The sequence below is a fragment of the Apodemus sylvaticus genome, chromosome 13 (genome assembly GCF_947179515.1).
Source record: "Apodemus sylvaticus chromosome 13, mApoSyl1.1, whole genome shotgun sequence".
Lineage (NCBI taxonomy): Eukaryota > Metazoa > Chordata > Mammalia > Rodentia > Muridae > Apodemus > Apodemus sylvaticus.
This window is the reverse complement of record NC_067484.1, coordinates 13,695,192-13,838,571: the sequence shown is the minus strand read 5'-3', so window position 1 is coordinate 13,838,571 and position 143,380 is coordinate 13,695,192. Positions and strand designations below refer to the sequence as shown.

Sequence of the window (143,380 nt, the reverse complement as noted above, 5' to 3'; positions counted from 1 at the left end):
AACTCCATCTGGCCTAAGCTCAAAATGGAATGTGGGAAAACATCCAGGAGGAGAAAACAAAATAATCTCTCTTAATATCCAGGGCAAAGTGCTGGGGAAGAGGAGGAGTTCTGAAAACGGCCCCGGCCTGGGGCCTCTGCGGAACCTTCAGACCCGGGAACCATCTGCGCCAGCTTGGAAGGGAAGAGAGGAAGGGAATTCCTGATGATCAGGAAAGAAACTGAAGGGCTGATGGGTAGCCAGAGACAGGGAAGGAACCCAGCCCCTAGCAGGGTGCAGGGGCAGCCCCATGGCTACCGTGCCCCCATGTGACTCAGCGCTGGTGCTTTCCCCACTACCCCAGCCCTCCTCCTGCACTAAAGCTTGGCTTTTGTTGTGTTGAAGCTGAAGGCTTGGAGGGTTTGTTGAGCTGTGGAGTAGTGACACTAAATTAAATCTTATTCAGCTTGCTCCTCAGGAAAGGTCAAGTTGAATTGTTCTTGGATCCCTGACTTGAATGGCTTCATGGGGAAATACAGTATAGCTGATGCAAAGCAGAAAGCCATCTCAATCCATCTGCAGTGTCTTAGGAGCAGGGCACAGGACACACTCTGAACATCACTTGGGTAGGGAAGGTTGAGAGCACTGTCCTTCCTCAGTATGCACGAGTCCCTGTGCTTCTTCCCCAGAACAGCAAAATCTAAACAATGAAGAAAGGAGGCATGCCCGTGGACTCCAGGGTGTGAGGCCTCAACATGTGGGCCTGGGCTTCTTCTCTACATGGGACTTCGAGCCTGTGTCCGCAGGTGCGCACTGCAGGATCTGTTTATCATTTAAGGTCACTGGAATTCCCGTATTCACGCCGGCACGTGCGATTGCGCCCCTGGTGAGGCACAGCAGCAGGACCTCCCCCTCTGGACAGGAAGTGTATATAGCGTGTGTCTGGATCCCGAGTGATGAGGCAGAGAGGCCAGCCAGTCCAGACGTGGCGAGCTCCTTGCATTCAGTACCCGAGTCACCAATTGTCTTCCCTGACTTGGCCACTATTGGAGTGGTGATTTCTTCCTCCATGGCCTGAGAGTAATGACGCTATTTACATTTGGTTATTGGGAAGATTAGATAGATAGTCTGTCCACCTGGTCCTGGGAAGGGGACCAGTTCTGCATTCCGTCTTCATCCTCGTCTTGGGAGATGCCTCACTCTTCAGTAAGGAGTGCATTGCTCTTGTGGGTACTTTTGGGATCATGAAAGATGACACTGCTTAAATGGGTGGTAACTCACAGGTGAGAAGTCCTAGGATTGTGTCCCTTCCAGTTCCAAACCCAACTCCCCACTGCACTGGTGTTCCCCAGGGCTCGCCAAGGCCTTTCCTCCAAGAAGTAGATCCAGCCATGTGGTCCTGAGACCCAGAGGCCAGGAGTGCTATATGCCTAGGCAACATGTCAGAAGAGCAAATGTTGTTCACCCCAGAGCTTCAGGGTCAGAAACCCAAGGCCCAGTGATCTGGGGCCCAAGTGACAGCTGTGGACACTACATACACCTACGATCCCCACTGCACACACCCAAGATCTCAGCTACACACACCTAAAGCACTGGAGGAACCTCGAAATGAGAGACATGCAAACACAGTGCCCAACTCTTCTATCCCTAACACCAGAAACTAAATAAGCAAATGTCCAGTGGAATGTCCCATGGATTGTACCACAGAAAACACCCAAACAGGTGACCCTGTTGTCAGAGCCAGCAATCCACAGCCAATGAAACTGACCTAGAAACCTTCTCAAAGTCACGTCGGACATGAAATTTTAATGTTGCCTTTTTTGTCCTTTCTGAGTTTATGGAGATCAAAAATGTTCACTTAGACATTCGTGTTCTCCAGGAAGGCATTATGAATCTTTAATATGATAAGCGAGCTCAATTGGGTGTGTTTCACAAATCGGCTAAGATGCTGCAGCATTCCTTCGCCTGGGATGTAGCCACCTGGGCGAGCCTCAGCTGTTTACTGGAACAAGTTTCCTTTGCCAGCTGTTCAGAGTACAACGTTTCACATTTGAAGCAGCAGGCCAAGGCTGGCCCGTCAGACACGGGCTTCAGGAAAGTGCCATCCGGCAGTACACAGTGCACCCGGCTGTGCACTGGTCCCAAGGAGATTCAAAATGACAATACTGTGTGCTTTCACTCCAGAGAGTTCTGTGTTACATGCTTAACACCCCCACTGGGACCTTTCCATGTCCTTTCTGTCTTTCTGAGGAGCAGATAGCCTCCGGTCGTCCTGACATCCCACCCCATCAAAACCACCACTACCGTGTGTCTCTACAGCAGTAGGCCACGCTTCCAGGGCTCCACAAGGAAACGATCTGCGAACGACTCCACGAGCTTGCTCCTGGCCCTGGCATTATTGCAAGGCAGAGTTCCCCCCATCCCCCCCTCCATCTCCCCCCCCCCCCCCCCCCGTAACGCTGAAAGGATGCTAACAGCTTTTGCTGGGACTCTGGCACCGCTGGATGCGGTCCTGCATCTCTTCCAGTTGCCCTCTTTCTTACACACCTTTAATCCTAATCTAGTCTGATGAGCATTTATTTTGTGTCAAAAATTGTCTCAAATCCATTAAAAATGTTATCTTGTGTTTTCTGCCATTTGCGCAGCCTAGTTTTTAATACAGTTACAGCTACATACCACTTCCTGTTCCCCTCCCACCTCTCCACAGGAGTTTCCCTCTAGTTTCAGCACCAGGAGCAGACGCCTCAGTCTGGCTGTGCCCTTTGGCTGCTGCACATGCGCAATAGGGTTATCTGACTCCATGTTGGGCAGTCATGGGGGAAAAGTCCCATAGCACTTTGCCCTGGGACCAGTGACAGGACAGCCTAAGGGAGCAGGAGCAGTTTCTTCCCAAGACAAGATCTCCCCGGCTTCACACACCTGGAACTTCCAGAACAGCCCTACTTATTGGAGCAAAAAACCACTCAGACTTGGAACCACTTATGTTCACTGGGGACAGTGTGAGTGAAATGAAAGCAGGTTTCAACTCTTGCTTTCCTGATTCTGTCACAGGCTTTCCCAAGCAGCAGCGTCCCTAAGGGCATCCTTGCCAGGACAGCCCCACGCCTGAAGGCCAGAAGACTAGAAATTGCCACACCTGTAAAAGCTTCCCTTTGAACGTGCAGGGAAAACAACAAAATGGAGTAAAAATTAAACAAATTTTATAGTCTTTGATGAGCATTGAAAGGAAGTGTTAGTGTCCAGCATGAGTGGACCTGGAAAAAATGATCTGTTGGCAACTTTTTTTTGTTTACAATGGTATTTATAGAACTAATAAAACTAACCCTGGGCGGTGGTGGCGCACACCTTTAATCCCAGCACTTGGGAGGCAGAGGCAGGTGATTTCTGAGTTCAAGGCCAGCCTGGTCTACAGAGTGAGTTCCAGGATAGCCAGGGCTACAGAGAAACCCTGTCTCAAAAAACAAAAAACAAAACACAAAACACAAAAAACAACCCCCCCAAAAAACCCAAAACCCTAACCAATGAGTATGTATTATCTCACATACTTATGTCTATATATTTTCATGCATCATGCATGTAAATGAATACACAGATATTTCATGTATGTATATGTGCTGAGCTGACAAAAAACAGGAAATTTTAGAGTTCATACTTACTGCAGGTGAACTGAACTGTAGACGCTGGCCTGGCTGAGTCCTGCAAGGGGAGATCTTGTCACTGGAATATGAGCATCTGGTGAGGGATCAGGGTAAGGAAGCTGCTCCTCAGAGCAGGTGCAGGGACAGAGCATGTCTGTCGTATGTGGTAATCAAGTGGAATGGGCTCCAGGAGGAGGACAACGGGGCATGTATTAGCTGGGTAGAGGGTGTACACAGGGTAGGGGGGATGGTGGTGTAGGAGATGGTGTGGGGTGCAGAGTTAGGGGGCATAGGGATGTGGGGGTGTAAGAGGGTGGAGGACATGGAGGAATGGGTGTGTGGGCTGTTGGGGACAGGGTAGAGGGATTGAAATATGGGATGGGGGGAGCTGGGGTGTGGAGTACAGGATATGAGAGGTTTGCATTACATGGGGGATGAAGCAGGATGGGTAGGAGGCGTGGGGGTCTCAAAGGCTGGAGTGAGGGTTGAAGGTCGTGGAGGGTAGGAAAGGGAGGGTATTGTGTGGCACTAAGCCAGAGAGCGGGTCGTGGGTTTCTATCCCTGCACTAGAAACACCATGACCAAAGCAACACGGGGAGAAAAGGGTTTATTCAGCATACACTTCCACATCGATGTTCATCATCAAAAGAAGTCAGGACAGGAACCCACACAGGGCGGGAAGCTGGAGGCAGGAGCTGATGCAGAGGCCACAGGGGGGGAGGGGAGGTGCTGCTTACTGGCTTGTTCCTCATGACTTGCTCAGCCTGCTTTCCTATAGAGCCCAGAGCCTCCAGCCCAGAGATGGCCCTGCCCACAATGGGCTGAGCCTTTCTGCATCAACTGCTAATTAAGAAAAACCCTATAGGCTTGCCTACAGGCCAATCTTATTCTCTCTGTTGAGGTTTCCTCCTCTCCAAAGACTTTTGCTTAAGACAAGTTGACACAGAACTAGCCAGTTCAGTAAGGTAAGGGAGCCCTATTATGGCGGACATCCATGTTAGGGTGACTGAATTCCCCATGGAACCTGGCTCTAATAGTGATTTGCCCTGGGCTCATCTCTGGGCACCTATTTTCAGACTAGAAAGTAGCCCTGGTTCTCACTGGCTTGTCCCTTGTGTTCTGGGGACTGGGTATATCTTCATTGCTGGGCAGATTGATCAGTGAATTGATATTGACTGATACTCCAGTCCCAGGGGGTAACAGAGCCTCCCATGCCACAGAGGAACCCTGCTTCCCAAATGCATGTCCACAGTCCATGCCATGCCATTCCCGATTTGCACAGGAATCAGAGAAAATCCAAGTGAAAAATCTTATTTTAATTGGCAGCAAAACTCACAATCACAGATAGGCACCCTAAGCTAGTGATTAGTAAATAACAGTAGCTGTCCTCACAATGGACTATCAGTCATCCATGAAAATGAGTGAATGAAGAAGCATTGACACAGAGAAGGACTTTGAGCATGCCTGCTAAACCAGAGAAGCCAGGCACGGAGAGCTGCCTGTGACAACTAGCACATTTGTGTGACGCATCCCAGGTAAGCAATTCTGGAGATAGGAAGCAAGTAGGTGGTTACTGGGGACTGAAGGTGGGAGAAGGAGATGGCCACTAGTGAGCCCAGAATGGGGTCTCCTTTGCAAACTATGAAAATATTTTGAGCCGGGCGGTGGTGGTACACGCCTGTAATCCCAGCACTCTGGGAGGCAGAGGCAGGCAGATTTCTGAGTTCAAGTCCAGCCTGGTCTACAGAGTGAGTTCCAGGACAGCCAGGGTGATACAGAGAAATCTTGTCTCCAAAAAAACAAAAAACATAAAGAATAAATAAAAATAAATAAAAAAATAAAAAAATTTGAAATTAGGTAGAAGTCACACTTGTACAGTCCTGTGACTATACCACATTTCACAGTTAAAAATGTCCTGTTGGCAGATCCTGTTGGCACATGTCTTTAATCTCAGTGCTTAGGAAGAAAGCAGAAACAGGCAGGTCTCTGAGTTTGAGGCCAGCCTGGTCTACAGAGTTTCAAGACAACCAAGGCTTCGTGGAGAAACCCTGCTTGGAAAACCAAAACCAAAACCAAACCAAACCAAACCAAACCAAGCCAAAAAGTATGTTTATGATTATTTTGTGTGTGTAAACATTTTGCCTGCATGTTCAAAAGTGCACTGTGTGGGTGCCTGGCACCCAACCGTGGAAGTCAGAAGAGGGTGCAGAATCCCTGGAGACTGAGTTACCTATGGGTGGTTGCAAACATCATGTGGGTGCTGGGAACCGAATCTGGGGTCTTTGCAAGAGCAGCAGACACAACCACTAAGTCTTCTGCTTATCCTGGAGCTGCATAGTTTTAAAAGATTCGCTTGGAGGCATGCAGCCCTGAAATCACTTCTCTAGAATCTACCTAAAAGCCAGAAGTGGCAGCATAAGCCTGTAACCCAAGCTGTAACCCAACCTGTGGGTCCCACACTCCATGCTGGCCAGGGTAGCTAGGAGAGGTTTAGGAGGATATCCTGCCTCAGAAAATCAGGTGGAGAGGCAACTGAGGAAAATATCTGGCTTTCAAACTCTAGTCTCTTGGTGTGTGCATACACACTCACACTCATACATAATGAGTTCATTTGAAGTTGAGGGCGTGGCCCCGAGGTACAGTACTTGTGTAGCCTCTCCATCATCCACAAAAGGGGGAAAAAGTTAATTCGGAGCTGTGTAAATTTTACTTCAATTAAAAAAACAAAAACTCAGACTTACGAATGAGAAAGACTTGGGGTGTGGAGGATAGGAGTTTAGACTCAAAGCGATTGGTTGAGACCTGAGAAATCTAATCACAGTCCCCTTCTGTAGGTGGCCTTGGGCCCCAAACATAAGGAACAACTTAGTTTTGTGAAGAAAAGCCATTCTGTGCCACAAAGGCCTGCTTGTAAGCTACCCTCTGGAACGCTATCGTTTCCGTTTTAATTGTTGGGGGAATCCCTGTCATTTACTTTCTGGAATATACTCCTTTGGCTCTTGTTCTGAATTAATCGATGAAAAACTTTGCAGCAGTACTCTTTAGGGACGCGGGATCCAATGTAATCCATTTGTCCCATTTGTTAACTCCTGTAGTAATTGGTTAGTTGAGGAAGAAGTTTGAAGTTATTGGCTAAACAGAGATTTCTGGATTATCTGTGAAGTTCAATTATCTCTGTTTCACCTGGCCTCAATTAGTATTAACAACAGGTAACTAAGTAAAAGTGGTTTTCCATTGTATTTGTTTAATGATCGGCCTATTAATTGTTTCACTAATAGAGTCCTCAAGCAGGAAGCCCCTTCCTTCCTCCCCAAGCCCTCCATTCTAATTGGTTGGATCAGTGCTGTGTAAGAGCTCAGGGTAAAAAGTTAGCTCTTGGCATGAAACACATCTTTTTTCTTTTCCTTTTCCTTTTTCTTTTTCTTTTTCTTTTTCCTTTTTTTCTTTTTCTTTTCCTTTTCCTTTTCCTTTCCCTTTCCCTTTCCCTTTCCCTTTTCCTTTTCCTTTTCCTTTTCCTTTTTCTTTTTCTTTTTTTCTTTTCTCCCCTGATTTTCAAGACAGGGTTTCTCTGTGTAGCCTGGGCTGTCCTGGAATTCTCTCTGTAGACCAAGCTGACCTCCAACTTACAGAGATTCCCCTGCTTCTACCTCCCAAGTGCTGGGATTAAAGGCAAGCCCCACTGCCTTGTCCCCCTCCCCCCATCATGCCCAGCTGAAACAAATGTTCTCAATAATGAAACATGTATAGCCAAGAATCGAAACTAGAAAATTCCAGTATGCATTTGGTAATCTTCACATCCACAGCCAGGAGGCATTACAGAATGACTCAGAAATGCAGTCGGAAGTAGGCAGAGGTGCTTCCCAGTGATCTGTGTTCCCAGTGCAGGCCGTGGCTTCGTTTGCTCCATTTAAATTAAGTCAGCTTTTAAAAAGTGCTTGATAATTTTAGCTGTACGCCTAGTTTCAGTTGTGTTATTTCTGTTTACTAACCACAGTCCACATGCCTTTTAAGGTTTCTGTCTCTTTCCTTGGGCACATGCGTATTTATATTAAACACAGTAAATATCTCCCTTTGCAAGAGCACCCTATGACCCCCTTTGATCTGAAGTCCCCCACATCTCTTCGCTTGACATATAAATTAGCCAGCCCCTCCCGAGAGGCCAGAGGAGGGTAGGGTTTCATCATCCCGGGCCCCTCTTGAGTCTCCAGCATCCTGTTTTTCCATTGCCATGGCGATGCAGCTATGCACACACTGCAACAAACGCCTGGACCGGGGAAAAGTCCAGACAGAGATAGAATTACTAACCAAACAAATGCTGTTGGTAACGGGGTGTTCGGGGGTGGGAGACTCCATGACACACCTTCTTCTCCCCACAATCAGATTACAGATATAAGATGCAGACAGCAAGGCAGGAGGTCAGTGTGGCGGTTCTTTTAAAGACACTGGCACGTAGCTGACACCCAGGAATATAGCACCTAGTGCAGACCAAACCGACATGTAAACAAACTATCCTTAGTGGAAATGTTCAGGGGCCCTTCTGTGAAAATATCCCTGTCCCGAACCCTACCAAGTCATTTAATTTTTATAAAAGGAAGTTCTGGAGCCAAAGCAGAGGCCAACTAGCCAAGATACTCACTGGAAAGCTGGAGCTGTCCCCAGGTATGGGCCGAGTAGCATCAGCCTGTTCGTTTGGTAAAGATGTCAGAGGCACTGGCCTGCTCAGTTCTCTGAGAACTGGTAAATCGGTTAATAACACGCAGGGCTTGGTTACGGTGTCCCAGCTAAGACAGCTGCGTGTCCATGCATCCCAGTCCCTCAGGCTGAGCTGTGCTTTCCTGGGATCTCCTTTCTTTTTCAGTGCTTCTAATGGTGTGCTTGGTTTGTTTAAAGAGCCTTGACCAGTCTCCAAGGGAGATTAACAAAAATATTTGATAAAGAAATAAATGGTTTTCATTTAAAGATGACAGTGAGATTTTTTTAATAGGCACACTCAAAGTATTTTCTGTGTATAATTATATGGCAACAGAGTACTAATAATTTTATCACTGTGGTAAAGGCAATGCCCACAGACTGATGTTTGAACTCTGACATCAATTAGAAAATTGTATTTATCCCTCTCAAGCCTAATGCTTGTGACATATAAAAGTTTTCTTACAAAAAGTCACATGACGTGATCCTGTCACATGAGCGCATTGCTGTGTTCACACTAACTTTTCAGTGGATTTAAAGGTTGTCTGGAACAGGCTGAGGATGTTCATAGGAACACAGCCATAGCAAGCCTGGGTGCTTCACACCAGACTTTCTGTGACTCTGAAAAATATCCGTGTTGTTTTTCCCAGTCACTATTTTTAATATTCATGCAGAATTACAACCAGCAATGACTGCAGCAGGCAGCTGTCTCTCACTGTGGAAGATCACTCTCTACCACCACAGTCCATGGGAGTTTAAAACAACGAAGGAGCTTAGCTTCTTTCAGAAGTTGTTTCTTGGCAACAGAAAGCACAGGGAAAGGCTCAGTCAGTGCAGTGCTTACCCAGCACGGACAAAGCCCTGGGTTCAATCCCAGCACCATATACATCGGGTGTGTTAATGCATGCCTATAATTCTAGCCCTCGGGAGCCAAAGGAGGCAGGAGGATTAGAAGTCCAAGATCATCATTCTTTGCTACACGAGAGTTTAAGGCCAGCCTAGGATACAAGAAACCCTGTCTCAAGAAAAAAAGAAGAGACTTAATAAGAGAGAAAGAGAGACATACAGAGAGAGAGACAGAGGGACAGAGAGAGACAGAGAAATCACAACGAAGGCAGTCTCAGCACTCCCTTCACTCCTCCCCTAAGTTGGATACACTTAACTCACTTTCTCAAACAGACCTTTCCCTTTTTGGTAGAGGATTTTGTGCGTCCATCTAGACAGATCTTCAGCTAGGTAACTGAACTATTGTCAATGTCAGTTATTGTCTTAGAGAAATGGCCTTTTAAAACTACGAGGCTCCCATGGACTGGAGAGATGTTTCAGTGGGCAAATCTCTCCTAGGTAAGGTAATGGGAGACAGAGGAGGGAGCACTCAGAGCTGCTCAGGGGCCAGCTAGCCGGACACAAGCACAGATGCAGCAGCAAGCAACAAAGAGAGCCTGTCCTCCTAGGCTGGAAGGTGAGGGCCACACCCAAGATTGCCTGTGGTCTTCTGCATGCCTCCATAGCAACTCACATGGAAACCAGTGCATACTACATACATACATGTATCACATACACATGAGAGACATTATATGCACACACACATACACACACAAATAAAATCTGGCGGCAGGGGGGAGATGGTGCTGAATTGGTGCACCTGGGGGTTCCAGCAACGAACAAAGGACTGCCCAAGGCAGAGTTCCCTGTAAGGCACTGACAGGTCACAGTGCCAGTGCCTGGTGGGAAGACACAGGATGGATGCAAAGGGGAGCTGTTGACAGATATTCATCTCGTCTATATAATATTACTCAACTGAAACACCTGTTTCCTAGCAACCTGGGAGACGGGGAAAAGCCTGCCCTTGCATTATTTTTCTTATCTGGGATTTCTTATGTATGCATTACAGAAGTCAAACACGTCAACTGAGGAAACACAGTCTCCTAACTCTGTTGGTGCCTGTCACTGAGGTTGCTGTGGAATGACTGTTGTTATGGTGCAAGTGGTTGTGTGATTTTTAAACAGTCTCTGTCGGGCTGACAAAGACATCTGGTTGAGGTGTTTTGTCTGTTGCAAAGCCTCTTGTAGTTGGCTTTTCATGGTCCTCTTCCACAGGCTCTATCTCTTTTTTTGTTTTGTTTTGTTTTTTTTGAGACAGGGTTTCCAGGGTTTCTCTGTATAGTCCTGGCTGTCCTGGAACTCACTCTGTAGATCAGGCTGGCCTCGAACTCAGAAATCTGCCTGCCTCTGCCTCCCAAGTGCTGGGATTAAAGGCGTGTGCCACCACAGCCCGGCTCTTCCACAGGCTTCTAAGGCTCGTGCTCCAGGACAAACTAACTCACTTTGCTTCTAAAACCCTCAGATGTTGCCGGGCCTCCTTTGTTCAAGCCTGCACCTCCATGGTCTGTTAACAGATACACAGAACCTTGGCTAGATGCCATCAAGAATAATTTAGTCTTGGGTCACCAGTTCCCAAAGCTGGTTAAAACCAGGGATGCTATTTGAAGGTTATGGAGTGTGCCTTCGTGTTGACAGCTTTCCCTAACTCTTCCCAAATCCCTTTCATAAAATCTCAGCCTCCAGGGGAAGCTATGGAAATGCCCTAAAAAGAAGATACACATTGTTAATTTACATGTAGTTTAAGTTTCAAAGGCTTTTTTTTTTCTAAAAACAATGTATCGCTTGGGATGATTGGAAATCAATGGTGTCCTTTTATATAGTTATTGTAGTTGAAATCATGAAGGGAATTCCCTGGGAATCACTTAAGAGTTGCTTCTTGTTACCAGAGCTCCCTGGTGCACTGCTCTTGCCCTGTGACTGGTGTGCTCTGAGGTAGGGAGTGACAAAGGGTAGAGTGCTGCCCAGTACTGCAGAGCCAGAATGTCATCTCCTGTATGAAGAAAAGGGGTGCTTACACCGTGGATGAGCTCACCCAGGTCAGAACTCATGTTAGCAACCCATGTGACTCAGACCAAAGAATAATTTCAAATCATATGAAGATTAAAAATAAAGTCTTGAAAATCAGCCTCGTATACTATAATAAATAAATGGACCAAAGAAACAGATGCATATACCAAGAAGGCAGGCAGGAAGTTGCTTTAAAATTGCAAAGTTTCACTTTTATTTATTATTATTGCCATTGTATGATGAATTTGAGAGCATGTGATGTGTGTGGAGGTCAGAGAACAACTTTCAGAAGTAAGATCCCTCTGTCCACCTTGTTTATGAAACACCGTCTCTTATCTCTGCCATTCTGGTTGGCCTGTAGACTCCAGGGATGGTCCCATGGGAACGCTGGAGTTATTGATGAGGTATCCATCTGTTTGCATGAGCTTGCTCGGGGATTGAACTCAGATCACCAGGCTTGCATGGCCTATACCTGCCGAACCATCTTGCCTGTCTCAGCCAAAACAAGGGGAGGGGGATATTATCAGAGAAATTTTTCATAACATGCGCACCTTGTGCAAAAGAAATGCCCCTTGTGGAGCAGAGACAAGAGGCACACCAAAACTTGTTATATTATAGTTGAAAAGTAATGTTGATAAGAAACTTCTAGATAGGCAGCCTTGGGGAAAACTAGTATGTGATCTTTAAGATCTGAGGGGCAGCCGCTGTAAAGGCAGCAGCAGTGTGATTGTGGTTTCCATGGAATGAGCTGCCTTCTCTTTGGTCCCATGCCTCCCGGGTTCACCAGGACTTCACTGTTTCTTCTGAGTGCCCAAGTCCTCCACCTGATTGCTAAGTGCCTGAGCTCTCCACTGTCCTAGTCGTGTCTTGTCACCTTTCAGTGGAGCACACAGAATAGCACGAGGGGTGAGGGGCGCTGTTCCATTTTCTAGGCTCACCTCGCTTTTTCTTCTAGGCTGAGATTCAGGCCTTGGAATGTCAACTTATGCAAGATGATGGAAATATGGAAATGTCACGTTCTGTCTCATGTTGTCTGTTCTCTGCTGAACGCTGAGGGAAGACCTGTGTGTGAGCTGTTGGCTGGAGCCCAGACCCAGTCTATGCTTACTTCAACAGATCATTTGGGCTAAATAAGAAGAGTAAACGTAAAAGCATTTACTTAGGCTGTTAAATCTGTGCGTTAAAAGCCAAGTTTAGAGGGCAGAGAAATGTTCAGTGGTTGAGAGTGCTTTTTGTTCCTACAGAGGGCCTGAGTTTGGGTCCCAACACTCACATCCAGCTGTTGACACGTATGTGTAACTGGAGTTCCAGGGTAGCCAACGCCCATTTCTGAAGTCATCAGAAGGCATGTGTGCATACACACATACATGTGTTTACACATACGTGTGCACTCTCACGGTTCTCAGCATTCAATTATAAATCCTGGAATTTATTCTTATGTCACATGTGCCACAGTTCTGTCATGTGTCTGTAGTTTTCTGTTACTTGAATGAAATGAGGGAAAGACCGCTTTAAGTGTTCAGAGAACTACTTTTTTCTCAGTTTCTGAGAAAAGTGCAGAAACAGACTCAAGCCAAGACACCTACACCATATGGGCCTAGCCAGGATTTCAAGCGATTCTCCCCAGTCAAGCCTTTACCAGATTCTGAGAAATCAGCAAATCACACAACTTAAGAAGCTGCCTTTAGCCAGGTTGTATGTCTAACTGGAGTGCCCTCTGAGTCCGAGGTGCTGGCCCATCAAGCTCTCAAAGCAAGGATCAGGGCTGCCACTGCGAAAGCCCAAACGACAATAGTCCAAGTGAGAGACCACACTGCCCCAAAATCAGTTACGGCCAAGTTTTCCTTATACAAGTAACCTCTCAAAATGATTGACTCAAAAGTCCACATACTGCTACCAAGATGATACTCTTCGTGAACGTCTCAGAGAGTGAAAGCAAATCAAAGCCAGTTATAATGAATTAGGTGACAATGAATTTTGTTTTGAAATAATGTGTTGTGTTTCCCTGGGTCTTCACGCGCCTTTTAAAGGATAGTAATAATAAAGTTTGCTAGCACAAAAATTAATGTGCTGTATGCAAACTGCCTATTTGAAAGTAACGTGTAAAAAATGTAGCCAGCTCCTCCCAGACATTAGATTTTACATCCTTTAAAATTTTGTCAGAAGTCTGAGATCCTTCCATATTACAATAATTTTTTTTTTCAAGACAGGGTTTCTCTGTATAGCCCTGGCTGTCCTGGAACTCACTCTGTAGACCAGGTTGGCCTTGAACTCAGAAATCCGCCTGCCTCTGCCTCCCAGAGTGCTGGGATTACAGGCGTGCACCACCACTGCCCAGCTTACAATAATTTTAAAAAAGAAGATATTAGTTACTTGCTTAGGTGGCTGGCACATCGTTGTGTTAAAATGGAGAACATGCCACTACTGTTTGGATTTGACTGCAGAGGTCAGGAGTAGAGGGGCTGTGGGTCCTTTTAGTGTCTAACAGAGGCCATCTCCACAATCCACCATGGGGTAGGGACAAGTGTTTCCTGCTTGGGGCTCTGCCTTTGACTCCAGCCTGTGAGCAGTGAGCTTGGGGTGTGGTGACTCTGAAGACCTCTTTCAGAGCTCTTCCCATGCAGAAGGCCTCGTTTTCTCTGAGATGAGCCAAGGGGGCTTCCGTAGTCTGTATGAGAGGCCCAGAGGGTGGGTGAAATTAAACACATTTCTAACATCCCCCCAAAGACTGCTTTTCTAGACCTCTGCCCCTTAGCCTCAAGAACACAGGGTGGAGAGGCTGAATTTGGGAGCAACTAAGGCGTTTTGTCTCTGGGATTTTTTCATTGGTTTGTTTTGAGGCAGAGTTTCCTCCTGCAGCCCAGAATAGCCTCTGACTCTTACTGATCCTTCTGCCTCAGCCTCCCAGTGCCTAGGATTACAAGGCATGAGCCATACACCCTGTCACTACTGTGCATTAAATCAGTGTTTTTTTTTCATACCCTCAATTTACTAGTGTGTGTGTGTGTGTGTGTGTGTGTGTGAGTATGTGAGAATGAATGTGTGTGATTGTGTGTATGTGAGTACATGTGTGTGTATATGTGTGAATGCTTGTGTGTGTCTGTCTGTGTGTATATATATGTGTGTATATGTATTTCTGTATGTATATATCTATAGAATATATAATCTTCAAACAAACAAACCTGCCCAAAAAGTACTCAAAGGAGGGCCATCCTGCCCTGGCCTTGGAAGGAGGGTGCTTTTCATAATGTGTTCTCTGGTCCAGCCATGAAGGAGGGGCTCCCATACCTCTCTGGAGCGCCAGGGCAGGTGGGAAGAGATTTCTATGTGCACAGAGATTCCTATTAGCTTAGAGCCTTGCAGAACTTGGCAGGAACCTTGCAGCATGTACTTCCTGCTTGCTCAGTCACTCTGTCCCCATCGCTGATCACAAGAATGCTGTGTTTGTAAAAGCTACAAAGAGCACGAGGAGCTGGGCGGTGGTGGTGCACGCCTGTAATCTCAGCACTTGGGAGGCAGAGGCAGGCAGATTTCTGAGTTCAAGACCAGCCTGGTCTACAGAGTGAGTTCCAGGACAGCCAGGACTACACAGAGAAACCCTGTCTTAAATAAAAAAAAAAAAAGCATGAGAAATTACCTAAATCTTCTGTTGTAGGCCCAAAGAGCAATTATAAACCCAAGACACTTTATACAGAATGGTCCCATTTCTCTTTAGCGTGTTACTGTGTGGATAGAGGGGTAGAGGGTATATACCCAGATGTCTGTACAGGTGTAAATGCTTGTGCACACATGTAGAGAGACCAGAGGAAGGCATCTTGGCTAAAACAACTGGCCAGAGAGCTCCCAGCATCCATCTCTCTCTACCTCCCTACACTGATATTATGGGAGTACCTGGCTTTTGACTTGGGTCCTGAAGATTTGAACCCTAATTCTCTTATACACAGCAAGCAGTCTTACGCATTCAGTCCTCCAGGACCCTCTAGCTTCCGTGGAAGCCTCACAATTTTCTTCCCAGAGAACACAATTCCGAGCAGCAGTTTCCAAAACTGAAATGTACAGTGATTTCCAAACAGGAGCCCATCTGGATATGTGAAACCCAATCTGCTGTTGGGCAAGTTTTTGTGTAACTGGCTTCCTATCTACATACTTGCACAACAGTATATTTAAATAACAAAGACAATGCAGAAAGCCATACGCAAAGAAGCGCTCCTGACCAACATCTGACAAACTATTTCTTCCTTCCTGAATCCCATCCCATTTGCTCTGAATCCCAGAAAAAAAAAAAAAAAAAAAAAACCTTCAGAGATCCCCGTAGTTCTGCCAGATACCTTTCTCTGACTATAGCACCCAGAGTTTGGTCCCTTCCTCCTGCAGAGACAGTTCCCTTCCAGGATGAAAGACGTTTGTTTGTCTCTTAGTGTGTCTGCCTATCTTTTGGGGGTCTGTAAGGACCTCAGCTTTAGACACCAACCATAGCAACAAAGACCAGGTGGTGCATGAGTGTGAATGTCTGATGTGCTTCATCAAGACACAGTTGGTCCTTAGATCTATAACTATCTATCTATCTATCTATCTATCTATCTATCTATCTATCTATCTGTAGTTCTTTCTTTCTTTCTATCTTTCTATTTATCTTTCTATCTATCAGCTATCTATTTATCCATCTATCTTTCTATCAGCTATCTATCTTTCTATCTATCAGCTATCTATCTATCTATCAGCTCTCTCTCTCTCTATCTATCTATCTAGCTATCGGTTTCTTTTTTATTTTGAGGTTGGGTCTCACTCTGAAGTCCACACCTCTGACTCCTGGTGATCCTTTTGCCCCAGCCTCCCAAGGGCTGGAATAATAGGCTCATACCAGCCACCAGCTTTATTAACTTCTTTTAAAACACGTTTTATATATTTATTTTCTTTGATGTGTATGAGTGTTTTGTCTGCATGCCTATATGTGCACCATGCATGTACCTGGTGCCCATGACTATCAGAAGGCATCAGGTCCTCTGGAACTGGAGGTATGGATGGTTATGAGCCGCTCTGTGGATGCTAGGGGCCTAACCCAGGTCTTCTGCAGGAGCAGCGGGTGCTTTTAACACCAGGAAAGTTCTTTATTCACTTCTTTTTTCAAAGCAGGTTTTTCCTGTGTAACAGTCCTGGATGTCCTGGACTTGCTTTGTAGACCAGGCTGGCCTCAAACTCACTCACAAGATCTGCCTGCCTCTGGCTCCCAAGTGCTGGGATCAAAGGCATGTGCCACGGTGCCTGGCCTTGATTCATTTCTTAAAGCATACAACTTATGCTTTAAGTTTATTGCTATGAAAGGCCATATTGGATATATGCATGTGACAGTTTTTAGTTTTCAAAGAGTCTCACTGTAATTTAATCGAAGTGCTCCCTGCTGCACTCAGTTCTAGTTTCTCGGCATGGAAATGCAATTCAAGAAGAGCTACTTTGTTGCCCTGCATCTCCTCCGGAGCATGCGCAGGTGAGGTCAGCCTGCCTGTGCAGCACCCGCTCTCCTTCGCTGCCGAGTCTACAGCCCAGGCTTTGCCCTTTGAGTATAAAGCCTTATTGCCACTTTTCCTTTTTTTGGGGGGGGGCAGTGTTGCCCCCCCCCCCGTGCCCCAGTATTATGACGATCAGGTCAGCAGCTGTTTCTACATTAAACAAATGAAAGCAGTCTATGTTCAGTGTGAATTCCAAGAACACTTTTAGATACATAGCTTAATCTTGTCTGTAAGACTCCCAACTCTAGAAATGTCAGGGGTTCCCAACCTCTCCACCCATTGTTGGAGAGTCGCAGCAGTGTTCTCCTCCCTACCCTCCACCCCTGCACCTAGTGACCACAGCAGGTTCTGTTTCTGTCCAGTTATCACATTTTAACCGATGTGGCTTGACCTCCCCCAAGGTTTTCCCAAGTATAAATTAAATATGCTTGTTTGGAAAAAAAATGAAAAGCACACAAGAGAAAATTTGAGCTGCTAATGGCTCTGTCACACAAACAGCTGCAATTCACACATGGCTGTATGTTTTTAAAAAAAAATGAATAGGCCCATATGTTTGGTTTGCATGGCTCATATTAGGACACAAGTGTAGAGAGATCTATTTAGAATACTAGATCAGAAAAGTATCATGCGAGTGATGGTTTAGTTCTGGCCTGCCATTGTTTTTTGAGATGAGCTGCCTAAGGTACCGGGAGGTTAACTTAGCCAGTGCATGGCGGAGTGAGGTAGGGAGCCAGTCCTTCTGTGTCCCCTCCTGAGGGGCCTGGGAAGAGCCACTGGCTTTCTGACTTTTGAATCTCCTTTTTGTGTGAAACTGAATTAAGACCAGTGTTAATGGAACTGACATTAAAAAAAAATAATAACTTTAAGACATAATCATGCAGCATCGACCCCATTTAATATGCACAGCTCAGTGCCTTCCAGCAAATACACATTTCTGCCTAACTGTCTCGTATCTGGTACCCAAGCATTTCCATCCTTGCTACAGAAGACAAAGAATCCCACATCCGTGCACAGACATCAAGTCCTGTAACCCCAATGTACTCAATAGTCTTTGTCAATGACACAAATGAGATACACCCAGGAAGAGGAAGACCTAAGCTGAGGAAGTGTCTCCGTCACACGGCAGGTTCCTTTTGAGTTCCTGTCCCCAATGATGGACTCTAACATGGAGGTATAAGACAAATCTGACATTTCCTCAACAGAGAGTGAACCAGGACACCCAGGTAGCCATGAATCTACTCCTGTCTCTCCAAGTTGTTCTGCTCTGGACACACGGTGTTGATGGAATCTCCTCCATCGTGCTGGCTTCTGTCACTTCCTATGTTCTTCTAGGAGGTTCACCTTTGCTTTTTTTACCAGATGATGGTGCACTGGCAAACACAGAAGCCACATCTTCAGTCATCTTTCAGGTGGGTGAGTGTTAGGGTAGCTTTCCCCTTTGTGGCTCATGGGAACAGTGTGGGTGAAGCCTTGTGTATAATTTTCATGCCTGTATGTTTTCATTTCTGCTGGGAAGAGACCTAGGAGTGGCCTTGCTGGGTCTCCTGGAAACTCTCACATTGTCACCGACAGCCTGACTAGACCTCAACGCCGTCTGCATCCCACACCTTGCCAACAGTGTAGGAGACAGTGGCTTCACACCATCTTCCGCACCATTTGCCACAGGCCCACCAGTCATTGCAGTTAGCTAGGTATGCCTGCCCTGTGGCTACGGCATCTCAGAGGGATGCAGAGCTCTGCATACTTTAACTCAGGCCCTTTTTAAGTTGGGTTACTCATGTTAGGTATTTGTGCCAGCTGGTGATGTGTCGACCTGATATACAAACTAGAGTTATCTGAAAGGAAGGTACCTCAGTTAAGAAAATACCTCCATAAGATCTGGCTGTAAGGCATAGCCTTAGATGATGGGCTGGCCCATCCATGGGCTGATGGTCCTGGGTTCTATTGAAAAAATCAGGCTTAGCAAGTCACGTGGAGCAGGTCAGTAAGCAGCATTCTTCCATGGTCTTTGCATCAGCTCCTGCCTCCAGGTTCCTGCCCTGTTTGAGTTCCTGTTCTGACTTCCTTTGATGATAAACAGATATGGAAGTGTAAGCCAAGTTAACCCTCTCCTCCCTGGTGTGTTTCGCCACAGCAATTGTAACCCTAACCACAATTTCTCTACTGTGGTTAGCATGGATATTTTTAAAGCCAGGTGTCACTAATGGTAGACCTAGGCCTGGAAGGATAGGAGTCCTGGCAACAGGCCTCAGCGTGCCCCTCCAGATGGCTGAATGAGGGCTGAGCCCTGCTTTCTCCCTCTCTGGGACCAGCTGACAGTTCCAAGCTAAGGCACACTCCCCGTGGTGGCAGCTGCTTTGGGTTGTGGGCTTCCTCAGTCTCTCTGGGCTGCTCAAGCAAATTCCTACCAGCTGAGGGATTTCTGAACAGCACGTGGTTATTTTCACCGACCCTGGAAACTGGAATTCCAAGGTCAAGGAGCACACATTCCAGTGAGGGGTATGTCATCACGTGGCAGAAGGCGAAGGAACCTGTTCTTGACATCCCAGACTGCTTCCACCCCAGACGACTGTATTCCAGGAAGTCACAGGACACTTGGCTGCAGGCTCCTTTAGCCACAAGGAATCCTTTTGCCAGAAGCCCCTATATTCCCCTAGCAAATGGTTTTTTGTGTCCTCATGCCGGACTTACACTGCTGCAGACATCTGAGCACGCCGAGTAGGTTCACCACATCAGCTTAACACCGGTCTGCACCCTTCCCTGATACTTCCAGCTACTTTTGTGAAGTCACTGGCCACATACAAGTTTCTTAACATATGGGGTGGAGGTGGGAGCCTGCGTGATGATTGGTGGGCCCAAGAAAGTCCTCATCCAATAAGATGGGAGGCCCCGGGAACTTTGGGATGACAGATGGACAGCTTGGGAGAGCCTCTGTGCAAGGTATGGTATCCATGCTGGAATCCAGCTAAAGCATGGACCTTGCCCATAGAAACTAGCATGGAGCAAATACGCTTCGTGTGAACAACCGATGCTAGAGCATGAATGAATGGCTTCTTCTCTTTGTCATATATGCCTAATATTATCTTTGTGACAGGATCTAGCTCCATGAGTAAGTATGAGAGAACGTTTTAGGCTGTACACTGGGTGACGCTCTGCACAGTGCTCCTTGACCCTCAACCTTTGTATTATCCCCTCACATCATTCCTTACATGAAGCCTGCTGAAGTTATATGCATGCATACACCTGACATTGATTCATAAACTTAGTCTGTCCAGAAAGGGCCACAAATTTACAGCTTGTCACAACTACATTTTGTAAAAAATAATAATAATAATAATTAATAATAATAATTTGGTTTTGACACTCAGCATTATGATACATTCTTTTTGGTCTCCCTTTCAACAGAGAATGATGAAGATGAGAAAAGTTGTTCACGATGGCGTGCTGTCTTACAAGGCAGCCATATTGGAGTAACCAGAAGGAAGATTCCTCCCTGCAACCTATGGATGGAGAACATGGATTTTAAAGAATTATACTGAGACCCCTAAGTCTTAGAGACACATGCGAATTCAAAACAACTCTGCTTCTAACCCATAATGTCACTGAGAAGCTAAACAACTGACCTGAGTTTTATCTTTTAATCGGTCTATGCTGTTTCATGGCTAGACACATAGACAACAGCAGAAATACCCCTGGGAGACATTTGCACATTCAAGGCCTTGGCTTTCTTCCCCTTTGTGTCCTGTAATTTGCCACCTATAGTGTATTTTCCTGTCTTTCACATCAATGGCGTCCTCTACATATTATGTTTGAGTAGAAAATGAGTATCTTTATGCATTAAAAAGTAGATGTTGCCTTTTAAAATCTGTTGCAGTGTGGACAACCAACACATTTTGAAAGAAAAAAAAATTTCCTTGTTAAGTGCAGGGGGTTCTGCTCAGGGTCTTGCAAATGCTAGGCAAATGTCCTGCCATCTAAGTACACTCTCCCAAGTAAATTTCTGATACCATGACTAAAGTTTTCTAATCAAAACTTGAGAGAGAGAGAGAGAGAGAGAGAGAGAGAGCGAGCACAGGGATCCATAATCTCCTTCAATGGTACTACCAATGACCTAATGGCCTAATTCTTAATGGACCTGCTAATGGTTCTCCATAGTAACCAGTAAGGGACTAGGTGTTTAGCAGGTGAGCATTAGGGGAGTACTCTTAGTATTAAACCATGACACAGTCTCCTCATTCAGATATGCCATCAAATGTATTGCAAGGTCCCCAAATTCACAGTTAATTTTGTACCATTAACTTTCCTGTGCCTTTGGCCAGCAATAGAGGGAGAAGGTAAAACTGAACAATCAGGAAGATCAAGGGAAGATGACATTACTAATGATGCAGACAGGATCGCTATACACTTTTAAAAATGAAACATTGTTGCATTGTGTGTTTGTACACCACCCAGGTGCCTGCCTGCGAGGTGCAGGGTGAGGCCAGAAGAGTGTGTCAGATTCCTTGGAAATGAAGTTACAGATGGTAGTGAGATGTCATGTGTGTGCTGGGAATTGGACCCTGGTCCTCTGCAGGCTGTGGATCTTCTGACTTCTGAGCCATGCAGTACTATTTTAATCATTTTTGAGACAAAGGTTCATTGTGAAACTCAGGTAGACATGAAGTCCCTGTCCGCTTCCCAGATGCTGGGGTTACATACAGGCAAGCCTCATCCGATTGCAGAATTTTACAGTGCTTGTGTGACTACAGTTCTGCGGTTTAGGTTTTTAAAATTCTTCTTGTGTTTTTGTGTGACGACAGATAGAAAGTTTTAATACGGAATGTGTGAGAGTATGCCTTTGTATTTAAGGATACAGTGAAATTTCCCGGCACTGAGGAGGGTACGAAGTTTAGCCATGCCATACTTCACAATTAAGACCCTGAAAAAAACTAAGGTGCTTTCCTAGTTGTTCCAAAGGACTCTTTCTTACAATTGGAAATATCAGCAAAAACCGTATGCGAAGGTTTCCTAAAGAATATAAAACATAGAATTGGCGCTTAGCATCGGTTTGCCTAACAGTTTCCTCTGCCCCACTCAGAACGCACCACCCCTCCTTGTGCTAACAACTGGAGCAGCTCAATTGCAGCTTTAAAAAAAGGTTGCGGGGGAGGGGCTGGGAAGTAGAAGGGTCTCATTTCCACCCTGCTGGAGCTGGTAATTTACTCTCTGGGAACAAGGGGCACTGGGACCACCACTTCTGCTTAGGGCTTCCTTTCACATTGCCAGTTCCCCTACTTTGGGCCCTTATGGCAACTCAAAGCACCCTCCACCCCCCTCCCGAGAAAACTGCGCAGCCCCTCCCCCTGGCGCCTGGTGACAGGCTGGCCCGGCACTGCGGGGAGACGCGGCTGAGGGGCAGCCCCTCCTCTCTGGGGTCCCTGGCTTTTGTAAATTTGTCAGCCCATCCGTGAACTTTGTTTGAACAGAGTTCAGCACTCAGTGGAGGATTGTTTTGTATTATAGCTCACAGCGAAGCACATCTCTTCTGTATTTATTTTAAATAAAGCCTTTCTAGAAGCCTAAGGGTTTAAGCCACAGGAAATAAAGAAGGAAAAGTGCTCCTCTGGAGCCTGCCCGGACAGCAGTTACTCGAAGGCCTCATGTTCTGCACACCCAGGAGCGGCTAGAGAGGCAAGGGGCCAAGCTGGTCAGCCCTGGAATTAACTGCAGAAATCAAAAGTGCTGACGTACCCGGAGGAAGCTTCCCTGCTGGAGTCAGCCAGGGGGACGTAAGCTCAGCCCTTGCAGGCTCTCCCTGGGCAGGTCCTCGGAGAAAAGGGCAGGGCCTCACACAGGGAACATGGATGCAGTGTGTGTGTGTGTGTGCACACACGCGCGCGCGCGCCTGTGCTTAGAAACACAATCCTAGGTCTGTACCAACAGTGTTCTATAAAAATAGGCAAAATAAAGAACGCCACCAGGGAAAACAGGAATGATTTCAAAAGCGATTCACGTTTGCAGAACACTATTGCAATCTAAGAGTATTCTTAGGGTTCCAGGTATTTTCAGACATCTTACATTATAATATCGTTTGATAACATCGACTGCATCAGCAACTACTAGAGGAAGGATCTATGCTTTTGAGAACCACCCTGTCTACATGCTGACCTGGAAACAACCGTTAAAGATGTTCACATTTGCTTTTCTTTTATTTCAAGTAAATATATTTTTCAGGCCACTAGATGACTCAGCAAGTAAAGGTGCATGCCACTAAGCCTGAAGACCTGAATCTGAGAGAACCCCAGTTGTCTTCTGACCCCCACACTTGAGCCACCTCTGGCATGCACGCTACCCCCTCTTTAAATGTGAATAAGTAAGCACAATAAAAAATGTAATTGTCAGATATTAATTGTACAGGGCCCTGGGTTTCATAAGGACACTTTGATACAAGCATATAAGGTACTTTGAGCACATGCCCCACCCCCTCCCTCCGCTCCCTCCCCCTCCTCTCAGTTCCCTTTGTTCTGCTAGACAGTTACATTTGGTGTTCATAGTGAGTCTCACTTTTCATATATTCAGTATACATTTTTGCTAAATTGTAAGTCGATTATTTTGCCTCCATACAGTCTTGAGGGAAAAAAGTAGGAGTCTTCCCCTTTGCTAAGAGCGCTGGGCATTCAGCCCACAGAGTCTTGGTTCATAGGCAGCGCACATCTTGTAAAAAATGTGCTTCCATCTTGGCTTTGCATACTAGCTAGAATAGCAGAGGAAATTTCCATTATCTGTGACCTGCTGGCATGTCTTGTGCTAACCCTGGCTGGGTCCGTACCTACCCTGTTTCATCTACTTTCTCTAATTATTTCTTGGCCTGATTTCTTTCTGAATTTTAAATATACATATATTTTGTTCCTTTAAAATTTGAGGCAGGTTCTCATTATATAGCCCAGGGCTGCCATATGGCTACCATCCTCCTGCCTCAGCACTCTGAGGGCTGCTCCCTGCACAACAGGGGTTCAGAGGGATGATAAAGTGGAAAAGAAGGCTGCTCACGTGGATGACATACCTGGGGGCAGGGGTGGGATTCAGAAGAGACATCACAGAATTTGTTTAAGTACAGATGACAAAAAAAAAAAAAAAAAAGAAAAAAGAAAAGAATAACTGTAGCTGTGGAGCTTGTGACTATCACGACAAAATCTGCTTCTGGCTTTGTCCTTTATAAAGTAGCTGCTTCACTAACAAGGCTGCGGTTTCGGTCAGGTGAGAGGTTACCACTGTGGCCAAGGCTGCTGCATCCCACCTTTGCCCTGGTGCTCGCCAGCCCTCCCCACTGGTCTCCTGGGTGACCTTAGAGCCTTTCCGTTGGCACCTGACAAATGGGCTAACTGTACCCTCTTCCTCCTGGGTGACTGTACCAGAGTAAATGGCATAAAATAAAATTTCTTATGAGATTCCCATCAGGTAGAACCAACCTTTTGACATCAGCTAAGAATTGCACAGTTGGCCTAGAAAAAAAAATCGCACACACAAATCTTGTAATGTTTGAAATTTACTATTATATGTTGGGCTGGATTCATAGCTGTTCTTGGCACATATGGCCCACAGGCTGCAGGTTACAGCGCAATAAGCATGCAATCAATTCTGTTTTTTAATTAGCACATGATTTAATGCCTGGCTTCAAGAAATAAATGTGGAATCAACGAACAAATGTACATCTGTGAAAAAATAACAAATATTTAGTTACACTTTTGGTATGGTACTCATTTATTATTATCATTAATTAATTAATTAATTATATTTTTTAAAAATCAGAGTTGATGTAGGTTGTTTGGAATAGCTCCGAACTTTGGTCTTCCCGCTTTGGCATCCTCAGCTCTGCTATTTTGTTTGTTCTTGTGAACTTGTTTAAATGATTACTACCAGTGTGGAATTACGGGAAAGTGTTTGCTGGAAAAACTTTTAACAATCTAATACATTTCCCTCACATTTCCCATTGATCTCATAATGCTGCTGTCACAAGGACCACAGAGTGAAAGCGAGAGCTTGTGCATTGTTGACACAGGAGAGATGAAAGCATGTATCTCTGAAAGATTGTATGTGGACCCCCATATTTGACCTCAAGCCTTTTGGGTACTCCCTGGAGCATTACCATACATGTGGAAGTGGACCAGAGCCAGTGACTCAGGCTCCAGAGACATCAGCTCTAACTAAAGGTCCTTCCTTGGGGCCAGGAGGCTTGAAGTCACGTAGACCTCAGCAGCATTTGTCAATACATCTCTGGTGTCAGGTCTGTTAATTTCTCAGTTCCTTTATGTTTAAGTGCTTTAACACATTTCCTCAAATTTTCTACCTTATTTTTGGCAGGATGCAAGTGAGATTTTATTTTAAAAGAAGTTGTTTATAAGTCTTAGATAAACTCTTAAGAATTCTACCAGAGAGGATTTGACTCAAAGCAGCCCTGGCCTGTCCTTGGCTCTGTAGACACAGGCCTGCTGGTACCACAGGGTAGAAAGAGGAGCTGCTGGATTCCTGCTGATGCTTACAAGGCCTGCAAAGACTGAGACAGCCAGAGGGGAATCAATCATTGTGGGTCACAGAAAAATTCCTGAGGTTTGTTTTTACTGAAGTTCTAGTCATTTCATTAACAAGTTTATTATTGCTTTTCAAATTACTGGCTTCCATTTATAATTATTTCTCCCAGAGTTGATAATTGAATCAAGGCTGTGTGTGTGTGTGTGTGTGTGTGTCTGTGCACACCAGCCATGTGGCCAAGCATTTACCGGGATCCTTCAATTCTAGCCCACTTCTGTCTTTCTTTAAAGAAGCAAAATTCCATCCAGCTTCATTCTCTAACGTGGATAAGCCTCCAGGACATGAGGGAGGTGAAATTACACTTGTCAAAAAAGACAAGTACTGGAGGACCCGGGTCCCCAGAGTAGTCAAATGCAGAGACAAAGTAGGGTGGTGAATGCCAGGGGCCAGGGGAGGGAGGACTGAAGTGTTTAATAGCTTTGCAGTTTCTGTAGGAATGATGAAAAAGTTCTAGGCGTGCATTGCGGTTTCGAAGATACTCACACAACGTTGTGAAAATGTACCATTGTACTTTTAAAACTGGTTTAAACTGTCCATTTTTTTTTTGTTTTTGTTTTTTGTTTGTTTGTTTCTATTGAGATCTCCTAGTCACCGTACCTAGTCTATTAGCACAATGGCCCGGAGTCCCTGATCTGGCAAAGTCTCCTAGATCCTGTGATAACTTTCCTTCTACTGAGCGCTTGCTTCTGTCTGTTAAGCACTCTCACTTCTCAGGGAAGGGCCTTTCAGTTTCTTCCCTTTCAGGAAGGCTGTGCTCAGCTAAGCAGGCCGCTGAAGGACACATGGCCGCCTCCCTCACTTTCTTCCCAGTTCTGTTGGGGACGTTCGCATAGTTGTCGTCGCGCACACGCAATCAGTTATGCCTGGTGACATCTAATGAGATTTGGGGGCTGAGATGGGTCTAGGGTTTGGCTGCTGTTAGGATGTGTGGTGTTAATAGGCCACAACCTGCCTGCTGAGGAATTAACAAGCTGTGGGATTATGAGAGAAGTTAGTAAGGAAAATAGCCCCTCTTTCCCAAACATGGGCACCCTTTCAGAAGAGGACGCTTAGTGAATTTGTCTCTCCTTAAATGAATTCTACTCCGTGGCCCCCTTCCTTTTTTTCTTCAGACCATTATGGCCCACATCTGTGGAGCTCTGGATCAGCTATTCTGAAGCCAGCTGTTGCTGGGCCTTTTAGTTAGGATGAAATTAGGAACAGACTCGAGGGTCGTCTACCTGCTGTGAAGCCACCACAAACTGCAAATAGTGAGAAAATGTAGCTGCTAGGCTTAACCTATCAGGGCAATTCCACACCATTTGTGGCTCTGGGACTCGACGGTGTTATTTGTTAACTCTACCTGTTGCTGCATTCCCAAAGATAAGCACAGCAAAAATCAGTGACAGAAAACCTGTGTGTCAGGGAGAACGGTACATGAGCCAGTGTGGAGATGTTTAGAGTTTATTTTGTTTGTTTGTTTGTACTTCGACTCCAGTGGCTGGGGTGGGGGAGGGGGAGACAAAGGAAAGATTTTTAAAATGATGATTCTGTGAGAAAATTCTTAAGATTTCTGCACTGGGGGAAAAACTGAGTAAAAGCATTCTTGTCATGGAACACATGGGCACAGTCTGTACAGAATCCTCAAGCTCAGCTTCCGTAGAGGGATGAGCACATTTTCACAAGTGTTTGAAAGAACATGAAGATCTCAACTTCGATTGGATCACTGACCCTGAATTATCTGGTATATAAATGACCACAGACGATTGTGTTTAGTAAGGAGCTTTTCAGTGTAAATGTGGGACTATCTGGGTCCAGCTCCCATCCATCAGAAGTGTGTGTGTGTGTGTGTGTGAGAGAGAGAGAGAGACAGACAGACAGACAGAGACAGAAGGTTTCTTTTCCATTAGTCATCCTTAAATAGAATGAAAATTTAAGAGAATTGAGACAGTCTAAACCAAGAGGAGAGATATCCAATGTCATTGACCACGTTCATGTGTGTGTTAAGCATTTCAGATGACTGGCTTCCAGAACAGAGGCACAGCAGCACCGCCCTCCAAGGGGTCACCTTGTGTTAACTTCCTACTAACACCTCCAAGGTGAGGTCCTATCGCTCATCTGTAGTCTCAATCGGGAGAAATCGGAGTTCTTTAAACTCCTTGGGGAACGAAGATTTTCCCAAAACAAACAAACAAACAAACAAACAAAAAACTAAGTTAGGATTGAGGCACTATTTTTGAGATAGCAGCAAACACAGAGTTTCTATTTCTACACAAAATGTTTCCCATCCCTAACAGTTTAACCCCGTCCCTCACGGGAAACACCTAGAAATATCCGTTGGTGAAATAAATCAAATTTAGAGTGTGTTCCCTTTGAACCCCTGCCTTTAGGTCGTCCCTTGTATACTTCAGTTAGTTCGCAGAGCAAAAGACACCCTTGGCTTGGGTGAATGTGGCAGTCTTCTTTCTAAGCTTTAATTCACAGTCTTAATGAATTTGCGGAGCGATAGGATTAATATTTACACGGGTGGTCCCCTCCCCTCGCAAGGCTCATATTTTAAGCTTGTACACCTAGTACACCCTGTAGTTTGCCGTGGGTTTCATGTTTTTAACAGTTTCACACTTCAGGCTTTCAGACAGACAAGGCCTTTCTGGGGAAGCGGAGACAAGCGTTTTACTCTTAGCCCCTCTTTATTGGAACCCTTCAAGAACGTTTCTCACTTAAACATCCCAGATCAGGGAACACAGTTTCCCCACCAAATCACTGGAAGGAGCAGAGATTCAAATGCTGAGCCGTTCACTCCTCAGGCTGCAGCAGAGGGGAGTTAGTGCTCTCTTCTGCTCCTGTGTTGTCAGCCAGTTTAATGGTATAAATATCCAAATACAAACCATTAACATTATGGCTTTGCTTGGCTCGAATATTCTAATTTAAATAAACCTTTCAGAACAGGAAGGGCCCCACACCCCCAAGAACTCCTGGGGGTTTGCACCTTGTATAAATCTTGAAGGGCTTTTTTATTTTATTTTTTAAAGATAATTGAAGATATAGAACAGCTGCACTATGGTTGCACCAATAGCATGAGAACCCTCTCAAATTCATTTTTATACCACTGTTCTCTGCGTGCAGAGCAATCTAGCACTGGTATGCTGACAATAAACAATGACGGAAGCTTATCCATGGTAAATGCATTTCAGCTTAGTAACAGACCAGCCGGCCTTCAGGCTGCCTCTTCTAGGTTTGTCACATGGACACCAGAATCTGACTCTTGCCCATCTATCAAATTTCACTCTCAGATTTCGAATGTATTGTCCAGGGATGTGCAAGAAAACCATCTGAAAGCACAATATTATTGTAGACAGGGGAGCACTGAAGGAAATCACATGGGAGTGGCTGGAGGAAGCTCTCTTTCTAGCTGACTGGAGAAAAGGAGGCAAGCCATGAAAACTACAGACTTTTATGTAGAGGAGGTTCTTTTATTTTTTTTTAATTTTCTTTCTCTTTCTTATTGTTTATTGCTCCAAGTTGTCAATTTTCCAACACAGGGAAATTATTAATGCAAACCTGTAGTCAGAAACTCGAACTAGGCACATAGAAGCCTCCTGCATGCCGCGAATTTTCCAATGGCTGAGTATCGATTAAAAATACTAACCCCCCAAAAGCTTCAATTAAAAACTGTGCTACGAATTTCTGAATCTGTTGGAGATTGTGTATACACATGCAACATCTACACATGCTACTTATAATGTCATTAGCTGGATTGGGTGATGCTTTTCTTGTGAATTTCATTGGGGGATTGTAATGAATTGTGGGCACTTGAATAGTTTTTTTTGTGAATCAGACTTAAATGTGATTGTTCAGGAACACATCCCACTTAAGCATTCAGGCTGAAACTAGCAACAATTGGCCGTGACCTTTAACATGCCTGCTTTCCAAATTAGTGCCGACCATTAATCACACGGAGCTTACATTTTATGATTCGCGGGCCGTTCCTCGCGGGCCTCCTCCCTCAGCGCCCCCTCCTCGGCGGAAACACACGCATGCACACGGAAACATCTCACTCTTAGCCAGGCCCCCGCCCGACTGCCAGCTCTGCCAGGGTACAAGCGCCGCCCTTTGCAGCTCGTCGGCACAGGAGTTTCTATTGCAAAACCAGTGGCCAGGGAGGGCCCCCAAGCTGCAGGAGCAGCGAGGGTAAGCACGAGGAAAAGCCACCGCGAAAGGTAACCGCCCGCCCGGATCTTGGCGCTGATTGTTGGGAGAGCTAACTCAGGCGTCTTGGCCCGAATGCATCTCCACTGCGGAGTTATCACGCTCAGCAGCCGAACAATATGGCCAAGAGCCTGGTGGGAGAAGATAGTGCCCCTCCGCAGGCCACAGCTCCCCTGGCCTACGTCACCGCGGATCGCGGGGCGCGCTTCCCGGCCCCTCCTCCTCTCTCCTCCTTCTGCTTCAGCTCCCCTCCCCCTCCTCAGCCCCTCCCTGCCAAGTACCAAGAAAGCTTTGGGGAGTCAAATCAAGGTTTTGATTCATAGACTCAATATATTGTCACTAACTACGACCCACGGAGGGTAGTTATAGGGTAGGGTGGGGGTAGGGTGGGGCACAAATGAAGTTTTCAGAACCAAAGCAAAATGAGTCGAACTTTGAAGACACAAGTAAACAGCCACGGTGATGATTGAACAGTCCAAGCTCCACTCTGCCCCAGAGCTGTCCTGTTCTTCCCGAAGCATGCGGACTCTCAGACTCGCTCCCGTGAAGTTCAGGGAACACGCGCGCTTCTGAGGCCGCGGGCAGGGTGGACACCGTTTGGTGTGGGCTCGAGGATCAGCGTCCAGGTGCTTGAGCCGGCAGGACAAGCATCCCAAGCATGTCTGCACGTAAGGGTGTGTATGTGTGTGGTGTGCGCGCGTAAACAGCCTCCAGGAATTGGAGCTGCGGCAACCTGAGACCTTAAGCAGAGGGGCGACCACTAGCCTCCAACGTCGTGATTCAGTGCTATTAGGGGAGGAATTATCTAGGTCTGAGTCATCGCGAGCCTCCAGACTTTCTCCGCAGTGTGGCAGAACTTTGTGCTGATGAGACAATAGTGGAGCGTGTGCGTTTCCTACAGGGCAGACCATTCCCGGGCTGGGGGAAGTCTCGGGCCTGCTCAGGCCCTGGTCGCCGGGTCCCCTTCTCTGCACGGTGCAGTCCCTCCGAGCCTTGCTGGCGCCTGGGCCCCCACGGGGCCGGTGCGTCCCGGGCGCGCGCGCGGCGCGCGGAGGGGGGCCGGGCGCGTGGCGGGTCCCGCGCGTCCTCGCGCGTCCCCCGCGCCAGGGCGCAGCTGGCGCGGTCGGTCTAGAGCAGCGCTCGGCTCCGCGCCGCGGGCGCTCTGCTTCACCTTCAGATGCGCGGGGCGTGCGCGTCCTCCTCCTGGGCCCGCCGCCTCCCCGCCAAGGTAGGGGCCGTGGGGCGGGGGTGCTTCCTGGCTCAGAGGTGGGGGGAGGACGGACAGCCAAAGCCGAGAAGGTCGGGACCCACTACGTGCGCAAGACCCTGCTGTGCCCCGTGGGGTGGGGGCGCGCTGGGCAGGGGGCGCGCCCTGTAGAAGATCTCTGGCGCCAGGAGGGCTACTTGGCTTTCTGTGTTGGTAGTTACTCCGCTCTGCAATTCCAGGAGAGGGGAAGCTGAAACTTCGGGCGGCAGGGCAAACGCCCGGGAGGTGGCTTTTACCGCAGTGGAGGGGCGGGGTGGGGGCCGGGGTGGGAGCGCGGAAGAGGCTCTGGCTTTGTACACTTCGTCAAAGGCGACGCGGGAGGAGGGGAGCTCGGATGCGCTCTCATCCATTAGGAGACAAAGAGCAAATTGCCTTACTTTAAAGTAAAACGCTCTGGCTAATGAAGGTGGGTGATGGGCGGCGGGGCCGAAGGAGCCGTTTCAATTATTAAGGGTTTGGCAGAGGGGATCGATGCCTGTGGGCACAGAGCGCCGCTGCCTAGGGGACGTGTTTGCGTATTTGTGTTTAGTGGAGGGTGTTCTTACTGTCCCCTCCCCGGACTCTTGCCCGTCAGCGGGGAGATTTGAGTGACCCCCAGCACTGAAGAAGTGGGATCTCTAGAAAGGGAAGTTCGTATAGGGGTGGGGGCGGGGGCGAGGTTCTGGAAGTGACTCGGAGTGGGCTAGGAAGGAGATCAGCGCGGCGGGGACTCCACGGAATTGCGATTTGCCTTGCTGGGCTATGGCAGAGTGGGGGTGGGGGACTTATTGATAACCTTATGTGTGTATATTTGTACACACATACACACGAAATACACCCGGATGTGTGGAAGAGATGAACACAGTGGGGTGTATGCTGCGGGGGTGGGGTAGAGGTTGGAAAGGCGCCTCCTCTGCCATTTCCAGGGAGAAAGTACCGAATAGTTAAGATCAGTATTTAGATTAAACCGCCTCGTGAAGTTTTGAAGAAAGTTTGTCTGAATAAGTTTGTCAAAAGCTAGGCCAGTGGGGTCTTTAAGCCATCGGTTCATGGAGGAAGGTCGGCGTGCGATGAGTATCAGGCTTTGTGAGTCGGGAAACCGGTGGATCCCTGCAATTAGGACTCCAGAGAACCAGCCTTTTACCCGAAAAATGTGGGTCTATAAGTCAGCAGCATCCATCACCAGCGTTAACAAGCTCTCCACAGCCGACCAGCCCAGTCCCCAGCCCCCAGCTTCGGAGCTGTGTGTAGCTAACTCATTGCCTGGCTTGCTGATGAAGAGTCACTTGGTCTCTGGGTGAGCACAGATCAATTTGTTCGGCCCCTCTTTTTAAATATATTCATTCGGTGTCTTATTTAATCCAGATGCACAAAAAGCCATTTACTGCTTCATTGTTGGTTTACATTTTTTTGAAAAGGCGACTGGTGTAACCTGTGGAATTTGAAATGCAAATAAAAGCCTGTGGGAGTTGAGGCAGAACAAATCGGCACTTATAAAGTGAAAAAGATTTAATGTCTTTGAAATCATTGCAGGAGAAAAAGAACTGGAGGGGAGTGTGATTATTCCCCCCCAGAGTGGATTGTGACGTCAGGTCTTTTTGGAAAAGATGTTATTTTTAAGGTCTTGAAGCCCGGGTATGTGAAGTGCTTTACAGGAAAAACAGATTACAAGATTAACATCTGTTAACATGATCGTTTATCTCCAGCCAAAAATAGGTCAGTTCTTTCTTAAGGAAACATGCTTGCTTCAGCAAGCTTAAATAATAAAATAACGACTCTAAAAATTAGGGCCGAACATTTGTTATAATCTGACTCGTGAAAACAATTTTTAATTATTAAATCACTCAAAGGTCAAAGTCCTTTTTGGGGTGTTGAGAACAACTCTACTCCAAATCTGCCCACCCCGATGACTGACCCCCCCCCCCCCTTTACTCTAGGCTCCCTGTTCTGGCTGTCCAATTCCCTTTTTGTCCATTGTAGTAGTACGGGATATATTTAAATGGTATTCTCTGACTCCCGCCTCGTTAGGGAGACAGACTCTGCATAGATGGCTAACTTTTCAAAGCTCTGTTGTTGTTTTACCATTAAATGGAACGACACGGAGGGGAAAGAGAAAAGAAACTGCCTTGCAAAGTCTCCCTGCCCCCTGAGTTTGAGTGACGGCTCTGTCGGCCAATCCGCAGCAGCTTTCTCTATCCCGGAGGTAATTTGGGGTGTGTGTGTGAGCGCGCGCACGCGCGACCACGCGCCCGTGTATCGGCCCAGAGTCGGACCAGACGCGCGCATCCGCAGGCTCCCGCATTTGCACAGATGTGTGCTGTAGACGTGGACACGCTTTTATCCAAGTCTGTCCAGCTAGATGCGCACGCAGCAGTCCAAGTGGAGACCCTGCCCCCTCACAACGCCTTCCTGGGAAGACTGGGCAGTAGAGACACTTTCGGATTCAAGTCGAAACCTGCCACATGGAAAAGAAAGAGAAATGGTTGATAGCACTTCTCAGCCACTGGGAACCCAGGAGCAGTTTTATCCGCCTGGTTCCAGGTTTCGGTGGGGTCGTGTCGTAGCCACTTGCGGATACCAAACGTACAGAGGTCGGGAATGGTTGAAAAGGATATTAACTCCATATAAAAGTGAAGGGCACCGTTCATCTTCCAACTTCCAATTTCATTCTCTCAAGGGGAGTGATACTTAGTCCATGGTAAATTCTAGAACCCGAAATGTTCATGGTTAATGAAAGTTGTGATGTTCACTGTTCACTGGTCTTACTAGTGCTGCGCCCTGGCCGCGACCGCTCCGCACAATGGGTACATTCACTGGCAGAGTGTCACGGGCCACACCACGCTGCTACTGTCTGAATCCGCTCCACTTAGGGACTCTGTAGAGATGGGTGATTAGTGCAGCTCTCACTTCGGGACTTGACCTGGACTACCTAGTTTGTGCTTAAATGCCGGGCCTTTGGGGAGCTCGGTGGTCTGCCTTGTGATTCACCAGGGGTGGTGGTGGTGAAGATGCAGTGTTGGGTTAAATACAGGCGTGCACCTCCTTTTCTAGAGACCCCTGTGGGGGCCACAGACCTTGGAAGCTACAGTGTCCACACCAGGTCTGCAGTGTCTGCATGCACCGAGGTCTCCCCGAGGGTGCCCCCGCCCCGAGATTTCCTACTCGGTTACTAGGTGTTGTCAGTCCGGGTATCTCCTCCTACGCGGGCCGTTTCCACCCAACCGGATCGCCACCCCTTTCGGCCCTCTCTCCAATCTCTGCAAGCCCGCGGCTTGAGGAATGGGTATGTCGTTGCATTAAATCATTCCTATTTCTGTGTGTCCCGGCGGCCCGGCGCCGCTGGGGGGGCGTGGGTCTGGGTGGCTGGTGAGGGTTGGGGGGTGGTGAGGGGAGGTTGCGCGGGGGCAGGGCACCACCTGCCCGCCCTAGAGGCGTGGCGTGCTGCTGGGGGCGGGACACCCACCTGCCTGTCCCCGGGGCGGGGGCGGCGGCCGCTTGTTGCTGGGCTGCGGGCTTCGGGCTGCGGGGGGCGGGCCGTGGGCGGGGCGCTGAAGGGGAGGCCCCGGTCGGCCGCCCCCTCTTCTCTGGCGCCCGCCCCCCGCCCCCGTCATGTGGAACGGACGTCACACGCCTTCACTGTAACCCAAGAAGTGAAAGAGACGGGGACCCGCAGCCCAACTTCGCACCGTAACAAAGGCTTTGGGGTTCGTGCGGGCCGTGGGGCGCGGGCCGTGGGGGAGGGGCGTGGGCACGGGTAAAGTGGGGGAGGGGCGGCGAACTCGTGGGGCAGAGGCGTGGGCTGCGTGGGCGGGGAGGGGTGGCCCGGCCGGGCGGGGGCTTTACGGAGGCGCGGCGGGGCTTCGCGGCCCAGCTCCGCGGGCAGGCCAGGTAATTGGTTTCTATTTTAAACTTCACTTTGTTCTGTTGGAGGTGGGTTGGGAGGGGAGACGTACCCACTCTGGGGGGCGGTTATGTAAGTCTCCACACCTGAGTTGGGCCCTGCTTCTCCGGGGCGGGAGTGGCCGGTGGGTAGGAGTGCTGGCGGCTCCGGGGGGAGGGGGGCTTGTGGTCTACGCGTGAGATCTAATCGATGCCTGGGTGGAGAGGAGGCCCGAATGGACGTTGGGTTATTTCTAGAAGCCCAGATGTGCCCTTGGGCTGGGGCGGGCCTTCCAGGGTGTCCATTGAGTAACAAAGGACTGAGTGCTTGGACCTCTGGTTCACTCACGGTGCCCACTTAACCAGCAAGTCTCGGAAGGAACTTTAGACGGCGTCTTAATTAAAGGTACAGCAGAAAGTCACGTCCCGGTGAACCTACCATTAAGTCTTGAATGTTGATTAAATGTAATTTAAAAATTGATGTGCGTTGACCGGCGTAGAAGCAAAGAGGATAGCTCCCCAGCAGGATCTTTTCAGATTACGTTTTAAACCTCCCTATTAATATGATTGGAGTATTTCGGTTTGGAATGTGTTACTTTAAGGAACTAGGCATGCCTGCTATTTGATATGATATTCGCTACTACCCTGTACACAAGAGCCCTATTTTATTACTCAGTTTTTTCTCGCATTCTTCAATTGTTGAGTCAAAATAACTGTGTATTTTTATTTACACAGACCGGCGAGAATTAAATATACCACACTTTTGTTGTGCATTAATCTAAGGATCCCCTCCCCCCCCCCCCAGCAAAATTAGAGATGGAGTTGAGCTGCCCTGGTGTCAGGGGTGTGAGTTGGGTCACTGGATGAGGACAGCTTTAGTTCCAGGAGAGTGACCCCATAGCCTTTTCGAATGGGCGCTGGGGTAAACTGAGCTCAGGGAAAGGCTCACAAACTGTTTTGATAATCAAATTAAAATCCTGATGTGTTAAGATAAATACATGTCCAATATTTTCTTAGTTCATTAGGAGACTTTGTTTCCTTACACTTGCTAATGCAGAAGGCTTCAGAGTACATTAGCATTCTAAAAGAGAAGCCCTCGCAGTGGGTCTGTAATAAAGCCCGCAGGAGGAGCAGGCGTGCCTTTCCAAAAGGAAACAAAACCCAGAAGCTAGCTCTGGACACTCGCTGCTCCCAAAAGTGGACAGAAAGAAGGGAAATTGGATTATTTGTGGTTCCGAACTTTTAAAAATCGAATGCATAAAATCATCCTAGGGCCCCAAACTTTGACTTTGGTATGTGTGTCTGATAACTAATTGCTGGTAAGTCCTCATGGTAGCTCTCTTACTTGACAGTTTTTGAACACTTACTTGTAAACGCCTTGTAAGTGGCAACTAAAGTACCTTTAAAAGATTTCCGGGGATGCTGAAATCTTATCTGTTTCTTCACTTCCCACGGAGTCTCAGAGACACCATTAAAGTGGATCGAGAGAAGCCCCTCCCCCCTTTCCCTAACGGGTCACACTGTGTCTCTACTTTCATAAATGAAACTTTTAACTCCGTTTGTCTTACTGGTTCCTACCAGGAGATATCAATCTGAGTTTTATAAGTGAAGCATTTGATGTGATTAAGTTAAGCAACAATTATGTGAAAGAGAAAAAAAGGGATTCTTTAAGGATACTTTGAAGTGGGGAATGCTCCAACAGATGGCTCCCAGGCTTCCCATGGTGGAAGCCGGTAATGTACCCTGGCAACTTAAGTGTTTAGTCATGACTCCCTTCTCGAAAAACCAGTCCTGGGTTTAAGGGGTTTTGTAGATTTTTGTGTATTCATACTCCAGGATATGTTTTGGCCTTATTCACAATTTACCAGAAGGAATCTTTGAAAAAGAATTTTGTGGGAGTGGCCTTGAGTGGGACTGGAGCTTGTGTGTAGAATTTCAGCTGCTTTATACCTTAAGGCCGGGGAAATAGGAGCTGAAATGTAAACTGATTCTGTTGGGCGGTAGAGGAGGGAGTGTGCCCGAGCCTGCACGCTTGCCTGTTCTCATGGTGCTCCTTTAGAGGCTCTGCCCACCTCACTGCTCTGGTTCTCACTAAACTTTCACTTCAGGAGAAAAGGACAGGTGTTAACTGTGGCACACTGTAAGAAGTCGTTTGCTTATACTATCAGTAGGGCACAACCAGAGCAAACGTGTGCAGGGATCACTTTTCACTTTGGTTTTTTTCGACTGGCCATATTTATCCCAAATCGCCCAAATTTCTCTTAGCGGTGCACGTGGACTTGATTCTATTTAACAGAACTCATGGAAGAAAGGAGAAACACAGTTAGGTATTTCCTTTATAAACTTTTGAACCTGGGACTATCATTCTTTCCTCAAGAGCACAGCTTACCAAATTCGTGTTCATATGTTTCAGTGCTTGGGAAAAGCTATTCCGACGCAGTTCTTTTTAAAGTGGATCTCTTTGTTAGCCCCTCCCCCCCCAAGTTCTGGAAACTTCGGGAAATCCCCTACCTCCCATCCTCTTGAGCATGCGGCCCCCCGACCCCCCAGCTGTGTTGTGAGTCCACCGGAGTTTTGCTTGGTGCTTCACGAGGCTTCTCTAGGCTGCTTACAACTCAGCACCTTTGACCCTAGCTTCCAGATTTATTCACGTGGAAGCTTGAGGGACTAATTTCATTACTCCGTAGCTGGCAGCGCAGGCGAGCGACCCCTCTGGTGCCGCTGGGAACTGCATCTCCTCGGGACCTGCGTTTTCCCAGCAAGCCCAGCTTCAGGATGTAGGGCTGTTGTGAAGCCCGAGGAAGGAAGAAGGGGCTTCTGGAATCCGAAGCTGTTTGCGTCCTCGACTCAAAGGAGCTTGGAGAGGCCGAGAGGCAGGTGTGAATGCGGACCCTGGAGATGCTCAGGGGCTGTGGGTCGGTTACTCTTGTCCGCTTTTGCCATGACTGGTCCTGTGGGGCCGATCCCAGCCTCTCTGCCCCAGACTGCCCGGAGTGTGTGGTGTAGAAGCTGCCACCTGTTCAGGGTGTAGAGTGTCGGGGGCGTCCGAGGGGCAGCGCTTTCCACTTAGGGCCGGGCTCATCCTCCCTTCTCTCACTAACAGGGAGTTTTGTGGCTGGAGGGGAGGAAAGACCTTTTTCTTCTCTGTTCTGAGAGAGCACCCTTCCTCTCCTGTCCTGTCCTGGGCAGAAGGCTTCTTGGCATTGTTATTTCAGAATTTTCAAGAATTTTTGAAAATTACCAGAAACCCAATTTAGGAAAGAAATCCTACCCAGACTTTCTATTTTTGGCGAATTTATTAATAAAAGTAATCTTATGGAAGGACACATGAAGGGAGACATTGTGAATTTAGAATGTGTATTCCAATCTTACAAAAACAAAGCCAACTAACCAAACAACCCTCTACTTTAAAGTAATTTTATTCCAAGGAGACATACTTAGGGCATATGAATACATTTCTGGGACTGTCTTGAGGTAAATGAGGTATATTTCCGAAGGACTGGTGAAAATTGGCAGTTGCAACTGTCCTCTTTGCCTTCTTTATCCTGCATCTGCCTACACGTGACACTGGCAGCTGTGGCCTTCCCTGCCAGATTGGGAGCGGTGGTGTTTGTGTGGAAGGAACTGCTTTCCCATGCACACATCGGAATTGTCAAGAAGTATAATTTTGTGCCTCCCTACATGCCTTAAAAGTAGTTTTTCAAGAAAGATCTGGCATTTAATCTTCAGCCCAAATGGTCCTGGAAATTACTAAGCAGAGTAATTAGAACTAAAGCTATTTTTAGAAAGCAAGCATGTAAATATATGTTAAGTAATGAGTAAGACACAAAATTGGAGAACAGAGGAAAAAATAATCTGAAAAGCAGTTTCATCAGACGACGTGTCTGTGTTCCAGGATGGGCTCTTTCTGGAAGGTTGTTTTTCTCTGGGTGTTTTGAGTCAGGAATTTAATGAAGTTGCTACAGTTTGAACTCTTTTTTCCATATAGTCTGTAATGGCGGAGTTCAGACTGTCTGTTTGGCAGTGGGAGGAGGCCTATGTCTTACTGTTTTATTTCTAAGCTTAGTTGAGCAGGTGTTTTAGTCTTCGAAACAGGTAGACTTGTCTCTCGCTGCCTCTCATACCCTGGGGACCAGATGATGCCAGTGCCTTTTGCACACAGCTGGCCTGCCCTCCTCCTGCTCGGTTAGGAGATGATGCTTAGAGATTACAATATGGTGTTAGCTTTCGAGACCTAGAGGGAGACTTAAAAATGGAGGCACTCTGTTGAACCTAATATTTTGTTAATGGACAGGCAGTAAGTCGACCCCCCCCAGCCCCAGCCCTCACCCCCAAATTCTTAGTACTTCAGAGGTCCCTCTAATCATCTCCGCCTCCTCCCATGTGAAAGGGGAAGGGACAATTTGTCTAGGAATTGTTGTCCTTTGTCTCAGCGAAGGGCAGCATGTGTCTGTCTTTACCATATGGTTCTGTTTAACCTGTACTGCATGAGCTGGCTAGAGCTGTGCTGGACATTGATTTATTTTGGCATTCGAGAATGTTCTTTGAAATTGAGTGCAGGCAGTGATGCTTTGCAAGTTTTGCCTAGAGGTGGCTGTGGCTTTAGCAGCGTCTGCAGCTGGTATTTATGAGTGCTGAGCAAGACTTGTGTTTATGAGAAATAGTTTGCCATTAAGTGTTGAAGCGACTATATACAAATTTAGGAAACCCCAGAGTTAGATAGGAGTGGTTAAGACTCATCCTTGGGGGTAAGCCTAAAGATCCACTGGTCAGAAAGAGAGCTCTAGTTCCTTACTGTTCCTGTGATTTTTTTTTTAACCTAGAGCTCAAAATATGTGTTACCCTCCCCCACTGGTCTTAAGGGCTTAGCTCCCTCCCCCCAGCCCTGCTGCTCCAGGGTAAGTCAGTAAGTAGCCCTGCTATAGTCATGGCTTCCTGGGTTTACCAATGGTTTCATAGATTCAGAGTTTCCTAGTTTTACTGAAGTTCTGGGCTGTTATGGAGTTATATGCATGTGTAGTTGATGTTTGGCTTCTGACAGCTTTGTCTGCACACTCTAGCTGGGGGTTTTGGTTAAGTTGTATTTAACTCACAAGGGAATATTTGTGTTCTGAGATTCAGGAGGGCATCCACCTGCCTGGTCACCATTGACCCCCATTCCTGACAATTTGGCTGTGCTAGCCGAGGGCCCCAGAGCCTCTGGGCACTGCTGCGTTCTCAGATGGCTTCATTATCCTTCATTTCCTGGTTTTCCTGTTTAAAGGAAAGAAGTAAACAGATAAACTTGGTCATATGTGTGTCCCCAAGCCATGCTCTGTGCACTCTGTAGGCTGTGCACTGCCCATAGTTTGAACAGTGGAACTGTGCCTTGCCTTGCACGTGAGTCACACTGAGATGACCGGTGACTTAGTGTTTCTGTACCAGTATGAGAAAATACTGTCATCCATTGATAATTAATTAATTAATTAATTATATTTGTAAGTACACTGTTGCTGTCTTCAGACACCCCAGAAGAGGGTGTCAGATCTCATTACAGATGGTTGTGAGCCACCATGCTGGGATTTGAACTCGGGACCTTCGGAAGAGCAGTCAGTGCTCTTAACTGCTGAACCATCTCTCCAACCCATCCATTGATAATTATATTCCCAAGATCCAGATGGATCTTCCAGTTGCACTAGTACTTACCTTGTCCCTAGCATGACCCATTAATGTGATGACGGTATTCTTTCCTGGAGAAGTACCTGGCATGAAGCCATAATGGTCATTGTGACAGCACATGACCCAGGCACCCCTGATTGTCTTCCTTTCCTTAGAAATGACTTTTTACTTAACAAAAGATTGAGAGGTGAGAAGGATGCTCTTGGTCCTAAAGCCTACAGTAAGTAGTTTCTGGGGTACGAGCACTCCCTAGCAACGCAAACCTGGGGACTGTTCCGTAGAATCACGGGATTAGTGGTAGGATTAAAATTAGCCTCTGTAAATTACCCTGGTGACAGAAAAGCAGAGCATGGTAATGGTTTTACTGGTAGACGGGCTTATCACTTGTTTTCTAGGTTGGTGGAAGATTATAGGCTGTCCTGAATGTTAACTTTAGGAATCGGTTCCTGTTCCCTACCCGCCCGCGTTTTAAAGTGTCTGTCTCATTTGGAACTTGGGATTTGGTTGTGCACTGTGTTTCTGTTGTGCACAAATGCAGGGGCAACTGGAACATGTGGCGTAGGCATTCAGTCCTGCTGTCTCTGAGAACAGTCACCCGTTTTAGAGAGTGCATTACATCTTTTGGCTCAGACAGGCTTCCTTAGGTGCTTACTTGGGGGTGGGTTGTAATTATTCCTTCTGCAGCTCTGAGGCTGGAAGATGAGTGTCCTGCCACTGGCTTGTGCTCCATCCTAGGGGAACTTACCAACTGGAGCCTCATTCTGAGCAGGTCAAGGTGTCTCTAGAGCTTGGCTTGGCTTTTCTTTTCTCTTTTCTCTTCTCTTCTCTTCTCTTCTCTTCTCTTCTCTTCTCTTCTCTTCTCTTCTCTTCTCTTCTCTTCTCTTCTCTTCTCTTCTCTTCTCTTCTCTCTTTTCCCTCCTCCATTCCTCCCTCCCTATTCTCCCTCATACTGACCCTCCCTCCCCTGTTTCTTTTTTGTTTCCTTTTGAGCCTGGCCTCACTGTGTGCCAGGATAGTGCTTTCGTGATTATTTGCAGTTCTCTGTAGATTTCTGTTTGGACTTTACTGTATCTAGGTGACTTAGAGGTGATCTTTGGTGGGTGAACCTGGAGTTCTATAGGTGCTGAATTGCAGGAAAATCTGGTTACTCGGCCAAGGCCATAGATGGGGTGGGGCTTGGCCTGGGTTCTTAGCACCAGGTTGGTTTTCTTTCCAGGATATTGGCACTGAATACACACAGCTAGGTGTGCTCAAAGTCCGCCTAGAGGACAAGGCCACTAAGGAGTCTGCTGACTCAGCCCCAAGCTGGCGAATGATCAGTTACTAAGCAAGGTTGATAGAGCACCTTTCCGCTCACCTGTGGTGCTCAGAGCTAGCTCCAAACTGGTGGAAAAAGTGCCGATTCAGTATTTGCATCTCCACAGTGAAGTGTTTGTCTAAGAACTGGGCCCGTTGTCACCATGCGAGGCCACTGCAGAGTGTTGTCCTGGAGGAAGCAGAGAGGCTGGCCTCCCAGCCAGCCAGCTGTCCGCATAGGCTACCCTGTGGGCAAAGGTGTAGATTTTTCAAGGAAATCCAGTGGTAGCTATCAATACCAATAGCACTGTGTGTTCATATGAGTGTGTGCATATGTGTGTGTGTGTGGGGGGGTGTTTATGAACATTGAGGTTAGGCTGGCTGTCCCCTAAGATCCAATAATCTGCTTGTGTCTCTCTCCAGCACTGGGATTATAAACACAAACTATTGGGCTCCGTTTTTCTTTGACACTGGGGATATGAGCTCAGGTCCTTAGGTGTATATGAAAAGTACTGTATCCGCTGAGCCTTCTCCAGACTGCATTTCCTCTCTCCCCCTCCCTCCCTGTACTGAGATAAAACCCAGGGCCCCTTTCATTTGCTAAGTTCGATACTAATAGTACCTAGAAACATCACATCTTGTAAGCACGTTATTGGCATAGCATAAAGAAACCCCAGAAGAAAAGAATCACTAGAAGATTAGGAACGGTGTTGGAAGAGCCAGCGGCCGTTCTGATGTTACATCAGTGCCCTGTGTCCAAAGCAGGTGAGCAGGTCCTAAAAGCATTGGCAGAGAGGTGTGGGTGGGGACAAGCTGGTAAACAGCATACCAGAGGTGGAGAGCTGCCCAGTGCGTGGCGGGCACTGGCCTCGAGCTCAGCTGAGGCATACACAGGCAAGACGGGTGTAAGAAAGGAGAGATGCAGCCGGAAGGGGAAGAGCCCAGGAGCAGAGCAGGTGCCTTTTCTCTTTAGTAATTCAGCCGAGAGCCCGGTGCCGGTAGCCCACTGGGCCGGAGTGCTCTTTCTGTGTTGTATGTCCTAGTCGGTGTCTGCCTCATTGTGATCTCTGATGACTGCAGGACTCCTGACTCCTGGGTCCTCCACAGCCAGTGCGGCTTAGTTTTGCTTTATCTGGAAAGAAGCACGACCACCTGATCTTTTCTGTGGGATTACTGTAACAGACATCGCCAGTTGGTCTAGGTTTTCTCTGAGAGGAGAAAGATGTCCAGACTGACTCCCAAACTTAGAATGATGTTCATTTTTTGAAGAGGATTAAGTTGTCATTGTTTACCTGAAAGTGTGTGGCCAGTAACTTTATCTGTTTATTTAACCACATGCGTGTGTTTGTGTTGGTGTGTGCATGTGGTTGAGGGTTTCCGTGGAAGTCAGAAGAAACCTTTGAGCTGGAGTGACAGGCGGCTGTGAGCCACTTGGCAAAAAGTGGGAGTTGAACTCAGATCCTCTAAAAGAGCAGCGGGTAATCTTAACCCCAGGCCATCTCTCCAGCCTGTTCATTTGTTTAGTTTTTGTGGGTAAGGGCATATGCTTACCACCATACGTATGTGGGGGTCAGAGGACAACGCGCAGGACTTACAGTACATGGGCCCTGGGCATCAGCTTTGGCAGGTGTTGTTACCTTCTGCGCCATTCTGCTGCCCTTGTACTGTGTAGTTATGCTGGATGATTTTGCTAACTTCCTGAAATGCGCCATGGCCAGTGTAAACTTTCCCCATAGGGTGCTTCTCCCTGTAGGGCACTGCTGAGGCGGCTACCTCCTCTGAGTGTGAGGTGATTAACGTCATGTTACTTTCACGGTGGTGTTAGCAGTTTGCATTTATTTCTGTTGCCACTAAAGGCTGGGAGCACCTTAAGGTCACACACATCCAGTCTGTCACAAAGTACAAATAGGAGGGCAGGACATGGAGTAATTAATTACTCACGATGGTGGGGATCTGAGATACACATGCAGGCCTCAAGACTTCCCCCAGGGGGACACATAAGCCAGAATTTAGGATCAGAGCTTTCTGGCAATCAAAATAAAAAGTGCAGCATGATAATTTATATCTTGCGTTAATTATTATGGAAAACCACTAGGGTTCTTCCTGGAGAAATCATTCTTTTTCAGTGCGTGACACAGGGTGCTCTCCCATTGGTGACACAGGGCACACAGGCGCTCTCCCATTGGTGACACAGTGCACTCTCCCATTGGTGACACAGGGCGCTCTCCCATTGGTGACACAGGGCACACAGGGCACTCTCCCCTTGGTGACACAGGGCGCTCTCCCATTGGTGACACAGTGCACTCTCCCCTTGGTGACACAGGGCGCTCTCCCCTTGGTGACACGGGGCGCTCTCCCCTTGGTGACACGGGGCGCTCTCCCCTTGGTGACACAGGGCGCTCTCCCCTTGGTGACACAGGGCGCTCTCCCATTGGTGACACAGGGCGCTCTCCCCTTGGTGACACAGGGCGTTCTCCCATTGGTGACACAGGGTGCTCTCCCATTGGTGACACAGGGCGCTCTCCCATTGGTGACACAGGGCGCTCTCCCATTGGTGACACAGGGTGCTCTCCCATTGGTGACACAGGGTGCTCTCCCATTGGTGACACAGTGCACTCTCCCATTGGTGACGCAGGGTGCTCCCCCATTGGTGACACAGTGCGCTCTCCCATTGGTGACACAGTGCACTCTCCCATTGGTGACACAGTGCACTCTCCCATTGGTGACACAGGGTGCTCCCCCATTGGTGACGCAGGGTGCTCTCCCATTGGTGGTGCAGGGCGCTCTCCCATTGGTGACACAGGGTGCTCCCCCATTGGTGACACAGGGTGCTCTCCCATTGGTGGTGCAGGGCACTCTCTTATTAGCTTCAATGCTGTTTATTTTTTGATGACTTTGCAGCTCAGTGACTGTCAGGGAAGATGCTACAGAGGTTTTCATAGGTGATTACTTCTGGCTACACAGATACTAAAGAATTCATAAGAACAAACTACAGTGCCTTAGCAGGTGCTGATAACTACTTATTGTGCACGTCCAGAGGCCAGAGTGCACCACAGCACATGTGTAGAGGTCAGAGGTCAGATTGTGGGAGTTGGTTCTCTTCCAGCACATGGGTCCGACGGATTGAACTCAGGTTCTCAGGCTTGGTGGCAAGCACCCCGCTGGCTGAGTTACTCTGTGACCCTCTTACTAATTGTTTATAATAGATTTAAATTGGTGAAAGCCTGGATAACTTGCCCTCAGATGAGTCTGTGGCCTTTGATGGACCAGTCATCAGGTGCCTGCTCTGAACATGGCCCTGTTGTGAGAACCACGTCTGTCATTTAATATTTAGAACAGTCTGAGGAAGTTGGCAGCGCTTTCTGCTGCTTTTCACATGGGGGCCTGGAAACTAGAACCCTTAATGAAGCTCGTAGCTGGCTTCTCCGGGCAGCAGCTGCCCTTGGTTTGTGCCCCACCCCTGCCACCACTCTGTGCCTGTTGAAATGATTGTAGAATTGATTTCCATCTTTGTCTGAGCCATTTGAAATAGGAGCACTTTGGGAGTCATGGCCCACTCCCCATTCTCCTGCAGGTGTATTCTTCCCAGGAGTCTGAAGGATGCTTATAACAGCTCACCTGAGTTTGACTTGCTGTTGTGTCCTCTATCTAGGTCTGAAATAGGCATGAGCCTTGTGTAGTTACCAGGGTGGCCTAAGGAAGACTCAGTGCAGGAGGACCTTGGAGCTCTAGCCATCTGAGGCCCTTGGGCTGTGCCCTTTTGTCCTACTGGCCTCATGCGGGGGGGGGGGGGGGGAGGGGGGGAGGGGGCTGATAGGGAGTTTTGAAACTCATCCTCCCTAGTTGGACCCCCAGGTTTATAGATGCCACATTTGGGAGAAGGAATGTTCCTCTTCCTCCCTCTCTCCTCCCTCTCTCCCTCCCCCCCCTCTCTCTGTTCATGTGTATTAGGTTACAGGCATGTGTAGCCATGCCTTGAATTTTTTCTTTTTTTCCTTCCCCTTCCCTCCCTCCCTCCTTCCCTTTCTTCCCTCCCTCCCTCCCTCCTTCCCTCCTTCCCTCTTTCCCTCCCTCCTTCCTTCCCTCCTTCCCTCCCTTCCTCCCTTCCTCTTTCCCTCCCTTCCTCCCTTCCTCTTTCCCTCCCTTCCTCCCTTCCTCTTTCCCTCCTTTCCTCCCTCTCTCCCTTCCTCCTTCCCTCCCTCCCTCCCTCTCTCCCTCCTTCCCTTCTTCCCTCCCTCTCTCCTTCCCTCCCTCCCTTCCTCTTCCCTCCTTCCCTCCTTCCCTCTTTCCCTCCTTCCCTCCCCCTCTCCCTCCCTTTCTCCTTCCTTCCCTCCCTCCCTTCCTTCCTGTTAGGAATTTGAACTTGGGTCCTAATGCTTGCAGAGCAAGCACACTTACCCACTGAGCAGTCTCCCCAGCACACTTTTCTACAGATAAGTCTTTTGGGCGGTGAAGATGTCTTGAGCTCGAGTATGTATCACTATGGAGAAGCCCTTTGCTATGGACACTTGAAATTTGGATTTTGGGGCTGGAGAGATGGCTCAGTGGTTAAGAGCACTGACTGCTTTTCCAGAGGTCCTGAGTTCAATTCCTAGCAACCACATGGTGGCTCATAACCATCTGTAATCGGATCTGATGCCCTCTTCTGGTGTGTTGGAGATAGCTATAGTATCTCCATATACTTCATATACATAAAAAAATACTTCTTTGGGCTGGAGAGATGGCTCAGTGACTAAGAGCACTTGACTGCTCTTCCAAAAGCCCTGAGTTCAAATCCCAGTACCACATGGTGGCTCACAACCATCTGCATCCGAAGACAGCTACAGTGGACTCATACATAAAAATAAATAAATCTTTAAAAAAATTACTTCTTAAAAAAAAAGCCTCAAACCCTCCAAATGCCAGCCATAGATGGCATTTCATAGTAAGAGGTTTTTAAAAATATAATTTGGTATCTCACACAGTAGACTTCGGTACTTTTTCTCAGACATCACACATGTCAAAGCTGTTCTTAGCCCAGAGGCCTCAGACAGAGTTTGGTCTGCGTGGTTGCTGTCTGTGGACTGATTGCCACTCATTAAGACAGAATGCCAACAATCACATCGAAAGAGAGTTGGGCAAAATTAATGATGTTTTAAAATTTTTAATACACTCAGAATGTTTCTTAATCATCTACCGGAGGGCCTGCTGGACGGCTCAGTGGGTAAAAACCTGGACTGTAGTCTGGAAGGCCATTGGTGGAAGGAGAGCCTTCCCTGGGTGCTCTCATAGCCATGGGGGCGAGGGACGGTGTGTGGAGAGCAGGGTGCCCTGTTTGCGGAGCTGCTGTGTGTGCAGCAGGTGCCTCTGTGTCGCCCTGGAGCATCTGCCTCCCATGATCGAGTGTCGTCTCCTGTGTTCAGTCTTCCCCCAAACGCCCTGGAGTTTCAAGTATTCACTATACACTTAGTGCTAGATTGAGGAATCCTAAGGGTTTATCTCAAATGAATTAGTTTTTATCTCGTATTTTGCCTGAAAAAGGTGAGATGGGTATGTGCTCCCTACCATCTAATGGTAATTTAGTGCCCAGTTTACTTCTTATTTTCATAGGTTTAAAAATGGTACTTAGCTGGCTGGTTAGCTCGGTTTGTCAGAGCATGGTGCTGATAAAACTGGCACTTGTTAAAAAAGTAGAGAAACAAGACTGCCCTCATTAGAGTAGTCGTTATTTATATATTTATACTTTGGCATGTTTTTGTGACTCTCACAACATGAGCATTGTGTTAATGAAAAGACCGATTGATAAGCATTGTCTGGGCTCGAGGTAGACCAGGTGGAAGCCCCAGGGAGGGATAAGCCATCTCTTTTTGCGACATTTTCTTGGTAGACTGTGAGCAGGCTCTCCCGCCAGTGTCAGAATTGCTCATGGATTTTCCTCATGCCAGTACTGCCTACCTGAAGGATGGTTGTTGACTACAGGGTGGTCCTCTTAGGCTCTGTATTAGAGTCTGTGAAAATGGTTTGGGGGTTAGCTTAGGACTGCGGGAGGCAGGCCGACCACCTTGTTTTCTCAGAAGGATGAGGGAACAGAGCTGTTAATCTTTAACAGGGTACCAGCTCCATCATCTGGTCAGCCACATGCATGTCCAGGTGACCGTGTTAGAGGAACTGCTCAGGAGAGGGCAAGGCAAGCACGTCTGACTGCACCAAGCCGAAGCGGCCACCACTGCCACCGCCACCGCCACCGCCACCGGGACACCTGGGCTCCCATGCCCGAGGGAGGGCAGTGCCAGCACTGCAGGGCCCTCATCCTGCCAACGTGGTTTTGGAGCAGGTCATTCCTCCTGAGCTGCTGGGAATGAGAAGGAGAGAGGGGACACTTCACAACAGGCCACACTGTGAAGACAAACACAGCAGTGGAAGGATGGCTTCAAGAAGGAAAGGAGCAGAGACCTCAGTGAGCACCGCAGGGCACAGAGACACCTCGGGTAGTCCTCAGACTCTCCAGTTTGTCTGGTACAATTTTATTCTGATTTCAAGGCAAAAGGTGAATTACTTCCTGTTCTTGGATGGGACGCCTAGTTACCAGATCTTCACGCTCGTAAATGCAGAAGTTCTGTTCTGCAGGTTTATTGTTTTGACTGAGGGTCAAGTTCCATTCCTGGCTGTATCAATCACTGCAGTGCTTGTTTTGATAAGTGAAATGCTCTTGAAATGGCCTGGAACTCTGTTTATTATCTCTTGGAAGCACAGAATCGGTGTTGAGAAAACTTGCTAGGCTTTTAAACGTGAGACTGGCTTGTGTTCAGGTGGGGTCACCAAGGCCAAGTGTACATTGCTCACGGAGGACAAAAGGAGCAGTCAGCACATATGCTAATGTAGTCAGTGGACTTTTCTGTTTAAAAGGAAACTGTTTCCTGAGTGTCCTCGCTGGAGAATGGACGGACCTTGTTTGATTGCTTCTTGGGTTCAGAAATCCCAGAGTCTCTGGGACTTTAGGCCTCATCACTGGGTTTTGGTCTTGGAAATGATTTAAGTCTCCAGAGCTAGCCACCCCCTGTTGGCTGCACAACTGGGGCTCAAGAGCTCAGGCTGTTTCTAACCAGTCATGTGAAATTTACGGTTATTCAATTGCCTTAGGATCTGCTGGTCAGATGGGACATCAACACCATAATAAATTAAAGTGTTCTGATGATAACGCCCCTTCCTTAGACAAGCCCTGGCTGGTTTGGAGTGTTAGTGGTAAGCAGGACCACAGGCCTCCAGCTCACCACTGGGGCAGAGAGATCTTTCGTATTCATTTGAAAGGCACTTTGTTTGATTCACTTTAAGAAGGCTGCATTGGAGCTTAGAGAATGGGCTGGGTCCTGCTTTTGAGTGAAAGGAATTATGGGAGCTGAGAGGGAGCTGGGGCCGTGTCCTCACAAGGCTGTGAGGTGTGCTTTGTCTCTTCTATGTAATTTCCTTGCCTGGCAGAGAGATGATTCAAGTGCTGTAGTCCAGGGGAAGTAATTGAAGCTATATACGTATTTTAATTATTGAACCAGAGTAACTGATTGACAGCTGTACTCAGGGTCTTTTGCTTGGTGGGGGCTAAAGATAGACTTTGCTTTGAAGACATACACAGAAAATGTCAAAAGTTAAGGTCCATGACTTCTGCTGGATGTCCTGGAGAGCTGTGGCTTGGTTGACAGCCACCGACTTAGTTTAGTAATTAAAGATTACCTTATGTGCATGAGTGTTTGCCTGCATGTATACCTGCGTACCTGTGCATGGCTGCTGCCTTCAGAGGCCATTGGACCCTTTAGACCTAGAGTTAGTTATAGGTGACTGTGAGCCACCATGTGGGTGCTGGGAACTGAACCCGCATTCTGCAATCAGAGCTAATATTTTCAACTGGTGAGACACCAGCGCCTATTTTATTATTTTAAAATTTAAATTTGTTATCATTTGATGTGTATGTATTGGTGCTTTGATTGTATGTATTTGTATGCAGTACCCATGAAGACCAGAGGAGGGCACTGGATCCCCTAGAACTGCAATTATAGGAAGTCATGAGCCACAATATGAGTGCTGGGAATTGAACTTGGGTCCTCTGCGAGTCTTCTTAACTACTAAGCCACCTCTGCAGCCCTCTAATATCTACTTTAGCAATTTAATTATAGTCAAACGCGGGTTAGTATGCTCCATGCCCAAATTAAACTTTATTTTAAAGGCTTACAAAAATGTTATCAGTAATGAAAAAAATGTAATCATCGTTGATACTGGATACTTATAAAGTAAAAGGGAAATGACATCGTAGGAAAAATATTAGAATTGCACAACATAGTCATGGTTTCCTGTGAGTTGCTATGTATTAGCCCCTCTGTTATTCTGGTGGCCATTTAACTACATTAGCTTAGTTATATGTGAAGATTTTTCCATGTATATGGTTTAATATCACAAATTAAAATGGTATGTTATGTGATTTTTTTTATACAACTAAAATTTTAAAATTAAAAAATTCTCTATGTACATATCAGTATATACCTGCATACATATTGTGTGGTGTGTATGGGTGTGTGCACACATGTTTATGCAGGTACATGTGCACATACAACCAGAAGAGTACATTAGGTGCCTCTTCTTCCTCATAGCATTCATCTTATTTCTTGAGACAAAGGGTCACTGATGGTCAGCTAGAGTGTCTGGCCAGTGATCTCTGGGACATCTATGTCTATGCCTGCCCCACAGAAGGGCACAGGTATTCACTAAGCATCTGTAGCTTGGATGCTGGGGATTTGAAGTCAGGTCCTCTTGTTTTCATAGCAAACACTGCTTAGATCTCCTCATTCTGTGTTTTTATTATATATAAAAAATAAAGCCATGTATGGGCCATAGTCTGCACACCCACTTGTATGCACACACACCACACACGTTTAGTGCCCAGTGTATGAAGAGCAGACTATTTCGGTGGTCTTGACCACAAACATCCTATGGGGAGTGCTGTGCCCACCAGCTCTGTGCCCTGAGTTGTGTCTGGGAAGTGGATATTGGGGTTGCCTCCAGGGTTTTAGCATGGAAGGGTCTTTCTGGATATATAGTTGTCTATACTTCTGGGAATATTTCTGTAGGGTAAGTTCCTCAAGGTGTGGTGTTTGGAACAAAGGGTCATTTTAATGGGTTAGTATCACCAGACATCACAACAAAGGTAGCCTATGGCATTGTTTACACCCCCTCCCCCCCATGAGAAGTCTGTGTACTGATGAGTTTCTCTGTGTTTGATATTATCTGTCTTTTAAATCTTGGCCAGCCTGAAGTACCATTGCAGTTTAAGATATGCGAGACACAGTTGCTATCTTCAGATATGCCAGAAGAGGGCACTGGATCCCAATACCAATGGTTGTAAGCCACCATGTTGCTGAGAATTGAACTCAGGACCTCTGGAAGAGCAGTCAATGCTCTTAACTACTGGGCCATCTCTCCAGCCTGATAAGTATTTCTAAATGTTTGCAGATCATTTTGTTTCTTCTGCAAATCTCCTGTTTATTTAGTCAGTTTTTGACCAATAGTTTCGTAGTTTTGCTTTACAAGAACACTTCGAATAATAGTTATTTTCATATGTGTTCCTAAAATCTTATGGAGTATATTTAAATTGCTTTTTGTATGTGTGTATGTGTGTGTGTGTGTGTGTGTGTTTGTGTGTGTATGTACACATCCTGTCTGCAGGGGCCAGAAGAAGGTGTCAGAGCCCTGGGGCTGGAGTTAAAGGCGGTTGTGAATGGGCCAGCATGGGTGCTGGAAACTGAACTTGGATTTTCTCCAGGACTTGTATGTTCTTGAGTGCTGAGCCATCTCTCCAGCCCCATTTGATCTTTCCAAGTGCTGCTTTGGTCCTGTTTCTTTGTGGGTTAGCCTTGGGCATTTATTTTGCTTCTGTCTATTTGACCTTTGAACCTGTGGATAGCTTAGTTTTGGCTTCCACTGTGTTACTGTGAAGAGCTGAGCCTCTCACGTGGCTGGTCCTTTGGTGGTACTGTTTTGGAAGCACTTGTTAACTTTCTTCCTGGTGCGTGTGGAGCCCGTGGGGACCTCTGCTGGCTGCTCAGTTGTGTGAAACACCTTGTGTACAGGCTGGAGTTTGATTGTTATGTATTAGTTATAGAAAACTTAAGTGTCCTTCCAGATTTTCTGTTTCTTGTTTTTGGTGTCCTAACCATCCAGGCCTCCGAGGTTAATTTCTGAGGTTGTCTTCTCTCTGTGATGCTTCTGGGTTCTCGTGAGCTTGTGCTTTCTGTTTTATTCCTTGTTTGTCTCAACAGTTCAGGACAGTGGTAGCCTCACACCTTATCAGTGCACAGTTGCCTCCCCCTTCTCCGGGCCTTGGGACCAGGGCCCTGGGTGTGTGGGCAAGTGCTCTCTCTGCCCTGGCTGCTCTCCTCCATGAATTAAACTTCTGATGATGTTTTTGATTTTCACTGTTGGTTTTGTTCTTCATTGCTGTGCATATTTTTTTATCTACTATTTTGGTTTGACTGTTCAGAGCTCTTTAATTTTTAGGAGTGCCTTGTAGGGAACAAATAGTTGAATTTAGCGTTTAGTCCTAGTGTGGATTGTTTCTTTTGAGTCTCTTTCATTTATTTCTGAAACAAATGTTCTTTGCTGTCTCCTCCTGCCGATCTTCCCTGTCGATCAGGTGTCACTTAGGCCGTGGTCTTCATCACCTAAGAGACTGCTGCCCATGCTTCCTGGAGTTACCCTTTATTGCTATCAGTGTATATCATTAACTCCATTGACTTCTTGGTCAGACTCACTTAGAAATGCCTTGTTAGGCCGGGCAGTGGTGGCGCACGCCTGTAATCCCAGCACTCTGGGAGGCAGAGGCAGGCAGATTTCTGAGTTCGAGGCCAGCCTGGTTTACAGAGTGAGTTCCAGGACAGCCAGGGCTACACAGAGAAACCCTGTCTCGAAAAAAACAAATCCAAAAAACCTAAAAAAAAGAAAAAGAAATACCTTGTTAGGCCCCCAGCCAGTTTACATTTGTACCTTTAGAACACTAGCCTGTGCCTGTTGAGCCCTCAGCGTTCAGGGGGGCCCAGGCAGAGGGGCCCTGGCAGGTAAGTGTACTCTGCTGACACTGTCCTAACCCACACCATGCCGTGTTCTCCTCTCGATGGTGGTCTTGTGTGTGTAGTCTTGTAGATTTGCTTTTGCTCATGGTCTAGGTTTCTTGAGGCTCCTTGTGATTGAGTGTGTATTTCCCGAATGGACTGCAGGTGTTCCCACTGGGCTCCGTCCTTTGTTTACAGGAGGAAGTGATCACTGCAGGTCTAGGTTGGTTTTTTGGCTTTGTTCCGTTCTGTTTTTTACTCTCTGAGCTTGAATTTTCCGAGTCACCCCTTTGTTTGCCAGATTACCCTTGCAGGTAGCCGAGCAGCTTCTGTGGAGGAGTAGGGGATGGCTAAGGAGGCCTTCATGGGACAGAACATTGACCAGAGCCCTGCAGAGGAAAGGAAGTAGAGTGTGCCAGAGCTGAGACGTGTGTGAACCCCTGTGCGTGGTAACGTGTAGGCAGATGCACATGGCCACGTATGTGCACATGGATGTTTGCCCTCTGTATGAGTGTATACAGGCACATATGTACAAAAGTACACAGTTTTGTAGCAGTGAATAATGTGGGCAAGTATGCAGTATGTACTTTCCATGTAAGTACACAACATGCATACATACCGCAGTATGCAAGTGTGCCACGTGTCTGTACTCACACATGTTGGCATGTTTATGTCAGCGTAAGCATGCACACAGGCATGTGTGCACACAGTCTTGCCTTGAAACACATACCTGCCATGGTGCATATGTGGCCATGTATGCATATATAATGGAGAATGAGTGCAAAGGACTGTTAAATGCTAGGCAGTGGTTCAGAGTTAGTGTGTGTTCTAACTAAAAATTTAAATGTACATGATTATAATTTTAATTTTTGTAATTACATTTAGGCAGTGGTTGTGACACGTGCCTGTAGCAGGCTGGAAGGCTCCTAGTCAAACTGTCCTCCTGGCTCTGGACAGGGAAGTGTGCTCTAAGGTCAGGCCTTGTGTCTGATCCCTTGGGCTTGGGTGGGAACCTAGGGCTTTTGGATAAGCGCCTGGGAGCTTGTGTTGCAGAATCTCATCTTGTGGAATGGGTTAGGTCAGATCATTTGAACCCTCTGTGGCCTTGTCTTAGTTGGGGTTTCTATTGCTTCGATGAGACATCATTCCTAAAAGCAGGTTGGAGAGGTAAGGGCTATTTGGCTTCCAATAGTCATAATCCTCTGAAGAAAGCCAAGGGAAAAACCCGAGACAGGAACCCAAAACAGGAACTGGAGTACTCATTCATATTCACCTGCCCAGGATGGCATCCCCCTGCCTCCCCGACACTGTGCTAGGCCTTCTCATACCAATCATTAATCAAGAAAACTCACTACAGTCTTGCCTGCATGCAGATAATGTGATGAAGGCATCTTGTGGTAGCCGTGGGTCCTCTTCCCAGATAACTCTAGCTTGTGTCAGATTGTTGAAAACTAACCAAACCAAACCACAGCCAGAACCAGCGAGGACCAGCCTGTAGACAGTGCTGAAACAGGGACACTAGCTGTGCCTTTACACCTGCTCCACCTTTCAGAATCCACAGAGTTGAATTGAAGAATTGTTTTTTTTTCCATTCTAAATCTCTCATACTACAAATGGGCAAAGTTACGGGCCAGCTAAGTTCAGTGACAAGAGTAAATTGCACATCTGGTTATGGAGACGGGGCAGACCTGTGAGTCCTCCAGGATCTGTGGGGATCGCCTCACTTGGGTAACTGAGCTTCCTTGTTGGAGTGAGTGTAGAAATAGCCTGTACTGTGCTGAGCTGTGTGCCACACCACAGCTGCCCTGCAGTGTCTGGGCTGTGTACCCCACCACAGCTGCCCTGCAGTGTCTGGGCTGTGTTGTGTAGATTGCTGCCAGTTGGAAGGTGCTTTTTGATTAGTTATCTAACAAAGACGCTGTCAGAGAAGGTGTGTGGAGGGAAAAGGATATGAAAGTATTGTCAGTTTTATTTAGCTTATGAAATCAACCTGGTGCAGACACAAAATCACAGATAAGATGTTCTGGCTTTGAGTTGTAGGAACTTGTATACTTTCAGCCAAGGATGGCAGTTGAATGTTAAAATCAAATGGATTGGGGCTGGAGACATTGGTTAGTAGGTAAGAACATTGGCTGCTCTTCCAGAGGACCTGAGTTTAGATCCCAGGACCCATATCAGATGGCTCACAACCATCTGTAACTCTAGTTTCAAGCAATCCCACAGCCTCTTGGCTTCTGTGTATGCCTGCACTCAGGTGCACCCCCAAGCATAGTTAAAAAGAAAACGAATCTTAAGAAGTAGTGATTAGTAAACCGAATCCAAATTTAAAAATGCACTCTTTACTTGGTAATACCTTACCAATTTCATGTTTTATGTTGTAGATTCCTGGGGGAAGTACATATAATAGGATTTTGCAAGTTGAAGATTCTAGAAAGAAGACCAGCGTTACCATGGCTCCTCTGAAAGTGAGCCCTTCCTTGGACAACAGGAGTTTCTCATTTTCTTCCATTGAGAGCATGCACTGGACCCCCAGCCAGTAGTGGAAACTGTTATCAGATTTTTAGTTATTCCAGAGGAGAAAAGCAAGAATGTGGTTGAGAGTTCTGAGTGTGCATTTTAGACAGGGCTGTCTAGCAGCCTGCACATTCTCCAGGCTGCGTCGAGGCCTGCTTTAAGAAGCCTCTTAAGAATATAGACAGAGCCATGGCTTTCCAGGCCGGTGTGTGAGGAGCAGGGCAGCACATTCTTAAGAAGCAGTGGTTTGGGTGTAATTTTGGCCCGGTGACCTCACCCTTCTGTCAGTTTGCTAATTTTACATTTTGCTGGGAGAAGGCAGAAAGTTTGTGCCAGACAGCAGAGGTTAGCACGCCCAGGTTCCACTCCACTGGCTGTGTCCAGGCATTCAGGACTGAAGGGCGGGGGCTCGGGGGAGGGGGGGTGCTTATGACTTCATGAGAACAAGCAAAATACTCTGGAGTGAGCTTTAAACGCTGATGAGGAGTGGGTGTTAGGCCTGTTCTCTGCAGTGCTGGTCCCTCAGCCCTTCTTGTTGTTCATACACTGTTGTCCCTGGGAGGTTCAGCACCTTTCCACATTCGGATACAGATACGTGTGAGTGAGGGTGATGTGAGTGAGGGTGATGTGAGTGAGGGTGATGTGAGTGAGGGTGATGTGAGTGAGGGTGATGTGAGTGAGGGTGATGTGAGTGAGGGAGCCCTCACCGAGCAGCTCCTTGAAGACTAAGCTGGGGTGAACGCTTACATGGATGGATATCTTATTTTGTGCCCTTGCAGTTGGTGTGTGTGCGTGCGTGCGTGCGTGCGTGTGTGTGTGTGTCCATCCGTGCACATTGCTTTTTTGATAGGGTCTCCCACTGGCCTGAGACTTACTGATTTGGCGAGGCTGTCTGACTAGCAAGCCTCCAGTATCCTTACGTACGTCTTCCTGGCGTTTGTCCTACCATGTGGGTTCTTGGGATCAGATTGGGGTATCTGTGCTTATGAGGTAAGCACTGCCCAGACTGAATTCTCTTCTCTACTTGAGTTGAATGGTTTATATCAGAGATTACAGGCCTGCACGGGCCACAGATGATGCACATACATTTTGTTGCATTAGAAAGTAGACATTGCCAGTTTCTTGACCTTTATGATCCATTGGATATAAGGGTGTCTAGGGTACCTTGGATATCCTAGGGAACTGGGGTATGCAGCCAGGCAGCTCTGACTGGCATGTAGATCCGGTGCAGTCTCACAAGGAGTCTCTGTGCTTGGGTGGATTGTACCAGTTTGTGAGGCTGCCCTGGTCTGCTCATATGACCAGGCTTGTAAACCCATGGTTAGAGATTAAAGGTATTGTTTTGCATTCTTCATCACTTCATGGGTTGTACTGGCTGCTCAGAGAGAGTAAGGTACATGCAGTTATTTTGCACCTAAAAATAGATTTAAAAGAAAATAGGAAAGCAGTGTTGCTGAGCTTGCATGCTTACGTCTATAAGAAAGTCCGCACCGCTGCTGAGATGACAAGGCTGCGCAGATAACAAAGCAGTATTACGGGGCAGGACTGTGAGAGGTTTCCCTGTCCTGTCTCCATCTGTGCCCGGTGCAAAGTGTCCCAGGTCCCCTGGGTAAGCTCATCTCCACGATCCCAGCTTCCTTTGCTGCTGAGCAGCTGCATGTAGCTTTTAGTAATGACCAGGGTAGCCCCGTGAGAGATGGAGATGCCCTTCCTTCCCCAGAGGTCTTTGGAATGTAGTTAGACAAGGACGTTGGCTTTTGTGCCCTCGTTGAGCCTATGAGGAGACAGTCGTGCTAGGCTGCCTTCACACGAGGCGCAGCAGGGCGGCTGCCTTGTTTTTATATCCCAAAGGTCAGCGCCTCAGGACCCCGTCTCCCCATCTCCTCCTGTCCAGTGCTTGCTCACAGCCCAGTTTGCCACGCTTACCTGTTCAGGAGCTTCTCTGGCGTCCTCGTTGCTTCCTGGTTAAGGGCACAGCTGTTGAGCATGAATGACCTTTGCTCTGCTTGTCCTTGTCCCCAGGTCCTCCAGCTGCCCTGGTTCCTGTGCTAGTCCTCAGCTGCCCCATGCAGGCGTGGCCTCCCGTATGCTGCTACTCCAGGTGGGGAATTGAGGCTCTGCTGGGCCCCTCCCCCTTCCCCACCCCGATCCTTTGGGTCTCCTCGATTCCATCACCCCTCTCTCCATGCAGTTATGGTCCAGTCAGGTTAGCTGTCTCTCTTGTGTCCTGACAACCTTCTGGGTTGATTATTTGGGGCACACTACAGTGCTTGCGACTAAATTTGTTAAGTGCTGGGCCTGCCTCATCCTAACCGCTGGTAGCGAGCTGTGCATGTGTGAGGAGGTAGGGTGCGCAGGGAGACTGGTGGGGACAGTTGTGAAGGGGCAGCAATTGTGGAACTCCGGAGGGAATATGTCATCTTTGACTACTCAGACCAATACATTTTTTTACCTGACTTACTCTTCTCCATATTAGCTAGGAGCATCTGAAGGCAGGAGTGGAGAGACCCCTGTGAGCAGGTCCCCAGAGGAATAGACGTCATTAGTGGTGTGAGTAAAGTATCTCATAGAGCCCCCGATTAGTAGTCCTGGGAGAGAGCTTGGCAGTTTTTGTCAAGGCTGGTCTTGGATGAATGTGTTCGAAGCAAGAGAGGGGTTGTTGATATCTGAAGACCTTCAGAGGAGCATGGGTCACGTGCCTTCGTGCTCCCTGTGTTTGAGCTGGGGACCTGTGCCATATAGAGAAGGGTTTGTACGTGAGTGTGTCTTAGCCAATTATATCCTCGTAGCCCCTCGATTCTGAAGTCTCGCCCCCGCTCCCGAGTCTCCTTTCTTCCCCATCCCCTTATTTCCACAGCCTCTTTCTCAGGGCATAGCCCGCATGTCTGGAGACGTGCTCCACTCTCAGCTCCCCAGATCCTGTCAGAGACCCCCTCTGAGCCTCTCTGGTCCCAGTTCGTATATTCACACACTGGCAGAATGGTAGTAATTATTTTGAGGGTGATGTGTGGGCTGACTGGGTGCAGAAGTAGTGTGTTTATTTTGACAGGTCTGAGTTTGGATGCAGGTGGTGTGCAGAGGGAGGAAGGAGGGTCCTAGGTCTGGTTTAGACTCTAAATCTAGGCCCTGGCCTTTCCTCCTTTGAAAACATTCATAATCTAGCCTCATCTCTTACCCATCTTGGTGTTTTTAACCTCCTCACCAATGTGTAATTTAAGTAAGGGGACAGTTGTGTTGGAAAGCACACATTTCCCCAAAATCTTTCCTGACAGGGCACTCTTGGGGTTTGGTGTACCTGATGGAACACAGCGCGCTTTGGTTTTACTGTATTTGTAAAGTTAGAGATCCCTGCTGAGTCAGTGCTTTTCTTCCCCACTCACTCAGCCTCCACCTGACGATCTCTGACCTTCCCCCCAGCACTGTGGCTGCAGACTTGCCTGGCTTTTGGGGCTCACCCTCCCTGTATGACAGTTCCCCCCCCCCCCCCAGGTCCCATGCAGCACGGCTCTCCTTTGTCTTCCCTGGCTTGTGATCACTATTCACTCTGTCCTTATTACAAAGAAAACTGGCCCAGGCTTGCGAAGCCCTCTAGTCAGGGCTTCTCAGGTCCACTCTTGGTGGGTGGAGAGGCTGATGGGGACTTGCTCTGCCTACCCTGGGTTGCTTTTGCTTCAGTTTAGTCCCCCTCTGGTCTGCCATCGTGGAGTGGTTTAGAAGGGAAGTCTGAGGTGCACCTGCGGCCGTCCCAGTCCCTCACTCTGCACGGCTGCTGGTCTGGAGCCTCTTGGTACTGCAGCATTTCGGATGGAGGTCACTTGGTGGCACTTACAGAGCCACACAGTTCTGCGGCCCCAGGTAGCAGTTTTAGAAAGGCCTTTTCCTTGAGAGACTAGAGGTTCACTACTCTGCTTCCAAAGAGTAAAACCTTATGTGTTTCTTCTTCCATCTGCAACTGTAAAACCTGGGCTGGGTGTCCTAGATCGGAAGTCAGTTCTGGACTCACAACTTCAGGTGCTGGGGACTGTTTGCGAGCAAGAGACAGCTGTTTAAAGACCCAGCGCTGAACATGAGGAGACATGAGCTCTGGCCTCATGTGTGGTTCTTGTGGCTGGTGTCTCCATGGAGGTGATCTGGGGTGAGGAGGCCATGGTTGTCCTCTGTGACATGACGCACACTTGTAATTGTGTGCTGCCTGGAGCACAGGTTCTCCGTCCTCCTCAGTGCTGGTTATCCTGTTCCACTTGGCCCTGCCCGGCTTCCCAGTGTTGAATGATCTTATAAAATATATAAACCACAAAATAAGAAAAACGACTTTTAAAGCATATATATGAAATGACCAGGCATTGAGGAGTGGGTGTTTCTTCCTTCTCTGAGACTCTGGGATCTGCTGTGGGCTCTCCTAGTAGTACTGCCTAGACACCTGGCCATCTTGAGCTGCCGCAGATGGTCATTCTGTTCAGTTTGGAGAGTTCCACTCTTGAACCCACAGGCAGAGAAACATTTCATGGTTCCACAGAGGAAGGGATGTCTTGATGGTTCCTGCCTTTTTATTCAACAAACACATATGCAGATAAACAGTATATAATTTTATCACCAAGAAGTTAGATGTATTTTATTATGTACCTGGAGAAGATGGTGCTTGTGTCATTTTCCGAGCTCACCTCTGGGGACGTGTGTCCACAGCGACTCTATGCTGGGTGTGTTTGCTAAGTGACGAAGAGAGATGCATCCAGACTATAGAGCCGTGTCTGGTGCTTTGCTTTGAAAATGTGAATGCTGCTTCATGGCTGCCCTCAGGAAGAGCAGGGCCTGTTCGCCAAGGGCATGAGGTGTGCAAATGGAGCCCAGCCTCAGAGCCCATGCAGCTGTTTTATGGATGTCTTTGGTGGCACTTATACAGCCACATAGGCAGTGTCAGATCAAGGTAGGATGTTAGACGCCCTCCCTCATGGCTGCTCATGTCCGTGCCTTGAGCCTCTGTGCAGTGTTCCCTGTGCTTGCTGCTTATATAGACATGAGGTAGCGCCTCACTATGTGGTTAGCCTGCAGCTATATGTGGGGTGCTTGATGTGCCTTGAAAATGTCTATAGTGGATAGAGCCTGTGTGTCAGCATTTAAAGTCACAACAGTTTTCTTTGAGACACTTTTTCCTCAGTCCCCACCTGATCAGTAGCTTGCCCAATGGGCCTGGCCTGGCCTGGCCTGGCCCAGATTAGCTGCCTTTTCCCCATGTTTGCACTGCTCTGCATGTGACTCTCTGTCTGGTAAGGCTCAGAGTCTTAGGTACAGAGTATGTGGGGTGCAGACTGAGAGTGCTTCCTCCTGGGAGCTGTGTCTGTGGAGCAGAGCGCGGCTGCGCAGCAGCGACAGTGGGAGAGGTCATTTGAGGGTTGATGTCTGCGCTTCTTCCCCCTCCAGCCTTGGGGTGCGGACTGGTGGGTCTTCCTGTCTCGGGGTCCAAGTGTGCCGGTACCAGGTCTCCCCATGAGGAATGTTTTAGGACAGGTGTACAGGGTTTGGTCCTTTGCCGTGATGGAGGAAGTGACCGCTGTGCTCCCTCCCAGAGGAAGTGACCGCTGTGCTCCCTCCCAGAGGCCCTGGATGTTGTTGTCTTCATTAAGGTCACAAGTGGCTGGGTTGGATGGGGGGGGGGGCTGAGTTTTGAAAAGCTACAACAGGTGACATGATGTTACTATTCTTGGCCCTCAGTGGTTGAGGTGTGCTCTAGACCAGCCACACAGGGGAGTCAGGGTTCTGTCCCAACTTTGTAGGTGTGACCCCAGAGGTACACCAGCCAAGATACTTTGGTGACAGAAGCACTTAGAAAACAAATACAGTAAGGGAGATGCTGAATTAATTTAAACCCAAGTGATGCGTGGATGGGAAGAGACGGAAGAGCTAGCTTGGAGTGCGCCCCTCCGAATCTGGGTAAAGAGGCTAACATAATGAGAGGAGGAGGAGGAGGTGAGCACCTTGAGGTGGGGTGGGTGTGTGGAGCAGGTACCCGTCAGGGAGGGGAGCTCCACAGCCACCATCAGCCTCGGGGAAATGCCTGTTGAAGCTCATTGTGACCTGCAGGTGATGGCTTCTGTCTGCTCTGCAGTGGACTCCGAGCGCCCGTGCTGCTGGGCCGTGGGCTGCGAGAGAGGACTGGCGTTGGCTGGGAGCCCACGCAGACCAGGCCTGTAAGCTTCAGGGTCACTTTTCTCATGGTGCTTTTGAGTTTTGCTGATGTAAAATGTTCATTGTCCTACAAATAAGTTCATGACAAGAAAAGAAATTGTGGGTGACACACTGTGCCCCTCCCCCACACCCCCCTCTCTGTCACAGGCCTCGATAAGCTGGACATTTGAATAGTTGTGTGCAGTCCTCCTGGTGGCTCTCTCACACACTAGAGACTCTGAAGTGTCTTTGGTACTGTGTGACGAGGGGAAACTGTCATGATCCCTGGTTACATGAAAAGATGGTGCTTCTAATGGCGATTATGCTGCTCCAGACAAACTCCTGGTTGCCTTGGTCATAGAGTCCCTGGAGCATTTGCAGTGAAGGTTTGAAGAGCCTTGTTTAATGTGCCTTGGATCAGCCCATTACTTCCTTTAAAGGCGGGGCATCCCCCTGTCGCTCAGGAAGGATTCGACAGTGACGCAGCATGGGTTCTGGAGTGTGGGCTCCTGTCAGTGGTCCTCAGCCACATCGATCTCACACCCTTAGCCCTCGGTAATATTAGATAACTGCCTACTCTCCTTTCACAAGCCCCAGGGCTCACCCAGATGAGGGAGGACTCAGGAGAAGGTAGCCTGTCAGGTACCTGCAGCTCTGTCCTGATTGACAGGTGAGCCCACGTGCCAGCTGACCCATGGTTTCCTGCTTCTGCTGTGAGTCTGGGGCGTGCAAGCCGCAAGGCCATAGCTTGCTTGGTTGATGACCAGTACTCGAGTGCTGGTGATATATATTCAGATCACATCCGTTCGTGGGGCCCAGGTCCCACTCAGGACACCCGAGCAGGCTCTGTGCAGAGAATGGAACTTGGGAGATGCTGGGAGAGGAGTGGAGTGTTGAGGTGTACGGGACACAGCCCTGAGGGACACTTCCAGACTGTCTACTCTGAATATTGTCATCTAAACTAGACTCAGACCCCGGCAGACATGCACCTTGTGTTGCGTGTTGAGTCCTGGGCACAGTTGGTGACAGCAGTAAGGTGCAGTTTCGCTTCTGGAAACTTGTACGTTAGCCTCTTGCTGGGTTCTATAGATACGCGAATGGTTGGGTCAACTCAAGTTGAAAGCTCAGTACAGGGTGTTGTTGTAGAGAGTGTTCATTTGTGTGCGAGTGTGTTCTCGTCTTACACCATTCCATCAGCAGTGGTGGAATGTGAGATTCGGACATGGGGATGGCGTGTGGACAGTGAGAACCTCCTGCAGGATTTCAGTAAGGTCCTCTGCAGACTAGACCCGCCTCATGGATGCTAACAGCTCATCCCTCCTTCCAGTGGCTGACCTCTCTACCTGGTGCTGCTGTGTGTTATTGGCAGGTTGACCACTGTCATAATGTCTGTCTCAGGACTGCAGCTGGCCCCTGGAGCATTCAGAATCATAGTGGGAACCATTGCTGTTCAAGAAAAATCCCTGCACGCCATTCTGCTTCCCATGCTCTCTCGTGTGCGTGTGGAGGCTCCTCAGAGGGCTGCAGCTCTTTGCAGTGGGTACCGAGAAGGCATGGCTGCTGGCCCCTTCAGCAGCAGGCTCCTCAGTACAGCAGGAGGGAGTCTGCTCTGGACATGTTTGTTCTGCTGGATTGTGAGAAAGTTTTACCTATCAGAGTCTCAAGTGTGTGCACACTGACCGTGCTTGCTAAGAATCCACACATGGGGTTGAGCAACAGCAGGACTGCACTGGCTACAGGGGAGGCCTCCTTCCCGCTCCCTCTCGGTGGCCTGGACCTCTCTCTGGGAGGGGAAACACTGCTCGCAGGGAAGTTTGGACCCTGGGGAAGAGCAGAGCGATGCTCAGGACAACAGTGTAGCTACTGTCCAGAGGTGAAGCCGGAGCACATTCGGAGCTATCTACTGAGGGACAGAAACGGGACCAGAGGCAGCAGCTGGAGGGGGTATTAGGACGCATCAGCATTGTGCAGAGCCCACAGTAGCTGCTGATCAGATCCACTTGTAGGAATGAAAGTCTTTTCACCTCTGTGTGACATGCTTAGGTTGTACTCACACACCAACATGTGACATGTGCACACTTAAAATGCACATGCTATAGGTGCCCACAACACGTTTCGTGGCTTCGCATGTCTGTCCACTGGCAGGAGCATGTGTACACAGTTCCTGTTCGCAGTCTTTCTTCACAATACTGCTTTGACGGGCTGTTGATGGGGTTTAAGTCTCTGTTCTCTTTGGTGCTAGGCCCTGCTTCCCTTCTGCGTTATTCTGGGGATGCAGTTCTCATAGACATCCTTTGGTTGTCTATGTCACATTCTTGTGAGACCCACACAAGAAGCAACTTGCCCTTCAGCAGCACCAGAGAAAGACAGCATGAGTGTCTCTGGCTCAGACTGCTTGCTCTTTGAAAGGTCTCTTTTCAGGCTTTTCTCTAAGGACTTGGTACTTCAGCAAGAGCAGCTGCTAGTGGTACTTATGTTGTGAGGGAGGTGACCCTTACACATTTAGCCTATGCACTTGAGAGTGTTTGTGCTACAGACGCAGTGAGGACCAACAAGGTGGTGAGGGGACTGGTGGCTTCCCAGTGTGTCCCTGGGAAGCCAGTTTGAAGTATGGTGACACCCTCTTTAGATACCAACTTTGGATTGTGTCTTGGGGAAGGGCATCCTTAGGTTGAAGTTGACTGTTCAGTACTTTTCCATGCACAAGGCCAAATAAGGGGCAGGTTGCAGTGAAACTGGTTCCACGCAGCCCCCACCCCTGTCTCTGTCTCTGTCTCTCTGTTTCTCTCTGTGCATGTGTGTGTGTGCGTGCACATATGTGAGTGAGCCCATGTAAAGGCCAGAGGCTAATTTTTATGTCTTCCTCAGATGTTCTTTATCTTGCTTTTTGGAAACAGGTCTGTTGTAACGCTGGAATTCACTAGTCTGACCAGGCTCTGTGTTCAGCAAGATCGTCATCCTCCTGTCTCTGTCTGCCCACTGGGACTATAGATGCAACTGCCAAGCTTAGCTTTCTTCACAGGGATACTGAGGGTCTGAACTCAGGTTCATCCTCATCCTTGCGTGGTAAGCCATGTCTTTATCCCTTAGTTCTGGTTTGAAAGACACGGTCTCTCTTTGCACATTTTCCCTTAAGAGATCTGAGCACTGATTTAGGAAACTAAGCTGAGCATGTGAGTGTGTGCTTTGCATGCCTGTGGTGGAAATGTCCAGTGAGTGAGGAGAGAGTGAGGAGTGCAGTTTCCTGTCAAGACGTTGTAGAAGGGGATTCCTGTACACCAGAACCATGTTCTCCTCTCCGTGATGTATATACGCAGGACATGCCGGCTCACCTGGAAGTTCTTGCAGATCTTTTGTCTACTGTGTGTGTTTACACTTATAGGCTGCACTCTCTGGTGTTCTGTCATGCTAATCCATGAGCCGGAGACCTGTGGCTTCCCGTTCTGTGCCTTTCCCTATGGTAAACAGGACCAAGCCCGCAGCACTCTCTAATGGATTCAGGCTTAGTGCAGCAAAGTGATTTTTGCAAAACAAAATAAACCCAGCAGGAAATAAAACAGGAAGCGAAAACCAGTTTTTCTGAATGTTTGGGCAGGAGTGGCTGAGAGAGCTCTCATGTTAGAGACTGAGCTCATATTCCCAGACTGATACAGTGAGTCGGGTGTGTCTAGCTTGGCTCATGTACAGATGTGAGGTGACAGTTTAAATTCTATCCTCAGTGCTGGTAGGATTCTGAAAAGGCACTGGTGGAATACTCAGCGGGAAGCATTCCTGTTGAGCCACCTATATATGGTCTGTGTTCGTGGCGTCTCATTACAGATCGGAGTGGCTCATCTTCCTTGAGACGGTCCCTGCACATTTATCCAGGAGCCCAGGCAGGGTTGAGAGTGTCCGGGCAAAGGCGATGCTTCTCTTGGTGCTTCCTCTTATTACAGAATCATGTGTGACAGCTCATACAGATAGTTACACTGGGAGCTGGGCTCTTTTAGTTTTCAGTGCCCGTCATCTACAGAGATGAGCCTCTGACTTACACACCCACACACCCACAGCCATGCGTCATCTCTCTCATAGACAAGTGGCCTTATTCAGTGGTGAGCTCGGGTGACGTCCTCTGTTAGCAGTTAAGGGTGTATGTTTGCTTTCATAAAATACTCTTGTAAGTAATATTCATGAACCACGCAGAATCATGACTGTGAACAGGTATGACCTCCCAGACCCTCAGCCCCCATGTCCTTTCCTCTCAGCTGCTTGTTGAATGTGTCAGAGGCTGGGTAGCCCCACCCTTCAGGTCCCACTTTGCTGGATGCGGGATGCATGTGTTTAAGCCTGGATGCTTTGCCTGTATCCTAGCAGCACCTTGCACATCTGCTCACAACATTTGTATTGGATAGATTAGAGAAGAGGAATCGGGGCTGCATGGGTTCCTGTGTACAGAGGGTGGGGCAGGCAAAAGAAAAGAGTAAGGGGAATGGTGGTGTCAGTAGATGTGTGCACCATTAAATGACATCATGCAGTAGATGTGGGTGCCATTAAATGACATCACACAGTAGATGTGTGCACCAATAAGTGACATCATACAGATGTGTGCACCATTATTAAATGACATCATAGAGTAGATGTGTGCACCAATAAATGACATCACACAGTAGATGTGTGCACCATTAAATGACATCATGCAGCAGATGTGTGCACCATTAAATGACATCATGCAGTAAATGTGTGCACCATTAAATGATATCATGCAGCAGATGTGTGCACCATTAAATGACATCATACAGGAGATGTGTGCACCATTAAATGACATCATAGTTAGATGTGTGCACCATTAAATGCCATCATACAGGAGATGTGTGCACCATTAAATGGCATAATGTAGTAGATGTTTGAACCATTAAATGACATCATAGAGTAGATGTGTGCACCAGTAAATAACATCATACAGGAGATGCATGCACCATTAAATGACATATACTCACAACAGTTCTGACCTTATCTGAGGAAAGGAACTGTCCTCATACAGTCATGTGGCTAGGGCAACATAGTCTTTGGATTCTTGGGAAATGCTCACAAGCAGCTTGTGTGATTGGCATGAGCACTGGTAAGACACAGGATCTGACCTTCCAGAGTCAGGTCCTGCTGAGTCATATGCAAATGTACCATTTAATGATTGCAGGGCAGAGCTCAGCACCTGGGAACTAACAGACATGGTTTTAATCTTAATTTACCAAGAAGCTGTAGGTGGGTAGATTCCTTCCACGAGCTCACTCTTATTTTTGCAAACCATTCTGCGTACAACCTCACATTAAATTTAGTGGCTGGAGAACAGAGCAAAGCCATACAGAGAGGTGCGGTCAGTGTGCTGGTTCGTAACAAGGAAGGTCCAGGTGGGCTTTCATCCTCACAGCTAGAACTTGCTGCAGCGTGCCGGGAACACATCTGAAGGCGTATCCCACAAAATGTGACATCATGTTCTTGGGAATCAATCTTTGTAAACATTCTCTGATGGGTCTCCTCCTTGTGGGCTCTGGCTGCTCTGCGGAGGGCTGTGTGCATTAGTGATAAACTGGGTCATGTCATCACCACTCTTGGCAGCTAGCAACCTGGAAAATTTAAATTAGTGTAGTATTTGCAATATGTGTATAGTTAAGTGTTTTGAGAGATCAGTCCTTTGTGACTTCAGGGTATATTGGTTACTGTTTGTATAATGGCAAAAAAAAAAAAAAAAATCAGACCTGGTAAAATGTGCTTTTTTGCGTCTTCTACAAATGCCCTCAATTCAGAGCATTGTTTGCATCAGATGTGTAAGTTATTACTGAGGTTTCAGTAAATTGATTACTCGGGGGTTTATTTCTCTTATGAGAGATGGGTGATGAAGGGACGCGGGGCTGTCGCGCATGCACGGGCCTGCCTCCTAGGTGAGGGCAGCAGGAAGCCCACCGCTTGCTGCGCACAGTTATCTGCTCTGTGCTCCAGCCGGCCTCTCAGTAAAGTGCTGGTGACTTGGATGCTATTTCACAAAAAGGCAGAGGACCACGAGAACGCCAGCCTGATGGACGGCATCAGCCACAGCAGCTTGTGTTTTTCACGCAGAGAGGGATGGATGTCAGGTGAGAGAGAGGCTGGAACTAGGGCAGTGCTGGGGTGAGTGAGTGACGTAGTTCTTTGAAAAAACAGGACTGATAGGAAAGGTGCTTTTCTCTGAGGCTGGTTGTTTTCAATGCTGTCAATTTGAAAACATATTTCCTTTGCATGCTGAGTGGGAGGGTTCTGTTGTGAGTCAGGCTCCCGAGCCTTGGCCACTTAACCTGGACTCTTCCTGAAGTTCAGTGACAGCTTCCTGATGCAACATAGGTTTTGAAAATAGAGATTTATGAATTTTCGTTTTCTTTCTGGTGTCACGCCCCCTTCAGTTTTCTGCATTTCCGAGCTATTTGCCATCTTGGTCTTCATGGAAATGGTGGAGGATGTCAGCATCTGAGCTACTGACTGGTGTCACCCTAGCAGGGGAGCCCAGGCAGCTTAGGGGTGCTGTTGAACAGTCCTTTGCAACAGCAGACTCCATCCTGGCTGCCCAAATTTGGGGGGTAGTTTCTCTGAGCCTGGAAGTGGGGCTCTTCCTGGAAACCTTTAAAAGATCATGTTGCTGGCACCTGCTTCAGGAATCTGGGTCTACTGCCAAAGCCTAGCACCTCTCTGTATGGCCTGGGAGGGGCAGACACAATGTGCTTCTCTGGAGAGCCTCACGGAGCCTGGCGCCTCCTGGCCTGATTGTGTGTTAGCTTTGTGATGTTTACTTTCCTGGTGACAAGTCACTGATAGAAGACTCAGAAAACAGTAAAGAGTGAACAACAACTCACTAGTGAACAACTGGGATTCTCAGAGCAGGGATAGACAGGAAGGTATACACAATGGACGCTCTTGAAAGTAGATTCAAAACCCCAGCCCTGTATTGGGTAAAAGTCTGCTGTCCCAGTAGGTCATGTTGATAGCTAGGGAAGAAAGCTCCCACCTTCATTCACTCTTGAGCGTCTCTGAGTGTAACCCTCGGTTTCTGGGCCGAGACCAGGTTTTCAGATTAAGGGAAATGGCACAGAGCTTTCTTGCCCCGCCCACCCCATCCTCTTGTTCAGACTTTATTTTCTTTGGAAGATAGAGTCCCATTTAGACCTCGAGTGTTTTCCTGTGATTGCATGTGGTGTCCACTGCCCAGTCGGAGGTGCGGAAAGAAAGGTCTTGCTGGAAAGACCGACCAGTTTCCTAGAAAGTCGTGCGGATGCTTCCTGTGTCTGGGTGCTGATGTGATGGTACTTGCTTTAATTTCCGTGGGGCTTGCTCGGAAGCGAGGTCTTGTTTAAGACGACTGGATTCTGCCTTCTCATCCCTCTGCCTCCCCTTCCAAGGGAAGCGCGGTGAGCCCACTTTCAGAAACACCCACCTCCTTTTCTCTGAGGCCTCCAATCAGGGTTGCCCAGGGCGCTGCTGCCCTTCTGCAGTTGGCTGTGGCTGTGTCCTGGTCCTGAGTGGAGGAGGGTTCTCAGGAAAGCAGTGCCTGCATTCATTCAGGTCTTGCTATTGGAGTGGGAAGGACTCCTGTTCATAATGGTTCTTGATGGTCTGAGGATACAGGAGCCCACAGGCCCGGCCCCGTGGCCTGCACACTCCACAGCAGTGAATACATCCCTTCATGGACCTCCAAGGGACCCTAGTCTGGGGGAGACTGAGCCACAATTGTTCATCCTGTGCAGAATGGCTTGTGAGGAGAGGGCCTCTTCATTGTTGTTAGGCCATCCCCCATTTGTTGAGATAATATGTGTTTTGTCTACAGAAGTCAGATAGGCTTGCCCAGGATGTTAATGATGTATTTTAATTCATGGCTCATAACTCTGCAGTGTGACTTGCGGGCCCTTTCATTGTCTCCACCAGAACAAGCTCACAGTGTCCTGCAGTTCAGACCGGCAGCTCCCACATGTCCTGTGGGGTGTGCTGGGCCCTGCACCCACTCCAGTTCCTGGAGTTCCTGGGACTGCCCGATGACATGCTGAGCAGAGCTCCCTGCTTCTGAGTGGCGCGTGTCCCAGGGCCTCTGCTTCTGCCTCTAGACAGGCTTGCTGCTCTCTGGCCTGCTTTCTGGCTTGAGCTGCGTTACAAACTGATGCTCTGGTTCTCCGGGCCTCTTCACCCCCAGTAGGCCATGCCCTGGTCCCTTCGCTCTGTTCACAGAGGAGGGAACGCATAGCCACATTCTCACAGAAGGCTTCTGTTAACCCTGGCAGGGACCAGGCTCCTTGACAAACAGTTTTTCTCTGGAAGAGGCTTCAAAACAGCATAGACACAGACAAGTCACCCGGTCTTGGGGCAGCGAGAGCAGGCAGTGAGTCGGACTGAGCAACTCCTGGGCTAGACGGAGCTTTGAAGGCAGCAAACTCTGCCTTTACTTCCACGCCAGCAGATGCAGTGTGGCTCTGTCTCTCCCCCAGCAGGTCAGATGGATTCCTGGTTCCCTCCCTGACCTCTCAGTAGGTCAGAGGGAGGCCCAGCTGCCCCGCCCCCAGCAGATAGGTTGGGGTTCCCTGGGTTTCCTCCTTCAGGCCTTTGTTCTCCTCCTCCAGCTCGGGTTCAGACAAACATCAGAGCAGAGTGGCTCAGGAAATGAGTGGGTATCAGAGCTCATTCCTTTGTCAGGGTGACATTCTGACAAATAGTGTCACTTTGCTAGTTTTGGGGACAACAGGGGAACCATGCAGCCTCTGCTCTGTATTGGTCCCACAGGCAGGCGGGGCCTCAGCTGGACTGTCAGGGTTCACAGGCAGGCGGGGCCTCAGCTGGACTGTTTGTCAGGGTTCACAGGCAGGCGGGGCCTCAGCTGGACTGTCTGTCAGGGTTCATGTCACAATGTGCACACAAACCAGGACAAGGCTGCAGCCAGCTAGTCAGAAAAGTATTGTTTCAGATGTCAGGGAACCTTCAGGGGCTCCTGGTGAGCCTCACTTCCTTGTTCTGCTCCTCTGTGTGGGGAGGGCTTTGTGTCTAGGGGTGCAGGAGGGGGTCTTCTTAGACCTTAGAGCACCCCCTCCTCCAAACCGAGAACCACTGTTTATTTGACCAGACCCTAAGTGTTGAGAGTTAGGGAAAGTTAATTTCCAAACTGTATTGCAGAGTCTCAGCTTCCCCGAGCTTGTGAGGAGGATGATGGGGAGTAGGGGTCACTATAGGGCTGGGAGTGGTGCAGGTTCCAGGAGTGTCTCTGCTTTCCTGTGTGCTTCTCACTGGAGTGGCATGTGAAGTTCGCGTAGTGTCTTTGTGATAAATTCCCAGTTCTATGCAAACAGGAGGAATAACAGGGCACACGCTTACCCGACCCAGCAGAGTCTTAGGGCACCTCGAAGCAGTTCATCACGCATTTGGCCTAGAAGTACGAATGACCCAGCAGCACTCCTCAAGAGCCACTTGACGAGTAGTCCAAAGTAAAGGGGCCTTACCGTGTCCGAATGTTGAACGTGCTGACTGTATTGTGGGTGTGCATGGCCCTGGGTGAGGGCTTTTTAACTGTGCTGAGTAACCTGGTCAAGGGCAAGTTAAAAGGCTCTGAAGTGCAGTGGTCATAGCTGTATCTCAGGACTGTCCCAATCTGCTCTTTGTCCCTTTGAGTTCATGGAGCCACATACCACTGAAGTCAGTGAGCGGGTGTCTCGGGCCACTTGGTTCACATCCTCTTCACTACTGGAAGTCGCACCCTGAGCATCTCTGAGGTGCTGCGCATTTGTGCTGAGCGGTGCAGCTCTTGTGCGTTTGAATCCAACTCAGAGAAGCAGTGCAGGGCTCATAGTGTTACCACTACAGCAGCTTGAAGTGGAGAAACAGGCGAGGGAGGGAGGGGTGGAGCTATGCTTCTAGGGTCCTACATTGATCTGAGTGAATGGCAGACCTGGGTGTTAGTCCAGATGGTCTGATGTCTGTCACACCCTGTTGTCAAGCACTGCCGTTCATCTCTGTCAGTGGCTGATGCGTTTCAGGAAGGCTGTACTGGGGGCGGTAGGTAGGAGAGTTTCACTCCTGGGAGCGTGAGTCCTGGAGGTATTCAGGGACTAGCTGCAGGGTACAGGGGTGCAGGACAGAGGCATATCAGGGATCAGGTTCTTCCTTGTAGACTGAGTTAAGGTGTTCTGAGCTCATGGTAAGTTAGAGCTGGAGAGGCCTGTGAAGGCTGGACATCTCCATGGAGACGGTGGCACTGCATCCTGGGGTGGGGGCGACTGGGTCCTGTGCCATGCCTGGAGGTGGCTTCCTAGATAACGATGCACCATACTCTGGGACAGTTTTTGGTTGGTGGTGGGGTTCAGAGTTAGCTACTATACCTGAGATTGAGAAAAGGGTCATGGGATGGCCCTGATGCTCAGAGCCCAGATGGAGTTCCCTCATGGGAGCTTGGCAGTTCCTGTGGTGGGGGTGGAGCATCACTCCATCTGGAAGCACCTCTGATCTGGCTGGCGCACGGCCAGCATGCTAGTTGTAACTGGGGCTTGGGGTGTGCTCCACCTTTACCCCTGGAGCACCCTCTGCTCACCTTCCCTTGCTCACTTCCTGCCTTTCCCAGAATGCTCTGCTCACCTAGGAGTTGAGTGCTGGGCTCAGCCTCTTCTCCTGGTTACTCTAGGTGGACACTTGGGACGGACATGATCAGTCTTGGGGTGCTGGGAGACTCAGTGTCTCACATTGTTCTGTAACTGGCCAGTTGTAATGTATTGCTTTCCCACGAGCAGCTAGATTTAATTTTGGGGTGCTTATTACTCCCAGCCTTACAGTAACACAAGGTCTATCTGTGGTCAGTGCTCAGTGTGAGTGTGAGTGGGTAGTGACGTGTCTCTCCTGTGGGGTGTAGGGTTCCTTATCGAAAGGATGTGGGCTTGGTATGTTGCCAGTCTATGGTATGTCGCCAGTCTATGGAGTGTGATGTCTGGGCAGTCACTGCACCTGGCTGAGTCTGCTGGTGACCTGGAAACAGAAGAGCCCTCCGTCTGGGGTGTTACATCCTAATGGTCAGGTCCAGGGAGAGTCATCATCCAGATGGCACAGGTCAGAGGAAGCTGTGTGTGACACCACCTGTGTGTGACACCTTGATGCTGTCCATCCTGGGCTGGGCTCGTGCTGTGTCTATGAAATTATCTCTCAGTTCAGCTATGTTTTCCTTTCTATGTTTTCTCCTTCTTTGTATTCTGTTCATCCCTATCATATGCTTTTAACTAAGATGCATTAATATTTTATTTTGCCTTATTTTTAAGACTGATTATCCAGCTTTTATGAAATAAAATACACTATTTAGAAATTATACATAGCACTTCCTAAAAAGTATTCTTTGCACCTCCAGAGAAACTTAAGCACAGAACCGAAGCTCATTGGTAATCTGTTTTAAAATTCCAAATGGCCAAAACAAATCATCAGAGCCCTGGTTGTCTAATTCTGAGTTTCAGCCTTGGAAAAAATTGGTATATATTATATAAGACCCACAGATGTGTCACATGAGCCTGCTGCCCTCACACCAGCAGAACGCTGCACTTTGGGTCCCCCCTCCTCTTGCTTCTACAGCTCTGGCTGCTCAGTCACCCTGGCCTAGGTAGCACTGTAGCATCTGTTGGCTTTACAAGGGACCGTCCCTTCATTATTTCCTTAAATCCTCAACAGGTAGGGATGTACCAAGGGTGTGAGGTACAGAATAAGGAGGGGCGGAGGACAAAGCTAGCTGTATAGTGTAGACACAGAGGTGGGATTCCACACTTTACACCTGGCTGCGGCCGAACAGCTGTCTATGGAGCACGTCTTGGTGGTGACACCTGCACCTGCACCTGCAGGTCTTCATGCTGCAAATGTTCCCTTTTACTCTAGGTGCCCCGTGGGCTGCCTCTGTGGTCCCTGCTTGCCTGTGGCTATTTTCCAAGTCTTGTCTGAGGCTTTGGTGTGGCTTTTAATTCTCTTGGGTAGCTGAATGGAATGAGACACCATTGATGGACATATGTTACTAGCCTGGAGTCTGAAGTTACTTCGGGTCCTTCACATCCAAGATTGTGTTTTTCTTCTCCATAATTCATCACTATAATTCATTCCCAAATCCTTAAATATACAGGGTTTTATACCCTATTTTTTTAAAGTTACATGTACATAATTTTCATTCATATTTTTATATATGTTCCTCACTGAACCTTTTCAGGCATAGTAAAGTAAAGTCTGGGAGAAGGTGGTGCTTCCTAGGACCCATTTGCCTTTTATATTATATCATTGTAAATAACTACGCAGTCACATAAAATGTCTTGATAAAAGTATTTAAATTGGCTTGTCCTTGAGACACAGTCAAGAAGCTTATAGTTTTACTTTACTTTTGGGGCCAGTGAGCTGTAGGGGGCGCTGTCCAGCCTGGCCTGCCTGTGTCCATTTAGGTTCCTAGAGATCTGTAGGGGGTTTCTCCTCTGCATGCTCAAGCATGCGCCATGACAGCAGGCTCTGGAGGGGAAAGCCCTTCCAACAGAAGCAACAGCTGTTCTGTGGCAGGCAGCTTTGTGTCCATCTCATGGCCCCTGCCAGCCCTGGGTGGTCTGGGTTCTCTCCTCAGTTCCATGTGTGTTTCAAGGTCAGTGTTGTGGTCCTGCAGCCCTCAGAGTGCATAGTTCCTGAGAGGATGCTCAGAGGAGGCTTGCCACACCCAGTGGTTTGCAGCAGTGCGCCCCCTGTCGGCTGGCCGCCTCTTTCCCGGCTCACTGCGGTGAACGGGATCAGGGGATCCCCGAGTGTGAGGTAGCGCACAGGGAGCTGGTACCTAAGGCTCTTTAGGAAGAGATCTGTGTGTTTGATTAAGACAGGTGTGAGCACACTGCCAGACCAAACGAAAAGCTAGGCGTGTGGCTTCTTTGTGTTTTTTAAACTTCTGCACATGTGAATTCATTCTTTCTCTCCGTCCGTCCGTCCGTCCGTCCGTCTGTCCAAGTATCATATCTTGCTCTGCACTGTACATAAGCCTTTAGGCTGTCAGGGTTGGGTGGCCGTCATGTAGTGAGTAGGACCCAGGTAGACCCTGCCTGGTGTTTTCTGGTGGGTGGATAGGTGTGGAGCTGGACTGGTCATGCACTCTGGCGCTCTGTCGACTCAACAAGGCTCGGGCCGGGCTCTGTCTTTTGGGCTTTGTTAGGGTAGGTTTGCCTCTGACCCTTGAGGACACAGTGAAACAGGAAGGGAACCACTGGACCTTGTGGTGAAAGGCATGCTTCCCGGAGTCAGGACCCGGGATGTGCTGTGGGTGGTGCTTGGTCCCTTTGAATACATATGGACAAGGAGTCTGTGCGGAAGGGAAAGTGAGGGCCGGGCCAGATGCGTGTGGAAGCATGGTGTGTGGCTTCTCTGTTGCCAACGCTTTACATGTAGCCTAGACAGGGCAGCTGCCAGGGGATCTAGTTCCAGGGCCTCAGCTACATGGGTAATGTCTGCATTGTGTCCCTGTACATTCCTAAGAGGGCTTGCCTCCCCAGTGTTGAAACCAGCCCAAAACTTTAGCTACTGTCAGCTGTTAACCTCTGAAACGCAGAGAAGGTGGACTCGGGGTCCAGACAGACTCCGCCTCCTGTCCTCCGTCTCTTGTGTGGAAGCCTCCTTTTCTCAGTGCTCCTGTCAGTGAGCACGCTTCTGTAGGGCTTCTTAAAGTTGTACTTTTTTGGTGGAGGTGAGATAAAAGTTACTTATTTTGGCATGAAGTATTAATTTTAATTATTGACCTTTAAAGGGGAAAATGGCTCTGTTTGCGTTTCCATGAGTGTCCTTTTCCTTTAGTTCAGACTGATGGATTTTCATGGTGACTCGAGTATGCAGAAATTAACCACAGACGGCACCGTGCACTCGGTTGCGTGGATACTGTGCTTACAGGGTCTCTGTCTCTCTCTGTTACAGGTGCTTGCTGCATCTGCCACGCCACAGAATATGCACCTACTCATCACAAGCACCTCTCTCCCCTCTGGGCAGCAGGAACCTCTCTAAAAATGGAGAGATAAGACACTTCAGGCCCCTACGACACAAGGCTGTGCTGGGATCGCACCGTCCTAATGGACCGCAGCAGAGAGGCTGAGATGGAGCTGAGGAGAGGCCCCAGCCCACCTCGGGCAGGCAGGAGCCACGAAGTGGCTGGGGACAAGGCTGCCTGCCACAGCTGTTGCATCTGTGGCAAGAGCTTTCCTTTCCAGAGCTCCCTGTCACAGCACATGCGCAAGCACACGGGAGAGAAGCCCTACAAGTGTCCCTACTGCGATCACAGGGCTTCCCAGAAGGGCAACCTCAAGATTCACATTCGCAGCCACCGGACAGGGACTTTGATTCAGGGGCATGAGCCAGAGGCAGGAGAGGCTCAACTGGGTGAGATGCGTGTCTCTGAGGGCCTGGATGGCTGTGCCAGCCCTACTAAGAGCACCTCTGCCTGCAACCGCGTGCTGAATGGGGCCGTGCCCATGGACGGCAGCAAGATTCTGCTCAGGAGCAGCCGCAAGGAGGTAGAGGGTGCAGCCAGCGCCCAGGACGCCACGGAGGCCACGGTGCCGTGCTCCTTCTGTAAGAGCCGCTTTGAGCGTAAGAAGGACTTGGAGTTGCACGTGCACCAGGCCCACAAGCCCTTTAAGTGCAGGCTGTGCAGCTATGTCACCCTGCGGGAGGAGTCTCTGCTCAGCCACATTGAGAGGGACCATATCACCGCACAGGTGCCCAACGGCAGCGAGGCCTGTGTGGAGAACGGCAAACCTGACCTGAGCCCTGGGGAGTTCCCCTGCGAGGTGTGCGGCCAGGCCTTCAGCCAGACCTGGTTCCTCAAGGCACACATGAAGAAACACCGGGGCTCCTTTGACCATGGCTGCCACATCTGCGGCCGGAGATTCAAAGAGCCTTGGTTCCTCAAGAACCATATGAAGGCGCACGGGCCCAAGGCAGGAAGCAAGAACAGACCGAAGAGTGAGCTGGATCCCATCGCCACCATCAACAATGTGGTGCAGGAGGAAGTCATTGTCGCTGGCCTGTCCCTCTATGAGGTCTGCACAAAGTGCGGGAACCTGTTTACAAACCTGGACAGCTTGAATGCCCACAACGCCATACACCGTAAGGTCGAAGCCAGCCGGATCCGAGCCCCGGCTGCGCAGGGGGACCCGGAGGACCCCCTGGACAATAAGCAGTTCTTCTTACAGTGCCTGAACCTGACACCATATGTGGCTGGTGATGTGTCCCCCAGTGGACAGGCTGGGCGGCGGGTGGCCGAGTTGGACCCTGTCAACAGCTATCAGGCCTGGCAGCTAGCCACCCGGGGTAAGGTGGCTGAGCCGGCCGAGTACCTCAAGTACGGGGCCTGGGACGAGGCGCTGGCAGGGGACGTAGCCTTTGACAAGGACAAGCGTGAGTATATACTGGTGAGCCAGGAAAAGCGCAAGCGTGAACAGGATGCTCCTTCTACCCAGGCTCCCCCGAGGAAGAGGGCCAGTGTGCCTGGGGACCCCATGCTCGCTGGCCACCTTGAGCCCCGGCCAGCTGCGCGCCCCAACCGCAGGGCTGCAGCCACCACCGGCCAGGGCAAGTCCTCTGAGTGCTTCGAGTGCGGCAAGATCTTCCGCACCTACCACCAGATGGTGCTCCACTCCCGCGTGCACCGCCGTGCACGCCGCGACAGGGATCCTGAAGGGGACAGGGCGGTCCGTGCCCGGTGCGGTTCACTCAGCGAGGGTGATTCGGCTTCCCAACCAAGCAGTCCTGGCTCAGCCTGCGCCATTGCTGACTCCCCTGGCCTGGCTGAAGAAGCGGTGGATGACAGTGGTGAGGAGGCTGTGTCTGAACCTGCATCAGGTGAGCAGGCTCCCTGGGTGGGTGAGGTTCAAGTGCCCCGTGGAGCCTGTGCTCAGCTGGCCCTGGACCCAGGTGGTCGTGGTGGAGGGCTGTGTCCTCAGGAGTCCTCAGTTGTCCTATGTTTCGGTGACCTTGTGCCCTATTTCTGGTTCTGGGTCAGAGGCTGTGCATTGGCTGGGCATCCTGTATCTCCTGGGTCCTGCAGGCTGTGCTGGTCTAACTGTGCTGTCAGTGCCTCCCGTCTCTTCCTTTTGCTACTCACCTAGCAATGCTGAATTAATTAATTAATTATTAACGAACACTTTTGGTTTCTTAAGTCTAGTGTCTCATCTGGGAGTCTGTAATCTGTAAGTAGGGAGCTAAGTCCTCTGGAATGTCCTTTTGTTCCCTGTGTATGACACAAATATATACACACTTGTGCATGCTTAGAATACACACAAACGATAAACACCAACACTCTAAAACCATCCACATACTTGCACATGTACAAACAAGCACACATTCAGATACACAGACATGCACATACACATGGACACATGTGTACATCACATACATATATGACACACACATTTGTGGGAACAGCCATAGATAGTTTGGTGATTTGAAAGAATGGCCCATAGGTGCACGTGTTTGAAGGCTGAGTCATCGGCTGTGGCAGTATTTGAAAGTATTAGAAGGACTAAAAGGTGTGACCTTATTGGGGTGCGTAGGCCTTGCTGGAGGAAGATTGTCACTGGGGTCCCTGGTGCGCTCTCTCTCTCTCTCCTGCCTGTGGATCAGGATGTGGAGCCTTGTGCTCCAGTGCCTGGCTGCATGTCACCAGTCTCCTCACTACGGCAGTAATGGATGAAATCTCTGAAACTGTAAGCCAGCCCCAATGAAATGCTTTCTTCTATAAGGGTCATGGGGTCTCTGCACAGCAATAGAACTGTGACTAAGACAGATACTGCAAACACACATACACAAACACATGCATATACATACATATGCAGTGGATATATGCATGTATGTACACATCACATATTCAGACATACCATACACCCCATAATGCACACTCTTCACAAGCACATATGTGTACACATAAACATGAACATGAATACACCACACAGGCATAGAAACGCTACTCAGACACCCCAGACACATGCGTATATGAAAAATTCATAGACACAAACATGAATGTAAACACACATGCAAGGAAGCCCAGATAGATACCGAAATACACATGCACTTGCTTACACACAGAGAAGTACACATGCATATGAACATATAAACATGTACATATTGCAACAGATGCATAAGTACACACATGTAGAGATTATAAACACAGAACACATTGATATACAATTATACATACCCACATATTTAGCATGTATCGAATACATGCCATGCGCTTGTTCTTGCACACACACACACACACACACACACACAATACATTGCTCATGTACACACACTTTCCTCCTCCACTCTTACTGTGAGACATCTGGGTAGAAGGCTAACTTGGAATCTCTGTGTAGTTATAATTAATCTCTTCAGATTCAGATAACCCTTTGGGCGGAGAGACTGTTAATTGGAACAGATTTCTTTTCAAACAGCAGCCATGAAAATGTTTCCAGACCCCTGGCTTGACATTTCATGATTTTCCCATTTTAAAGACAAACCTTAAGCATTTGCTGTTGCCTTTGTTATCTTGCCACGAGCAGTAGCCGCGCAGAAAGGCAGTGCCTAAGGTGTGGGGCTGTGGCTGCATCGGCCAGCGTGCGTCTTTGTCTTGCAGCTGTTGGTGACTGTTGCTTTTACTTGTGGGCTGCTTACAGGCAGAGGATCCCACTGCAGAGCTCGTGTCTGCAGTGAGAAAGAGGACAAGCAGACGCAGATGCTGCTTTTCCTTGCTAGGGGCCCAAGTGAGGATGACATTAGATTTGCATAGTGTGCCTCCTGGGCTCTGCTGCACTTAGGGGCACAGAGGCATCAACACTGGGCACACAGGCATTCCCCCAGCCCTTTGGGAATTCCAGATGGAGTCTTCGCACCCTCAGGGACCAGTGAACAAGAACCGAGTGCTGCCTGTCGGTCATCTTAGGTGGGTGGGGAACAGGTGCTGGGTCAGAGGAGGTTCTTTGCTGAAGCCCTTCCACATTCTCTTAGCAGCTTAAGGTGCAAAGCCTGGTGAGCCCCGTTGACCGTGCTGAACTTTAACCACCCCGCTATGCACACATGTGTTTACTGACAGCGTTCTGACACCATTGATTTTGTTACGTGCTTGCCTGCTAGTGTTAGGGAAGTACTGTATCTTTTTTCCACTTTGAGGAATTTGTTTGTTTGCTTGTTTGCTTGCTTTTGTAGTATTAAAGATTGAGCCCATGTCCTTGCATAGTGTGAGGTAAGCGCTTTACCAATGATCAACACTGCAGTGTTGTAGACTCACTCTGGAGCACAAGCTGGCCTTAAACCTTTAATCCTCCTGCCTCAGTCTCCCAAGTAGCTGAGATTACAGGACTTTACCACGAGGTCCAGCAGGAGAGGGAAGCTTCTGAATGTTGCCCCCATCCATTGTGAGAAAGTCAGGTGATTCCTAGTGAGCTAATCTAGCGGTCCCTTCAAACATAGGCAGCTACTGAGCCAAGATGAATTTTGCTTTAAAACGTTAAAAAAAAAGACTTTAAAAGAATTGTGTTTGTGTTCCTGCTTGTCTGCATATACACCATGCCCATGGAGTCCCGAAGCTGTCAGGTCTCCTGAGACTGCAGTTATGAGTGAGGGGCTGTGAGCTTTAAGGATGCTGGCCCCGAGCTCTGGCCTCTGTAAGAGCAGCATGTGTTCCTAATACTGCACCATCCCTGCAGCTCTCCCCAAAGCCATTCTCCTTGAGTTTATGTGAATTTGTTAAGTGTCAGAGACTGTTATTTCCTTTACACGAGTGTGAGAATTTTCTCTATGAAAGCACCCCCTTTCCTCTTCTTGCGACAGCATCTCCTCTGGCCCTGAACTTACCATGTGAGTGAGGAGGAGCCCAGCTCCTGGCTCTCCCGCCTTTATCTTTTCAGTGCTGGGATTACAGCTTGTGCTGGTAGCACAGCAGGCTTATGCATTACTGGGTATCAAACCCTGAGGGTTTGTGCAGTCAGACAAACAGTACCACTGAGCCAAATTTCTCTCTCTCTCTCTCTCTCTCTCTCTCTCACACACACACACACACACACATACACAGACTCTACATTATTCTATAATAATACTGTGTCATCTTTGTATTTATATTTAACTGTGGGAAAAGGAGAGGAAGTTGCAACTTAGTAAGAGAAGAGAGATTGACATTACTGTGGGAACATCTGTATTGAGGAGCCTTGTAGATCTGCTGAAGTCACTTTCTGTGATCCCAAGGACAGTGTCTTTCCACATGAATGCTCAGCCTTCCTGATCAAGGAGCAGTCAGTGAAATATTAGCAATAAGTTGTGGGATCTTAGCTGTCCCTGAAGGAGTCAGGCACGTTACATGGCTGTATCATATGACTACTCTCTCTTTGTTTGGAAGGGTCTTCTGAGGCTTTTGGACCAGCTGTTTTTAAAAAGAAACCTTTGCATGCTAGGATCTGCTCTTTCCTTAAAATATGCACAGAGATTTGGAAAATGCCCACCTCTCTTTGGAAATGCCCACAAGTTTTTAAGCAAGGCGTTTTTGTACCCATAAGACACTGATGGAACACCTGGGTACAGCTGCTGCGCAGGTTTGCAGAGATCGGTGATGGAACATTTAAGGAGAGCCACCTGACATAGCTGCAGGTGAAATCGGCTTCAGATGTCTGTTAATTCCATTAAATACGATTTCACTGTAATCTTACCTGAAAGCACTTAGGACATCCAGAACCTGGTGCGGATGCTGTTTTCTGGATCTGCCTGTAGGGGGCTGTCTTGGTCATAGTGGTTTCTTCTGAACATGAGCAGGACCAGGAAGCCTTTATTCCTAGCATGTGTCCGCATCCCATTGTGAGTAAGGTAGCAGACAGCTACTGAGCTGTGGTTGTTTAAAAGTGACTTGGCAAAGGTAGAAACTGTATATTTGAAGATTGCAAACGTTTATGTTTTTAATTAACAGAAGTTCAGGGTATGTGTAAGTATATACAACTCCAACATTTATGCATGCAAGCACAGTTGGGGGCTTAGAAGCGCATCACTTTGGATGTATAGATCCCAAGTTGATAGGGTAGAGGGCATTCTGTTCAGACTGTGTTTAGTGACTGACTAGCAATACTTGAAGGAGTGGCGAGAGCGTTCTTAGGGTCATCTCCTCGGGTGCACTTGGAGTTTGACCATCCTGACCTGCAGTCCCTGGGCTAAGAAGCTCGGCCTGGGTGGACCAGTGCGGGTCTCACAGGTATTCTGTCCGCATGCTTGTCCTGTGAGGACTGCTCTGCTGCCTGCCTATCACTGCTTAAGAACTGCTCTGGCCACCCACAGTGGGCCTGCATTTTATGGCGCCTGCCTGCAGCATCTGCTCCATTTATTTATCGGATTGTCACGGGGTTGGATGTATGTTGAGTGTGGAGCTTAGGTAGAAATAGACAGAGGGAAACTCTCCTCTTAAGTTCTTATTTGAAATTAAAATGCAGCCATTTTCTCCCCGACTCCTAGATACTGCCTCCTTCTGCCAATTTAGGCACAAATTCAGATTACAGAAGCTTAAACCCCTGCATCTAGCTCTTTCTGTGGGATCTGAGGACTGAACTCAGGCCATCAAGCTAGTGCTTATCACCCACTGAACTGTCTCCCATTCTGCAGCTCCGTTCTTTAAGGGAAACCTGGCGCTCTTATGGGTAGTACCCTGAGAATGCCTAGTGGGAGGACCTCAGAGTGATTGGTTCAGATGTCACGTAGATGTCACTCTTGGCTGAGGCCTGAGTGTGCACTTTGCCCCTTGGGGTTGTGTGTAGTGAAGCCCCTGTGTCTCCATCAGAACCCTGGGCGAGCCTTCCTGAACCCAGTGGAGCTTAGAGCACAGGACAAGGCTTTCCCTGCCTTGCCTCTCTTCCTCCTGCAGTGTGGTTGTCCTCATGGACACATCTCAGGCCGTGCTCCTCTGCTTCTGCAGGCATGGGTCATGTGTGCTCATGTTAGAATTCTGAATTGTAGAGTAGATTTGGATTTTGGATGTAGGGACATTAAGTCTTACTTGGTGAGTGTTTTGTTATGTCTTCGTCTCTGCTCCAGGTTCTTAAGCTTTTATCTGTAGGCTTAGTTTGGGGGAAGGAGCATTTCTAAAATAATTCCTTAGGTGCTGGATCTGATTTGAGGCTGGTTTTCCATGGAGTTTGTAGATGCACCCTTTGCTTGTACAACTTGCATATGTCTCCGCATGTTAAAAAGACTGACGGGCTAGTGGTGGCACATGCCTCTAGACGCAGCATTTGGGAGGCACACATGGGTGGATCTCTGTGTATTTGAGGCTAGCCTGGCTTACAAAGTGAGTTCCAGGACAGCCAAAGCTACACAGTAAGACCCTGTTTACAAAAAAAATGTTTAGATATCTGTGCAGCAGAACTAATTTTAAGACTAGAAAGTAGTACTTTTTTTTTTTCTGGACTCTACTCAATTCTGTGTGTGTGGTTAATGTATTAATACAGTGTAGAGGAGGCCCAGTATCCTGTGTTATTTACAGAGGGAAGCCATCGATTTGAAGGAAGTATTTTCACAGATTAGTAAGACATTTGGGCTGGCTGTTAGCTGCCAAATATGTTCATATAAAGACGGGCCAAGTCTGGGTGTTACTCACGTGCTTGCTTTAACTCTAGAATAATCACTTTCAGCAGTTATGAATAAGCTGTATTCCGAATTTAATGTGATTACTGGTTTCACTTAATAACCTAATTGGTTACTGAAATGGAGTGCTTGAGTGGTGACCCACGGCTGTTGTCTGGGAGCTTGCCCCCTATAGGAAACTGTGTACCTGCAGGAATCTGACACCTGACACCAGATGAGAAGGGCAAGCACCTCTAGTCACGATAAAGTCTAGTTTCCTGTACAGAGAACCGACTGCCCAGTGGTTGAGTGCAGTGGAAACGCCACAGGAAGAGTTTCTGAAAGGACTGGAAAGTTGGAGACTCTCTCTGACATTGAGGCGATGGCCTGGTTTCCAGCCCCGCTTCCACTCACAGCATTCCCTTGGCCTACAAAGGACTTGAGGGACTGTGAGACAGCTCAGTGGGAAGGCCCTTGCCACCAAGCCCCACAACCTGAGTTGGGTCCCTGTAAACCACATGGGGGAAGGCAAGAAGTGAGTCCTGTGCGCTGTCCTCTGCCTTTACACGGGCTCCAGCAACACGTATGTGCACAAATACTCAAGCTGCAAGGCTTCAAGAGTGGAGTCTAGAGCCCGTGAGCGTCTGAGAGCCGACAGCCACAGGGATTACGAGGATAGGGTTTTGGTGTATGTTGTGATCATAAAAAGAGGAAGCAGCATAAGAACCTGTTGTATGGGCATGTGGGGGAGGGGTACCTGAGCAGGCCCCTGCCGAGGCATCCCTTCCTCCTGAGGGACCACACACACACACACACACATACACACACGATGGTATAGCATAGAATAGGGTTTATTCAGGGCATGGGGAAGGGAGTTAAGAAGGTAGTAGAGGCAGAGAAAGTCAGAGAGAAGGGGAGAGTAGAGAAGTAGAGGCCGGCCATGACCATGGGGAGAGAGGGGAGAAGGGAAGGGGGAAGGGAAGGGGAAAGGGAGGGAAAACAAAGGGGGCACGTGAGAGAGAGAAGCTAAGAGAGTCAGAGGGCAAGAGAGAGGTGGGGCAAGAAGCCCCTTCTGTAGTGGGCCAGGCCTATCTGGCTGTTGCCAGGTAACTGTGGAGTGGAGCTTAGACAGACTCCTAACAGTGTACATCTTTAATTTTTAGATTTATTTACTTATTTTATGTATATGAGTGTATATGCATATGCACCAAGAGCCAGAAGAAGGATCCCAGCACAGATGGTTGTGAGCCATCATGTGGTTGCTGGGAATTGAACTCAGGTCCTCTAGAAGAACAGACAGTGCTCTAACCGCTGAGTCATCTCTCCAGCCCAGGAATATGAGCTTACAGTTGCCTCATTTTAAGAAATGTCAGTGGGCGATACCTTCTCCAAAATGCTATAGAATTGCAGAGGAGGTGCCTAGGTCAAGTTGAACACTGCTATCATGGGCCTGTACCATGGGAAGAATCACAGAGTTGACAGATTAGGACATTTGACATTCTAGGCATGTGTGAAGTAGTCTGGAGGTACTGGCTAAGACCAGTGGTTTCTATGGCAACAGTCACTAGCCACTGATAGAGGCTCTCTCTGCTGGTGTGAAGTTCTGTGCTTCAGGACTGACAGTTCCAGGAATGGCCAGGTGGGCTTCGTGACCACCTGTCAGCCAGCCTTCCAGAGGCAAAGGTACACTGAGCTTGGCAGTATCTCTGCAATGCTTTATCCCAGCACCGGGGAAGCAGAGGCGGGCTGGTCTGGTTGAGTTTGAGGCCAGCACTATGTAAGTGAGTCTGTTTCAAATAAACAGCAACAATAAAGAAGGAGGCGGAGCTTGCCCTGGGGCAAGGTGGCGGAGAGCTCTGGGCTCAGCAACAGAGATGGCCTCAGAAAATAAGAGAGAAGACAGAGGACACCATACCAGGCAAGCAAGCAGACACACATACCTACTGCCATAACATGTGTGTGCATGTGCAGATGCAGCACACACACAGAGACACAGACATATACACACAGACACCCACAGACAGAGACCTACACACACACACACACACACACAAACATAGATACACACAAACACACACAACAAACACAAATGCTCACTTGTACATACCCCCACACAATGTACATAGACACAGACATACTTATATGTACACATGTGCCTGTGTACGTACACATACACACACAGAGATACACACGGGCATATATAAACACATATACACATATACGCAGTAACACAGATGTACAGAGACAGACAGACAGACAGACAGACACACACACACACACACACACAGGGTTACAGGGCACTGGTTTGTTCACTTGCACTTGGTGTCCAGGCTCATCCCCTTCCCATGGGCTCTGAGATGTGGACAGTGTGTCCCGGGCGTAGCTCATGAGCACACGCAGGACTCTTGTATGGTTGATGCCTTGTAGCGAGCTGCTGCTTTCTGGTGTGTGCGCCTGCTTTCTGGTATGTGCGCCTTTGTGTTGACGCACTCTGCCTCTTGAACTCAGTAATTCTCCTGCAACCATCCTAGCTTCTATCATCATGTCTGCGACACCCTGACAAAAGCAATTTGAGGAAGGAAGTTTACTTTGGCTGCGTTAAGGTCCAGCCCATTACGGCTCTTAGTCAAGGCAGGGGGAGCTTAAAGCAGCTGGTTCTATTCGTCCACAGCTGGGGAGAAGCGGGCGAGGAGTGCTGGTGCCCAGCTGCTCGCCTCTGCAGTCTGTGGACCACGCCCATCTTTTCGCGTGGTGTCCAGCCCAGGGGATGCCTCTGCTCACTTCTGGGTAGTTCTTCTCATCTCAGTCAGCTTAGCTGAGATAATCCCGCATAGGCCTGGCCAGAGTTTATCCCGTCTATGAGTCCTCCCAGGTATGCACGGAAGCTTGTTTGGTGGGTGACTGGAAACTCTGATGTGACAGCCAGCCCTGCCCAGTGCATGTGCCGTATACACACCATCGTGGGTGTGTGTGCTTGCTCATATACACACCATCGTGGGTGTGTGTGCCTGCTCATCCTCCTAGGAAGCGGAATCTGTTGGTATTTCACTTCTTTGGAAAGAGAGATGTGGAATATCGTGTTGCTTGTAGTTGTCATTTTTCTGATTTTTGTGAACGTTGGTGCTTTCCTAGTTTGTTCTACTAGAAATTGAACTTAGGGTTTCTCACATGGTAGGCAAAGCTTACCCTGGTCTTTTGCTTCTTAGCTTATGGTTTTGGAGATTTGAATATTTTATTTTGTGTGTTTAAAATACTTCCTTCTAGTTTTTTTTTGTTTAAAATGTTATTTATGAAGTCTTTTATGTGGGAGCTCTGTAGACAGTTATCCGATTTCCTTTTATCATCCTTGAATTCTTGCATGTGACTTAGTGATCTTTGTCCAGCTGTGAAAATATTCTCACAGAGTAACTCCAGTGTTTATTATTCTCTCCATTACACACAGTGGTAACCCACATGGAATCGTGCATGCTTTCTGTGAGAAGTTCTTACATTTTGCCATATTAATATGAACTTGGTTTTGTTTTGTTTTGTTTTGTTTCACAGAGAGACTGATTCTCTGTGCGGCCCTGGCTGTCCTGGAACTTGCACTGTAGACCAGGTTGGCCTCAAACTCAGTGATCCGCCTGCCTCTGCCTCCCAAGTTCTGGGATTAAAGGCCTGCGCCCTGCCCGTCCGTCGCGCCTGGCCTTTCCTACTGTCCCCAGCCCTTTGCTCACTTGCCTGAGCTGTCAGCCACACCCTGTAGCATGTTTCCGTTGGTAGATGCTCTGTAGGTATTGCTTGCCCACTGTGAGCATGTCTGAGGCCGAGAGAGTCAGACAGACTTCCTCCAGGTTCTACAGCCCTGAGTGTGGGAACCGAGACATAACGGTGTCTATGGTCAGTGCTCGCTGCTGCAGTCTCTGCCGCTGGAGCCGGGGAGGAGGGACAGAAGTGGGTCAGCCAAGGCGGGAACCTGGGCTCTTAAGTTCCGCCCACCTCTATCCTGCCCCCTGGCCCCCAGCCTGAGACACAGCTTCTCTGTGCTCTCAGAATACTTCACCTCAGTGATGCTGGTCGCTTCGTAGTCAGTGTAGACATGCTCCTGCCTGAAGTCTAGTGGCCCCTCTCTGTCCCTCAGCTGCACTGAGACAGGGTTCCTCCTGTGTTAGTGTGTGTGCGCGCACAGCCAGTCTGCGTGCGCCTAGCCTGGTTGTGGAGTGCATGCAGTACCTCGCTAGAACTCAGTTGTCCAGAGATCGTGTTTGTCTTTGAAAGTTGAGGTTGCTGTAAATAAAAATACAGCATGAGTAATTAAATGTGAAGTTTAGATGAGTGCAGTTACTTTGATAAAGCATACATGTGTCCCAGGTGGCATTTGGGCGTAAGGGCAAGGTCCTGAGTGAGCTCATTCTCCCAGAAGAAGTGGGTCAGATCTTCAGGCAGGGAGCGCAGTGGTCCCTTCCACAGGCTCCCACAAGTGTCACAGTGTCCCAGAAAGCATGTCCTCCACCTGTCTTCTCCTGGACTCTCCAGAGTCCTTTGTTTTCAGGTGTTATGTGGCATATGTATACACTGGTCACGAGTCAGGTCTCAGGCTGCGTTGGCTAACACACCTGCACAGTAGGTTTTTCTGTTAAGAAAGCGCTTTTGGGTTTGAACAGTGTATGTTCAGTAGATGAGGTGTGGCATAAGATTGTCTGCCCAGGAAGGCCTGAGGGGGCGCCACCTTCCCCGGCTGGCACTGTGGAAATTGCTCCCTCTGCCCATAACTCTCTGATCATCTTGTGTATTTAGAATTTTCGTGGAGTATCTGCCATTTGCTTGAGGTACCAGCACCCCTTTCCATGTTGAAAGAACTCTCTTCACAGCTGTGTGAGAGAAGTGTCAGTGGGTTTGTCCACAAGGTCCCCCTGTGGGTGCTCTGCCTGTTCGCTGTTTTACTGACTACAGCCTGATAGATCACTTTTCTGAAACGTAGGTGGGTAGCAAGACAGCTGTGAGAGGCAGTGGCTGAAGGCGGTTTACCAGAAACGAGACAAAGCAAGCCTAGTGACATGCCATTGTGTTTTTGCTGGCGGACATTTTAGAAGTCTGCATTTTATCTTCCATGTCACACTATATCCATTTAGCATTTGTAGAAAACTTTTCCTCTAGTTGTACCAGTCTAGGCCTGTTCTATACTTCCATGTCTTATAACTTGTTTATATATGCCCTTTAAACAATGTGCATGAATAGTGTTGTATATGTGTGTATGGTGGTGTGTGCATGTGCGTGGGTGTGCATGTGTGTGCGCGTGTGTGCGCGTGCGTGCGCGTGCGTGCGTGTGTGCTCTTAGGCCGGTGCTTCGTGGATTCCCCTATTGCTCTCCACGTTTGCTTTTCTTCCTTTCTGTTTGGAGAATTCTAGCTCTGAGTGTTTTCATACCCTCTGCCTTCCTTTCTCCTTCCCTCTCCTGCTGTGCTCCCCAGTTCTTTCCCTGATGCCCTCTCTAATTGAGTTTGCAGGAACCCGTAGTTGAGAAACTGTGGATATTTTAGAGAGACTTTGGATAATTTAGAGAGGTTTTGAACTTTCAACTTTTGGGTGTATTTTAAAGAGTTTGGGCTTTTAAAGTGTTTGAATTTTTTAAAAACCGACACTTTTAAAGTTATTTATGTTCTATACTGTAATGATGTTATGAGATCTTGGGGGCAAACAAGAAAGAAAAGTTTATGGTTTAATAGTGATGGGTGTTGGGTGTTGAGTTGACAAGCGGACAATTATGTTGGTGAGTTTTATATCAACATGACACAAGCCAGAGTCGCTTGGGAAGGATTCTCAACTGAGAAAACGCCTCGATAAGATTGCCTATAGGGAAGTCTGTGGGGCATTTTCCTGTTTAATGACTGATGTGGGATGGCCCAGCCCATCGGGGGCAGTGATGGGGGTGGGGTTTGATGACCTAAGAAAGCAGGCTGCAAAGAAGCCCGCGGACTGCAACACCTACCAGGGGGAATTCTGGGGGCGCAGGAAGTGCAGCTGCAGCGCATTTAGGCACTGGGGACGTGCATTTTCAGGGTGACACTGGCTGTGACTGAGAGTGAGAGAGGACCTGAAAGTGAAGGATTGCCTGGCAGATGAGGGGGTGGGGCTGGAGGGGCGGAGCCCTGCCCCCTGTACTTCAGGCCCTCCTTGCTGTCTCCTGTGGGTAGGACCAGTCGGCTTATTTTCAGTCACAGCAGGCTGGTTGTGCCATCATCAGTTAACCTTACTGGGAGGACAGACATCATTTGTATTTTGAAGTTGTTGTTCCTTGGTCTTTTGGGTTACATATCTTAAAGGGAAACAGATTATTATTACACTTGAAATGAAATCACTGCTAAAGGATTTTTGTTCCTACTTTATTTTTTGAATTTGGGGCTCATCTAGCAAGTACACCTTCTCTTCTTCCTTCAGGTATCAGGCCAGGCTGTTTCAGTATTCAGTCAGGGCCCGAGGGAGGCAGGGCGCGTGGGAGGCAGGGCCCGAGGGAGGCAGCGCGTGGGAGGCAGGGCCTGTGGGAGGCAGGGTGTTCTGTGCCTGGGAACTGAAAGCCAGGGAAGGGAAGGGCTGGGGATCACGAAGAAAGACTGACATTTTTAATGTCCAGAAGCTGTAAAACTTTCCAGTTGTATCCTTCCTGTGGACTGAGAAACTTGTCAGATTGTAATTATGGATTTTATCTTTAGTAGGTGGTGGGCTTGGTGTTGGATATTGAAGCATCGTCTCCTGTCAGGGGTGAGGTGATACACATGCCCTTTCCCTCAGGCTTCCTGACGCACGTGTGTGTAAGCTGAGCGAGAGTCGCAGGCCTCGGAAGGGAGTGACCGACATAGGTGTGTCGCAGGGATCTTGGAGAGCAGGACTCTAGCACACTCTGCTGTAATCTTAAGCTTGAGGGAAAGGGGGCAAAGTCCTTTTAAACTTTGTTTCTTCTCAGCTTTAAGTGGCCAGGACTTGTCAGCTGTGAGTGCTTTTGTGGAAGAAAGCCTTTGTGGAAGAAAGAGTTCTTAATGTGTTAAAGCAAAAGAAAATGATTTTGGCTTGTCCCCACTTACCTGGTCATGAGGCCCATGAGGAGGCTGGGCTGGCGTCTTGCAGACTTCCTTGGTAAAGACAAGCTCGGCTCTTAGCCTGGGGTAAGGCAGAAGGATTGCCTTCCACATCTTAAAACGGTCTGAACATTGCTGTGCGGCTGAGGGCTCCGGCTTCCACAGTTCCCTGGGTTCATAAATGTTGAAAGAGTTGGGCGGAGCACACAGCCTGCCATTTCAGGCCGCGACTGTGCTCGCCTGCCCCTCCCTCTCCAGGACAGGGAGAGCCTGCTCTGTGAAGTGGAGTGAGGGACTGGACCCTTGGTGGCCACTGCTGCCAGGTCTTCCCAGTTCAGAGCAGCACCATGCCACCACCTGCCGGGCTCATTTCGGTGCTTCCCAGCAGCCTTGGTGGCTGCTGCTACCGTGACCGTGGGACACTGTCCATTTTTCAGTGTTCCTGTCCGCCTGGCCTCATGTTCTCCTGTTCATGGAGGGCTTGCGGGCTGTGTCTGCCCAACCTGAGGAGGGCTAAGTAGTTCTGCAGTCACTTTCCCTCTTTCATCTGGTTATTAGCAGCAGCCATAATTATAACTGAGATGAAAACCACGCTGCCTGGTTGATGGAAGAGGGAACCTTGGGGAGGCAGTGGCTGCGCCTTATCTGGAATCCACCATGAAGAAGACAGTTAGAAAAAGGGTAAAGTTTCTATTGATGATTGATCTATTGGTTGGTTTATGTATTCTATACTAACTTAGGTGGGTGCCAGGGATCTAAACTCAGGTTCCCATTCAGGCCTTCAATCAACCCAGACACTGTTTTGATGGTGATGTTAAAGTGTACAATTTTATAAGCTTTGAAAAATATATTTAAATTAATTTTCATAATGAAGTTCTATGTAATTGTATTTGATAGTGAAAACTGATCATCAGATGTCTAGTCTAGTATTTCTGATCTATAAAAAAACAAACAAAAAAGCAAGCTAATTTCTCAGAGCAAAGTATATCTGATCCTCAGAGGAGGGGAGCAGAGGGCCACACTGGCAGCCCTTCCGACCTCGGTGTCCCGAAGCTGTTTTCTGTTGGTGGCGTTTTATTCAGATGTAAGGATATATGGATGTATGGGTGAAGGATGGATGGATGGACAGACAAGACAGAAAGATGAATGATGGGTGGATGCATGGATGGACAGATGGATATTACATGTATGATATATATATATATATATGTGTGTGTGTGTGTGTGTATGTGTGTGTGTGTGTATATCACACATGTGCATGTATATGCACATGCACATACACGCACACAGGCACTCAGGTAATTCTTTGTATTCCTGATCTCTCTAGTGGATTCTGACTGACTGTTGGTTGAAAGCTTTTGGGAAAGTAACACTACATTGTATGGCGACTTCCTTCCCTGCACAGACACACGGCTCCGTCTCAGAGCCTTTCCAGCCCACTGGCAGTGAGCAGCCTTCTAGAGTACAACACACTGAATGGTTGTGCCGCTTCCATGCAAATACTTAGCTTTTTGACAAAAGGGACTTGGGCATCTGTGACTTCTGTCCCTTCGTGTCTGGGTGGGGTTCACGGATAGGGTAGGTGCCCAGCCTGCTGGTCAGTGTGCTCATTCCCAGCTCCTCTGTTCTTGGGCTCTCCTGACACTGGCTGCACGGCCAGCCCTGTGTGAGCCAGCCTTCTGCAGTCGTTGTCTGCACCTCCAGGGACCCCCGGAGCAGGCTGCCCTTCGCCTTCTTTGGGGGGGTCTTGGTGGGTGGACTGCGAGCTGGTAGAATGGGTAGAACAGACTGTACCCCGGGAATGGACAGTCCAGGCTGAGCTTCTGATTGGCTGTTGATCTCTGGGAAACCATGTGGAGATCAATGTGCATACAAGGCAGGATTAAAGGGAGGGGCGTCCCCAGTGGGCGCCGCTTTCCAGAGGTGCTCTGCGGCATTCTGGGAACCAAACTTCTGTTTTTGACTTGTAAAATATAGACAATTAAAAGTGGTTTGCCAATTTGAATAAAGACCTGTAAGGGAAGAGCCATCTGTCTTCATTAAAACAGAAGGCAGGCAGGAAGGCAGGGAGCTGCACCTGAATGAAGGGCCCTGCAGTCAGTGCCTCGTGTGGCGTGGCGCTGGGCTCCTTTGTGCAGTCCAGAAGCAGCTGTGACTTGGGAAAGCCCGACTGAGTTAACGCGTGGCGAATGGCAGTTTCTCTAAGCAGCGACGTGGAGCTCCAGAGATCCGGAGATGAGTATTTTGATGAGAACAGAGTCTGTCCCTGGGAGATACAGGCCTGGCATCTCTGCTAACGGTTGCTGCTGTGTGTATACAGTGTCCTGCTTCTCTGTAAACAGGTAAGCTGGTCAGGTTGTCTGGCTTCCGAGGCCTGGCACCTCTGCTTACAGCCCTGTAATCCATGCTAGCCAAGGGCTACTTCATGTCTCAGGAACTCACCAGATCGGGGGAGAACCAAAGAAGCATGGGCAGGTGGAGTGCTGATTGATTTTGTTTGTAAAGACATTTTAACCTGGCGTGGGGGCAGGATTAGGAAGCAAGTGCCCAGAATTCTGCATGGCTCCGAGAACCCCTCAGGGCCTCTGTGGCTAGTGAGAATACACAGACAGTAGCGCGGAGTGAGTCGGCCTACCACTGAGCAAGTCCTGGGGACCAGAACCTGGTGAGTGGACCAGTCGAACTCTGGGCATATCATAACACTGTGACCCCCTCCTGTCCTCCTTCTGTGCCCCTAGAGTGGTGTCTTTGGGTCTTTGGGTGCTTTCACCCTCGGCTAGTGCCTTGCTCATCTTGCCCGAGTTTGCTAAAATGCTCATCTGCCAGGAGAGGCTGCCCCATCACCGGCTGGCTTGTCCCTGATGTTAACCCCGTCTGTAGACTCCTGCAGCCTCCCCGCCCCCTTCCCTTCTCTGCAGACTTTCTTATTCCCTCATGGACTTCCCTTTTCTGTCCCCAGTGGCCACTTCTGGCTTGTCAGGGCATACAGGTTTCCTAGGGGTAGGTTGCGTCCTTAGGCGGGGCAGGGTGGCAAGGGTAAAGTGAACGCTATTGTGAGGTATTGGGGTTTGGATCTTCATAGCTGAGTCTACAGGCTATAGGAAGTCTTAGTCCCCGACTGAAGGTTCCAGTTCTGCCGGGCTTTGGCATATCCGTGCTCTACCTTCCTAAGGAATTGTGTTAGTTACTGAATTATCAGGATATTTAAAGCAGGTTGCTAACTCATCAAACTGGATTCATTGAGAAACATTAGGCACTTTCGAAGTTGAATGCATTGCCTATGGATATATTATCTTTCTTAAATTATTTTTTTCAGGTATTTCAAATATGTTGCTAAAGTCCCCTGTTTTAATGTTTGGCAATATTGATGAATATTGAAACAAAAACTAAGATATTTTAAGACCGTTGGATAAAAGTTCACACAGTGCACTGAAAGATCTACAGAACTGTTTCAAAAGAAATCATTGTGTTTGGTGACCTCATAGCATAAGCACTTGGTGTGTTTTCTGCTAATGAATACCTGCTCAGAAGTAGCCTGTCCTATGGTATTCTAAAACAGCAGGCCACACATGGCACACAGGGCTAGGGAACAGATCATGAATTGGGCGCAGGCGCCACCTAGTGGCTGTGCTGACACACTGCACTGGCCGGGATTCCTTGGAGCAGCTGTTGAGAGGCACTGTCTGCCTTTATTTCCTGAACACAGAAGGCTTGTGTTATGAAATGGCCTTTGTCTGTCAGTCAGACACGTGCTGTATTTTAATCCATAGTCTGGATTTTTTTTTTATTTTTAAAAGAATGATCATTATAGTTTGTTTGTTTGTTTTAATACAGCATAGAGACTTTGGATTTTTGTGTGAGAGAAGTATACATTGCCACAGGAAGTTCGTGAGCCACATTCATGCTGGGCTGCGGATATGTTGCCCGCGTTGGTGAGAAGGTCCAGCAACACCTCTCCTTTGAGTTTTTAATCTCCTCGTCCCTTTTCTCTTAAGACATTCTGTGCAGGCGCACAGAACCACACGTGCTTATGGTGTGATTTGTGGTTGGCCCCAAGCAGCCGTGGAGCCATGTGCTCGATCACTCCCTGCCCTGCAGCGGAACCTGGGTGGGCCAGGCTTGCAGGCTGAGCTTGCCGACCCCCCACCTCCTCCCGCAGCGTCTGGAGAGCTCTGGCCAGGCCCCTCCACCTACGGCCTGATGTGCGCTCAGAGCCAGCTCAGCGTTTACACACTGCCGTTCCCCTCTCCTGCTTCTTCTGTTTCCTCTCCTCAGATGAGGTGGAGCTGGCATTAGGCTTAGGAGACCCAGGGAGGCATAGAAGACAGGGGCAGGAAAAGGCTCACATTCTGTTCACTTTAGTGTGGGTCCAGTTAAATGTAGCTGCATGGGGTTTCCATGGCTCCGTGGGCCGTAGGCTGCTGGGATGTGATTGTATTTTGTGGCTGACAGACTGCTCTCTGGTAGCAAAAAGACAGGAAGGAGCCTTTGCTAACCTCCAAGGTGTGTCTGATTCTGTCGTCACTCATAAGATGGTCTTCAGAAATGTTTTCTCAGGCTTTAAGCTCTAAACTTTTCTCGTCAGACTTGGTAAATGTGTCTGTTCAGAACCCTGGGTTTCCTCTCTGCTCCTCAGACCCGACTCTCAAGGACGCTGATGCTTCTACGCTTTCCTGTCAGCTTCACAGGGCATTCATATTAATGGGTTATCCTTTGGGCCAGAGTAGGAACAAGTGGAACGGACACACACACACACACACACACACACACTACAGTTCTTACTTTACTGTGTGTACAGCCCCAGGGCTGAAAGCTTCCATGGTCTCTGAAGCAGATATTCTGACTCAGGACTGGGCAGAACTCAAGAAGCTGGCTTTTAATTTGTGAGCCAGCTAGTTTTATGTCAACTGACCAAAGTTAGAGTCATCTGAGAGGAGAAATGCCTCTGTCAAACTGGGCGTAGAAGCCTGTTAGGCATTTTCTAAACTAGTGTTTCATGAAGGAAGACCCAGCTCCTTGTGGGTGGTGTCACCTCTGGGTTGGTGTCCTGGCTTCTGTAAGGAAGCAGGCTGAGCAAGCCAGGGGGAGCAAGCCAGCCAGCAGCACCCCTCTGTGGCCATGCGTCAGCCCTTGCTCCAGGCGCCCGCCCTGGGCGAGTTCCTGTCTGGCAGCTTTTGATGATGCTGAACTGTTCTGTGGAAGTGTGAGCCTCACCCTCTCCTCCCCTGGCTGCTTTGGGTCAAGGTGTTTTGTCACAGCAGCAGTGCCCCTAAGTAAGACATTGTGCATGGGAGAGCTGGGCTGGCCTCTGGGAGCTCAGGGAGCTGTGGCTTCCATCCTCAGGGCTGCTGTGGGGGTGTCCTCCATACTCATATTATTTAGGGTTCTCTAAAGAGCAGAACTGATAGAATGAGCACACACACGTCAAACACACACATATCATGTGAATGTGTGTGTATTTACAGACTTCCCCCTCAACCCCCATATATATGGCATTTCTTAGAGCACCTCATAGGCTCAGTCTCCCCATGGAGAGGCCAAGGACTGGGAGTTGCTAGTCCTTGAGACCTAGCAGTCCCAGGCAGATGCTTGAGTCCCGGACAGGCCCTGAGATCGGCCAGTTGTCAGTCCACGTTGGAATCCTGAAGAAGCAGGCTCTAACTCCAGGAAGGGATGGCTCAGGTGAGATGAGGCATGGGTGAGAGCCAGGGCAGGCAGGGAGGAGACTACAGCCTTTCTTCTTCCACATCCTTTATGTCGAAGGCAGAGAGGACACTACAGCCTTTCTTCTTCCACATCCTTTATGTCTAAGGCAGAGAGGACACTACAGCCTTTCTTCTTCCACATCCTTTATGATGTTGAAGCGGCCACCACAGGCTGAGGTCTAGGTTTTGGGTAGATCTTCTGACCCCAAATGATCCAGATTTCCGGTTGGTCTCCCACCTCAGATAGTCCACCCTGAAGTATCTCTCATGGTGCGCTCAGCTGCCTGGGCTCTAGTTAATCCAGGTGTGGTCAAGTTGACAGCCAAGATTTGCCACTACAGTTCTCATGTCCCCCCTCTCTCTCCCTCTGGTATGTGCTAGACAGACCTTCTGTCAGGCCTTGGCAAGCAAGCACTCCCTGGCCTGTGGCTGAAGGGCTCAGGTGCTCGAGCCCTTTTTCCTGGTGTGGGATGTGGTTCTCTTGAGCTATGCTGTCCTGGTGGCTGTGTGTTGCTGTCAACACTTGCTCTCCTTTCCTGTGCTTCCTTGTCCTCTGGTCTTCTTGGGGAAATCTATGTTCTGTGAGTTCTGAGAGACTCCCGCTCTTAGCTTCAGGGAGCTGCTGCAAGCCTCAGTCGGCATGGAGTTACTTCTGTCCTGGGCCTGCTCTCACAGGGCCTTTGCACTAGAGCCTCAGTCATTGCTGTCTCAGTTGTCTCAGATGTGCTTCTTAGTGCTGTGGAGAGTGTCTGTCTGTGGCTGTAGGTGCTTGGCAGGTTCCCGGTAGCCACTGAGCCAGTTCAAGGCACATTTTTGCCATAACATCCGGTTGGTCTGATGCAAAAGCTACGCCATGAGGCCAGCCTCCCCTTTCCCTCAGGGTGGCAGGAGACCATGAGGCCAGCCTCCCCTTTTCCTCAGGGTAGCAGGAGACCAGGCAGGCTGCTTTGTTCCTTGTTTTCTCACTGAGCCACAGGGCACGCAGGGAGGACACTAGCCCACTGTGTGGATGGAGATGGGCCTGTTCTGCGAGGATCGCTGTCGACAGCTCATGTGTCACAGCTGCTGCCAGCATGTCATTGTCCCCAGGAGAGTGGCCTGCCGTCCTTCAGAGTTGATGTGGGAGCCTCTGTGTCTGTTTTTAAGGGGATGGCTTAGTCAGTACAGTACCTGTGCTGCAAGCCAGAGGGCCTGAGTGTGATCCTCAGATCCTACATAAAAATCAGGGTGGTAGTGTGCACCTAGCATTCCAGCTCTGGAGATGTAGAGCATACAGGTATCTGGGGCTTGCTGGTGAGTTCCAGGTCAGTGAGGCCCTGACAGAGCAGGAGGACGTGTAAAGGCCCCCAGCTCAGAATCCCGTCACCTTCTAGGGTTGCCACTCACTCTTCAGGCTAGGATTCCGAAACTACCACCTTCTTGGGACAGAGTTCTTTGAGGCACAGGAACCAAGTTCTGGAGAGGGATTGGCTGTTTTGGTAGCTTGAGAGACAGCCTTGTCATGTGAGGTGGGACAAGGAAGTTTAAAGGTCTGTTCTTCTCAGAACTTCTGAAGGAGACCCTCAGGTAATCGTAGTGGTTGAGCGCACCTGCTCTTGAAGCTGTGACTGCACCAAGTGTGTTGGTGTGAACATAGGATGTGTAGGTGTGAATATAGGATGTGACTGCACCCAGTGTGATAGGATGTGTTGGTGTGAACATAGGATGTGTAGGTGTGAACATAGGATGTGTAGGTGTGAACATAGGATGTGTTGGGACAGTAAAAGCAGAAGAACAAACCAGACCAAGCCAAAAGAAAAGCAAACCATCCAAAGCCAAAAAAGTCCCACCCAAAACAACAGAAAACCAAAAGGCTAGCCTGGTCTACAGGGCTAGTTTCAGGACATCCAGGACCTCATTAAGAAAAATCAATCCTGAAAAACAAAAAAACCCAAAACCTCCAGAGAAGGTAAAAGGAACTGACGTGCCAGGGGATAACTTACCTTTCTGCATGGCTTCCTCTTTACTCTGTTATAGGCAACTTTTAACAAATGTGCATTTTCCCAAACAAAGAAAGAATATTAAAGGCAGTAAGAGAAAAAGGCCAAGTAACTTATAAAGGAAGACCTATCAGAATCACACCAGACTTCTCACCACAGACCATGAAAGCTAGAAAATCCTGGGCAGATCTCATGCAGACTCTAAGAGAACACAAATGTCAGCCAAGACTACTATACTCAGCAAAACTCTCAATCACAATAGATGGAGAAACCAAGACATTCCATGACAAAACCAAATTTACACAATATCTTTCCACAAACCCAGCTCTACAAAGAATAATAGGAGGAAAACTCCAATACAAGGAGGGAAACTACACCCTGGAAAAAGTAAGATAGTAACCTTCCTTCATCAAACCCAAAAGAAGATAATCACTCAAATATAAAAATAACATCAAAAATGACAAGAAGTAACAATCTCTATTCCTTAATATCTCTTAACATCAATGGACTCAATTCCCCAATAAAAAGACATAGACTAACAGACTGGATAAGGAAACAGGACCCTACATTTTGCTGCATACAGGAAACACATCTAAATGTCAAAGACAAAAACTACCTTAGAGTAAAAGGCTGGAAGACAATTTTACAAGCCAATGGTCTCGGGAAATGAGCCGGAGTAGCCATTCTAATATCAGATAAAATTGACTTTCAACCTAAAGTCATCAAAAGAGACACTGAGGGACACTTCTTGCTGGTCAAAGGAAAAATCCACCAAGAAGAACTTTCAATTCTGAACATCTATGCGCCAAATGCAAGGGCACCCTCATTCGTAAAAGAAACTTTACTAAAGCTCAAAGCACACATTTGCACCTAACACAATAATTGTGGGGGACTTCAACACTCCACTCTCCTCAATGGACCGATCAGGAAAACAGAAACTAAACAGGGACACAGTAAAACTAATTGAAGCTTTGGACCAATTGGATTTGACTGATATTTATAGAACATTTCACCCTAAAGCAAAAGAATATACCTTTTTCTCAGCACCTCATGGTACCTTCTCCAAAATCGACCATATTACTGGTCACAAGACAGACCTCAACAAATACAAGAAGATCGAACTAATCCCATGCCTCCTATCAGATCACTATGGTGTAAGAGTGGTTTTCAATAGCAACAAAAACAACAGAAAGCCCACATACACATGGAGGCTGAACAATACTCTACTCAATGACACCTTGGCCAAAGAAGAAATAAAGAAAGAAATCAGAGACTTTTTAGAATTTAATGAAAATGAAGGCACAAAATACCCAGATCTTTGGGACACAATGAAAGCAGTGCTAAGAGGAAAACTCATAGCCCTGAGTGCCTCCAAAAAGAAAATGGAGAGAGCATATACTAGCAGCTTAATGACACACCTGAAAGCCCTGGAACAAAGAGAAGCTATTTCACCCAGGAGGAGTAGAAGACAGGAAATCATCAAGCTCAGGGCTGAAATCAATCAAGTGGAAACAAAGAGAACCATACAAAGAATCAACGAGTCCAGGAGCTGGTTCTTTGAGAAAATCAACAAGATAGATAAACCCTTAGCCAGATTGACCAAAGGGCACAGAGAAAGTATCCAAATTAACAAAATTAGAAATGAAAAGGGAGATATTACAATAGAAACTGAGGAAATCCAAAAAATCATTAGATCCTACTACAAAAGCCTATACTCAACACAACTGGAGAATCTGGAGGAAATGGATAATTTCCTAGACAGATACCAAATACCAAAATTAAATCAGGACCAAATAGATCATCTAAACAGTCCCATAACCCCTAAAGAAATAGAAGGGGTCATAGAAAGTCTTCCAACCAAAAAAAGCACAGGACCAGATGGTTTCAGTGCAAAATTCTATCAGACCTTCAAAGAAGACCTAACACCAATACTCTTCAAACTATTCCACAAAATAGAAACAGAAAGAACACCTCCCAATTCCTTCTACGAAGCCACAATTACGCTGATACCAAAACCACACAAAGATCCAACAAAGAAAGAAAACTTCAGACCAATCTCCCTTATGAACATCGATGCAAAAATACTCAATAAAATTCTTGCCAACCGAATCCAAGAACACTTCAAAACGATCATCCACCATGATCAAGTAGGCTTTATCCCAGGGATGCAGGGTTGGTTCAATATACGGAAATCCATCAATGCAATCCACTACATAAATAAACTCAAAGAAAAAAAACCACATGGTCATTTCATTGGATGCTGAAAAAGCATTTGACAAAATTCAGCATTCTTTCATGCTTAAAGTCTTGGAAAGAACAGGAATTCAAGGCCCATACCTAAACATCGTTAAAGCAATATACAGCAAACCGGTAGCCAGCATCAAACAAAATGAAGAGAAACTTGAAGCAATCCCACTAAAATCAGGGACTAGACAGGGATGCCCACTTTCTCCTTATCTTTTCAATATTGTACTTGAGGTACTAGCTCTGGCAATTAGACAACATAAGGAGGTCAAAGGGATACAAATTGGAAAGGAAAAAGTCAAACTATCATTATTTGCAGATGACATGATAGTCTATCTAAGTGACCCAAAAAACTCCACTAGAGAACTCCTACAGCTGATAAACAACTTCAGCAAAGTGGCAGGTTATAAAATCAACTCCAGCAAATCAGTGGCCTTCCTATACTCAAAGGATAAGCAGGCTGAGAAAGAAATTAGGGAAATGACCCCCTTCTCAATAGCCACAAACAGTATAAAGTACCTTGGGGTGACTCTTACCAAACATGTGAAAGATCTGTATGACAAGAACTTCAAGACTCTGAAGAAGGAAATGGAGGAAGACCTCAAAAAATGGGAAAACCTCCCATGCTCATGGATCGGCAGGATCAGTATAGTTAAAATGGCCATTTTGCCAAAAGCAATATACAGATTCAATGCAATACCCATCAAAATCCCAACTCAATTCTTCACAGAGTTAGAAAGAGCAATTCTCAAATTCATCTGGAATAACAAAAAACCCAGGATAGCTAAAACTATTCTCAGCAACAAAAGAAATTCTGGGGGAATCAGTATCCCTGACCTCAAGCAATACTACAGAGCAATAGTGTTAAAAACTGCATGGTATTGGTACAGTGACAGGCAGGCAGATCAGTGGAACAGGATTGAAGATCCAGAAATGAACCCACACACCTATGGCCACTTGATCCTCGACAAAGGGGCTGAAAACATCCAATGGAAAAAAGGTAACCTTTTCAACAAATGGTGCTGGTTCAACTGGAGGTCAGCATGCAGAAGAATGCGAATTGATCCATCCTTGTCTCCTTGTACTAAGCTCAAATCCAAATGGATCAAGGACCTCCACATAAAGCTAGATACTCTGAAGCTAATAGAAAAGAAACTGGGGAAGACCCTTGAGGACATTGGTACAGGGAGAAAGTTTCTGAACAGAACACCAATAGCATATGCTCTAAGATCAAGAATTGACAAATGGGACCTCATAAAATTACAAAGTTTCTGTAAGGCAAAGGACACCATCAAAAGGACAAATCGGCAACCAACAAATTGGGAAAAGATCTTCACCAATCCTACATCAGATAGAGGGCTAATATCCAATATATATAAAGAACTCAAGAAGTTAGACTCCAGAAAACCAAACAACCCTATTAAAAAATGGGGTACAGAGTTACACAAAGAATTCTCACCTGAAGAACTTTGGATGGCGGAGAAACATCTTAAAAAATGCTCAACTTCATTAGTCATAAGAGAAATGCAAATCAAAACAACCCTGAGATTTCACCTTACACCAGTCAGAATGGCTAAGATTAAAAATTCAGGAGACAGCAGGTGTTGGAGAGGATGTGGAGAAAGAGGAACACTCCTCCACTGCTGGTGGGGTTGCAAATTGGTACAACCACTCTGGAAATCAGTCTGGCGGTTCCTCCGAAAACTGGGCACCTCACTTCCAGAAGATCCTGCTATACCACTCCTGGGCATATACCCAAAAGATTCCCCAGCATGTAATAAGGATACATGTTCCACTATGTTCATAGCAGCCCTATTTATAATTGCCAGAAGTTCGAAAGAACCCAGGTATCCCTCAACAGAAGAGTGGATGCAAAAAAATGTGGTATATATACACAATGGAGTACTATTCAGCCATTAGAAACAATGAATTCATGAAATTCTTAGGCAAATGGATGGAGCTGGAGAACATCATACTAAGTGAGCTAACCCAGACTCAAAAGATGAATCATGGTATGCACTCACTAATAAGTGGATATTAACCTAGAAAACTGGAATACCCAAAACATAATCCACACATCAAATGAGGTACAAGAAGAGCGGAGGAGTGGCCTCTTGTTCTGGAAAGACTCAGTGAAGCAGTATAGGGCAAACCCAGAACAGGGAAGTGGGAAGGGTTGGGTGGGAAAATGGGGAGGGAAGAGGACTGATGGGACTTTCAGGGAGTGGGAGTCCAGAAAAGGGGGAATCATTTGAAATGTAAATAAATATATCAGTAAATTAAAAAAAACAAAAACAAACAAACAAACAAACAAAAAAACTAAATGTGCATTTTCAGAAAATGAAAGGCCCAGGCCCTCAGCGACCCTTAGAACCAAGGGCAGGGCTGCACACTGTTAGCCCAGGACGGTGTGGAGGTCTGGAGGAGGGCAGAGGGCTCTTCATCAGATCATGATGACTGCAGAAAAAGGGCTGAGTGGTGTATCTGTGAGTCTGCCTTCTAAGCTGAGCCTTGTTCTGGAAGTGCGAAAACCCTCTGACACTCAGGACTCGAGGCATTGTGAAAGTGACCCTTCCTGCTTGTGTGGGCAGGACTGACTAGTCCACTACACTGATTGACAGATTGGATTTCCCTTTTTAGTTTCCCTGTGTGGTCAACATTAATTTTTAGTCATTCACTATGCTGTTTCCATCTTCACATTATCCCCAGAACTAGACACAGCCATGGTAGGAAGACCTTTGTGGTGCTCATGCTGGTTTTATGCGTTTTTGTAAAGTTGACAAAACTTTTTTAATGCAGAACTCTCTTTGAACACATGGGGTAGGTGAATGACCCTGAAGGAAGAAGGAAGAAATGACTGCCTGAGGGCTTGTACTTTAGAGATAGTCTCTCTCCAGATGTGGTGGGACAGTTTCTGATGTAGTGGTGACCACTGTGGGAATCACACAGTGCACTCTTGGATTTATTTTTTAATTATCGTGGTCTATATGCTTATAACATGCCTTAGTGTATCTTGATGCTTATACTTATGAGTATACATATATACATTTATTCTCATGATTTGGATTGTTGTAAAAAGAGGTCATTGAAATGTTCAGTCATGTTTTTATATGTCTCACAAAAAATTCTCCAAGAGTGTAAATAAATCTCTTTTAGGCAATTTTATTTGTTTGCTTTTAGAATTTTTAAGTCCCTCCCTCCCTCCTTCCCTCCCCTCCTCTCTCTCTGTGTGTGTGTGTGTGTGTGCATACAGCTTTTGCATATGCAGAAGCCATACCAGAGGCCAGCTCTATGGAGCCAGCTTTCCCTGCCTGTATCTGGGGACTGAGTGTAGAGTCTCAGGCTTTGCTTGGGCCCCTGACACAACAGTGAGCCATCCCATTCCCCCCAGCAGTTGATAATTGTAACACAGAATTCAAAGCTTTAGGATTTTGATGTTTCAGAATTTTAAGCTCTTAGGAGTTTTGTATCATAGAGATTCTGATTTGTGGGTTTCACGGTTTGAGGTCATGAGGTGTGAGATTGTGTCCTCCAGGATTGTGGCCCAGTGCCTCTCCTGTGATCCGAATCTCAAGGCAGGTGTGTAGGGCTGTCCTTGGAGTCTAGGGCTGTTCACACGGCACATACGTTAGCCTCCCTCTCGCTTGGTATTTCTGTTTTTCCTTCTGTAGTTTTTCCCTGCTAGTTTCCAGGCTTGTGCCTTCTGTCCTGCCAGCGAAGGATTTGGTCTTTGGTCCTTGCTGTGGTCATGGGTGGGTGAGGCTGTATAGGCGCTGTGTGGGTGAGTGAGGCGCTGTGTGGGTGAGTGAGGCGCTGTGCGGGTGAGTGAGGGGCTGTGTGAGGGGCTGTGTGGGTGTGTGAAGGGGCTGTGTGGGTGAGTGAGGGGCTGTGTGGGTGAGTGAGGAGCTGTGTGGGTGAGTGAGGGGCTGTGTGGGTGAGTGAGGGCCTGTGTGGGTGAGTGAGGGGCTGTGTGGGTGAGTGAGGGGCTGTGTGGGTGAGTGAGGGGCTGTGTGGGTGAGTGAGGGGCTGTGTGGGTGGGTGAGGAGCTGTGTGGGTGGGTGAGGGGCTGTGTGAGGGGCTGTGTGGGTGTGTGAGGGGCTGTGTGAGGGGCTGTGTGAGGGGCTGTGTGGGTGGGTGAGGCGCTGTGTGGGTGGGTGAGGGGCTGTGTGAGGGGCTGTGTGAGGGGCTGTGTGAGGGGCTGTGTGAGGGGCTGTGTGGGTGTGTGAAGGGGCTGTGTGGGTGAGTGAGGGGCTGTGTGGGTGAGTGAGGAGCTGTGTGGGTGAGTGAGGGGCTGTGTGGGTGTGTGAGGGGCTGTGTGGGTGAGTGAGGAGCTGTGTGGGTGAGTGAGGGGCTGTGTGGGTGTGTGAGGGGCTGTGTGGGTGAGTGAGGAGCTGTGTGGGTGGGTGAGGAGCTGTGTGGGTGGGTGAGGGGCTGTGTGAGGGGCTGTGTGGGTGTGTGAGGGGCTGTGTGAGGGGCTGTGTGAGGGGCTGTGTGAGGGGCTGTGTGAGGGGCTGTGTGGGTGGGTGAGGAGCTGTGTGGGTGGGTGAGGGGCTATGTGAGGGGCTGTGTGAGGGGCTGTGTGGGTGGGTGAGGCGCTGTGTGGGTGGGTGAGGTGGTGGACAGCCCTGTGTGCATGGTTTGACGTTTTGTCGTACTTCTCCTTTGTGAGGTTCCACAAACATGTATCTTAGCTGTCCTTACTGAGTCAGCCACATTGTCCTTGACCCCAAGACTGGAGCAGCTGCTTGTCCAGGCCTCTTCTTACCTCCTGAATTTTCAGCTTAGAACCTCTCATGAGGGAAGTCATATCATACACGGACTTTTATAGTACACTGCCAAACACAGGGTATAGTACTTAGAAACTGTACCTCAGGAAGAACGCCACAGATGTGCATGGGATGGTTGCTAACTGTGTTTTATCCATGCTGATGTGTCTTGTCAGCCACCAGCCCCCGGCCCTGAGCAGTTCGAGCCCTTGCAAGCCAAGCCCACATATGCGTCAAGGACTCAGTACACAAATATAGTGAGTAACCCCCTTAGGGGCCTCTGTGTGTTCTGTTGTCATGGAGAATACTCAAGAGACACAGATGTGTCCCCAGACCTGGTGGCACTGAGGTGAGCAGGGTGGCTATGCACTGCCTGCTTGGGAACCCATGGTTTTCAAACCCTGCGTGTCTCATGCTTGCTGGGCTCCAGAGTGGCCCCTGCTCTCTGCGTCTATGTCTGAGCTGAGAATCGCGCGCGCGCGCACACACACACACACACACACACACACACACACACACACACACAGGTTTCTCCTCTGTTGTCCTGTGGGTAGAAGGAGGTTAGTCATTCAAGACTTGTGGGTGGAGCCAAACCCCTGAAATTGAAGAATAAACTATTCAGAAGTGTTTGGTTTCACAAAGAAAATTTCACTCATGGTGGATGCCTCAGACTAGGAAGTACTAAATTGTCAGGTTCTTGGTTTTTGCCCTGGAAGGAGAGAACTGAAGTCGGCACTGTAGTGTTCTGGTTTCCACCCCATGAAAAGTCAACGTAGAGGGGAAAACTTTCGTTTGGCGTATAGAAGGCCGCTCTTCAGTTCAGGGTGTCAGACTTAAGGAGCTTTTCATAGTCTGGTTTCCAAAGCCCCTACTGAGGGAGGAGCCATGGTTCTGGGGTTCCTGTGGGGAGCTGTAGTTTCTGTATCCATGACAGGTGTCAGCTTCCTCCCAGTGCAGTCTGGGTCTTTACCATCATCTCCTAGAAGCTGGGCTCAACTTCTTCATGTTCTCTTTTTTTCCTTGTTTCCCTAAACTCTACATGCAGATTATGGCCATGGTATCTGTAGTGTGGTTTGAGACCACTACCTTTTGAGATAGCTGCTTTCCTTCCCTGACAGAGTCCTTTGATATAGTTCTTCTGATAGAATTACCATGTCGTATCTCTAAAAACACAGAGAAACTCTTAAAAGAACCGAGTACACACCTGCATCCTGCCTGATACCCCTGACCTCTCAGTGGTCTCTAAGGGTTAGGGCTATGAGCTGAGGACAGCTGTGGTCTCAATGGTGATAAAGAGCCTTGTGCTGCCTAGTGAGGACTTGGATGTTTGCAGGGCACTTCCTGAGGATTCAGACCCAGGTGTGAGTAAACCTAGGACACCAGTGCACATTCAAAGGAGACTTGCTGAGCCATGTCCTGGTCACTGTAGGACTGACAGCAGAGTCTAGTCCTTCCCATGGTGGTCCTTTCTAGACAGGGGACTGGCATGGAATCTGCAGGCCACCCTTCCCACCAGTGCCCTGAGCTCCCCACGAGCAGTGGGAGCCCAAGCTTAGGGCTATGCCCAGGACTCCTCACCTGTCTGGTGACCGTAGGTGACACTGTAGAGAGAGAGAGAGAAACAGAGCCTGTGCGTGTGCGCAGGCCTTTGAAGGGGACTTAATATCAAGATTTTAGAGTTGAAAATTGGCCTTCAGGATGCAGAGTCAGGAGGCTAGGTTGGTTACGCTGTGGCTGCAGTGGCTGCGGTTGGCACTGGGGTTCTGGAAACTGTTTCTCTCCTGCTCTGTGTTCTCAGCATTACGGGGCCTCCCTGCTGGTTTTTACCACAGACTCTCTGTGGTGACCACAGATTGCATAGTGCTTTCCCTGCAGAGAGTTCCAGAATGTGCAGAGCACCGTGTGGTTACACTTAGGCCCCTTCCTTAGCTTCTTGTAAAGTTATTAGTTACTTGTGTATGTGCATGGAACTGCACATGTGCGACAGGGCGACATGAGATCAGAGGATGGCCTGTGGGAGCCGATGTCCTCCTTCTAAGCCATGCGGGCCTGCAGTGCTTGCTTCCTGTGTGGATCTCGGGATCAGACTCCTATCTTGAAGTTTGGCAGCAAGCAGCAAGTGTCTTTACCCAGCGAGCCTCTCACCATCCCTCAGTTTCTAAGTACAACTTCTCTTTAATCAATAGTGGCATGTAGCTACATGTAACAAGATAATATTTCTTTGCCCATCTTTGGGTCATTTTAGTTGGTTGAAAACTGGCTGCCTGTCTGGTTGAGTATTACCTCTCTCTGGTTCATTCCTGACAAATCTGTTGAGAGTAAACCCAAGCCCAGGACAGGGTTCTTGCGGATGCAGGCCCTGGTCCTGAGATTAAGCAGGCCCACCCTGGAGTATTCCTCAACCACTCCATCCCCTCAGCCTCAGCAGCTCCCCTCCCCCCAGCCTCACCACCTCCGGAGAAGTACTTAACAATTTTTTACATTTTACATCCTGCAGGGGGCCAGCCACACCACTGCTGCTCTTCTGAAGAGGTAGCACCCACCATGCTCTCCAATGGAGACCAGAGTCACAAACTTGGAAATGACCTGCCAGAGAAAGACGTCAGCGAGCCCAAGGTGGGGACTGCCACGTCCACGCCGCCGCCTGTGTCCATACTTGAAAACAGCAGCAGAGAGCCCGCCAAGGGTCCAGAGCAGCATAGATATTCTCTTGACTTAAAGATGCCAGCATTTCACCCCAAGCAGGAGGTGCCCAGCACTACTGACCGGGTGGACTTCCCTCCGAGCGTGGACATACCTAGCCTACAGCACCCCTCGGACAGCCAGGCTGGGCTTTGTAAAGAGAAGCTGTCCGATTTGCACAAGGAGCACTGTGGGGCAGGGAAGCGGGCATCTGCCCCTGACCTGGTCCCACTGGACTTGAGCATGAGGTCGAACCGGGATGACCCCAGCAGTAAAGACGCCTGCTCCCTGCAGGCGGCCCTGGTCATTCACCCGTGTCCTTACTGTAACCACAAGACCTACTACCCCGAGGTCCTGTGGATGCACAAACGCATCTGGCATAGGGTCAGCTGCAGCTCTGCAGCTCCTCCTTGGACTCAGCCTAGTGGCCACAAGAGCATTCGCAGCAACCTGGTTTTCCTTGCTCGCAGTGGGCGCACAGGCCCTCCGCCTGCTCTTGGGGGCAAGGAGTGCCAGCCCCTGCTCCTTTCTCGCTTTGCCCGCACCCAGGTGCCAGGTGGGGTGCCAGGATCAAAGGGCAGCTCTTCTCCCCTTGGGGTGACCACGAAAGCCGCTAGCATGCCCAAGAGTAAGGACGGCCATTCTGGGGGCCCCTGTGCTCTGTGGGCCTCTGGCCCCGATGGGTATCGACAGACCAGAGCGGGCCATGGCCAGGAGCCGCCCAGTGCTGCAGTGCCGGGGCCCCTGGCCAAACCCAAACAGGAGACCAGCTCCAGGTTGGCACCTTCCCCAGGCAGTGGGGGCCTCAGCAGAAGTGCCACCCCCACACCCTCAGTTATAACCCGTGTTGGCGCCCAGCCCTCAGCCAATAGCAAACCAGCTGAGAAACTCGGGGTCCCGGCAGTGGGGACTGGCTTTACCCCTCCAAATAAGCACAGTGCCCCAGACTCTCTGAAAGCCAAATTCAGTCCTCAGCCTCAGGGTCAGCCTCCCTCGAAAGGCGAAGGAGGCTCTCCTCTACCTCCCCGAGAAACCCCTGTGAAGGCGGCCCAGGAGCTGAGAACATTGGCCAGCTGTGCAGCGGGGTCCAGAGGGGATGCGGCCTTGCAGGCCCCAGCTGGTGCGCCTTCCACCTTACACTCCAGCAAGCAGGAGCCGGCAGCCGAGGGGCAGGAGAAACGCTTGGACATCCTCAGTATCTTTAAGACGTACATTCCAAAGGACTTCGCCACACTCTACCAGGGCTGGGGTGTCAGCAGCCCTGGGCCTGAGCACAGAGGTAAGAATGCTTGGCTCCCCCTCCCTGGCTCTCTGAAGGTCATGGTAGGCTTACCTTCTTGCCTGAGCCTTCAGGGCAGACACCAGGAGTTGCTGCCTCCTCTTGACCTGGTACCCTAGATCTCAGCGAGTCGAAGACCGCAGCCAACGGTCTTCGACTGCTCCCTTACTGTGTACGGTAAATTAGAAACCCACTGTTTGCTGTGTTCTACAGCTTGACAGAAGCAGACAGACCTGACCACACATGTCACTTTACAAAACGTTCACTGTGCTTGTCCATTGAAGGGACTAGGAGGTCTTTCTTTTGTGCATAAACAATACGAAAGATGGATAAGCAATCCCTGCGGGCAGGGTCTTGCAGGAAATGGATGTATGCATAAAGAACGGAGGCTTGAGCTGTCCCGATTCCCCAGGCAAGACTTAATGTCGGCTCCACCCCTCCTCCCGAGTCATTCTTCACGGTCGGCAGAAGTCTGGTCAGGTCGCCCGCCCGTAGGCTTGGGCCCAGTTGTGTTTTGGATTTTGGATCCTTTGAGATTTTGGAATAGTTACCTATACATAGTATCTTAAGAATGTGGCCCACATCTAAAAACAACATTGATTTATGTCTCATGAACCTTTCACACTCAGTCTGGAGGAGGAGGGGTGGGCGCGGGCTGGGGGGGGCAGTGATGTTAGTTTGTCCCTGCACTGATGAGAGGCAGGTTTAAGGTTTGGAGTATTTCACACGGATGTTCGTTTGGAGTTTCAGCAGCCAGTCCATTCACGAGAACGTCCCGGTAGGTCTCTCCAGCCAGGTGGGTGTGTCTTGGAATCAGTCATCCCGTGCCACGGTCCTGCTCCTGAGTGTAATGGAAGAAGGCTGCTTTCACTTAGCATGTGTACCATGGGGAGCGTGCGGAGACAGCCGGCCAAGATAAACTCAAATGGGAGACAGGAAGACTGTCAGTTCAAGGACAGCCTTGGTATATAAGCAGGACCCACGTCACAAACCAGATCAGTCCACTCTGCTTATTCCCGTGGCCCTAAGCCTTCCTGGAGAGGGGTGTTGGTCACAGGAACAGCTTCCTTACTCTGAAGCAGCTGTCTTTGTAAACCAGTGCCTCAGATGTAGGGCGTGGGGAGGACTAGAGAGATGTGCCGCAGGGACCCCAGTTAGTAACAGCGCTCTCTGTGGGTGCTGGTGAGCCAGCCACCCCCTTGATTTGGGGGTGTGTCTGTGACTGGTGAGGTTCCCCCTTTTCTTACTCAGTTTTGGCTGTGTGAGTGGTTCTTGGTTCCCACAGCCCTGTGCTGTTGCAGATTGTCTCTGTCATGTGAAGTGTCACTATGGCTGGCTGTGGTAGGAAGCTGCCCTTCATTCTTCTGGAGAAGACCCTCCTGGAAGCCACAGCAGGAAAGCCACCATTAGCCTGCCTAGTCCTCGGCATGTCTTCTCCGTTGTCCCAGCCTCGTGAGCTGACTTGGATGTAATACCATGTTTTAGTGACTGAACCAGACAGTAGCCATTTGATATAGTTACCTGCTGGTGGCCTCTATGATATGTGTGGCTCTTGACCTGCCAATGTACACCTCGGTGAGCTAGGCAGCCAATGATACCATACACAGGTTGCTATAAAATTCTGAGTTGCTCAAAAGTATCTTGTATTTGGCTAGAAGACTCCCTTGAGAGCAATAAACTTCATCTTGTCCTCCTAGAACCTTAGGTTGTGAAGGCAGGGCCTCCACAGTTAAAGCCATGGCTTGTATTGAAAGCCCCCACCTCTGTGGCCACGCTGCTCTGCGTCGGGCAGTCTGGGCAGTAGCTGCAGATTTCGCATGGCCCAAATGACGCTTCTGTAGGGCGGGCTGTGGAGCCTCCACTTCCCCACAGGGCACAGAAGAGCAACTGTTGTCGCCTCAGGCTGGACCCCGCTTTTCAGAGCAAACCCCACTGCATTCACTGTCTTGCGACAGAGCGACCACAGAGTCTGGAAACATGGGCTGTGACAGAAGTGGTTTGTTAATTCAGTAGTAATAGAAAGTCACTGTGTTTCCAGTCTGACCCACTTGTATTACATGATAATACAGACTTCAGACAGGGAAAAGAGATAATTCTAGATAAAATAATATGCACGTTATTATTGGAACTTAAAAAATGATCTATACTAAGGATATGACAGGCATGAATGTCTCATTGTTTCGAGTAACCTTCTGGCCTTGTGTTCCTCCTTACACATCACACATCACAAGGTAATAAGAATCATGGGCAGACTGCATGTGTCTCTCTGCATGACCAGGGCTGTTTCCTCACTGTGGACACTGTCGTCTCCTACAGCCTGCAGTTCTAGGGAAGCAGGTCGCAGCTGTTTGTTCCAAGGTTGTCTTCTGTTCAAATGGAAGACAGTTTTGTGTAACTCAGGATTCTACAGCAGCTTGGGTGTGGTCTCAATGGCTGTAATGAGCAAGAGTCCTTTCTTAAAATAGTAAAGTGAGTGAGCTGGTAAATGTGTGGGCTATGTGTGTGAGGGTAGGGGCTGTGTGTGTGTGTTAGTATGGGGGGCTGTGTGTTAGCATGTGTGTGGCTGTCTCTGTGTGTTAGTGTGTGTGGGGCTATGAGTGGTAGTGTGTGGGGGCTGTGTATGTTAGCGTGTGGGGAGCTGTGTGTGTTAGTGTGTGTGGGACTGTGTGTGTTAGTGTGTGGGGCTGCGTGTATTAGTGTGGGGGGTTGTATGTGTTAGCGTGTGGGGGGCTATGTGTTTTAGTGTGTGGGGGCTATGTGTGTTAATGTGTGGGGCTGTGTGTATTAGTGTGGGGGCTGTGTGTGTTAGCTTGTGGTGGGTTGTGTGTGTTAGCATGTCGGGCTGTGTGTATTAGTGTGGGGGGTGCTGTGTGTGTTAGTATGTGTGGGGGGCTATGTGTTAGCGTGTGGGGGGCTGTATGTGTTAGTGTGTATGGGGCTGTGTGTTAGTATGTGGGGCTGTGTGTATTAATGTGTGGTGGCCTGTGAGTGTTAGTATGTGGGACTGTGTGTGTTAGTGTGTAGGGCTGTGTGTATTAGCATGTGGGACTGTGTGTGTTAGCGTGTGGGGCTGTGTGTATTAGCGTGTATGGGACTGTGTTTTTGTGTGAGACTGTGTGTGCTGGTTCAGTGAATACATCCTAGGGCAGTAGGGGGAAGATGGACAGTGACTGAGGTGTGCTGTGGCAGGGCAGCTGTTGGCCCTGTCTGTGTCATCACTTGGTGTCTCAGTATGTGGTTGGATGAAGTGTTTTGATGCCATGAAGTATACCTGGAACATTCTACAAGAGATGTAAGCAGAAGGTTCTTAGGCATTGAGCTCAGGAGGACATGAGCGGGACAAGACTGAATGGTCCTAGAGAGGAGCGTAGGTCACCACATGTCAGCCACTGGCTGAGATGCATGCGGGGCACTAACTCGCAGGATCCAGGCTTGCTGACTGGGCACTGGGCTCCACTGCCCAGCATTCCCTGTGCTCCTTCTCTGGGGTGTAGACCACACGTGCTCCCTCTGTAGTTGGCCTTGCTGCCTTGTGGATTGCGTTTCCATTGTATTCCCTGTGCAGTCTGACACAGTTTTACTTTTCTTCCCTGTATTTGTGGGTCACATGTAGAAAATTATTGTTCCAATCAAGAGTTAGGATGAGGCCAGGTGACATATGACCTCCCCCGATCATCTTCCCCTTCCACCATGAGCACTGATCTGTTAGGATAGGTCATTCTTCGTGTTTCCGTGTGTTCCTGAGTCGGAGCACAGGGAGCACAGGGCCTGAGCCTGCATCACCTTCCTCACCTGCACAGTGACGAAGGGGAGGCTGTCTATGTAGCTCCTGTCTGTTGAGCTTGGGGACCTGGGGGACAGTCCTGGAGGCCTGCTGTAGTAGGTACGCTTGTGTCTTCTGCTTGCCATGTCACCTGTCAGATGGTAGGGATGTAAACAGACAGGTAAAAGAAAACGTGTGAAAGAATTGTGGCCCCAAAGAAAGATCCATTTGCTAGTTCCGGTTTCCTGCTCCCACTCCATTGCATTGCTGAGACAACACGCACTGCAGCGGGTATTACAGGACGGGGAGGGACCAAGGGAGCCTGACATACTCTAGAGCCCTTTCCCGCCTAAGCCACATGATGCTCCTGCCTCCGGGAAGCCCAGAACCCAGCTAGAGCAGAAAGGTGTCTGTTGCTCTGTCCTGCCTTGCTGATAGACAGCCTACAGTGGAAGCTACCGCTTGCTGCCTGCTGTGAGCCAAGGGCTTGTTCTTTCCTGTGCTAGAGGCAGATATGGAGGAGGCCATAGTGGGCTGGCTGCTGTTCGCTGCTCTGCATCTGTCTACTGGGAGTGCAGCTGTGGGCAGTGGGCTCTGGTCCTCGTCACTTCCTGCTATCTCAAGACCATCTGTGTGACACTATGTCACTGTCATTTATTTGCTACACTGCTTGACGGAGCCAGGTGACATCTGGGTGGTGCACATAGTCCAGCAGTGACACCCGGCCCGTCTTGGCTCTGGGTCATTTGTTTAACCCACTGTAATTTATGCATCCTTGCAGTCTGTGTACCTGGCCTGTCAGCTGAGCCAAGGTGAGGCTGACAGTTGTCACAGAGTCAGTGGTAGCTTCTCACACTAACATGTCGGACAGATTAATGATGTCCTCCTCTCTCCTCCCCCTTCTGCCCCCCCTCCTCCTCTTCTTCCTCCTCTTCCTTCTCCTTTTCTATGTGGTACCACATCACTGACAGGGATATCACTAACAGGGACACCACGGACACAGGCCCGCCAGGGAGACTTTGTCTGTGTGGAGTGCGGCAAGAGTTTCCTTCAGCCCAGCCAACTCAGGGCCCATCTTCGGGCACACACAGGTACCACAGCCCTTAGCCATGTGACTGGCCAATGCCAAGTGTGTGTGTGTGTGGGGGGGGGGCAGTCAGGGGTATTTTCTAGTCTCATTTTGTTGTTGTGACAAATACTATGACAAAACAACTCAGAGAGGAGAGGGTTTATTTGGCATATACTTCCATGTCATGTCCTGTCACTGAGGGCGAGAACTCAGGGCAGACAGCATGCAGGCCATGCAGGCATTGCCCTTGCTGGCTCGCTGACTCACAGGCCTGGGCTTGACTAGCTTTCCTTAGCTAGCCCAAGATCAGCTGTCTATGGATGGGCCCGCCCACAGTGGACTGGATCCTCCTGTATCCATTAACAATTAGGATACTGCCTGACAGACATGCCCATGGCCTATGTGACCCAAGCATTCGTCAGTGAGCGTCTCTCTTCCAGGTGACTCTAGTCTGTGTGAGGCTGACTAACTAGCACAGAGCCTTTTCTGCTAGTCACTGCCTGTCACCTTGGGCATATTTAGGTTCCGGCTTTGCCAGAGCTTTACTGTGTCATCTGCCTACCTCTCAATTGACGCTCAGTCGCCTATTCAGTACCCGGCATGGCTTTTTGGGTTAGGTTGAGAAATACCTATTTGTGTATGTTCCCTTTAACATGAGTCGACCTTCAGAAATGGATGTGCTAATGAGTTACCGTTGCCACCATCAGCAGCAGCAGCCAGATGTCCTCTAACTCACGGCCTGGTGACTCCCATCCTGATGGACAGAGCTAGTGTACGGATATGTGTACGGAGACTCCTTGTCAGATCAGCAGTGTCCTGAAACACCTCCAGACCTCTCTATAAATCTGGCCCGAGACCTGCACGGGCTACCTGTATGTCATGACAGTCAGGAGTCTTAGCGAGATGGGTACACTGTCTAGCAGTGTGACACACACATCCACAGAAGTCAGCCTGATGCCCAGTGATGCAGGCTGCGTCATCAGCAGGGCAGAAAACAGGTCCCTTTACCACACACTTGTAACTCATGTTGCTACTGATTGCTTTCCACAGAGCGGCATCTCTGTGCAATGTTAGGCGCCCACTGTTGCGGGTTCTCACTGTAAATATTCTGAGGAGTGGAAGTTTTCCAGGTGCAGGCTAGGTACTGTGTGCCTCTGTGGAAGTCCTTCCCCTGACGGCCTCCTTGACGGATGTTCTCTGCTAACAGACCCTTTGTTCCCACAGTGGTGTTTGAGTGTGACGGTCCACGAGATTCTGAAGTTCACACAGCCTCCACGGATGCCCCTAAACAAGTATGTCCTATGCTGCATGTCTGGTTGTCAATGTGGTGTCTTCAAACAGTTGGAGCACAGGCTTCTCCAAAGCATCTGTGTCTGGTGTGGGCAGTGGACATGTCAGCCAGGGCTGTTGATGGTTGACCAGAAAACAGGAGGCCACATAGCTATCAGTTGCTACAGACCTGCCCATGATGGCTGATAGGGAGGGGAGAGTTGGCAGTGACCACTAGTAACAAATACATGACAAGTCCTAGTTATTTTCCATGGTGTGTGGGTCTAAGTTGGCCTGTGAATAAATCCTGTCCTGCCTCCTCTAAGAGCAGTACTTTTGGATTCGTTTGTAAGAGATGCCTCTCAAAGATGTTGATCTGATGTTTCACAGCTGTTTGACCTGGTAAAACAAGGCCCTTGAGCATCGGCCCCTAACACCTCTCCCGCCAGCGTATGACTGTGGAGATGCGCCATTGGCTGTGCACAGGCATGGCAAAATCCCGTGCTGTGCTTGGGTCAGAGTGTGCCTTGGGGACAGAACAGCTGCTCGATGTTTCTCTTCTGTCACCCCAGGCGGACAGTCTGCGCTGTCTGGGACCTTCTGCCTGCCCTCCACCCTCCCACTGTCTTCGTCCTTCACACCACTAGGGATTCGGCTCTGTGTGCCTGACCCCCAAAGTGTGCCAGGTTCTGTAATGAAAGGAAGGATTAAGGCCTGTAGTGACACATCAAGGAACTTGTCAGGATTATTTTAGCTTATTTCAGTAAAACATGTAAACATGTAAAGCAGTTCCTTTGTGGTAGTGATAGGGTTTTAAAGTGAATGTAATCTCTCCTGAATACTGACTAGAAAAGTTGCCCAGCATAGAGCCTGCTCCTGCATCTGGTTAGTGCTGTCCTAGCAGACCTAACCACGGGCTACAGAAATGTCCCCTGAGAGGTATGCAGGATGCAGTGACAGGAGGTCCTCTGACTAGAGGACTGCTTTTGATGCCACAACTAGAGTGACTCGTAGGAGCTCCTGCTCACAGCAGCCCTCAAGTCCACCACAGGCTGGCTCACATCTGCTAAGTGTGTCTGGTGGAGCAGGATGAGACAGGCAGAGCTACCGGTAACTAGTTTCCTAGAGCTGGTGGCCGCACTTGATGTGACTAGCCCTTCCCCAGCCTGTACCCCTAGGGGAACCTGAAGATAGAACCTTCCTTCTATCTACTATCTACCAAGATTATGGGCTGGCTTCTTCCAGAGTTACTTTTATTTATCCTGAGTATTTATATTAATTGTTACTGCTTCCTGGTTCTGACAGAGAAAGATGCTGATATGGCCTCTGTCTCTAAGCTTGGTGTTGCCTTGTTACGCTGCCTGCCCTCCTCTTCCCATCGGGCTCAGGGCCATCTGGTGCTGACTCTGGTAGAGTGGGCCCAGCCCCAGGCACGTATTTGCCTTGCCACAGCCTCGGCAGGTCAGCTCTCTTTCTGAGAGGACAGAACCGTCTCCGGCCTTAGGTTTGTCCCAGGCTGACTCACCCTTCTTACAGTACCTGACTCTAAGTTCAGGTATGAGAGGGCCTGAGAGGTGACAGTTGGTTTAATTCCATTTTTTAAGGTCATGTGCTCCAGTCCCCCTATACCTCTCTTACCTTGAAAAGTAGTTTTTGTTCATTTTACATAGAATATTCTAGGTCTTTATGGAAATCCCATTTTTGTTAATGTATTTTGGAACTGTAAGAGTCTTAAAGAGTTTTGTTGTCAGGAGATCACATCTTTAATAAGTTGGGGCGTTAACTATGTTCTTCCTTCCTCCTGGTTCTTGTGTTTCATGCACAAGTGCAGTTGTGAATTTAGGACATGTTAATTTGGAACTAGCTTATGTCACTGTTAATTCCAGGAATGTATACTGTTGCTCCTGTCAAAGAGCTTTCTAACACCAGCTAATCAATATTCATATTGGGTAGTGGACAAGGAAAGCTAGGAATCTGGGAGCTGAGATCCTCACCCCTAGCCCTGGGTGAATGAATTTCCAGATTAATTTCATGTTCTTTAAGAAGCCTCTTAGCAACACCAGTAGGGATACCTAGTAAGCAGGTAACTTGGAAGAAAGATCAACAGCAGTCTCTATGTTTAATTGCTGTTTGCTTTCACATACGAGGCCAGCTGAGCAGGCACCGAGGCCTGGATGCAGAGTTTGGAGAAGGTCTCACTGTGGATGGGGTGAGTCTCCTCTCCTGTGTGGTGTTGACTGTTGGAAGGCACCCATCTGACACAGGACACACACACTGTAAGGGAGTCTTTGTTGCCAGATACTCTAGCAATGGACGGTTGTCTAAATAATGGAAGAAAACTCTCAAGCAGCGCTAGTACAGACCACAGCAGGCCGCTTGTCTCTGTGGACAGGACAGTCCCCCGCCAGGGACTGTCAGTACTAGCTTGTGCTAAGGAACAGCCTCTGTCTTCGCTTCCCCCAGCCTTTTCAAGATGTGCTGATGGGTTTGTGGGGGCTGATTTTGCTTTGTTTGAGAGACCACTTGCTACTTATTTATAATCCAGGAGAATCAATGGCTTGAGTCGTCTTGCGAACATGGTGTTCCCAGTAGCTCTTCCTGCCTGTTGGTACACTGAGGTATTGTATAGAGAGCTACAGAACGACTGTCACAGCTAATATTGTCAGTGTAGAGGATCTAGAGTCATCTGTGAGAGCAGCTTTGGTATGTCTGAGAGCGTAGCCAGAGCAGGCTAGGTGTGGTGTGACGGCAGCACCAGGCTGAGTACTGCGATCCTGGTCTGTGTAGACGGTGAACCAAGCTGTGCACTCTCTCTTCCTTCAGCTGCTCCTCCCATCTCCTACTTCCTGACAGAGCATGTGGTGTGACAGCTGCCTGCAGCTCCTGACACCAAGACTTCCCTGTGATTTAGATTGTATGCGTGAACTGTGGACCAAAATTCCCTTCCTCCCCGTAGTTGCCTAAGCTGGTATTTGGACATAGCAGCTGAAGAGTGACTAGTACACACTGATTTTGGATATCAGCATTTTAGTTTCCCATATCAGATTTAGAGACCCCCAGGATGCCACAGTTTCTGGTGACAAGATGGAACCAGCATGGGCTCTGACGGCCTCTGAAGGGATGCTTGCCCACTGTCACCTCTCAGGCCCTCTCAGACCGGGACTCGGAGTGCGGGACCTAGTTTCCTGGTGTGTCCGAGGGTAGTCTCTCCCTGAGCACGTCTGTGTAGGCCTGTCGCAGGTCACCTATGTCTCCTTTGTGATGCCCATAGCCTCTAATGGGAGGTAAGAGGCTGAGCCCCGGGACTTAGGTCATGAGTCTGCAGAAGACACTGTGGTCATGTGGCCTGTCCTCTTAACTGCTACTAGTTCTCAAGAATTGTAACAAACAAGATAAAACACAAACTTAGGACACCGTGACCCTGAGTTGAGGAGCCACCTCCATGGGAGGGTGCTGGGGGGAGGCAGGCCTCCTCAGGACGCCGTCGCACCTTTGTGAAGACGAGCCTTCACAAGCATGAAGAGTCTTCTAAACCATATTTCCAGGGAGAGTTGGCCTTCATTTGCTTAAAGACACTGGCTGCATGCATCATGTCCATGTTTAGGTTCCTGTAATCTTCAGCCATTAGAAAATTTGCCATTAGAAAAATAAACGTTTTTGAAAAATGATATGTTAAAGTGTGGCTATTATTATTGGCCCATAGTAAAACCTGTCTGATATTTCAGAGAAACAGTTTTTAACCATTATTGTCCAACAATTCTAAGTTACAATAGCAGCTGGTGGTAGCTTGGTGGGTGGGGTACTTGCCGGCAAGCCTGAAAGCCCCCCAGATCCTGAAGCTGGAAGGACAAGCCCTCTCCTGCACACAGCCCTCTGACCTCCGCATGTACCACATGTGCGTGTCCACATGTGGACACACTGCAGATACATGCAAGCACTGAGATATTTCAAGAGAAGATGTTGTGCTTTTGAAACCAACCTCCTAATCCTACCGCCCCCAGTTTAGAGTTTGGCTGTGGTATGAAATACAGTGTTTTTACTTGTCTGGATTTATCGTCAGAATTAAAAAACTATGATTAATTGTTTATTCTTCATAATTGTAAGTGTTAGCTTAAGATAGTTAAGCTGGAGAAATAATTCCATTAATCAAATTAACAGAAATATAACAGCCAATGGCAGCCTCTCCACATCATTCACAGCGTGCGCGCGCAGTCGGGTGCTCAGGTGGGCGGGTGTGTGAACCTGCATCTTTGGTCCATGTTCACCAGTGTTTGTGGGGTTTTGGCATCAGGCTCTGATAGCTAGGACTGAAAACATGACTGAGCAGTTACGAGCAGTGGGTTCGATTCCTAGCACCCACATGGCAGCTCACAGCTGTCTGTAATCCCAGTTCCAGGGGATCTGATACCCTTACACAGACATACATGCAGGCAAAACACCAAGGCATGTAAAATAAAGATAGATAAGTCATTAAAAAAATTTTTTTACAAAGAAAGATTATTTAAAAAAAATTCTCATAGCTAATGCAAGTTGAAAGTCTTATTCATAAAACCTTAAAATCAGATAAGCGCCCTTGTTTCTCCAAGTCTACTATTGTGTCGATGTGATGAGCTCATGAACGCCCTGGCTAACTGACGGCCAGCTGGGTGAGGCCAGGGTCCCCACGTCCGGTGCTCAGGTGTGAGTTAGCACCACAGGCCTTGCTCCAGGGCCTGTCTTGTGTGCACCATGCAGCCCTGTGGCTTGTGAGCATGCCAAGCACACGCAGCCATGACTGTGCAGTTGGTCCCTTGTCCTATAAAGAAAGGAGGGGAAATTGATTTCATCCGTCCAGCCCTAGACACCGAAACATCTTAGGAATGACACTTCAGAATACACAGCTGTGAAAAGCAAAACCCGGTGTCCCTAAAACCCTTGGGAGAATCAGCTTGCATCTGCTCAGACTATTACTGTAGATCTGTCCACCATGTTTAACTCATTCCTTTGGATCCCTACAAGGGGAACTGTATTCATGGTCCTATCATTGATGGTCCTGATCAATGAGTGGTCTTAGATGACTCTTCGGAATTGAGGAATGGGAACCCATCTCTTCCAGTGTGAGGGAAAAATGCCAGTTTCTATGGCTATCTTACAGCATGTACCTTGTGTGGATTTTCAGGCTTTGTAGACCTGGGACAAATGCTTTGAAAACTTTCTGAGCTGTGTGGCCTTCAGTCCTTTGCTAGTGGAAGGCTGTCCCGTCTCCTCTGTCCTACCCCAGGACTAGTTCATATGTTCTGTACAAAGGTAGAAGCCACAGGTAGATGTGTCCTGGGGTAGTCTGTGTGGACTCCAGATGTGCACAGATTCCTCTGTCCTGGAACCTCTCTGGTGGTCTGTGTTTGCTGTTGGAAGGTGTTGATGAGTGATTAGCAATCCAGAACTCTACCCCTCATTATTTTTTGTGAGAGCTCAGTGTTTGTGAACACAGTTAGAACTGGTATCCTAGAGGTGTGCTGCTTCTGGCTCGCTCCTGAGAGCTTGGGTATGCTGTATCACCATGCAGTGGTGTCAGACATCCCTGCTGGTCTACAGCAGGAGGCTCACCACTACCTAGACATCTCTCCTGGTCTACAGCAGGAGGTTCACCACTACCTAGACATCCCTCCTGGTCTACAGCAGGAGGTTCACCACTACCTAGACATCCCTCCTGGTCTACAGCAGGAGGTTCACCATTATTACCTAGACATCCCTCCTGGTCTACAGCAGGAGGTTCACCACAACCTAGACATTTCTCCTGGTCTACAGCAGGGGGTTCACCATTATTATCTAGACATCTCTCCTGGTCTACAGCAGGAGGTTCACCACTACCTAGACATCCCTCCTGGTCTACAGCAGGAGGTTCACCACTACCTAGACATCTCTCCTGGTCTACAACAGGAGGTTCACCATTATTACCAAGACATCTCTCTTGGTTGACAGCAGGAGGCTCACCATCTGCCTGAGTTTGTTACTTTTTTAAATGCTGTTTCCTGTTCTTCAAATCAGTCACTGGCTGCATTGCCTCTCAGACACATTCTCTGAGAATATTTCTGATTTATGCTTTGTGTTGACCAGTAGGCATTGTGTGTGAGACCAGCTTTTAATACTTTTCAGAAATGTTAACTAAAGAGAACATGCCAACCAGCTTCCCTTCCTGTGTGTTCCTAGGGTTCCCATAGACCTAGCTGGAGACAAGAGCTTCCTGTGGGCGGTGGCTTGTGGATGCATGTTGGTTTCACTTCTGCAGGATTTCAGCTAGGTTGATGGTGTCAGGAGAGACTCATCCTGGCATGCCGCTCTGCCCTCAGCTGGGATGTGACAGTGTTCAGACACCTGTGCACCCGTCACTCAGCAGTACTCCACAGCTCACCTGACTTACAGCACAGCTTTTCTGCCTCTCTGCTGTGGGACCTTTTTGGAAGAATGGAGGGAAGCGCTCTCATCTGATTTTCCCAGATCACTGAGGGCACCACAGGCTGTTCTTCTGTTCATGCGAATCCAGCTTCACCCTGAGAAATAACTGTTCACCTGGGATCTGCCCTGAACCCTACACGTGCACTTTTCCAACCCCTGTGCTTCCCGTTCGGCTGATCTGTAGCCTCTGATCAGAGGCAAGTCTTCCACTGAGGTTTGCTATTTGGAGCCTGCGATGCTTTCTGAGCCTGAGAATGGTTTTCTAGAGCTGCCCCTGGGGAAGGCAGTAAGGTGAAAGCAGAGTGCTTTATGCTGGTGTGAAACGAGCCACCCTGAGATCAGAGGGCTTCACCGCACCCGTGCTTCTGCGTCTTCTAAGAAAATTAATAAGAAAATAGTCTTGAGAGTAGAAACCAACTGAACTTGCCTGTTCTTTTCTTTCTTTTGCAGGGGAGAGACCATACTACCCCAGGGACTGTGCCGGCAGGGCCCCTCCGGAAGGGGACCTAGAGACACGCCTCCAGCGCCCGGCCCCATGATAGAGTTGACTGTGGCCTCACGGGTGACTGGAAGGCTCCCAGCAGTCACCATGGCCACTTTGGGGAAGAAGATCCAGGGTCTGCTGACCTTAGACCTGGGAGCTGTTGCGCTAGAGAGACCCAGGGAGATGCCTCCCTTGGTAACGATTAGGGACAGCGAAGATGCTATGCCTAGAATTCTGTGTAGCTCTCTCACATACGTGTATGTGCTCATCAACCATGGCCTGTGTTTCCTCATAATAAGCAGTGGTATTGGCAGGCACAGTAGGAGCTCAAGGAGTCTGTATTACTCAAGACAGGCATGAGACACTGGAAAAAAGATACTGGTGTGTTTGGATGGACTGAAGGCTGGCACTGTGCGGAGGGAGGTCCAGTGCTTAGGACAGGTGACTGTCAGGGTGTGCGGAGTGCAGGGGTCTGCACTCCTGCCTCTCCCTGCCTCAGTGGGTACTTAAGATAGCAGGTGAGACAGAGGGGTGTTCAGGTGGTGTTCCCGTGCTGTGGAGATGAGCTTGGAGAAGCAGGCGGGCGTGCGGGGCGGTGAGGTCCTCACCATTAGGAGTCTGGCCACGACCCTCTCTGAGCTGCTCTGCCCTGCCATGCTGCCTTCTCACCGTCTGGGCCACCTTTGGCTCAGGAAGCACTGCAGAGGTGGGAACACATAGAAATCTGCTTTGGAGAAGAAGCATTAGTTGAACACTAAGAGGAGCAGGTGTCTTTTTTATTCTCAGGACCTTTTTTGTAACAGGGCTACATTCTGCAAACTGCTCACAGAAGACTCCATGTCTTAACAGATTAAGCCACTGAATCCTCCCAATTTGGGCCTGTTTTGGTAATGGCAGAAGAATCCTTGAGCAGATTGGGGGCCCTAGATCATTAGGGTGCTAGTGCTCTAGAACCTTCTCCCCCCCCCCCCCCCCCCCGCTCCATCCCAGCAAATAGATGTCTTTCCCCTTTGGGCCTGGTGAGCACCACTGGACAAGTGACTTTGTTCACAGATTAATGGGGGGCACCAGGCCTGAGGGCGAGGACGGCTTTATATACCTCTTCCTTAGTCACGCAAGTTCACGTTTCTGCGGTGGGGTGAAGGCCCGAGCAGAGGCCCTGAACCCACGCGACGTGCGCAGTCGGAACTGTATGCCGCAGGTAGCAGCGATTCCTTTCCCTGTTGCTGTGACACTGTGTGTGATGGCGATACTTCTGCAAGTTCCAGATGTTTGCACATATGATTTTATGCATTATCAAAAATTACCGCTGCCTTGAATGAAAACGTTCTGTGAAATTTTTTGCAAAAGCTTTACTAGTTTTTTTTTATTGTGAAATTTTGTAAAGGCAGGAAATGGATTAAGACGAGCATGCTAAATATATTTTTCAAAAAAAGCAATAATTTTACATGTACAGAAATTATCATAACCTTTAATACTGGTGAGAGCGACAGTTTACTTAACCCAGTAATGGATCAGTGCGGTTTTTGTAGGAAATGGGCTTCTGATACAAAGACTTGTTTAAACACACATGTATACATGAACCCTGGCGTGTGGTTTCTCTGTTCTAATAATCTGTTGGATATTATTATTATTATTATATTATTATTATTATTGTTATTGTTAGCTAATGTTTGATTCCAGATTCTATTTGTTACTGTTTTAATTACTTGACTGTTCAGGTGACTGCTGCACTTGCAAGCAATGCAATGTTAACTGGCTAGCAGATACATATATACATATATCTATCTATATGTATATATATAATTATTATTTTTGACTTACGTTTTCCTGATATTCCTACACCAGGTATGTATGAGAATGGCTTGCTGTGTGGAGTGCTTGGGCATATCAATCATTCTGAGACGTAAATTGGAGCAGGTTGCAGAGACACATTCCTCTCTCTGCCCGCCCGCCCGCCCGCCCGAGGCAGCGCCTCTCTATTGATGGTGTTTGTTTGTTTTGATAGGTTCCCCAGCGCTTCTGCACTCTCTGGCTTTTTGTTTCCTTGGCTGAAAGTGAAGGTGAGAGTTAGGAATGTCAGAGCTTGTGATTCGGCCCATCTATTTCTGTGTTTTAGTTATTAAACAATTCTGTACACAAAGGGACACGGAGGTGTCGTCTGCGTTTTTCCTGTGTCTGAAGCCGCACTTGGCATTGAGAACTGGAAGGTCTGTCTTCTGGTGACTCTCCTTCCCAGGGTCTGGCGGGGAAAGGGGTGCCTGAGGTCCCTGCAGCTGAGCGAGCTCTGCCTGGAGAGAGAGCAGCCAATCTCAGGATGACCCGCCCCTCGAAGCACAGAGATGCAAGGTTCTCCTGTAGCCACAAGGCCATGAGGTCCCCCAGTGCTCACTCCTGGGACCAGCCCTGTGCCGGCCTGGCTCCTCCTGGGACCAGCTCTGTGCCGGCCTGGTGCATGGCCTCTTTGTCCCACTGGCCATCAGTATTGGACTGGCTTTTTAATTTGTTTATGTCAGCTCAACAATAGTATTTAATATGATTTGTGTTTCCTTATTTATTTAGCCAATCTGTTTTGATTTGCCTCCTCCTCCCGGGGTAATTCCCACATTCTGACTGTTACAGATTTCCTACTACCTCTATGAATCTTCTGTCTCCTTGTTTCCTGATGGGGTTTTTACAGTGTTGCGTCTAATGTAACTTAGACAATAAAGGGTTTGGTTGTCTACACTGCAGCCGCTCTGTGTGTCCCCTGCCCTCTCCACCTGCGCTCTTCTGACTCCTGCCTCGCTCACTGTCACCAGCTCAGCTCCCACTGTCCCCTGCTTTACTGTGTGACATGTCTTCTCTTACATTCTTCCTCATTTCAAGTACACATTACACATAATGGAGTTTCTCAAGATATTTCATTCTTAATTCCGAGAATGAAGGGTTACGTTCACAAATAGTAAGTATGTTGTGGACGCTGTCCCCCTGGGGAGTTGCTCACGGCACCTTTCCACACTTCCGCTAGTTCTTGGAAGTCTCTTCAGTCTTAGGTGGAGACATTTCAGCCTCTCCTGCGTAGTACAATTTCCAAGTCAAGTGGACTTTGCCTTTTTTGGTTCTGAAAAGTATTAGATATTTTAAGAAGCTTCCCTAATAATTGCTTATTTATTTTTTTAAGCCCGAAGACACTGGTTTCTGGAAATAAGGTGTTCCAGGTGGCACAAGGCTACTCCATAAAACTAAAAGAGCTCTGCTGTCCCAGTGGGCTGTAGGGATGCCCCTTCCCCTGGGCTGCTGTGTGTACACTGCAGTGTCTCTGTAGCTGGGACTGGAGTCACGCTGCTTTTATGGCTGCAGGTGATCAGCCCCAGCTCAGCACCACGGGGCAGGCAGCAGTGATCTTTTCACCTCCTGGGAACCAGGAGAGTTGACACCTCTCTGGGCGGATGAGGGTGTCTTCCAGGTCAGACAGTGAATGCAGTTCCCCAGGAAGGAAACTCACTCTGGACCTGTAGGACAAGACCCTCCCTGCCAGCACCTGAAGACCGTGTTTTGTTGTTTTAATGTTTATAAATCAGGCAATTTCTAATTGTAACTTTTATTCACTGAGGAAAAAAACAACCATGCCCCACAGACAAGGCCTTCCGGTGACATGTTTTTGACACTAATGATTAATACACTGCAGAGCCCTGGGACAAGCCTGCGTGGAGTGACCGCCAAGAGACACGTTCCTTCTTCCCGACTCGGCTAATCATTCGTTGGTGTGGGAAGCAGAAGCCCAGAGAGTTTGTATTTCTTTTTAAAAACACAGTTTATAATGCTATATTTTGTACTCTTTATATTAGAATTTGTAACTAGATTGATGTATTTAACTATTTCTGAGAAAAATAATTCAATGTTACAGCTGTGTGATTAAAAAGTATTTAGATAAAACATATTCACTCTATTGGAATTTGAAATAAATAAAAACATCTTGGAGTTGTAAGACATTTGCCCCTCCTTTAGAAGGTGGCTTACATCATTTGACAGCCTGTTTTGACCTGTGGTTATTTCTTTTTATTGGCTGAACATAAGCCCAAATTTTACTGTTTTTTATTTGTACAGTTTTACAATAAAGCCATGGGATAATTCATCAGAAAAGAGGCCAGAACGGACAGCCCTGCCCCAGCCTTTGGTGGACTCCAGATAGCCCTTTTCTGGTTTTTTTTTTTGTTGTTGTTGTTGTTGTTTTTTTTTTTTAATGGAAAGTGAAACTCAATGTTTGCCACACTTCTAAGCACAAACATTGTTTGGAAGATTGGAGAAGCCCTTAATGCAGCGGGACTTACAGCTCTGTGTGGGGAGGGGTCAGGGTGCCGCCAGCCTTGCCCGAAGATGCTGTGCTAGACCTGGCATAGAGTGGCCTAGGGCTTCTAGCCTTTGGATTAGGTAATAAAAATAGGGAGTCTGGCCATCAGATGCCTAACTTAAAAGAGTGTTTTAAAGGTAAAAGATGTATCTGCATGTCTCTGGACACCCCGAAAAGCATGAGCAGGTACTGGGGATGGCTTCTGGTGGCATGGAAATGAGGTCTGGCCGCCACCGTGCTGTTTGTGGCTCACCTGAGCACAGAGCCACGGGTAATGTTGCTTGCACCCACTTCTGCTGTGCCCCAGGGGAGTTGTCAGTCTTGAGGGATTTCCTAAGAGGCCTCAGGATTGGGCAGAGGAAATGCAGCCCTCTCTCAGCTGTGGCTGTTCTGGACTGTCCTGTCTTTGTGACTGGCTCATACAAGGACATCCTTTGCACTGAGAAGAATAGAACACTTAACGGGCGCCTGAGGCTGAACTGAGGGCCACGGCCCTGCGAGGCGGCAGTGCCAAGCCTGGCCTGGGCCCCACCCCACGTGCCTCCAACAGCCGGCAGCTCACAGCCTTGACGCTACTGTGTTCACATCCCAGATACACATTTCCCCCTTTTCTGCTTAAAAATATGGGATTCCCTGCCTTCCCTGTCCCTCTGCAACGGTGGGGTGAGGACGTGTGCAGCTATAGTCGCTGAGTCGTTGAAGCTCAAGCACTTCCTTGGCTGTTGGGAGTTAGAGGAGGAGACCAGGAGGTCCCTGAGTGTGACTACGTGTCCCCAAAATCTCTGTGGGGTTCTCTGGAGGTCTTCTAGGCTTGTGTCGGTTCAGAGTATGGGGCACACAGCCACACAGTTTATTGGATTTCCACATTGGTAGAGGGTAAGTCTGCTGAGAGGTTTTCTGGACCTTATCAGAAAACACCTTAGTTTGGGTCATTTTTAAAGCAGCAATTCCCTTCTCTCAGTCTGGGTAGTGTGTGAAATCCAGGAGCAAGGCACCAGACACTTGGCATTTAGCTGGAGCTAGCTCTTTCTCAGTGGTGGGCTTCGCTGCATCTTCCCCGGGTGGAGGGAGGCGCCCCTGCTGCCTCTTTCATACAGGCACTGATTCCACCCAGGAGGGTTCCGCCCAGGAGCCTGGGTCTCCCGAAGGCTCCACCCAGCATGCTAGGTGATGCAGTGGGGGTGAGGTTCCCTGTGTACACCCTGCTCTGCACACCCTGTGTGCAGAGGCTCAGGTGATGGCAGTGGTTCTCCTGCCGAGGCCCCACTTTAAGTCCTTGGTTTGACAAGAGTACAGCATTAAGAGTGAGCTGCTGACTCAGATTCTGAAGGGCAAAAAGACTCACATCACTTGGCTGTAGGGCAATATCTAGGTCTTAAAGGCAGCCCCCTCCACCTAACCCTCTTACCATTCTTCACAGACCCTTTCCAGAGTCACAGGAAAAGCGAGGGACTTGGGGAGCCAAATGAGAGCGCCATTTATAAAGCTTACACAACTTGGTAGCATCCATGAAAGGCCTGGAGTGCTTGGAGCTGAGCCTTGAGGTCGGGATGTCTCCTTGGCTTAGTGCAGCCCAGGCCCAGGATCAGGAAGCATCAGGAAGTCACCCAGGACAGTGGGATGGCTTGCCAGGGGCGGTGACCCCCCAGTTCCCTGAGCTGCTTCTGCTTCATTGCTGAGAAATGCTGTATATCTTGTCAGAGAACTAGGGAAGGGTGGTGTCACCCTCCCTAGAGTTCTGGCTCCACTAAAATCGTGGGGCATGTACAGAAATAGATGGGTGCTATAACTCGAGTACACTGGCTGTCATGAGCCAACCACTAACAGATACTGACATAGGAGAAAGAAAAAGGAGTGTGTATTCTGGGCTCACAGTGGAGCAAGAAAGAAAACACCTAGAGGTAGATGAGGGCCAGCCCAGGGGGTAGGGTGGGGGAGCTGTTCTGTGTGTAAGGATGGAGGAGGCCTAGACCCCAGGGGTGGTCTCACATCCCTGGGGCAGTCCTGAAACTCAGCACTCGTACTTCTAAGTGATGCGGGGGCATTGATGTGAGGGAACGGATGCATTGGGAGCATTTTGTCAGATTTGATAGGAGGGGTCCCAAGACTCCTTGTCGGTTACTGTTAGATGTCAATCTAGTGAAGCTTCGGGAAGAAAAGGTGTCCACAATCCTGCAAAGAGAACAGGGTTGGCTCAGTGAAAAAATGTTTTTGGGTTTTCTGGTCAAAGTCGAGGTCTTAGACGTAAATTTGAGAAATGTGACTCTGAGGCTAACTAGGCAAGATGGTCAAGGGAGGAAGGACCAGGCTGAGGAGGAACCCGTGGTAGGAAGATCCTGGGTCTGAGGCACAGGAATGGGCAGTGGGCGTCTTTACCTGGATCTTCTGACTTCTGAAAAAGGAATGACACACATGGAGAACAACATGCTGGGGTTTCAGGGATGTGCCTCTCCTGCTCTTCATCTCCATATTCCACACCGTTAGCACCAGTTAGCATCACTCACTCCATCTCGTGATGGGAGGCTCAAGTAGAGGACCGCCAGAGCTAGCTCTACTCCACCAGGGCTACCTAGTGCTGTCAGAAATCACTGGGTGTGGACTCAGATCTGTGTGCCATCGGATGCCACTCTCACAATGAGGAATGATGAGACCAGGTCGAGGACACGGGCATCTCTCCCATGAGGTAGGAAGCAGGGTGTGGCCAGCCCACGGAGAAGACCTGCTGCTTTGGATCTCAGGCAGTTCCCTCCGAGGCTAACTTTATATCTCCGAGGGACAAGAAAAACAGTGAACTCAGATTCGGAAGATCCGGTGTGAGCTTCATGGATGCCGTATTGCCTTCAGAACTCGGCGTCCATTCAGCATCTTCCTTCCTTCCGCTGCTTAGGTCTTTCCTCACTTGCGTTGGTGCAGTCAAGCCACCCCCTTGCCTCAGAATTGGTGCTGATGGCACCTCTTCTACCACTCTCTAGTTCTCCACACTTCAAACGCAGCTTCCCGAAATGGAGTATCTCCCACCACTGTTTGGCCAACTGTCTCCTGTTAAGGTTATCAGGAACATGTAGTTAGTAAATGTAATGATTACTTCTCCCAATTGCCCTGTACAATGTTCTAGTCCTTTCTAGAAGGACACACACACACACACACACACACACACACTCAGATACTACCGGTCACTAAGGTTCAACAGTTACATTTTGGAGAACGGCCTCTATCCTCTTTGTCTGAATATTTCCAATGACCCTAGGTGCTACAGCCTTTCAACTATTCCTTATTTCTTTTGGTCAAACTGTTTTATGTAGCCCAGGATGGCTTCAAACTCCCTATCAAAGATGACCCTGAACTTTGTTTACGTCTTCCTATATGTCCGAAGTGCTGGAATTACAGACATTTGCCACCACGCTTAGCTTAGGCTAACCTGGGCTTCATGTATACCAGCCAAGCACCCTACTAACTGAGTCACATTCCCAACCCTCAGCTGTGAACACATGCATCTTTCAGCAACTGATGAATTGTCCTAAGAACTGGCTGTCCCTCCCTCGCTGTTCCAGCTTCCCAATTCCCCCATTGGTGACCCCTGAGGAGAACTGCCTGACCCACGTTGCCACCAGAGGGGTGACAGGACTCCTCAACCTTGATTGTGGTTCGTCTCCATTTTGGAATGTGGAAACCGTCGCGTGACCTGACACTGCATCACACGATTCACAAACCACCCAACCCACACTCATAATTTACACACTGTGGCCTTCCTTAGGCACCTTTTGTTGTCTGCCATCTTGGCCTCTTTTTATACAATACTCTGGCCCACGGGACAGCCTGGAAGCCAGCGCTAATGGCACCCACTTCCTGTTTGTCATTCCTGTCCCATGGTGGGCATACAGCACACCTCTCCCCACCATGGAGGGCTACCTCACTCCCAAAGCCCAAGTTCACAGGCCTTTCCTGTCACTGAGGCAGGCTGAACTCTGCCTCAACCAGGGCAGAGAACACGGGCATTCCCGGGCTGCGTTCCAGCCAGCTCCCCTGATGAGGTCCTAAGGCATGTTTCTTAGACCAACACACAGGACAAATCATATGTGGCTCAGTTTCCACTTATTCAAGGTCTTGATGCTGTGGTGAATGATGTTTTGAGGGGTGTTTTAAGAACCTCAGTACACACAAAACGTGAGACATTTAGCCGGGTTGGTGGGGTTTGTCAGTCTCATTCTGTTGTCATCAAGAAGATCCTCAGATTGTTCCTCTGCTAGCTTTTATAAACATGCATGTATGCACCAGGAAATGTGTTTTATTTCACTGAAAGATGCGCACGGAAGTGTTCACAGCTGAGGGTTGGGAATGAGACTCAGTTGAGGGAGAGCTTAGCTGGTGTGCGTTCACGCCCAGGTTAGCAAGAAAGTAGGCCATTTGTCTCAGGGTTTCTCTTCCTGCACAAACATCATGGCCAAGAAGCAAGTTGGGGAGGAAAGGGTTTATTCAGTTTACACTTCCTCACTGCTGTTCATCACCAAAGGAAGTCAGGACTGGAACTCATGCAGGCCAGGAAGCAGGAACTGATGTAGAGGCCATGGAGGGATTTTACTGCCTTGCTTCCCCTGGCTTGCTTTCTTATGGAACGCAAGACTACCAGCCCAGGGATGGCACCACCCATGATGGGCCCTCCCCCTTGATCGCTAATTGAGAAAATGCTGGACAGCTGGATCTCATGGCGGCACTTCCTCACCTGGAGCTTCCTTCTCTGTGATAACTCCAGTCTGTGTCAAGTTGACACACAGAACCAGCCAGTACACCATTGTCCCATGAACAGGTCTCATGTAGCCCAGGAGGATGACCTCAGGTTCCTTGTAGCCAAGGATGACTTTACCCCCTACAGCTCAAGTGTTGGGATGACAGTCTATGTCAGCATGCGTGTCTTATGTCCTGTGGTTCTGGGGATCAAACCTAGGGCTTCGTGCATGCTAGGCAGGTGCTCTACCAACTGCTTTTGTTTAGCTGAATGTAACTAGAATTTGTTTCCCGTCCACAGAGGGGTAGGCCTCAGTTAGACTCTGATCACGCAGACTCTGGTTGACACAGAATTGTTTGTCTATTTAATACCTATTAACAAAGGGTTGATGGGGTGTTTGTGGCAGAACCATCTATAAAAGCTGTCCAAGCAACCTGAGATGCTCAGGCCCACTTTCCGGTGGTTAGCCTTTTGTAGGTGGTTGCAGGCAGAGGGCAGGGTTTTGGTCTGTGGGATTTTTGTTTTTGTTTTTGTGTTTTTGGTGGTGGTGGTAGTGGTGGTGGTGGTATTTTCTGGGTATCCAGGCCAGGCCAGCCCTGAAATCACGATCCTCCTACCTCCATCTCCGGAGTGTTAGGGGCAGAGGTTCTCTCAAGAATGGGATTGACAGACTTACAGGGCCATTGATGGCTGCCTTGTGTGTATGTGGAATGTGGGGTAGAGGTGTAGGGGTAGCAATCAGGAGTGTGGGTGTCCCAAGAATGAAGATGGATGGTCTCTACTTCCTCTAGTTTCCCAGATAGGACAGCGGTTTGTCCTATAACCTGTGGTCTATAGGATGTGATGTCCTATAACATCTCTGTGGTCAGAAGTGAAGCAGGTTCTTGAAGTTTATGAAAGTACACAGACATTCGTCAGGACTGCTGTTCCTGAAGCCCTGAGAGTCTCCGTGGTTTGGTCACACCTGTGTACCCGGGTCGCCTTGTGTGAGGAAGACCTTGGCTCTCACACACCTCCTTAGACTAAGCTTTCAGTGTCTGTTCCCTGGAACCCCCTCTCCTCAACCTCCTAGGCATGTGTGTTAGCCAAGGTACAAGCTGAGGTAGTCACCAATGCAGGACCTGCACCCTTCAGCGTAAGGTGGTCTTCCTCAGAGTGGCAGCTCAAAGAGAACCCCCAAAGTCATGTGCTTGTTATTAACACAGCTTCCTGCTGGGGTGGGGGTGGGGTGGGGGCAAGGGTGATGCTTTGAGTTAACTCAAAATCGGAACCCAAGCCTAGGCGGTAAGTGGACCTTTGAGAAACGCGGTCCCCAGGTTGACTTCAGGACACACACAGGGGCCGGCTGGTTTATTTCCTTACCAGTGCACACTGAATATCCCCCTTTGGGGTCTCGCGTGTCGGGCATCTTTTCATTCCTACAACGCTTTCTTTGCCATTCCCCCTCAAGTTTGCATTCGGGACTTCTTTCAATTTCCCTTGGCTCGTCTCCAATTCTTTCCCATGTTGGCCCAGGACATATGTAATATGAAATTCCTATGTCTCTCAGTGAAAGCCTCCATGCATATCTGACCCCTGACCCCACAGAAAATCTGCCTGGATTATCCCTGTCTGACCACGAGGGTGACCTCTCGTCCCATTAAATAGACACAGAGCTCTCATTCCTGATAGACCTTTCTTCTTCCGTGTTGATGTTTATCTTCCCAACACACATGATTTGTCTGCACACCTGTTCTAGGAAACACAGCTCGGCACCTGGGTGCCCCTCCAGACCTGGGTATCAGCTCCCTCGCTGCTTGCTCCCAGGTTGCCTAGAGAAAGCATACTGGTATGAAGTTGCCTGCTTCCACCACTAGATGGCAGATGGAGGTCACACATGAACACTAATGCCCACATGAGATTTACCCACTTGGCTGTTCCTTGCCAAACACACTGAGCATGTACAACAAGCCCCTTCTGAGGGGCGGCCTTAATGAAGATGGCACAGTAGGACTGTACTGTGTCAGGTAGAAGGTGACACTGAAGTCTGCAGTGGAGGCAGGTGCTGCTTTCTTCTGATCTCTCCAGAGCGCCTGTGTGATTTGATCAGAGACAGGTACAGGAAGATGGTGTGTGTGAGTGTGTGTGTGTGTGTGTGTGTGTGTGTGAGTGTGTGTGTGTGTGTGTGTCTGTGTGAATGTATGTGTGTATATATGTATGTGCATGTGTCTGCATATATGCATGTATGTGTGTGTATGTGTATATATGTGTGTGTGTTTGGGTGTATGTATGTATCTGTGGGTAAATGTATGTGTGTGTGTTTCTGTGTGTATCTATATATGTGTATGTGTATGCATGTGTGTATGTGTTTGTATGTATGTGTGATAGATACATGTGTGTATGTGTGTGTATGTGTGTGTGATAGATACATGTGTGTATCTGTGTGTATGTATCAGTGTGTGAATGTATGTGTGTATATATGTATGTGCATGTGTTTGTGTGTGAATGTATGTCTGTATATGTATGTGTGTATATATGTATGTGCATGTGTCTGTGTGTATGTGTGTATGTTTATATATGTGTGTGTCTTTGTGTATGTATGTATCTGTGTGTGAATGTATGTGTGTGTTTGTATGTGTGTATGTGTATGCATGTGTGTATGTTGTATGTGAGAAAAAGAGAGAGGGGAGAGAAGGAGAGAGAGAGGGAGAGGGAGAGGGAGAAGGAAAGGAAGAGGGAGAGGGAGAGGGAGAGGGAGAGGGAGAGGGAGAGGGAGAGGGAGAGGGAGAGGGAGAGGGAGAGGGAAAGAGAAGACAGGTCAGGTCCTGCTCTGGAGGAGTATACCCATAAATATAAAAAACAACACCTGCATACAGCTCAGAAAAAGACCTGAGCAGGAAGCAGAGAGCCTTCAGGCTCCAAGAGAAGGAGAATGTTAGCTCACAGGCCTGTGTGCGGACCAGCCACAGACACATTCAGGCAAAGGGAGGACAATGGGTTACAGGGGACCTCTTATTTTTAGCACACCAGAGGGCAGCAGATAAACACGTCACAAAGGGAGAAGAAGCAGTGGGGACCACAGGGAATTTGTATGAAGCTTTTGGGGCACAAACTCAAAAACAAACAACAAACAAGCAAGCTCCACTTGTGTACTATTGGTGGTGGTCTTTTGTTTGGGAAATGAAGGGTCCTCTCCGCCAGCCCTGGAGCCAGGGCTGGTGCAGTGGACAGGAGGCTTTCACTGGCTGGGAGGGTGGAGTGGGGTGGGACAATGTGTCTGTCATGGTACAGGGCCTCAAGTTCTCGGATGGTTAGGGGATGAGTGTTCACTCCACATCTGTGCCTGCACCAGGTGAAGGTGGGCAGAGGCTGGAGACAGCAGCTGGGAGATGGGCGCATAAGATGCCTCTCTGACCTCGAGCCTGGCCCCTTCTGCAGGAGAGGAGTAGACATTATGGAAATGACAGAGGGGAAGGAGGATTGGAGTGAGAGGGGCCATTGGCGAGAACACAGAGACTCCCCGGCCGTCTGTGCCCACCCACAGTGATCCTTTCTGTGACTGAGTGTTGATGACTCGATCTGTGCAGGCCCTGTGTGTCAGTCACAGCTGCTCAGGGCTCAAGAGTGCAATGGCATGGTAAACATCTGGAAAAAAGCATCTCAAGGCGTGTCACCTTTTCCTCCAGCTCTTACACATTCTTTATATCCCCTCTTCTGTGATGTTCCTGGAGTATGATGTGTGTGTGTGTGTGTGTGTGTTTACTGCTGCATTTAGGGTTCACTTTTTAAACAGTCATTCTCAGCCCTTTGACAGTGTATTGTAATTATCACCTTTCTACCTTTCTTACCATCGCAATAGTCATCCTCATCACCATCATCATCACCACCACCATCACTACCATCATCATCATCATTATCGCCAACACCACCATCATCATTATCAGACTGTCAGTGTCATCACCATCTCTCCCATCATTGTCATCACCATCCTCCATTCTCCCCATTATCAATGCCACCATCATCCTGACTATGGTAGGATACCATAGTCACTACCACATCACCATTGTACTGGCTAGTTCTCATGTCAACTTGACATAAGCTATAGTCATTTGTGGGAAGGAGCCTTGATTGAGAAAATGCATTTTCATAATCAGTGGTTAATGTGGGAGGAGCCGGCTCATTGTGGGTGCTGCCATCCTTGGGTGCTATAAGAAAGCAGACTGAGCAAGCCATGAGGAGCAAGCCAGTAAGCAGCCCCTCTCCATGGTTTCTGGTCTAGTTTCTGCCTCTAAGTTCCTGTCTTGAGTTTCTCCCGTAGTTTCCCTTAATGGATTGTGATTCAGAGTGTGTAACACAAATAAACCTTTTTCTCCCAAGGTTGCTTTTGGCTGAGGTGTTTTATCATAGAAGTAGTAGCCCTAACTAGACAACCATAGTTATCACCACCATACTCATTACCATAGCAACACTGTCATTATCACTCATTACCATAGCAACACTGTCACCATCACTCATTACCACAGCAACACTGTCATCATACTCATTGCCATAGAAACATTGTCACCATCACTCATTACCATAGCAACACAGTCACCATTACTCATTACCACAGCAACACTGTCACCATTATACTCATTGCCATAGCAACATTGTCACCATCACTCATTACCATAGCAACACAGTTACCATTACTCATTACCACAGCAACACTGTCACTATACTCATTGCCATAGCAACACTGTCACCATCACTACTCCTATTGTCCTCACAACCTTTGCCATCAAATCCATTATTACCATGATCACTATCTGTAAATAACATAGCCCTAGGTGGAAGCAGATCAGAGGATTTTAATGATTGAAACTTAAGATTTCTGTGTAATTAATCTTATTGCTAAAGCCAGGAAAATAAGTGAGCCTTCTAAAGAAAGATAATATAAAAAGAAGTTCAAATACCAATGAGTAATGATGATCACAGGGGAAGGAGTAATGCGGCTAGAGGGAGGAAGAACATGGTGCTTCTGTGGACCAGCTGGTGCTAACTGAGGGCCATGCACTGCTGGCCAAGCCCGAATGCTTCACAGGGACCGGGCTGGATTGCTGCGAGAAGGCAGCGTTTCTCTGAGCAGTGGATGGAATGCATGCTGCACCTTGTGGAACTAGGCATCACCAAGTGTCACCACTTTGCTACCCTGGCACCTCAGGGGAGTCCCAAGTTTCCATCCCTCCACCAGATACCAGCTGAGTTTGCAATGACCCAAAATAAGGAGTTCTTTTCTAGGATGTTCACTTGGAGAATTAGAATTCAAATTTGCACTATTAATAGACAGGATCTAGCAGCCACTGTAAATTAGTTACATAATTTTAAATGGTTTCTTGGAAGAAAGTTGTCATTGGGGATTTCCAGTCTGTTTCTCTCATAATATCACTGCTTTGGAAAATGAGGAAGCTTCTGTTAGACTGTAAGATTGTGGAGGAGAAAAATGAGCGCCTTCCTTTCGGGAACTGTGATAAGCCGACCGAGTCACTGAAGTATTTTCTTATAATTGCTAGGCAAATAAATGCTCTAATGTGATATCTGGAATTAGTAAGACTATTTATTGTTTTAGCTGCATACTAGACTGTATCCCTTTCAGCTGGCTTGTTGGAAGACACTTCTTGAGTTGGAAGACCACTGTAATCTCCAGGCCTGACTCCAAGATTGGCACTCAGGTGGGAGTTGGGAACAGTAAAGGGGTGTAGACAGAATGGGGATACGGGTGGGGGACAGAAGAAACTGAAGACACATAGTCAGATGCGCAGTGTTGGTTCAGGTGTTCACGGCCTGACACCTCTGTCTGAAGGTAAACTAGCTGTAGATGAGAGTGGTACCCTCAGGGGCCTTGGGGAAACCGAGGACACTGAGGAAGTACAAACCACAGACAGGCATAGCTCTAGTTTAAAAAGACTGCACATTGGTGGAGTCACACATTGCCTGTGAAGAGACGTCACTGCAGAGGCAGTTGGTGCTCTCAGAAGAGATAGAAGGTCCCTGAGAATGAGGCCAATGACCCCCGACTTTCTGTCTCCAGCCTAAGGCTCATACATCATTGTTCTGGAAATGGCCATTGAATAAATAAAAAAGTATTGTGAGTCTAAGTGCATTTTCTCCTTTGAAAGTTCTGAAAAATTAGTAAATGAGCAAGACCAATAGAAGACAGATGCGTCTGGGTGGTAGCAAGGGTCTGAGCTGTGCGTGGGGGAACAAGGGTCAGGGGCTGGATGCCAGCAGGAGCCAGCTCTCTGTCCACTTATGTGTTTGTTCGGAAAAGGTTTAGCAAGTGTTAACCAATGTGTAACAACATATTTGGGTCTCTAAGATGGGGTATGGGGACGGGGGAAGAGGGAAGGACAGGTCGACTAAAACCAAACAGGTATAAAAATTCCACAGGGGAACCTGCTACTTTTTTCAAAGAAACCTGTCTGTTGGGTGACACCATGAAAGGGGAAATGGGAACAGGTGTCTGCTCACATCAGAGAGGGAGGTGACAGCCTGGTGAGCCAGTGAGTTCTAGTGAGGTGATTGACAAAAGCAGATATGACCAAGAAATAGCTGCACTGTGTCACCAAAGACCCATCCCAGCACGATGAGTCTCTCTAGAGCTGGCAATTGGGACCACAGTGCACAATGTGCTCAAGGCTTAGGAGGTCAGAGTGTCTGCTGGTCTGGGCCTCTGCCAGGCACCTTGGCCGTGTCTACTGCTTCCTGGCTTCTCAGCTGGTCCTTACTGCTTATGTGTACACAGGGCAGGAGGGGCCTAGTAAGTCTGGTCGATTTCAGTGACTTCCGGAAGCTCCTTTCTAGGAGTTGTTTCCTTCCTAGGTTTTAGCTTCATCGAGGAGTATTTTCCTCCTCATACAACTTCCTGTTTATCCATTCCCCTTTAACACCATACACTTCAGGAAGCTTCCTTCCAAGATGGAAGATTTAAACTTAGGAGGAAACCACTATAGAATGTCGTCGCCTTGGGAAAGGAAATGGTCCTGACACTGAGTGAAAACACAGGCATCACCCCTCTCCCTTCCCCTCCTCTTCCCCTCCCCCTCTCCCCTTTTCTAGTTTTCTTAGGCTCCTCTCTTTTGTTTCTTGGTTCTTATAAGGTAAATATCTTTGTTCCAGTATGCCTGGCTGCCATGATGTTCCTGTCTCGCCACAGACCACAGAGCGATGGACTAGCTGATCACTGGAGGGAAACCCTAAAACCATGAGCCCAAGTCAATTCTTTTCTCACTTGAGATGTTTATCTAGGGGATTTTGTCTTCATGGCAACAAGCTAAGACAGACAGGTTATTAAGGGCAAGTTCTGATGCTGGGTCCCAGTGCTCAAAGCTTATCAGGACTCTGGTGAAAAGTGGAGGGGAAGACTGTATGGGTGGGGCAGGAGGAGGAGGAAGATGAGGGCTTGACCTTCAGGGTAGTGGAAAGAGCCAAGGGGCCAGTACTCACTTGTATCACCCTGCCTCACTCACCCTGCCAGTACTCACTTGTATTAGGAAGTAAGTGGAAAGACTCTGGGATGAGTTGGGCAGGCCAGGAATTGGCTCAAAGAGGCGTAAGGCTGGCGGCCATGTTTCTGTGAGGAATGCCCATGGCAGACAGAGTCAGACACAGAGGACAGGGAAGGATCAGGCTTGAGGAAGAATACCACAAAGGTGACCAGGTACCTTGGGTGAGGTTGTCATATGCCCCGAGTTCCTCAGTAGTGATGACGATGCAGAAGACACACAAGTGACTGAGACACCAAACAGTCCGGGCGTGGAAACTTGAAGCGGAGGCACCATCTGCTATCCTGCACATGGCCACCAGAGACTCAGGGTCCACTCTTATCTCTCACCACACCAACTAGCCATCAACCGTGTTGACTCTTCTTTTAAAACACCTCTCTGAGAAGCCCACCACCATGGTGTTGCCAGGATCCTGCTTTTCTTTGCCTTGAGAAACTAAAATCCACACAGGTGCTTTCCTGTGGATGCCTTCCTACACAACCACAAATTGTGCCTTCCATACATCTACCGCAAAGTGGATAAGTATCTTTCCCAGGGATGTCCAGGACTACTACTGGTATTTCCGGGTTCTTGGCTTCTTATTGAAGAAGGAAATTAGCAAGAAAACTTTATTCAAGTCAAAGCCTCAGAGCAGATCAGGGTACATTGCAAGAGAGATGCAGGCCATGTGCCTGGATATCAAAGGACCTCAGGTGTTGCTTGGGGCCTTTTAAGAGGTGCAAGGAGAAGCAAAGATTTAGTTACTAGGAGCATAATTTGTATGTTTCTCTTTTTAGACTGATAAAATAGGTTTTATGCCATTTTCTTTCTATGCATGTCCTTTCCCATAATGTATCTGATTTTAATTTTATTCAAACCCAATAATGCATAGGCCTAAGGTGTAAATAGGGGAATCTCTACAAAAGTTTACCTGGGGATATGGTTTTGCCTTGTTGGGCATGCACCAAAAAACACTTTAGGCTGTGTTGCCTCCTACCTTCCAAGCCAAGTTTGATGATCATTAAGAGGAAGAGAAACTTACTCCATTGCTCAAAGAGGGGTCTGTGTGCAGATTTGTGCAGGTGTGGGCTCTAGGTTGTTAGGTGCACTGTTTAGAGAAGGGTATGAACTCAGAGGGCACACAGGAAGGGTCTCAGGCTGCTAAGTGCATAATTAGAAGTGTGTGCATGGTCTATGCATAGGGACAAGAGTGGCTAGAGCTATTCCCTATGCTTGTCTGTCTCATCACATCCCACACACACTCACACACACTCACACACATACACTCATATACATACACTACAAACGTACACACATACACATACTCACACACATACATGCACATATACACTTACACACATACACTACAAACATGCACACACTAATACACACATATACACTACAAACACATACACTAGTATACACACTCACACACATATACACTCACACCCATACACTACAAACATGAACACACATACACACACTATACAAACACATACAGACTTACATACAAGCTCACACACATTCATATACACACTCACTCGTGCTAACCTTGATAGGAGGTCTCTCTTTCTGGCTGCAGAAAGTTTCTCTTTCTGGAGAAAGTTGTGGTTGATTGCTTCTGCATTCCCTATAAGCATTCACACTCTGACCAGAGGAAAGCTTTGCCAATTTCTGGGCCTGACCTGGAGAAGGCTCAGGCTTCCTGATGCTACTGTTCTTTAATAGAGTTCCTCAGGTTGTGGCAACCCCAACCATAAAATTATTTTTGTTGTTACTTCATAACTAATTTTGCTACTGTTATGAATTGAAATGTAAACATCTAAGATTCAAGATATCTAACATGTGATCCTTGTTGTGGTTGAGAACCACTGATGTTGACTGTCTGGCATGTTCCTGTCTTTTCTTTTCCAAGTCTATGATCTGCAAATCTAAACCTGTCGTGAAGGGATTGAGTTCCTTCCCTTGCGCTTGGCCTTTACTGGCTGATTGACTCTTCTCTGTCTCTCTTCATCCCATAGATGTCACCTCAAGGTCCTGAAGTACAGGAGGACAGAGACCTAGGAGAAAGACAAAGCTTTGATCTGACCCTTCGCATCGGCACTTCCTCCCACGCGTAGGTTGGAACCACTGTGTTGACCTCTGACCTGAGGATCTGTCATACCTTCTTGACTGGGAAGGCTGGGGAGGGGCCTTCAGCAAACGCAGAGGAGCCAAGGCGACTGCTCTCCAACAGAGGAGTCTGGAGTTCTCCACCTCCCATTGCATGGACCCTGTTTCCCTGGCCATGTTTGGGGCGAGCACAGTGTGGTGTTTCTTGCTCTCTTGGTCTGGGAGTTGGAAGCATGGATGAGACTGGGCTCGCAGTACGTTTGGTGTGGCGTGGACTGGGGTGAGAGGCTCTGGTCCTCACCCAGCTAGCTTCCCTTCCACTCTTCCTCTGGAGTCTGCTTTAACCTCAGCATGCTTGTGCTGCTAGAGTTACCAGATGAACCCAGAACGCTCCTGGCATCCTAGGGTCTGATAAGCCATGTGTCACACAAGCGAAGGGGGATGACACCGTCTCCATGCTGTGCACAGGACACTGGAAGGCTGATATTTATTATCATTACTTTACATTAGTTTCTGCCTACCTCTCCCATATGAAAGGGGATTTCGATGAAGAACTATGTGCAGCCAGGACCACTGAAGCTGTGGGTGCTGTGTGTGATTTGGAGATGCCTTGTGAAGCAGATGGCCTACACATGGCCTGTCCCAGTTTCATTTCCATCGCTATGACAGATAACTCAACAAAACACTACTCAAGGGAGAAAGGGTTCATTTTAGCTCATAATTCCGTGTTACAGTCCATTACTGTGGGGAAATTGTAGTAGCAGGAGTCTGAGGCAGCTGGTCACATGATATTCACAGTGAAGATCAGTGAAATGCTCCCTTGATCCAATATAGGCAGTAGCCTCTGTTTAGGGAATGCTGCTGCCCACAGTGGACTGGTCTTTCTATGTCAATTAACAGTCAGTACAATCCCCCACAGATATACCCACAATCCAAGCTGATCTAGATAATTCCTCATTAATACTCTCTCTCTCTCTCTCTTAAAGATTTATTTATTTTATATCTGTGAATACACTGTAGCTGTCTTCAGACACACCAGAAGAGGGCATCAGATCTCATTACAGATAGTTATGAGCCACCATGTGGTTGCTGGGATTTGAACTCAGGACCTCTGGAAGAGCAGTCAGTGCTCTTAACCACTGAGCCATCTCTCCAGCCCCCAAGACTCTTTTCTTGGGTGATTCTAGGTTGATTAACTGGCATACTCTCTCTCTCTCTCTCTCTCTCTCTCTCTCTCTCTCTCTCACACACACACACACACACACACACACACACACACATACACACACACACACCCCTCAGGCCTGTCTAGCCTTCCATCATTGTGGTAGGATGTGGTGGGCTATGTCTGACATGGCAACAGTCATTGTGGTTTGCTCTACTTTCTTCCTATTGAAACTTTACATGTCAGAAATGGCTTAATTAAAAAAAAATGACTGAGAATCACATGTATTATAGGGTGTTCCCCAGTATTAGGCTCTGACTTTCAAGGCTGATGTGGGGTTCCTGCTGATATGCACTGCGGTTGTAAGGTATGAAAATGGTATTTAGAGGAGACTCCATCTCGTGTTGTGAAGGCTCAGGCCCCCCTGTGGGGAGCCAGTATAGACAGCGAGCAATCCCCTGGGGGGCGGGGTCATACCATCCCAACCTGTGCACAACAGGTTCTTTTCCAGGCTTGACTGGGCAGCAATACTCAACCAGGCACTTGGTATTAGAAGGAGTGGGTATTTCCAGAAGTTTGAGGTGTGGACAGCGATCACACTCAGCCTGCATCCATGGGGTTTGATGTCCCTGTAGAAATGAAGTTAAAGAAGGAAGTTCTCGTGGAGAGAAGGCCCACCCAAAGGCCCTCTGTATTGGTGAGGGGTGAGTGCCAACCGCAGTGGTAGGGTCTGCTGGAACGCAGGTGCTGTGTGAACAGGGTTGGGTCTGTCTGCCGCCCATATCCAGGAGGAGACACTGTTCCTAAGTGCTGGGGACATTGCGTGGTGTCACTCCATGAAAAATGGCTGTTTCTGTTGCCCAGCCTTACTCCAGAGACAGTCTAATTACAGGCCCTGTCTCATCCCTGTTCTTGCTTTAAGTATATATTGTGGCACTGGGTCCAGCCAGGCTAATGAATGACTACCACCCACGCAAGCTCGCCTCATTGCAGATTTAGCTGCACCGTTCTTTTAAATGAATTGGTGGGAGGGGAAATCAATGGGCATCATGCTCTGTGCTCTGCCTCTAGCGAGTCATGAGCTATGGCCGGCGTGCTTCTTCACTGCCAGCCAGTGTTTTAAGTTTTCACTGCCTAGGGTTTTAAGTTTTTTCTTTTGTTTAGAAGGAGGCCATGGCCAGGACTGGCTCCCTTTCTCAGAAACGAATGCAATTGTTGAGACTGTGATGCCTTTACTTCCTCGGCTTCGTGTCATGGGCCTCCTACTCCATCCATGCTGCCCCTGCAACTCTTGATCCATCTCTTCCGCTTCAGTTTGGAGAAGGATGAGGTCTTTTTTGTAGCTGACTAATTTGTAAATATCCGAATGGTTTCTGTACGTATGAGCACATGTGTGTGCACGTGCATGTGAAGGCCAGGACTCGTCGTCCTCAATCTTTATCTTGTTTACTGAGACTGGATACCTCACTACACTGATTCATCGAGACTGACTGACCAGCAAGCTCGCAGGGCTGCCCTGTATCCATCTCCTCAGCACGGGGTGCAGGCACACCGCTGTGCTCAGCCTTTCTGGTGGGTGGAGGGGTCTAAACTCAAGTTTTCAAGCATTTTATTCAATGAGCCATCTCTCCAATTCCCAAATGGTTTCCCTTTGCTGTTAGACCAGGTTGATTTATTTAGTTTCTTTTCAATTTATTTTAGTAGTTTTTGTGTCTTGTTTTGTCTGTCTGTCTATCTACATACTATGCACATACCTGATACTCATGGAGATCAGAAGAGGGTGCTAGATTTATTTATTTTTAAATTATCCAGGAAAGTAACGATTACATGCCAGTTTTTTTCTTAGAAAAGGCAGGTAAGCAAAAAGAAAAATTAACAGTCTGAGGCATGTGACAAACAGAAGCCTACTACTAATATTTAATAAGCATGATTCCAAACAGTTTCTTATACATGT

The 143,380-nt window shown here is 48.4% G+C and overlaps 1 protein-coding gene across 15 annotated transcripts; it reads left to right on the top strand.

Annotated features, from left to right (window-relative positions):
• The first annotated feature begins 29,360 nt into the window (after positions 1-29,360).
• Znf516 (zinc finger protein 516) lies at positions 29,361-125,513 on the top strand. 15 transcript variants are annotated; one of them, XM_052201507.1, is made up of 7 exons: positions 30,307-30,689; positions 57,146-57,224; positions 75,212-77,134; positions 107,108-108,571; positions 113,306-113,425; positions 114,628-114,695; positions 121,558-125,513. In XM_052201507.1, the coding sequence occupies exons 3-7, from the start codon at positions 75,364-75,366 to the stop codon at positions 121,615-121,617; spliced, it is 3,483 nt and encodes a 1,160-aa protein (XP_052057467.1). In that variant the 5' UTR covers positions 30,307-30,689; positions 57,146-57,224; positions 75,212-75,363; the 3' UTR covers positions 121,618-125,513. The 15 variants fall into 15 exon arrangements, with proteins under 15 accessions (XP_052057471.1, XP_052057474.1, XP_052057472.1 ...); XM_052201509.1 differs by lacking the exon at positions 30,307-30,689 and adding an exon at positions 34,333-34,411; XM_052201511.1 differs by lacking the exons at positions 30,307-30,689; positions 57,146-57,224 and adding an exon at positions 29,361-29,472.
• Positions 125,514-143,380: the final 17,867 nt, after the last annotated feature.

Excerpts from the sequence above, each read along its gene's own strand:
- Znf516 (XM_052201511.1), top strand. The coding sequence starts at position 75,364 with ATGGACCGCAGCAGAGAGGCTGAGATGGAGCTGAGGAGAGGCCCCAGC. Across the intron at positions 108,572-113,305 it reads CCCTGGGCCTGAGCACAGAG|GGATATCACTAACAGGGACA; the intron begins GTAAGAATGCTT and ends CATCACTGACAG. Across the intron at positions 114,696-121,557 it reads CCACGGATGCCCCTAAACAA|GGGAGAGACCATACTACCCC; the intron begins GTATGTCCTATG and ends TTTCTTTTGCAG.